At 42.2% G+C, this 144,179-nt stretch overlaps 1 protein-coding gene across 3 annotated transcripts; it reads right to left on the bottom strand.

The window, feature by feature from the left end:
• Positions 1-35,057: 35,057 nt before the first annotated feature.
• Positions 35,058-138,835, bottom strand: PRKD1 (protein kinase D1). Of its 3 annotated transcripts, none has more exons than XM_035110208.2 (19): positions 138,170-138,835; positions 86,877-87,015; positions 72,796-72,927; positions 71,658-71,818; positions 67,931-67,954; positions 65,103-65,310; positions 62,956-63,033; positions 61,252-61,444; positions 60,537-60,660; positions 58,241-58,318; positions 50,475-50,754; positions 49,746-49,798; positions 48,723-48,795; positions 46,912-47,018; positions 45,599-45,760; positions 41,820-41,918; positions 39,802-40,069; positions 38,202-38,287; positions 35,058-37,145 (listed from the first exon to the last, which is right to left on the bottom strand). In XM_035110208.2, the coding sequence occupies exons 1-19, from the start codon at positions 138,347-138,349 to the stop codon at positions 36,927-36,929; spliced, it is 2,664 nt and encodes an 887-aa protein (XP_034966099.2). In that variant the 5' UTR covers positions 138,350-138,835; the 3' UTR covers positions 35,058-36,926. The 3 variants fall into 3 exon arrangements, 2 of the variants coding, with proteins under 2 accessions (XP_034966099.2, XP_060129131.1); XR_009557396.1 differs by having other exon boundaries at positions 37,091-37,145; positions 39,960-40,069; XM_060273148.1 differs by lacking the exons at positions 86,877-87,015; positions 138,170-138,835 and having other exon boundaries at positions 71,982-72,846.
• Positions 138,836-144,179: the final 5,344 nt, after the last annotated feature.

Genomic DNA, 144,179 nt, shown 5'->3' with positions numbered 1-144,179 from the left:
ACAAACTTACAAAAAGATAATAATTCTGCAGTGTACTTGCAAGTGTCTTGCCATGGGAAGACATGTTGTGAAAAACATGCAATTTTTCAAGATCCATACATCCATTTTTTGAACCATGAAGAAGCAGATTTCTCTGGAAAATCTGATCCATTGGCCAGTCTGAATTTTCTCGCTGTGTGTCTGTTCTACAAACTATTGCACTTATTCTGCCTCTAGGAGATGAGTTGAGATGCATTGAAGATAATTTGCTCTTTTGTATCCCTAAACTTGGAAGGTATCAGGATATGCTCATGCTTTTGCATATCCAGACTTAATGTGTGAAATGGTAACACACATATCACACATGCAGATATCAGTCTGGTCCATGTACTTCATTTTAGTTCATTAAGCGCTCACATCTCATATTTTTATACTTTGCATTTGGAGGGTTGAAGACATACAGGTAAATCCTGCTTTTTCAAAACACAGAGAATTAAGAGTCTATGTTTGTGTGGTGCTATTTCCCCTAGGTCCATGGGGTCACGAAGAGTCGGACACGACTAAACGACTAAACAACAACATTTCCCCTAGGAATGCCTGTAGGCAAACCACAGCAAATTTAAAATTGCAGATTTAAGTACTTCATCAGTAGGAAGCCACTCCCCTTCACAACTACTGTATTTGCATGTTTGTAATGGATGCACAACTAGCATGATGTACAGAGTGTGACCTTTACCTCAGTCTGAAATTTTTACACGTTAAGAAGGTTCTGCCCAAGGAATGGTGTGTAACAAATTGAAAGGTTTCTAAATCTGCAGACTAGCTTCCATTTCCAGTAGAACTAATTGAAGACAAGATGGATTAATTTGAATATAGTTCAGAAACTGCAGCTAGCGCAGAATTCAAAACTAATTCAAGACAAGATTGATTGATTGATTTCTTTAAAATGAACACACCACCCAATAGGCTCAGGACAACTTCCACTTATACTTCTAGGTTATAAGAATCCAATTCGGACCAGGTCTCTCCATGGTTTTAAGTTTGGTAATAAGTTGCAATTCAGCAACTTCTCTTTCCAGTCTATTTCTGAAATTCTTTTGTAATAAGACAGCTACTTTGAGGTCTTGTATAGAATGTCCTGGGAGACATTGCACCTTATTACCAAACTTAAAACCATGGAGAGACCTGGTTTGAATAGAGACATTGGATTCTTATCTCTTTATACATGATAAAGCTATTTCTATCCATCTCACCCCTTGCTTTTCCCTGTAAGACCAATTGCAGCCGTTAACAGTCATCAACAGGTTTACCACACCTATCAGCCACTCACCCATTCCCACCACCCTTCTGGGTAATACCCCTCCCCACCCTCTCACTATATATAAGTTTCACTATAAGTTTCTGTTTCAGTATATCTGAAGAAGTGTGCATGCACACGAAAGCTCATACCAATGACATACTTAGTTGGTCTCTGAGGTGCTGCCGTAAGGAGTTTTTTAATTTTGTTTCGACTACAGCAGACCAACACGGCTACCTACCTGCAACGTGTATTCTAACCTAGTTCAGAAACTGCAGCTAGCGCAGAATTCAGAAGCCAGATTGTTGTATGGAAGTAGGTTTGATCTTATAACACCAATCCTGTCCCAACTTGTTTCTGGGCACTCAGTTCAAAGTGCTAGTTTTCACCTATAAAGCTTAGGGCTCCAATACCTTAGGGATTGCTTCTCTCCATATGAACCTACTCAGTCCCTGCATTCATCATTTGAGGCTCTTCACATGCCCCTTCCAAGGGAGGCATGGAGGGTGGCAACACTAGACCAGGCATTCTAAGGGGCGTTTCCCCAACAGTGGAATTCTCTCCCCTGGGGAGATGCATCTGGTACCATCATTATCAGCCTTTAGGAGCCAGGCAAATATGTTATTTACTCAGATATCCCACTCATATTTGGTTTTCATCTTTTAGTTGGGTGAGGTAGGATATGTCCTCTTTATGTTACTGCAGGATGAGCAGTTATTCTGGTCAATAATGAGGCTCCAATACTTTGGCCACCTCATGAGAAGAGAAGAATCCTTAGAAAAGACCTTGATGTTGGGAAAGATGGAGGGCACTAGGAGAAGGGGACGACAGAGGACAAGATGGTTGGACAGTGTTCTCGAGGCTACGAACATGAGTTTGACCAAACTGCGGGAGGCAGTGGAAGACAGGAGTGCCTGGCGTGCTATGGTCCATGGGGTCACGAAGAGTCGGACACGACTAAACGACTAAACAACAAACAACAACAATGCTTTTAATATTTTGATGTTTTTAAATTTGATACTGTATGCCTGGGATTTTAAATGTATGTCCCTTTCAAACAAACAAACAAACAAACAAAAATGTAGTAAGCACCAAATAAGTGCAATTAACCCACAACAGCTATGATATTGGTTCCTACCGATTGTGAAACTGTATATGAGGCAATGTTTGCGTATGGGCCAGAATATTATGGGAAAGGGTGAAAATGAGGTGAATATGAGAATAAACCTAGTGAAGGGGTAGATATGAGATAAGCGTAGGAGGGTTGTGAAGAGCAGCTGTGGGACTCTATAACAGGACTGGACTGGACAGGACAGGACAGGACTGGATAAAGAGGGCAGAAGATTCAGGAGAGGTAAATGACTATTCTGAATAGGAAGTGAGTTGCCATCTTGACCAACTTTTTCCATGGACAGTGGTTAGACAGAAATGCTTAAAAAACAAAAATGAAGTCAATCTCTGTTCGCTGTTTATGGAGTCACCTACAGTATCTCTAGGCAACACTTTTATATACATTATTACCATTTTGTGGAGATGTTGCTAATAATACAGCATTTAAATGCTTGATAGGTTGAGAAATGGTTAGCTTTAAGTTCAGCTTTTCTTAAATTTAACGTGGAAATTTTGAATTCCGCTTAGAGGAGGAGGCATTATAAGATATATTTCTTCATCTTCGATCTATTTTTCTACTTGTCTCACATAGCCTCCACCACATTTTCCTCAAACTCTTAAGAGATTTCTACAACCAGGAGTTTAAAGCAAGAGCATTAAGTGTATTGACTCAACCTGTCTCCCTGAATCCAGTTAGCATGCAGTGACAATATCCTAATGGCAGTTTGGAAGCCAGAACTCAGCAAGTCGCCAAGTGCTAAATGTGCCTAAAATGGAGCTCCCCTAAGTCAAAAGATAAGAGCTATTTACACCCAAGTGTGCATGTGTTCACATTTACAGTTATAGCCACATAAACACGGTAACAGATAGCCATGGGAAGACATCTGTTCTTTTTGTGGAAGGAAATTGCCACCCAAAAGAGTTAAGTTCAGAGGGAAAGGCTGGTGCAACCATTTGTCTGTTAACAACGTTAGCATAGCTGCAGTACGAAGGGCTTTTTTTCAGCTGGAACTTGCCAGAACTCAGTTCCAGCACCTCTCAGGTGGGCGCCATTGCCATTCTAAGAGCATGAGGGAGATGTTCATTGTGAGTTCCGGTACCTCTTTTTCTAGAAAAATAGCACTGGTATTACGAAAAATGCACCTTATATTAGTTGAATACATCTGTCTTCACATATGCAGTCATTTTGAACCGCAGTATGCTGTGGGTCAGGGATAGCCAATGTGGTGCCCTCCATATGTTGTTGGACCACAACTTGTATCAGCCCCAGCCAGCATAATCAACGTTGGGGATGATGGGAGTTAGAGTCCAACAACATGTGGTGAGCACTATGCTGGCTACTGTAGGAGTAAAGAATATGCAGCCATCAGGGGTGCCAACTTGAATAAAATATTGGAGGGGGCAGGTAAGCTCCACCCCGCAAAATCAATCACATGATGTGGTGTGTGCACCCTATTTGAATGGCAATGCCCAATAACCGGTGTTGGGGGGGGGGACTGAAGAGACCTTGGTCCCTAGGAGTTGGCTCCTATGGCAGCCATTTTGAACTGTAATTTTGTATTCGCCATGCTACTTGATAATTCCTGTGAGTGTTTGACTTTGTGTTGGCAACCAAGCAAGAGGAGGACTATCAGGGATAGATACAGCTCCCGAGGAATGTAGGAGAGTGGTGAGGAAGTGACGCTGTATGCAGAACAAATCAGCACTGGTACTTTAATTTCCATTAGTGAAACTGGACACACCGCTTTGTCTTTTGTTATCAGGTCTACTAGCTCTCGCAGTATTACTAACAGGACTTCAAATGAGTAGATGTATGTGGAGAAAAATCTACCGGTAACTTCCTAAATACCTACTGGGAACAAATATGTGCCTTGCAATGAGGTTAGCTTCATTTTTAAAACATTTTTTTAAATGAAAATTTTGCATCGCCATTCTTCACTGCCAGGTGAATCAGTGGTTCGTGGTGGGACTAGGCCATGTGAGGGCTCTAACCATGCCAATTGTTGTTGTTGTTGTTTAGTCCTTTAGTCGTGTCCGACTCTTCGTGACCCCATGGACCAGAGCACACCAGGCACTCCTGTCTTCAACCATGCCAATACTTTTTACATTTGTTCTAGTCCTATTGCTTTGGCCCTCCAATCCAGAAGCACGATAGGCCCTACGCATGTATGCTTACTTTATATAAGATGGCCAAAAGCAATCCTGCTTATACGGCATTAATTTTGTGTTCGCTGTGGGGCTTGTCCACACTTCCATTTGTCCTAGGCACGGGTTTGAGAGGTTTTTCGTTTGTCTTGTTGCTAAATCAATACAAACGTCAATTGGGTTTTCTGCAGATTGTCATTCCTGGAAATCACGGGACATATGAAAGAAATCATGGAGCAAACGGAAGTGTAGATGAGCCCTAAGATTCACAGGAAGGCACTATTAAATCTTCAAATCCTAATTTGAATTTTCTTTTTGTGATTCTCCTTTATCACTCAGGTGTTGGTTAGGTGTTTAAAGGGCTCTCTCTCTCTCTCTCTCTCTCTCTCTCTCTCTCTCTCTCTCTGTGTGTGTGTGTGTGTGTGTATTCTTTAAGTCTACCTCTGTTCCTTGACATCGGAAAATATGTTTCCATTAGATTTTCAAATTATGAAATAGAAACTAACATTAAATATATTTGATAAGTTTCAGACTCTAAAAGACAAAAGTGCATTCTAGCACAACCTAAAAGGTCGTCTAGGCCAGGTTCCTGATAGGCAGCAGGTCCATCTCATCAAAGATCAATCAGCCTAATGTAGGCCACACCGTATCAAAGAGCACACATCAAAAATATTTGCATGGCATCAAGTATCTTAAGAATCTGATGCAAATTATATTTAATGCTCCTAAAGCTTTGCTGGGCTGCACAGGGATTCCGCAAGCACAGTGCAAGATTTGTAAAAGAGACTAATTATTTCGTGATATATGCACGGCAATAAATTTGCCTAATGATGTTCCTGATTCAAACGAGATAATTAAAATGTGTATCTATATGACCCCCAGCTTCTGTCAGTTTCCTAGAGCTGGTAAGCTGACAGAATTCCCTGTTTGTTTAGGCACAAGGAGTTAGTGTTCCGTAACAATAAAATAAGCATTTTGAGGGAGAAGTTTGGCTTTTAAATGTGAAGAAGCTGCAATGGTGGTGCAATTACACTCAATTTCAGATAGTGCAGGGCCCTGCAGGAGTGCTGGCTGTTATTTGTGTGTGGGTTTTCTTCTCCCCCGCCCAATCCGTACAATGTGTTTTTTCCCCCTGGTGTGAAGCATAAACCCTTCTCTAGCATCATGTAAATCTAAGCTGCTTCTTTCAACACCAAGAAAATTAATTAGAAAGGAAAGGAAGCCAGCATGCTTATCGTTTGATCAGGTCGTTGACACAAGTGGTTCGCGCTTTAAAAAAAAAATGGAAAAAATGTCCAAGGCTTTTCATGTACACCTGCTCTGAAGGCCTCATCAATTTTATCTGACTGGAGGTAGTAAGTTCCTCTAAGCTTGCCCACTAAAGAGGTGTCAATTGTGATGGAGGAAGGGGGTGTGTGGAGAAAGAAATGCTGCTAGGCCTTTATCTCTATCTGGCTGTTTGTTTTTGCCCTCACGTCTGTAATGAAACAAAGAGGATTTTAATCTTGTCAAACAAAAGCCCCTTGGTACCCAGAGGGATCTCATTTACTGTGCTCCAAGTCTTCTCGGTTCAGGTTGCAACATCTTCCTCTTTCACTGATCCACTAGAATGCCTTTCTTACCTGGGGCTTAAAATTGCGAGGTGTGAAGCTCTTCTTTTGTTTTGACAGGTGCTCTTTGCTAAACATCCAGCTTGCATTGGTGGTGCTAATACACAGGGAGAGAAGGGGGGGGGAGAGAAACACAACTTTGGATATGCTAATGACCACAGTTAGCAAACCTCTGACTTTAATGAGTTTTTATTAGCTCGCTTCACTTTTAGTTCTTAGGGTAAAGTGGGGAAACAATTTGTGCTGATAGGAAGAGTGTGAAACTTGGGTTCCTTTTTAGGAGATGCATGAACATCTTTTATTTGCTACACACACACACACACACACACACACACACACACACGTACAACCAGGTTATCTTAATGGGAAATAATGGTGGTGGAGAGATTGGAGCAACTCGCAGACCTTGCATAGTACAGTTTAAAGGTAAAGGGACCCCTGACCATTAGGTCCAGTCGTGACCGACTCTGGGGTTGCGCGCTCATCTCGCGTTATTGGCCGAGGGAGCCGGCGTACAGCTTCCAGGTCATGTGGCCAGCATGACAAAGCCGCTTCTGGCAAACCAGAGCAGCACATGGAAACGCCGTTTACCTTCCCGCTGTAGCGGTTCCTATTTATCTACTTGCATTTTGATGTGCTTTCGAACTGCTAGGTTGGCAGGAGCTGGGACCTACCAACGGGAGCTCACCCCGTCACAGGGATTCGAACCGCCGACCTTCTGATCGGCAAGCCCTAGGCTCAGTGGTTTAACCACAGCGCCACCTGGGTCCCACAGCGCCACCTGGGTCCCACGTGTACAGTTTGTACAGTTTGGGAATGGCATTACTATCTGAAGGAAATCTGTGACATGTTACCACAGGCTGAATTGGCTTAGTTTATCCACGTACCAATTTATTTTTAATGGATCATTTGGTACTGGCAGCGCTCTGTAATATCAGTGGAAACAGAAATGAATAGAGCAATCTGGTGAAGGGAGGGAGGCAAGAGGACTACAGTGGCATTAGATTTCTGGCCCAGTCTGCTGCTCAATATACTGAAGCTTTTAGAGATTTAAGACATAATTTGGATTGGCATGTGGGCATAATAAACTTCTCTTTGAACCCTGCATTTTAAAACACCAATAAATCAAAAACCCAGTGAGTCAGAAATGACAAACCAGTGACTCAAGAACTCAAGAACTCCCCACACACAGAAATGAATTTATATACACTTATGTGGAAGTAAGTAACTCACACTATTTTAAGAAAGTAGAACTTGCTTCCAAGTAAACATGGCTAGCATTGGACTGCAAGTTTACCCCAGTTGTGCTTTCGGCCATCTATCGTTCATCCACTTGTACAATCCGTTACTCCCTTCATTTGGCTATATTCTTTCCACCTTATTTGCTTGGGCATCCTTTCAGCCCATCTCCTCTTAGGGATCTCTAGATATGCAAATAATAATAATAATGATAATTGTTGTTGTTGTTGTTTAGTCGTTTAGTCATGTCCGACTCTTCGTGACCCCATGGACCATAGCACGCCAGGCACTCCTGTCTTGCACTGCCTCCCGCAGTTTGGTCAAACTCATGTTCGTAGATTCGAGAACACTGTCCAACCATCTCATCCTCTGTCGTCCCCTTCTCCTAGTGCCCTCAATCTATCCCAACATCAGGGTCTTTTCCAAGGATTCTTCTCTTCTCATGAGGTGGCCAAAGTATTGGAGCCTCAGCTTCAGGATCTGTCCTTCCAGTGAGCACTCAGGGCTGATTTCCTTAAGAATGGATAGGTTTGATCTTCTTGCAGTCCATGGGACTCTCTAATTATTATTATTTATTTATATCCCGCCCATCTCGCTGGGTTTCCCCAGCCACTCTGGGCAGCTCCGGGGCTAGGAAATGTCTTTCTCTGAGAAACTGGAAACCCCCTGTTAGTCAGAGTAGACAATTCTGCACTCAATGGACACTAGAGGCAATCCTAATGCTAAAGTGGTCTTAGAAACTTTCCACATGATTATACAAAGAACTCCCTTACAATATCCTCTCTATTCTGCAACACTTACACCAATGATATTTTTAAAACTATTGTGTAATATCTCATCCACATGGAAGGGAAGGAAGTCATGCTGTTGTTTATTATTCAAATAAAAACAGAAACAATAAATGTTTGCCCTTGCAGATGCTCTATGTAGCAAATTCTGGACAAGTAAATATGATTTATTTTTTGAAAGTTGAATATGATGCAGTGCATTAAGGACTTTTTAAACAAAACTCTTATAGTGAAAAAGATGGTTATGGTCTAGTTAACCATTCATTACAATTAATGCCCAGTTTATTTATTGAATCTCTTACAAAGGGAGCTAAATGTGCTTGACTGCAACTGGAGTGTAACTAGCTTTTTAAGAAAAGGTTAAGGAAATGGGTGTGGTTAAATTGGGCACCCGGACAACCATTATGTCACAAAACTCTATCCAATTTCCCCAGGTATAAAATATAGCATGTGAAGCAAAAGTCCAGTGTTTAAAGTTTATTTTATACAGTTTATTTCATACAATAAAACAGGGTTTCACTGTTTAGGGAAGCTTTTAATGTTTAATAGATTATTGTATTTTAATATTCTGTTGGAAGCTGCCCAGAGTGGCTGGGGGAACCCAGCCAGTTGGGTGGGGTATAAATAATAAATTATTATTATAATTTGTATACCATTTGATTGTGTAAAAAAACACAGTAATAAAACAATAAAAACAGTTTAAAACAATTATTCAAAACAATCAACATAGTAAGCTGGCATCTAAAACCATGTACAGTGGTGCCTCGCTAGACGAATTTAATTCATTCCAAGGGTCTATTCTTATAACGAAAAATTCGTCTAGCGAATCCCATAGGAATGCATTGGATTTTTTTGGATTTTTTTTTTTTTGCCCATAGGAACGCATTAATTGAATTTCAATGCATTATTATGGGAAACCCCGATTCGCTAGACGATTTTTTTGTAAAATGAATTCGTCTAGCGAGGCAACCTCCGCTAGAAAAATCCTTTCTTTAAGCGAAAAATTTGTCTTACAGGGCGTTCATTAAGCGAGGCACCACTGTAGCCTTAATAGGTGACCCACTTAATGCCAGGGTTGGGGAATTCCCCCCCATCTATGGGCCACATTCCTTCATTGGCAACTTTGGGGAGGCCACATGCCAGGGATGTGCTGGGCCAGAAGCAAAAATGGACAGAGGAATGGTTGCTAATTTTACCTTGTTCAGTAGGTTGTATTCTTTCTTTTAAAAAGTGGTTTTGCAAAGAATAAACTGAGCCATGCCTATCAGCACATAGACAAAATCATCATAAATTAAAATGCCTAATCAGTAAAAGATAGCTTATAAACAAAGTAAAAAAAATTCCTTCCAGCAGCGCCTTAGAGACCAGCTAAGTTTGTCATTGGTATGAGCTTTCGTGTGCATGCACACTTCTTCAGGTACCTTGTAGTTAGACTACGGGACTCACTCCCACAGAAGGCCGTGATGCCCCCCAACTTGGAGGGCTTTAAAAGAAAATTGGACAGATTTGTGAAAAATAATGCTATCAATGGTTACTGTCCATGATAACTATGCTCTGCCTCCATAGTCAGAGGGAGCAATGTTTCTGAAGCTAGTTCTTTCTTAATCCTCTTACTAGTTATTTCCAGTTTCCCTTTACTTCCTATATCCCTGACAGAGACTGCTGGGAAGGGCCATAGCTCTATGATAGAACACCTGGTTTGCATGTAGAAAGGCCCAATACAATCCCTGGCATCTCCAGATAGGACTTGAGGAGACTCCTGAAACTCTGGAGAGCCAATGGTATGATTCGTGTGAACTGTGGCATGGCAAGAATATATCTAGAGTATTCTAGAACTTACATGAGCCAATTGAAATATCATGTCCTGTGTGAAAATGGATTTGGGCAGCCCACAGACCTTAGCCATATTGCTATTTTTAGCCGATTGCTATCTTGAGGAAAGGAAGTTTTTTTTAAGAGAGAGAATGGCAGCCAGTATTTGCACTTGGAGATGACAAGCTGATTGTTGCAAGGATCATTTGCAAGGAGATGGGGGACATGACATAGGCATATAAAGTCCTGCATTGGGCGGAGAAAGCAGTTCCTCCCCCTCTTTCATAATGCTAGAACCAGGGATCAATGAATGCTGAGAGATTCCTGACAGAGAACAGGAAGTACTTCTCCCAGCACATAGTTAAGCAATGGATTTGCTATCACAAGTCATGCTGATGGCCACCAACTCAGACAGCTTCAAAAGTGAATTAGACAAATTCATATAAGGCTGTCAATGGCTACTAGTTCTTACAGTACTGGAGGCAGAAGGTCTCTGTATTTCAGTTTCTGGTCATCTTGCGCTCATGTCCTTCTTGTGGGGTTCCCATGGGTATCTAGTTGGCCACTGTGAGGACAGACTGCTGGACTAGATAGGCCAGGGGTAGGCAACCTAAGGCCAGTGGGCCGGATGCGGCCCAATCGCCTTCTCAGTCCAGCCCACGGACGGTCCGGGAGTCAGCGTATTTTTACATGAGTAGAATGTGTCCTTTTATTTAAAATGCATCTCTGGGTTATTTGTGGGGCATAGGAATTCGTTCATATTTTTTTCCAAAACATAGTCCGGCCTACCACATGATCTGAGGGACGGCGGACTGGCCCATGGCTGAAAAAGGTTGCTGACCCCTGAGATAGGCTTTCGGCCTGATCCAGAAGGTCTCTTTTATATTTTTATTACTTCTGCTAATAATTCTATGCCTATCACTGTTCAGCGTAAAAAAAATATTTTACCATTTTTATTTGTTTAGGATACCAGAGTTACTGTAATACATCACATATTTAAAGTTGAAGACCTAGACAGTAACACAAGTGGTCCATCCCACTCACTTGTCAAGCTCTTAAGAACCCTTTACTCATCTCCCTCCTCATATGCAGTGGTCCATGTATACCCAGTAAGAGGTTTGTGAACATATGTAAACTTGGGCCTGAATATTTCAAATTACCCACAGGAGGCTGTTTCCTGAATTTGAATGTCTTGCAAACAGTTGACTGAGGCTTCTGAAAAAATCCAGTTTCTTTAGCTTTGCATCTGAATGAAAGATTCAGTTGTGTGGGTGAGTGAACAATGGAAATCAACCAGAAGTTGGTTTGTTTTTTGACTCTGTGTGTGTGCTTGAGGAAGAGGGGAAATCACCTGATTCACAAAATCACTTGATTTAATTATTTTATCTTTTAAACCTATGCAGTCTGGGCTCATGATAAGTTATCTAGTTACACTGACACATGCTAAATGCAGAAAAATTTAAAACCGGGCCAAAAAATGAAAATACCTTTCAAGTTTGGTATTGACTAGCATAAGAACATAAGAACAACCTGCTGGGTTATGACAATGGCCCATATAATTCAGCATCCTATTCTCACAGTGGCCAGCCAGATGCCTCTGGGAAGGGAAGCCTGAGTGAAACAGTTCTCCTCCCATTTGTGATTTTTGCAACTGGCATTCAGAGAAATGCTGCTTCTGGCAGTGGTGGTAGAACATAGATATCATGGCTAGTTGCCACTGATAACCTTATCGCCCATGAATTTGCCTTGTCTGTTTTTTTAAAGACACCCAAGATGTTGGCCATCACCTCTTGTGGATGCTCAAGAAGATGGTGGCAGCACAGCTTCAGGTATGCTTGAATGGAACCGGCTATCTAGACCCATTTCAGTCTAGCTTAAGGCATGGTTTTGGCACTGAAACAGCCTTGGTTGTCCTGAGTGATGACCTCTGTCCTTGACCTTTCAGCAGCTTTTGACACTATTGACCCTGGTACCCCCTTCTTGGACTGCCTAAGAGATCTTGGAGTTGGAGGCACTGCTTAGCAGTCATTCCACTTGTATTTCCAAGGTCATTTCCAGATAATAGCATTGGGTGATTTCCGCTCACTCCCCTTTGCAGAATCCCACAGGGTTCATTCTTATGACCCATGCTGTTTAATATCTTCATGAAGCTATTGGAAGCAGTCATCAGGGGAGTTGGAGCAAAGTCTCTTCAATAGGCTTATGCTCTTCAGCTCTAGCTATGTTTCATCAGTACCTCAGCACCAGAAATGGCCATGCAGGCCCTGAATCTGTGTCTGGAGGTGGAAATGGGTTAGATGTGGGCCACTAATTTGAAGCTGTATCCAAAGCAGATAGAATTGCTGTAGATGGGTCGTTCCTGGCTCAGAGAGTAGGCAGAACATCCTGTTCCTGACGGTGTTACATTTTTCTGGAAGGAGCAGTTATGTAGTTTGGGGGGGAAGGGTGCTCCCTGTCAGGCTTCCACCGGTGCTCCAGAAATGGGCACTCCTGGATAGGGATAGCATGGTTTTGGTCACCATGAGGTTAGTCTGGCAACTTCCAAGTTGTTGTTGTTGTTTAGTCGTTTAGTCGTGTCCGACTCTTCGTGACCCCATGGACCATAGCACGCCAGGCACTCCTGTCTTGCACTGCCTCCCGCAGTTTGGTCAAACTCATGTTCGTAGCTTCGAGAACGCTGTCCAACCATCTCGTCCTCTGTCGTCCCCTTCTCCTAGTGCCCTCAATCTTTCCCAACATCAGGGTCTTTTCCAAGGATTCTTCTCTTCTCATGAGGTGGCCAAAGTATTGGAGCCTCAGCTTCACGATCTGTCCTTCCAGGGAGCACTCAGGGCTGATTTCCTTAAGAATGGATAGGTTTGATCTTCTTGCAGTCCATGGGACTCTCAAGAGTCTCCTCCAGCACCATAATTCAAAAGCATCAATTCTTTGGCGATCAGCCTTCTTTATGGTCCAGCTCTCACTTCCATACATCACTACTGGGAAAACCATAGCTTTAACTATACGGACCTTTGTCGGCAAGGTGATGTCTCTGCTTTTTAAGATGCTGTCTAGGTTTGTCATTGCTTTTCTCCCAAGAAGCAGGCGTCTTTTAATTTCGTGACTGCTGTCACCATCTGCAGTGATCAAGGAGCCCAAGAAAGTAAAATCTCTCACTGCCTCCATTTCTTCCCCTTCTATTTGCCAGGAGGTGATGGGACCAGTGGCCATGATCTTGGTTTTTTTGATGTTGAGCTTCAGACCATATTTTGCGCTCTCCTCTTTCACCCTCATTAAAAGGTTCTTTAATTCCTCCTCGCTTTCTGCCATCAAGGTTGTGTCATCTGCATATCTGAGGTTGTTGATATTTCTTCCGGCAATCTTAATTCCGGCTTGGGATTCATCTAGTCCAGCCTTTCGCATGATGAATTCTGCATATAAGTTAAATAAGCAGGGAGACAATATACAACCTTGTCGTACTCCTTTCCCAATTTTGAACCAATCAGTTATTCCATATCCAGTTCTAACTGTAGCTTCTTGTCCCACATAGAGATTTCTCAGGAGACAGATGAGGTGATCAGGCACTCCCATTTCTTTAAGAACTTGCCATAGTTTGCTGTGGTCGACACAGTCAAAGGCTTTTGCATAGTCAATGAAGCAGAAGTAGACGTTTTTCTGGAACTCTCTAGCTTTCTCCATAATCCAGCGCATGTTTGCTATTTGGTCTCTGGTTCCTCTGCCCCTTCGAAATCCAGCTTGCACTTCTGGGAGTTCTCGGTCCACATACTGCCTAAGCCTGCCTTGTAGAATTTTAAGCATGACCTTGCTAGCGTGTGAAATGAGCGCAATTGTGCGGTAGTTGGAGCATTCTTTGGCACTGCCCTTCTTAGGAATTGGGATGTAGACTGATCTTCTCCAATCCTCTGGCCATTGCTGAGTTTTCCAAACTTGCTGGCATATTGGGTGTAGCACCTTAACAGCATCATCTTTTAAAATTTTAAATAGTTCAGCTGGGATATCATCACTTCCACTGGCCTTGTTATTAGCAATGCTTTCTAAGGCCCATTTGACTTCACTCTCCAAGATGTCTGGCTCAAGGTCAAGTCCAACCTCCAAGTTGGACTACTGTAATGTGTGCTCTTTCGGGGGCTGCCCTTGAAGACAGTCCAGAAATTGCAACTAGTGCAAAATACAGAGGTGACAGTGCTGAGGAGAATGGCAGGTCAATCAAATATAACTGTCATTCCAAAACAACAGCATTGGTTGCCAATTCATTTTGGGGTTTAGTTCAAGATGCTTGCACTTATGTTTAAAACCCTGAATGGCATAAACACACACACACACACACACACACACACACACACACACACACACACAGCCCACATTCTCACATACCAACTTGCCCATGCCTTAAGGTTAGGGAAAGATCCACATTGGCTCCCAGTACATTTCTGAGCACAGTTCAAAGTGTTGGTGCTGACCTTTAAAGCCCCAAATGGCGGCCTCGGTCCAGTATACCTGAAGGAGCGTCTCCACCCCCATCGTTCTGCCCGGACACTGAGGTCCAGCGCCGAGGGCCTTCTGGCGGTTCCCTCGTTGTGAGAAGCCAAGTTGCAGGGAACCAGGCAGAGGGCCTTCTCGGTGGTGGCGCCCGCCCTGTGGAACGCCCTCCCATCAGATGTCAAAGAGAAAAACAGCTACTAGATTTTTAGAAGACATCTGAAGGCAGCACTGTTTAGGAAGGCTTTTAATGTTTAATAGATTATTTTATTTCATTTTTCTGTTGTAAGCCGCCCAGAGTGGCTGGGGGAAACCCAGCCAGATGGGCAGGGTATAAATAATAAATTATTATTATTATTATTATGCTCAACTGGTAGTCTCTGTGCAGGATGATGTGTGTATTCCTGTGGGTTATGAAAGGGCCTTCTTGGTGGAGGCTCCATATCTGCTGAATGCTCTTCCCATGGAGGGCTGCCTAGAGGCATCCCTATTCTTTCAAGAAGTGGTGATGCACTTCTTCCAACAACCTTCCAGATGAAGGGGATTGCCATGGAATGAATTAATGAACTGTTCCTTTTATTATGAACTGTACTGAGATAATTGCTATTAAGTTTTAAAGGCTTTTGAGTTTTACAGCTGTGTTACACTGTTTTTTGTGTTGTATACCACCCTGTGGCTTGCTAGCAAAGGATGACGTCTGCAATTCTACATAAACAACTAATAAATAAATAACCCCACTGATAGCTTCATAGCTGTTTTTGTGAACTTGTGACCGTTGTGTGTATCCTGTTGTGTTTGTGTTCCAATTTTATAAACTGCTGTTGGGGATATGATTGAAAGGAGCTATAGAAAATGCCTATCACAAAACAAATATATAAAAAGAGAAAAATTATAAACACCTGATGTTCAAAACCTTCTGAGCTTCAGTCGGCACTTTTAGAGCCAATTCAGAGAACGGGGTGGGGGTGGGGTGGGGAGCGGAAGTCACTTGTGGAAGCTGCTTCTTTCATGGCTCCTCAAATGAAACCGAGGGCTTGCAATCCAAGGTCCTCCAGGAATATGGCTGAGGGACCACAGGAAGCAGTATTAGTACCATTCCGCCAGGATACAGGATAGATGTACACAGGTATCATGATGCGCTGCATGAAGTCCTTCCTTACATGCTAGCTTCACCAGTTTAGATATTCCACCAGTCAGCTAAGGGAGGGTGGAAAGTATCAAGATCTGACAGAGAGCAGCAGTGACAGGTATCAGAAGCCACTTGGGGAACACAGGAAGCTGCCTTAGTCTGACTCATTCCATTGGTCCATTTAGCTCAGTTTGGCCTGCACCATACCTGGCCATGCTGCAGGTAGACCCTGGCACCTTCTGCTGTGGTCCAACACTGAGCCACAACCCATCATGTCCCTGACACACACGCACAGAAATGGTACGACTCTATGTCAGCTTTGGTGTTGAGTCAATTCCTTCCCATTGGAGCCAATGGGAAGGAGGAAGAAGGAGCCGCTCCTACCTCCTACCATGTCCAAAGCAAAATGGCAGGGCGCTTGATGTGGCAGCTGCAGATCTGCCTACACAGAGAAACATGGTGAGTTTGTTTCATTGGGCTGCAATCCTACATTTACATAATTGAGAGTGAGTCCCAGTGAACCTAATAGAAATTGCATTCAAGTAGACGCAGGTGGCACTGTGGGTTAAACCACAGAGCCTAGCGCTTGCTGATCAGAAGGTTGGTGGTTCGAATCCCCACGGCGGGGTGAGGTCCCGTTGCTCGGTCCCAGCTCCTGCCAACCTAGCAGTTTGAAAGCACCTCAAAATGCAAGTAGATAAATAGGTACCACTACAAGCAGGAAGGTAAACGGCGTTTCCATGTGCTGCTCTGGTTCGCCAGAAGCAGCTTTGTCATGCTGGCCACATGACCTGGAAGCTGTATGCCGGCTCCCTCGGCCAATAACGCAAGACGAGCGCCGCAACCCCAGAGTCGGTCACAACTAGACCTAATGGTCAGGGGTCCCTTTACCTTTACCTAGACACACATTGGGTTGTGCTGTCATAGATCTTACGTGGATTGAGGTATGTGAACCCCCTGAAGTAATCTGAAGCTCACAGTCCCACTTGATAAAATGCAAGAAATATTCCTGAAGACACTTGCACTTCTGCTTTGCAGCCTGTCTTTGTAAGGTTTTGTGTTCCCTTTATCTAATGGCTTTCCAAATAACACCAAGGAGGAGGTAGGGCAACAATACAGATACATTACTTTCATGAAAGGAACTGGAACAAAGCAGATCTAAAATAGGAATCTGCAACTTATTTGACATTAAGCACTTACTGCCAGTCATTCATAGTGTGTGTGGGGGGGAGGGATTTACTTATTAATTTATTAGATATCTAGCCCATCGTTCATTGATCAGTGATCCCAGCTATGCATAATGAACATTTTGTGGATCAATACAAAGCTATTGTTGATGGTTTGTTGCATTTCCCCCTGAAATTGACCCCCTGTTGAGGGTGATCAGTTAACACGAGCAGTTTTTCAACTCAAATTGATAAATTCCAGTGTGTTTCGCATGTTGAAGTAGTCCAATGTAGCTGGATTGTGACCCAGTTCTTCCAGCTGGGTCAGTCTATTTCTGGAACTTTCCCCAAGAACCACCAAGTCATCATTTGGATTCAGGTCACATGATTCAGACAACAAGTTAAAGGCAACACAATCACTGTAAAATGTTGCATACACTGGTTTTGTTTATTTAAAGAAAATGGGTTGCATGAATTGGTCTAGAGAGAAGTGTCTAATTTCCCCTTGACATATTGATTTTTGTTTGTGTAACATTTGTTGTATCATGTTAATCACCTGCCTTTTGTTCAGTTGCTTGTGTGGCATTTCATTAAGAATACTTAGATACTGGGAAGGCTGATGACTCTCATTAGATGAGTCCTCCGCCAACAGGGGTGTTTTAGAGCCCCAATATAGCTAAATCTCATTGTCGAGAAGTCATGAGTCAGCTCCTCAAACTCAGAAGGCTTTAAAACATAAGAAGCGTGGGAACCTTTTGTATGGCTTGTTGAGGCTCTGGTACGTCTAAAGAATGCCTAGATTGCACACAAATTAGGCTCATAGTTTTAGGAGCTTCCATCACTGAACTATCTCAGTAACACTGTTCCAAGAAGCAGCACCCCCTTTGTGGGGGAAATTACTGTATCACTCCAATCCTATGGTTTGCTGAGTTTCCTGTTAATTTCTTACCCTACAATGAAATATAGATACTTAATACTCTATCAATACAATCCTGCTCCGGCCTTAAGATCTTCTGGGGAAGCCCTTCTTAGCATCCCACCTTTAAGATTTATACATTTTGTGGTAAAGTGGAAGAGGATATTCATCATAGTGGAATCTTGACTCGTAGTAGTAGTAGTAGTACCGGTAGTAGTAGCCACCAGGCCCCAGCATGGGTTACAACAATTTAATATTCAGCAATGAAAACAGTTACAACAAATTACAGTCACAGGAATAGGGTGGGTCCTCAAAACACAGGTCTCAGGCATCAAGAGGTGTGTGTTGTGGGGTTGATTTAGAATATGGCGTGGCACACCCGCCAATCCTTTAGGATTAGCTAGAGTAATACTGGCAAGCCAGTACAGTGACAGGTCAGGAGGTGAAGGTATGGGTTCTGCTGTACTGGGTGAGGCTTGGTGGATCTGGAAAGATTGGGATAGATCTGGTTGAAGCAGGTTTTACAGGAGGAGACCAGGATGGGTCAAACTTGGGTTAGGGAGAAACAATGCAAGCAGGTAGAGCCAGGGGAAAAGTACTGGGAATCACAAGACTGAGAGGAGGGTATTTGATGAGTGAGACGTGTGACAAGTACAAGATGTGAAGGATGTGCAGTCCACCACTTCCTCTATGGCGGAAAGTTTAGGGTGTTGGCAGGAAGTGACCTGTACCTGTACATGTTTATGCATGAGGTTTGCTCTGTGATTGGCTGGAAGTTACATCGTGAGTTAATGTTTACCTGTCAAAGCTGCTGCTAATAAATACAGACCCCCGAGCTCTGCCTGGGGTTGGTCCTTGTGGAACTCAGCCTTGTCTCATGTCTCGTTGTTGGATCTAACCATTACTACAGTGTGTTGAATCCAGTCTAGAGACTTCTGATCCAGTTGGCACCTCTACTAATGGAGATGGGGTCATGAAGAGTCGGGCACGACTAAACGACTAAACAACAACAACACTAATGGAAGTGGAAGGAAGACCATTGTTGCCCATTTCCCCTCCACCTGCACCCTCACAGAGCTACAGTTCTCATAGTTGCCTCTGAAGAGGAATTGATTGCTAAACCACTCTGGGAATAGTACCTCTGGGAGGAGAACAGGGGTCTCCTAACAACCCTCAGCACATTTAACACAATTCAGCTCTCATCATTCTGTAGGAGAAGTCATGACTGTTTAAAGTATTACAGTAAGTGTTTTAAATGTACAAGCGTGAATGTGCCGCAAGTGTGTTTAGTACACATGTGGTGGTAGTGGTGTGCTAGAGTCTGTGGTGAACCTTGGTGCCTCAAAATTTCAGTGGGTGATGCTAAAATCCAGCGCCCCCTCACCTCCTCACCTCTCACCTCTCATCCAGCGCCCCCTCACCTCTCACCTCCTGCGGTACCTGCTATGGTCACTCTCCCCTAGATCTGCCTTTGATAGAGTTTATCTTGAAATCTAATAATCTTATTCACTTCACAACTTTCTGGGTGTCACAGAAGGTTGACACCACTATAGGGCATAAACTGGGATTTCTTTCGACTGAAAAAAAATAAACTCCATTCAAACCTATGCAGAACTATCACTTCTTGAGTTGCATAAAGAGGACAAAGATTCATTAATGACTAGGATCTTGTGACCCTTCAGGATGTCTGGAATTCAGTTCATTTCACACATCAGTCCATATGGATTCATATATCTTTGTAAGACATTTCGACTGCCTTCATTTGGGTTTATTGCCTGGAAAGTGTTAAAAAGATTGCAAATTGAGAAACAGATAGTCAACAGATTCAGTTTCCCAATAAAGGAAGCTCTCCCCCACCCCCAGCAGCTTTTTCACTTCAAAAGTTGCTACCAAAATGAGCCAAGCTTGCTTTTACCTGCTCATACAATCAGCAAGCCATAGCTTCCACAAGAGTGCAGTCAATTTTAGTGAGACACTCATAATGGAAGGCCTGCTTGCCTGAATACTAATTGACAGGATTGGGCCCATGGTGAACACCTGGGGCTGTCAATATATTCAGATAAACAGATGGCTGTGAAGAGTTTGTTTGTGGCTCTCAAAATTATTTTGTCAATGGTGCCATCTCCTGGTAGATAATTGCTAAGAATAGCTCTCCCACAAAAAAAAATTAAAAAGAAGAAGCTTTTGCCCCTGAAACCTTGCTAGATGTTTACTCAGTTTATGCTAAAATTACAAAAAGCATTAACATGACGGGATAAAACTACTTTAATCTGGCTGGGTAGACATCCTTATTTTCTTCCACACACTTTCAAAAGGCCCTGTGTGCCTTTGGTAATTACTTAAAGATCATTCAGAAGCACAGTTCAGAAGATCTTTGGATAATTAGCTGGTTTTCAGGGAAAGTATGTCTCAGCAAATGTGCTTATATTTTATTACATTTTAACAGCTTTTAACTGAAAAAATCCATGCTTTTATATTCATAATAAATATTTTAGGTAAATTGTAGAGCAAAGGGGAAAGAGAAACAGCTTCAGAACCTATCTAGCTTTGGAGCATCGTGTGATTGACCAATTTAATAGCAATTTCTCCAATCATTATTATATCATATCTTTACTTACAGTGACTCAGATGTGATTAATTGAAACATAGTATCATATTAGAGGTTAAATTCTATAACTGTGCTAAGTTCTTCCACTCCCTTCCTCTAGTCTTTCATTCACACATGTCTGAAGGAACCCCATGTCAAGCCTAACCTTCTCTATTTCACTCCTAACCATTACAAGGTCATCACAAACACCCTCATACCAACCCAAACCAGTTATTTCAGTGCAATCGGCCTTTTAAAAGGGGCCTGAGGAAAGGCTGTGACTTGATGGACAGTTGCATGCCATAGGCACCCAAAAGATTATAAGCCGCCTGCCTAGACTTGCAGAGTTCACTTGTCCTCTTCAGAACATTCTGGAAAGCATGGCACTGAAATTCTCTTTGAGCTGAGGAAAGGCTCACTATGGCCTGCTTAAACAAATTCAGCCCGTAAGGAATCGTATTCCTCCAGTTGTAGAGCCAGGATTCATAGAAAAGGCATCTTAGCTCTTCTTTCCTAGAGTCTGTTCCCAGATGATGTTCCTCTCATTAAATTATGACCGGAGCCAAATGCAGCAGCAGTGCAGCTACAATGGTTGGTGGCTCCTCCTCTCTGGCACTCAACCTCCTCCTCCTGCCATTGCCACCAGCCCACAGCTGCTTCTCCCATCCTCCTTCTCCTATGTGGCAGGAGGAGAATGAGCTTTCAGGCACAGAAGTCACACTGTGCTCCTCTTGGCTCCACACTAGGCCTCCTCTGCCCCTGATTGTTTTTAATACTGGAGGGGTAGCCCCCCAAATATTTTAGTGGTGGGCTGAAGGGACCTCGGGCCCTTAGAGTTGGCATCTATGGTACCTAAGTTTCCAGGAACAAGGTCACCTTTTCTGCTGCTACCACAATTACAGCATCTGCTACCAGGTCAGGTAAGCAAAAGGATTGCACATGTCATCGGAAATGCAACGGCATTCGTGCATTTGGAACTGCACTCAGAAAACCTGAGGTACTTTTTTCTAATTCTGTGGGGAAACAAATCAGTTTACCAAGCCCAAGGAGAGGTTGCACAGATATTTAACACTGGTTAGTAGAAATAATTAAATTGTGGGGCCCAGAATTCTCATCAATAATGAAGGCTGTAAGCATTCCTGGTGTCAGGCACCAGGAAATGTTGTCAGTGCCCTCAGCTATCTTTGCTCTTCTTCTCCATTTCCAGTATAGTTTTGTAGATGAGGAGAGCAGAGAAAATGGCAGCTGGCACCAAACTATAACAAGCTGAGCTAGCATCCAGACAGGGTGGAGGAGTCTGGATCATAAGAACCCTGGCCTGGGGATTTCTAAACCGGAGGAGTTCAGTTCATACATCTTTCAGTTCCACAGCTTGCCAATATAATTCATAGGTAAGGTAAAGGTAAAGGGACCCCTGACCATTAGGTCCAGTAGTGACCAACTCTGGGGTTGAGGCTATTGGCCAAGGGAGCCAGCGTACAGCTTCCAGGTCATGTGGCCAGCATGACAAAGCCGCTTCTGGCGAACCAGAGCAGCGCATGGAAACACCATTTTACCTTCCTGCTTGGAGCGGTACCTATTTATCTACTTGCAGTTTGACGTGTTTTCGAACTGCTAGGTGGGCAGGAGCTGGGACCGAGCAATGGGAGCTCACCCTGTCGCAGGGATTCGAACCGCCAACCTTCTTATCAGCAAGCCCTAGGCTCTGTGGTTTAACCCACAGCGCCACCTGCGTCTCATAGGTAGATATGGGCATAATCTATAAACTGGGGAAATGAGAAACAGAGAAACCAATCTAAAGTTCAGTTTGATCCATTTCTGTATGATTTTGAACTTTTTTTTAAAAAAAAAGTGGGTGCATGAAAATTTGTATACATTTTTCTGGACTTTTCTCCTAATACAAGCAGTTCTGCAAACACTTCAATATAATGCATTTTTGTAACCTTGAACATCTTTGTGCACACGTCCTCCTAACATATTCTTTTTTGGACAACTCTTTTGGTTGGAGAACTGCCTCATTTCAGCACCCTTATTCATCTGCAAAGTGTGAATTAGGCAGGTTCACGCTACGTGAAGGGGGGGGGAACCTACCCCATTCCTAATCACAGGGATACTTTAAACCAGGCATAGGCAAACTCAGCCCTCCAGATGTTTTGAGACTACAATTCCTATCATCCCTGACCACTGGTCCTGTTAGCTAGGGATGGTGGGAGTTGTAGTCCGAAAACATCTGGAGGGTCGAGTTTGCCTATGCCTGCTTTAAACAGATTTCATCCTTCCGAGGCTACCTTCTGTTTGGTAGGAGGTTCTTTTCACTGCTGAATATAGGATCCCCCAGGAAGCAGGTTGTGTGCTGAATAAAGTTTTGGACAAAATTCTTCCCTAATTACAGTGCCACCCATGCAGACCCGGGCAGTTTTTACAGTTTGCCATGTGGACTAATGGAGAGCATTCTAGGAAAGGTATGTAGAACCCTTTCAACTCCACGAGGCCCACATTCTTTCCGAGGCCACATTCCAGCAGTGGGTGGGGCCAGAAGGAAAAATGTGAGGGGCAAAGGACAGGACTTACCCTTTTGCAGTAGGCTGCATTTCAGCCACACAAAAGTCAGAAGCTTCTATATCCACACAGAGACACATACCTCTTCATCTTCCATCCAGGCAAGAAAGACGCATCCCAGTTTTTCTAGCTAGGTAAAAGCAACATAGGAGAGTGTTGGTGTGGGTTGTGTTATGGGAGAGAAGGATGGGGCTGGGAAGAGTCCCAAAGGCTTGGGAGCACAGCTTTAGGGGCCACATTTGGCCCCTGGGCCTGAGGTTCCCCACACCACGCTAGGAACCAACACAGCGGATGCAGTGCATTCTAGACTTAGTCCCATGCAGAAGCATCTACCCCCCCCCAAAAAAAGCTCTGTGGCTGCTGCTTCTAACTCAAGAGGCTGTGATTGCCTCAAACTCCTCCAAATTAGACAATACCTAGGAATCAAGCACCTATTAATGAAAAGCCAAATGTCTATTTGTGCTTCTCTTTATGCCACAAATATGAATGCAGCATAAATAGCTATAAAGCAAAATCAGCATTTACAAGGCTTGCAAAACAAGGCTGGCAGATTACGCATTTCCATGAAGTACAGCTGAAACATGCTCTGTGGAGTCCATTTGTGCATACAGTACTGTTAAGTAGCTGTTAGCAGATTCATGTAAATATCGCAAAATGCCACAAGGGGGCAAGGTACACAAATACACCAAAGCAGAGAGAGAGAGAGAGAGAGAGAGAGAGAGAGAGAGAGAGAGAGAGAGAGAAAGAGAGAGAGAGAGAGAGAGAGACTGAGACTCTTCTGAGAACAGGTAAATTCCACACATATATGTATGAGGCAGCTTGAGTTGTCTAACAATAACTGTATTCCAAGGTCTTTTTCTTGAACAGATTCATCTTTTTAAGTTTTTGTTGACATCCATCTTTTTTGGAGAGACAATGTAAGAGTGTGCCTTTGGGGGGTAAAGTCAACCATTGGAGTATTATGTCGCCTGCTATGGTTGTAGAGACCAAACGGGAGAGACATGTATTATTGCAGGTGGGGCAGATGAAGGTGTCTGCTTGTGCTGCTGCACATGTGCTGTGGCTTTTCTTCTCTCTGTGCTCCCTCAGTGGTCATTCCTCCTCTGGTCATTGCTATGGTAAAGGTAAAGGTAAAGGATGGTTAAGTCCAGTCAAAGGCGACTATGGGGTTGCAGCACTCATCTCGCTTTCAGGCCGAGGGAGCCGGCATTTGTCTACAGACAGCTTTCTGGGTCATGTGGCCAGCATGACTAAACCGCTTCTGGCGCAACAGAACACCGTGACAGGAGCCAGAGCGCACGTAAACGCTGTTTAACTTCCCACTGCAGCGGTATCTATTTACTTGCACTGGTGTGCTTTCAAACTGCTGGGTTGGCAGAAGCTGGGACAGAGCAAAGGGAGCTCACCCCATTGTGTGGATTTGAACTGCCGACCTTCTGATCGGCAAGCCCAAGAGGCTCAGTGGTCCCTTTTCACTGCTGTGGATACATGACCTGACTGTCTGTCTCCAGGCACTTCAGTCATCTGCAAAAGATTCCCATACAGTGGGATTAATGTGTTATCCTTCATGTCATGTTTGCAGACATCTTTCTAACACAGAGTTCAGTTACTCTATGAATATCATTTGTTGAATTTATGAGTTGATATTTAAGATATTCTTTGGCTATATGGCTGCTTCTGCTATTATTGTTGCTTTCACCTACTAGCGGTATATAGAGCTACTGAGGCAAAATATTCAAACATTGTCCTTCTTTCAGCATGTAGCTCCATCACAGGCATGATTCTTCATAAAGTAGATAAATGAATTATCAGATTAATTCAGAAATTCACCATCCACCCTTTATAGGTTCTTTCCAAATGAACATCTCAGCTATCAGCATGTACAGCAGAACCAATATGTATGTGAATGTAAAGCAATCCATAGTAGGAAGGAAGGAAACAGGTGTGTCTAAAACTACAAGGCAAGAAAATATATATATATATTAAAAATCAGAATAAAATAGATGGATGGGTAGATTAAGAACATCATTGTAGGTGATGCCCAAGGGCCACGACATGCCCATCAGACTTTACTTTTCTTGCTTTGTGTGCCAGAGCAATGTGCAATATCAGATGATCTGAAAGTCCCATGACTTTCCCAGCATAATAATAATAATAATAATAATAATAATAATAATAATAATAATAATAATAATAATATATTATTTATACCCCGCCCATCTGGCCGGGTTCCCCCAGCCACTCTGGGCGGCTTCCAACAAAACACTAAAATACAGAAATCCATCAAACATTAAAAGCTTCCCTAAACAGGGCTGCCTTGAGATGCCTTCTAAAGGTCTGGTAATTGTTGTTCTCTTTGACCTCTGGTGGGAGCGCATTCCACAGGGCGGGTGCCGCTACCGAGAAGGCCCTCTGCCTGGTTCCCTGTAACTTGGCTTCTCGTAGCGAGGGAACCGCCAGAAGGCCCTCGGAGCTGGACCTCAGTGTCCGGGCAGAATGATGGGGGTGGAGACGCTCCTTCAGGTATACTGGACCGAGGCCATTTAGCCCACTATGACACATGGTAGGCTGCTGTTTGGGAAACATAGGTGCAAAGCCCCTTTGAGCATTTGGGATTAATTGTGTGGTTCTTTGGATCCAGGAATGAGGGGAAGGGAGGGAGCAGCACTGAATGATTACCGGAGCAATAAACTACAATCTTTTGAAGATGAATTTCCCCTTACAGTTAGATTTGATTGATTGATAAGTGACTGTAAAGAAGGAGGAAAAAAAATAGACTCCATTTGCATATAAAGGATAAACTCCCTAATATTCACTTTCCAAAACAATACAAGAACTGGAGCACAGTTGTCGGTCAAAATTCACAATTTCCTGAATTTTGCAATGTAGTTCTCCAGCCAGGTTGTGTGTACAAAAATGAACATTCTGTGGTAAAATGTGCATAAAAATCCATATTTTGGTGAAAGTGAATTGAATTAGTTGAAACTGCTTTGCAAAAGTATGTGTATTAGGCAAAACTGCACACACATATGAATAGTATGAAAAAATTGAAATTCTGATGAATTTTCAAGGGGAATCCCCCCCTCCCCCCAATTTCTTTTTAAACAGCAAACTGATGTGGAAATGTGGAGGCCTGGACTGCTGAAACTGACAGATTGTCTCATTTCCACCAGCACCACCGCCCCCACAGAAAGAGAGAGAGAATATTTAGTTAGTTTGCATGTATGGGCTACTTTTGTTTTCTTTTAATGGAAATATAACACCATGTTCAAATCCTTCTTCCATGTTCTGAATGCCCTTTTTCCAAGAGCAAGTTTTGTTTTTCTGCTCAAGAAACAATCACAGATTTATCGGTCAGACTTATGGATCACATTGCGCTTTCTTCGTGTGGGGAACTTTTTTCAGACTGAAGACTGTATTTCATTATGTGCTGCATGCTGGTGATGAGCTGAACCACATCTGACGCCTTTGCCTGAGGCTCTTCACCCCTGATGTAGGCCTTTGGGATTCTATTGTCAGATTGAAAAATTAGCTTTTATCAAGTCACTAGCATATCACATGTCATGTTCAGAGTACGACATAGATATATGAAGTTTGCTACTGGGGCAATGCCAAATTAGCATATAAAGCCCGTAACAATTTGGGACCAGTTTTCCTATGAGATCATCTTACCCCACATGTGCCCACGCAAGCTCTTCGATCGTCGGAACTGGTGCCACAAAATACCCATTCCAGATTTGTAAGAACTCAGTCATTTAGTCTTGCAGCACCTACACTTTGAAACTCCCTGCCTATTGAGATCAAACAGGTGCCCTCACTGCATAGCTGCCAAGTTATCCCTTTTTTACAGGGATTTTCCCTTATGCTGAATAGGCTTCCTCGCGAGAAAAGCAAAAACTTGGCAGCTATGCCTCACTGTACAGTAAGTCCACAACTTACGCAGGTGTTACAATCCCGGGATTGCACCTGAAGTGAAAATCACGTATATTCAAGACACATTGGGTGCAATGGTGGGTGGGATTTCCAAAATATTTTTTCCCCAGACGCTTGCACCCTTTCTACTCCCCTTTTAATTTCTTTTCATTGCTCACAGCATAAGGCTGATTGTGCAAAATTTAAATGCATATAAGTTGTGGGCTTTCTGTACTCTTTTCAGTGCCTGCTAAAAACATTCTTGTTTAGACAAGCCTGCCCGGATGCTTAAACAGTTGAGGTAATTTTAAACTGCTTTAGTATTTTAACCTTTGTCTATTTTAAAGTATGGTGGTGAATTTTTCTCAATTTTATTGTTTTATCCTTTTGTAAACTAAGGGTTTTCCCCCGCTATTTTTACAATCAAGTGGTGTGTAAGTTTTATGGAATAAAAAAATAATAGTGCCTTATTACTGCAGTGCCTATCATAGCTATGAGGAGGAGGAGACATGATTTTTGGTTGACTAGATAGTGTGTTTGTTCCTTTTGGGGTCCAGACTCCATTGTAATAAATGAGCAGAATTTGTACTAGTCGTAACCCACTGCCACCAGTGTGTTTTCTAACAAGTCAGAGTACATAAACCATTTCTTAATCAGCCTTGGAGGAAAACAAGAATGTTGAGAAACTTTGGGTCATAGCCAACTAGGTTGTACTCAGAGTAGTAGACCTATTGAAACTGATAGACCTATATTAGCCATGTGGGTCTCCTTTGAATAGGGCTAACACCAGATACTTCTCAAATGCTACTCAAAGGCTTTTTGTCCTGCTTGGAGAAGAAACTGCTTAGAATCCCTCAGATATTTTCCAACAAATGTACGATGACTTACTGCAAAGCAGTCCATGGATGATATTCTGTTCTGTATTTAAACTTGCATAAAATTCTGAATTCTGGAATTATGGGGCAGGTTTTCCACATGATCTCATCGGCCATTTTGTGACCCAGTTGCTGAGTGTGAAAAATATCCATCTGATGCTCTTCAAAGCTTTCCACTACGAATGTTCGGTATAATCTGCAAATTGGGGGATACCAGTGTTGCCCTTACCGCCATTGCATTTCCTAATAAAGCAATGGTCTTTATAAAATAAAGCATGCTACACATCTGGTTATCTAGAACAGGGGTCAGCAAACTTTTTCAGCAGGGGGCCAGTCCACTGTCCCTCAGACTTTGTGGGGGCCAGACTGTATTTTGGAAAAAAATATGAACGAATTCCTATGCCCCACAAATAACCCAGAGATGCATTTTAAATAAAAGGACACATTCTACTCATGTAAAAACACCAGGCAGGCCCCACAAATAACCCAAAGATGCATTTTAAATAGAATAACACATTCTACTCATGTAAAAACATGCTGATTCCCCTGACCGTCCGCGGGCCGGATTTAGAAGGCGATTGGGCCACATCCGGCCCCCGGGCCTTAGTTTGGGGACCCCTGATCTAGAAAATAGTAAGCAAACAAACAAACAAACAAACAAGCAGCATAAGGTAAATCTGCAGGTGAGGGGTCATGTTAGGCCGAGACCATCCCATTCCCTCTTCATTTTAGTAAACAAGTTGCAATGCTCTTTTTCTAGTGATTTTGGCAAGCATTCGGTTATCTTAAGAATTCATGAGAGTGTCTGCCTGATTGATTTGCAAACAGTTCTGATTTCACAGCATAAGCTTTTTTGGACAGCAGTGGGGGGAAATGCAATTTATTCTGTTGATTAATAATGACACATTCTAGTATAAAAACCAACAAATATTTGTACAAGAAGTTCTCTAATATGTTTGGCAATGCTCAGTAGCTTGAGTGAGGAGGCTTGAGGACAGGGGCGGGGGGGTGGCGGCGGCGAGAATTCACTGCTTGCACACTTGAACAAAAGCTGATTGTGATCATAGTTCAATGAGCCTCAAATAAAATGTCTGCTAAAAAAAGTGTAAAGCCATTATTCAGCTTTCTCATTTATATGTGAGAAATTATATGCTTTAAATCTATCTATTGCACTTCAGCAACTTAATTACTAGAACCCCTTAACAGTAACTGGGCTGGTAGTATTTGTAATTCTTAAGCAGTGTTTACCACATTTTGAGAAGCGTTTGGTCACATTGGAAATTATTCAAAGCCAGAGTGGATAGTTTGAGTTCAGAGGGTGTGTAAGGTTATTTATGGGTTATTTATTTTACTTTAAAGTATTTATAGCTTGCCTTTCTGCCTGACAACAGGCCTCCAAGTAATATATCACAATCCCTATGTGGGATAGGGAGAAGATAGAAATATTGAAAAAGGTCCCCAGGCCTTTGACCAGGCCTGGAAAACCTGTAGTCAACCAGATGTTGTTGAACTACAACTCTCATAATTCCTGACCATTGGTCATGTTAGCTGGGGCTGATGGGAGCTGCAGTCCAAGAACATATGAAGGGCAACAGATTCTCTATCTTCATTTTATTATTATTATTTATGAATGTATATACCAATTAAGGGCCAACATGGCTTCTAAGCAAGTTGCAAAAAAACAACCCACCCCCCAAAAAACCACACCCCAATACATAATTGAGATACATAACGTTAAAACATTAATTAAAATATTGGATAAAATAAATGATGAACAAGCACAACAATTAAAACTGTTAGAATGCCATGGTGTGTCTCCAGCAGCATAATTGGCTCCTTCATGTGCCCCAGCTGTAACAAAACATGTCTCTCAGTCTCTCTACAGCCACAGCAAGCAATGCAACCTTTCAACAGTTTGACTTCACTCCCCAAGGCACACTCCTCCATTGTCTCTCAAGACAGAAGGATGCCAACAGCAATGGCCCAGCGTTAGTTAAGGCTTTGTATGTAATTAGCTTGGTGGCTAATACCAGATCCCTCAGCACTGGCGTGATATGTGCCCAGTAAGGAACAGCACCCACCACCCAGGTTGTGGGGTTCTGCACCAGCTGCAGCCTCCAGACCAGCAGCAAGGAAAGACCCACACAGAGTGCATTACAATAGTCCAGCCACAAGGATACCAACGCATGTGATAGATTGGCCAGGTTATCCCTGTCCAGGAAACGGTGTAGTTGACACATCAGCCAAAGCTGATGATAGCTACTCTTCACCACAGAGGTCGCCTGGGCCTTCATGGACAAAGGTGGCTCCTAGAGCACCCATAAACCACCTGCCCATTCATCCAGAGGGAGTGCAACCCTGTCTGGCAAACCCCCAATTCTGAGATCTGGGAACCACTTACTGACAGTGCCTTCCTTACCGCTACTGAGGCAAAGGACAACATAGCACATACAGAAGCCAATTGGACTGGTGGTTGAATCTTACTCCAGTACTGGTGAAATGACAATGTCTCCCACTGCACTTGAGGTTAGAAGGCCAAATGACTCTCACAACTCTGGCCACTCCCCCTGCTTCAGTAGCTGCCGCCTAAGGCAGCTGCTTCACTCTGCCTAATCATAGGGCCCGCCCTGGTCTCTGTTCTCCAATGTGTGCTAACAACAGCGAGGACCAAGTAGCAACAATTTTCTATAGGATGTCCATCATCTGCTCCCAGATGTTCAGCCTTCTATCATGCTAAAACATGGTTACTCCTACAAAACATTGGGAACAGTGTAGTGAACATAGCTGCCAAGTCTCCCGTTTTTCGCAGGAAACCCTCGTATTTTGTTACCGTTTCCCGCTGTTATCCCAAATTGATTATATCCCGTAAATATCCCGTAAAGCTCCTGACGGCCATGTCCCAGCTCCCGGCTGTCTGCGCATGTCTGGACATGCATAGAAGTGACTTCTGGTGCCTCTCTGCCCATGTCTGGGCACCAGAAATCAGACGGCGCCAGCATCGGAAGTCGCTTCTACGCATGCATAGAAGCAACTTCCGGTGCCGCGCTGTGCTGATCCCAGATTTTTCAATATGGGAGTTGGAAGGTATGATAGTAAAAGCAAAGGACTTTCATGAGTCAAGCCGCCGACACATCTTACTCAATATTGTCTACAACAATGGGCTGGAGCTCTTCAGGATTTCAGACAGGGGATCCTATGGCCCTTCCTTGTGACATGAGCTTCTATGCTGCATTTCTGCAGCAATGAATTTGGCTGAAGTGAGATTGTAACATCGTTTATATCTTTGATAGTGCAATCCTGTGCATTTTGCACACTTTCTAAGAGCACGTCAACTAAGAAGCAAGTCTTGCTGGGCAGGATTCAGCTAATGAGGACTTCTGCAGGCTTCACCCCTCTCCTCCTCCTGCAGACCAAATTGACTTGGGGCATGGGGGAACCCCTGGAACAGGGTTCAGGGAGAGAATAGGGCAGATAGTTTAACCAGGCAACCAGAAATGCTTCTGCTGAATGTTGGATTCCTCCCATTGATTCCAGTGAGATTCATGTATCCGGTGAGTATAGGATTATTACAGCATCAGGGGCTTGCACACACACTCTTTCAATGCCGGCTCCATGAGGGAAATGAAAGGTCATTTTGTCGGAGCCCATGAAAAAGAAGAGCTATAGATTACAGGCAGTCAGGACGAGACAGAAGATGTGGTGCTAAACAGGGAGGGAGGGGGGGGCAACTGCCAGGAAGTAGAGCTGGAGGCAAGGTGACTGAATAGGGCAGGGAAAGCCTTGAGAATATAGGTAGACGGTGCCTGGGAAACAATCAAACAAGGAGCAAAGAGCAAGCTTAGGACATCAAACATTTGTTGGTCTTTAACCCCCTTAAAAGTTTCAGGGGAAGACTAATAGTGGGAAAAGCCAAAGCTCAGAGACAGATAATCTGCTCTGCGGGTTCAATTCATGGCATTTTCAGCTAGAGCTGGCAATATAAAATCCCATCTGATACCCTGAAGAACTCCTGCCACTTGGTGTAGACAGTGCGGAGATAGACAGACCAATGGTCTTATCCAGTTTAAGGCAGCTTCCTAAATTCTTAAAGCCAGAAGTATAGGAAGAGAATGTTTAGATTCGAACTAGACACCCAAATCTTGAGTTTCTATCTTTATTTGTAGGTTATTTGGTTTTACCTTATATACCTTGAGGCAGGGTATATAAATTCAAATATATAAAAACAAACACATTACATTTTGGCACAGCCCTTTCTTTTCTTCCTCTTCCCTCACCAGAGCTCATTCCCCTTGCACTTCCATGAGAGTAATTCAAAGCAGGCCTCAGAAATGTGATCCAGTTTGAGTTGGAAGGCAAACAACTCTTTCAAATTGCCTCCTTTGGAAAGATTATACTAATTTGCAGCCTCTTTTGTATTGGTTTTAATCTCTAGGTATAGCTCCCAACAATAAACAGGTTTTGTAAGTTTCAGAACACAATAAAAGTTAACATACTTTGCAGATTTTATGTATCCCATTCACGTCAGAGCAAATTTAACTTAATTATAATAATTGTGCAAAATTAGCCATACAAAAGCCACAGTTGTGTTGTTTCCTTGCATGAGCCTCCAATCTTGACAAGTTTTCAAAAACAAATCCCCCTGCAGACCATTATAAGGGGAAGAATGATTCAGTTGGTGTTCAGTGGTTAAAGCGTTTTTTAAATGAAAACAAATACAATAACAGTTAATGAGACAATTTGTGCTGCAGCAGAGAAAGAAGTTGGTTCTCACGTGGCTGTGTATGCTTTCTTTATCTGCCACATCATTTAGAAACTGTAAAGAATAGCCTCTTTGTTTTGAAAATATTTGCAAAGATATCATCTATGAAGCATTCACTTGACCCGACTTTGCCTAACTCCTTTGTGCGATGTAAAATCAAACTACCTTGCAGGTGCTTTGGAGATAATCACACAGAAGTCAAAGAGCAATGACTTCCAGCACTGGCTCTTCTTATAGCCTTCCCCACCTTTTTGGTCATTTTTGTGAAGCAGAACTCTTGAGTTGGAGGAATCAAATCATGGGTGTGACTGCCCAACATTGCCCAACATGGACAATTGCCAGGGTTGGTCTGCAGACAATTCATTTTGTGGAGGATATTGGGTGGCTCCTGAACAATGTGCGATAAAGCATTAAAAAAAAACCCCAACTTATTCATTTGTTTGCCATATTTACATCCTAGATTTTGCTCCAAGGAACTCAAGATGGCACACAAAGTTCTCCTCTTCTTCATACCTGTGAGGTATGTTAGGCCAAGAGGCAACAGCTGGCCCAATATCACCCCATCAGCTGAAGGGCCAAGCAAGGTTTTGAATCCAGCTCTCCCAGGTCCTAATCCAACACCCCAACACACTTTGGGATGTGTCTGCGGGGAAAAAAATCCATTATATTCCTTATCTTAGGACCTAAGCCTGAACTGAAGTTCATTGAATCATAGAATTGTAGAGGGTCATCCAGCTGCTGCCCCCATTTTTAAGGATAGCTTTGTAGGGTGGTACAAGTGGCAGCAGGGGTGAGGAACATGTAACTTTCATGAACTTCCTTCAGTTAACTTAATTTAGGATCCAGGCCTATGCATTTTAATCTATTTTTGAATGAGTCAAACAAAACAAGGTTGCTGCTTTCCACTAGGTACTCATCAATTTACATTGGCATTGTATGGAGATGGAATTCAACATCTTTCAGTCATTCCATCTGCACAAACATTGTAGCTTGCCAGATGGAATGATCCCCCATCTCCTTCCACCATGTGCCACCACGAGGTTTCTCCCAACCCCCCAGAGTCAATTTTAGGGGACATGTTGGGTGGGGGGTGCCGTAGGGACGCGGGTGGCACTGTGGGTTAAACCACAGAGCCTAGGGCTTGCCGATCAGAAGGTCAGCGGTTCGAATCCCCGTGACAGGGTGAGCTCCTGTTGCTTGGTCCCAGCTCCTGCCAACCTAGCAGTTCGAAATCACGTAAAATTGCAAGTAGGTAAATAGGTACCGCTCCAAGCGGGAAGGTAAATGGCATTTCCGTGCACTGCTCTGGTTTGCCAGAAGCGGCTTTGTCATGCTGGCCACATAATCTGGAAGCTGTATGCTGGCTCCCTGGGCCAACAACGCGAGATGAGCACCGCAACCCCAGAGTCGGTCACGACTGGACCTAATGGTCAGGGGTCCCTTTTCCCTTTACCCTTTAGGGGGGGGTAGAAGCTCCACTGTGCAAGTGGAAGTCATCGCTCGGGGTTTTCACTGACAGGGCCGGTTAGGTGACTCCTGTCTGGAAGTATCACCTATATTGACCACTGTCACAATATGCATTCATAGGCACACCATTAATTGTACACGATCCATCAAGGACTCTCTCAAAAGGCATACATATGAATGACAACATGATTGCTCCTAAAGATTACTAATGTAAAATCAATTGTTTCACTGATGTGCAAAGTACTTGAGCATTACTGGGTGACTTCATGAAAATTCAATTTTATTCCTATGTACTGTAAGGTTGCATCTTTCTTTGGTTATACCTAACACTTCTTTGTAAACATTCCATTTGTCAATGGCCATCTGCCACTGACTCTTCTTCCCTTTATATGCAGATTTTCAAACCTGAAAGCAAATTTAAAAAGTGTAGATGAATTTCTTCCCCCAAAAGTAGCTGCTAAAAATGACTGTTATTGGTCCCTGTAAGTTCACACATGAAGCTGAGATAAACCCAGGTATACAACTGAGTGTACACTCAGCTGAAGTCAATGCTGGCTCCTTGCCATGTAAGTTTGATGCAGGTATTTGCAAGCAAAAAAACCTATTGCAGTCAACACATTTTAGGTGTAAGCTTAAAACTTACCAAGTGGGAATCAACTAAGTTTTACTCAGGGTAGCCACACTGAAATCAATGGCTCTGACATAAGTCACAGTAATTAATTTCAGTCTTCCAGTAGCACCTTAGATACCAACTAAGTTTGTCAGTGTACACGAAAGCTCACACCAATGACAAACTTAGTTGGTATCTAAGGTGCTACTGGAAGGAAATTTTTTATTTTGTTTCGACTACGGCAGACCAACACGGCTACCTACCTGTAACCTTTTAGATAAGACACCTAAAACTATTGTGGGTGAAATTGCCTTAAGCATATTGGTTTGACATCCTATAACTTAATGTACTCACTTATGTTTATAGTTTTAGGTACCGCTATGCTGAGGACTCATATTTCTTTTCCATTCCTGACCACTTACCCTTATCCAGCCCCATCTCTCTGTTTTGCCAGCATTTCCTGGATATCTCATCCATCAGCAAATTAGAGACATAGGTTTTTCATCCCAACCCTGCTCCTTCCAGCACATCTAAGCCAAACATTAACTCCCTCTCTTCCAGAGCATCACATGTAATTTTGCACATCACACTCTATACTCTCGTGTCACTGACATATGGCTGGTTGTCATGCCGAGCCACTCATAACTATATCTACCCTTTTAAAACTTTTGATGCATAAGGCACACCTGTCATTTAGACTCCAGCAACTTCCCCCTTGCTAGTTTTCCATCCAATCCTTCTCCTAATCACCTGTATGTTCACAGCAACTGTGTTCATATTACCTTTCTCACCTTCCCTATTAAATCTCTGCATGGATTCTCTGGCTGCTTTTCATATTTCAGTCACCATCACTATCACCTGCTGGTGGGGTAAGGAAAGAGACAGCCCTCACCATACCTGTGCACAACATTATAGGATAAGCATGAAGTGCCAGGTAAACCCAGACCTCAATTTCTGTATGTACACTACCTTAGGATGAGAGTAGCTATGTCTTTAAATGGCTATAAATAGAGGGTGGCTATCCTCATGTTGTGACTGTGGGCCTCCCCTAAGCATCTGGTTGGAACAGAATGTTGGACTTTGGAGGCTTTTGGTCTGATCCAGCAGGTCTCCTCTTATTGTACTTTTTTTCTTCATCCCACGGAAGTTTCAGAACTATATAGTAAACATTTCAATGGATTCAACAATGGCATGTGGCGCCACAATAAAACTGCTAGCACACTTGCAGTGCGGACCACGTGTTGAGATTCCTGCATTGCCCTTTTTGGCACCTGCTTAAAACATTTTTGTTTCTGCAAGCCTACTCGGATATGTATTATAATCTCTTCTGCTTACTGTTGATTTTAATTATCTTTCGAACGATTTTAATTCTAACTGGGGTTTTTTATCCATAATGTGTTGGCTTTGGAAACCGTTTAGAGGTTTCATTACAATCATGTGTCACATAAATTTTGTGAAATAAAATAAATAAATATGCTGCTTGAGCTCCTTGGAAGAAAGGTAGAATATAAAATTAAGGAAATAAATGATAACTATTTTTGCGGAGTGAAACACCTTTACAGTCACAATAACGTAATGCTTTGAAAAGGATTAATTATTCTTATTTGACAGAACCTCAAGCTTGACAAGTCTTTGGACTGGTAAAGTAATTTAATATTTATTTATTTTTTAAAAAAGTATTTTTCAGCAGAATTTTATTCAAAACATACACAAAGGCAACATATTGTTCAGCTTCTAAATGTATATGTTACAGCAGCATGTTATAAGAACAAGCAGGGGCTGCAATTTACATTACTAAGGCATTTAGGCTTAAAGAAAGGTTGCACCATGACTGGTTGGGGGCATCCATATAAATGTCTGAAATGCTAGGGCATCTCACCTGCAAATTTACAATGCTGTGTGCTGCTTTTACATATATATATATATATTTAAAAATTGCTTCCTTGCATCAGTATCTCAATATATTGTTCCACAGCAAAAAAACAAAACAAATCAGAAACAGATATTCCCCAACCCCATCAAAAACGTTAAAAGTTGTTCACAGAACAGCAGTAGTAATCTACTCTTCAAGAGTTTGCAAACAAGTACAATACTAATTTCATGATCCACACAAAACCACAGATCCACCTGGAAATGCTTCATGGTACCCAACAAAGTTATGAGTAAGAGGAAACACTTGTCTGAGAAGGCACAGTGGAAACAGGTTTGAATGCTCCGAGTACAACAGGAATCATCCACAACAACAGGTTGAGTGTTTCTGGGAACTTTTTTGTTAATATAACACAGTTGCTTACACAAAATGGGGTGTGTGTGTGGATGCTTCTGTTGATTTGTCTTGGCAACTCCCATACATCAATGGTGGTAACAGAGTAACAGCTTTGTTCCCATCTGACAGAAAATAATGGCAGTTCTGCTAAGCAAATGTTAAACATGACCGTATGTATTTATTAGTTCCACAGTGTTTTGACAGATTACAAGGGCTGCAATCTAAAGGATGCTGACACGCTCACTGAGGGCTTTCATCTCTGCTTCCTCTGGCTCAGGGTTTTCATTGTGGTTAGCACTTGGGCTGATAAGGTGTGTTGGATACTGCAAGCCATTTTCTCCGGCATACTGTTCCCACCGTGAATCATCACTCTCATGGGTGATATAACGCTCGCCTATTTTAGATTCGAGCTCACGCAAGTCTAGCCAGGTTTGGTAATCCTGTAGGGAGAAAAACAATATGCTTAAATTAATATCTGAAAAGCAGTCTTACAGATAATACTATGGGTGCCTGTTTCCCCATAATTCTGTTAAAATTTAAAAGATGCAGCACATGTTACTTTCATAGCATCTTTTGTGAAACTGTTGGATATGAGAACACATCAACATGTCTAGGTTCACTGGAAAGTATTTTTGAAAAGCTACGTTCCAGAACCAGGCCCAGAGGTTCATGGGGTCTTTTCCTTGAAATTTTACATGTATAATTTATCGAAAGTATAATAAAAAAATTCCTTCAGTAGCACCTTAAAGACCAACTAAGTTTATATTTTGGTATGAGCTTTCGTGTGCATGCACACTTCTTCAGATACACATACTTTTATCGAAAGTATGTTCACCACACCTTTCTGCTTTCAAGACAATGAAATGACAATAAATCAATAAAGACAAAAATAACTCAACAGGGTGAAAACAAAAAGCAAGAGCAGCACCACGCAACAATTAAGAAACAGGTTAAATCATTATAATACAGGAATTTTTAAAATAACATTTGTTTGGGTGACCAGGGCGAACTTAGCCAACTGCTTCCTCCACACACTCCTTATGCGTCAAGATTAGCAGAGGAAAACTCTGATGATTGAGCATGTGGTCAACCACTGAGCTATGAACTTGGCCAGCATAAAGATGCTGTATACTAATGATAGGAAACCTGTGGTCTTCTATATATTGTTGAATTCCAACTCCCATCAGCCCCAACCAGCATAGCCAGGGATGATGGGAGTTGTAGTCAGTCAGCATTTAGAGAGCTATGGGCTCCCAATCCCTACTATATGCATTATGCCTGTGGAGGGAAAACATTTTAATGTTACAGCCTGGCTCCCAGCGCCTCACCTAGCAAAGTGGGCACACTTTCCCACAGTCTCCAGATGGGCCTGTAATATTTAGCCTCCATCGAGGTAACTGTGCTGAAGTTTTGGAGTTGCTGTGGTCAACTTTTTGTCTGTGTTTGGTATATCTTCACTACAAACAAGGTGAAAGGCATGAAATTTACAGCATTACCTGTAGCCATGGGTGGCTTAACGTCTTGTCCACACTATACCGCTTTCTCATTTTCACTTGCAGCAAATTATTTATGAGATCAATAGCTGGAGAAAAAACATAATTTCAGAAGACATCACTCTCAAATACCTCTTCAAATCTCATACGGTTCAGAGGCAGTGACAGAACTAATAAATTGCGAGACAGAACTAATAAATCTGTTTATGACAGCCATGCAGGTTGATTTAGCTTGGTTTTTTAAAAAATAAAGAAGTAAGTAACCCAAGAAAATCCTTAATAAAATTAATTTGAAAAAGGAATAAAATAAAGAAGTAAAAACAACTTTTTTCCCAAGTTACTACCTCACACAGCTATAATGTTCACAACTCCCAAACTTGCTAATCAAGCATCCACCACTGAAAATAGTAAACAGCTTTGTACCGAGTTAAAACATTAGTCAGTGTAGCCTAGCAATCATACATTTTGTTCTCCACCTTATAACGAATAATATTGCCATGCATTGGGAGAGATGAAACCGAAGATATAAAGTGAATAGATCTCCATTCCAATTTTCGAAAGGTTTCTCTCCAAGAATAATGCATTATTACTTCAAAAGCCCTAGATAACTTTGAACCTGGTTACCTGAAAGACTGTCTTATCCATTATGAACCTGTCTGTGTATTAAGATCTCTAGGAGAGGTTCTCCTTGCCAATATAATGTGACTGGCAGGGACACGGGAGAGTGCTTTTTAGTGGCTGCATTCATGCTCAGGAACTCTCTTCTCAGAGAGGCTCAGTCAAACTGCAGAGACCTTCCCTTCTGTTCTGTTCCTCTGCTGCAATATTATCTAGCTTTTAGCATACACCTGGCTGGGTTTAAATACACACACACACACACACACACACACACACACACACACACACTTTTGCAATTGTACATACTTGACCCTTACAATATTTCTCAGAGGCCCTTCTCTAAGTGCTCCATCATATATAAAGTAAGGTTGGTAAGAGACAGGGCCATTTGCGTAACTGGTCCCTGATTATGAAACAGCCTAGCGAGATCCTTTGCCTTTTCACTCAGACCTTTTAAACAATCTATGTTTAACAGTTTGGGCTTCACAGATTAATTTTTGGTTACACTTTTCTAATTTTTATGGTTTTTCTTGATTTACAATGTATTGTATTGGTGCATATTTATTTATTTATTGCTTTAAGAGCTACCCAGAGAACTCCTGTTATTGAGCATCTATATGAACACAGTAAAGAAATGAGCAAGCGAGTTTTAGAAAGTGATTTTATTGGGTGGTATTCCGTTTTAGTAATTCTCAGAATGTCTTACTCAGACCCGACCCCTTGAAGTTAATGGACATGACTCACTAAGGTTCTTTTCTTTCAACTGGTCTACCTTGAGGAGGAATTAAATGAATATTTTAATTGTATTTCTAATCATTTTTTAAATGGTGGTTAGCTGCTTTGGGCAGCTAGTGTGAAAAGATGAAATCTATATTTTCTATAAAAAATAAGTAAATCATAGAATCATAGGGTTGGAAGAGACCACAAGGGTCATCCAGTCCAACCCCCAAATATGTATGTACTAGAATTAAAAAAAATAAAATACCTTCATGTGAGATTTCCTTCCAGGGGTTCGGTGGGTACATAAAAGCAGCATTCTGGATTTGATCATGAATGTCCTCATCTTCATTGAATGGAAAGGTGCCACTAAGGCTGACATAGATAATAACCCCCACAGACCACATATCTAATGATCTATTGTACCCTTTGTTTCTCAGGACTTCAGGAGCAAGATAGGCTGGCGTACCCACAACTGAACGTCTGAATGATTTCTCTCCAATGATCCGTGCAAAACCAAAGTCGCAAAGTTTCACCTGTTTGGTATAAAGCCATTATAATAAAATTTGCATTTTATTTTTTTTATTCTGATGGTTTCAAAGAAACAATGTGCAAGTCAACACAGTGCTTGTGTTATCATTATCTATAAGTCAATTTAGCATGTGCTAAAGCTGTTTCTCCCCCACAAAACTGAGCAAGGAATGTTTCAAGCAGACAGCAGTCTTTCCAAAAGGCCTATCGTTATTATCAAGTAAAACCGTATGTAGTACAGTAATACCTCGGGTTACGAACGCGATCCATTCCGGATCGCAGTTCGTAACCCGAATAGTTCGTAAACCGAACGGGACGCGACGCGCCATTTTGCACATGCGCAAAGCGCACGCACGTGCCGCTTCTGCGCATGCACACACGGAAACACTTCCGGGGGTGCGCAGTTCGTAACCCGAACTGTTTGCAAACCAAGGTGTTCGTAACCCGAGGTATGACTGTACATAGTGCCTTGCAGTGTATTCAAAAAGGACAGAACCAGTCCCCACAGTTTGTGGATACAATAGAGAAGGGGTAAGAGAAGTGTGTTAGCAAATGTATGGGCCTCAACATTTACCTTGTAACTGCATTTAAAAAATAAAATAAAATCCAATCTCTTTCTAAGCTGCCCTGTGCTCCTTCAGTTTCAGTTTATGCTTTGGGTTCTGTGTCGCTTTGTGTAAACTGAAGCTGCGTTCTTCATTCCAAAACTAAAAGCAGCTTTTCACCACTTTGAGCCAACTGGATTACATTTACGAGCACGGGAACACCTCCCAAAATGAAGACAAATAGGTTCAGGGGCTTTTTATGGGGGCAAATGAAAGGGATTGACTTTCCTCCATAATCCATAGTAGTTTCATATTTTTGAGAGGTTTTCTCTTACTTACTTTAAACAATTAGAGGATTGAGCTTTTAACTTTAAAAAAAAAATCCCCCACTGCTGTACTTTAAGAAAAAAACAACTTTGAGCTCTTCAGTGCTCCATAGGCAATACTTTGGACAGCCTCAATACTTGCAAAGCACACGGACCAAGTGAAACTTAGAGATACAAGATATAGTGAAGTACAAAAACAGAGCGGCTTGACTAAATCAAGCCATTTCAACTATTTATCAAACTTAAAAAGAACAAAGAACAAATATTTTAGTAATAATAATGTGAGTTTGAGGGGGGAGGTAGGCTGTATTGCCTGAGTCCCTTCTAATTCCTGGTTCCAACATGGATCCAACTGCCGCAATAGCCAGACAAGTTTCTTGAAAATGGTCCCTAAGCATGGGTTGCTAAGGTAACAAAGGAAGTGGCTCTGTGCCAGACGACAATGGGTGCCCCCCTCCCTCAACTGTCTGATTATTAGAAAGAAATATCCAGAGTTGAGGGGTGTGAGCTAGAAGCTAGCAGCAGGCTGGGCAGCTGAGAGACAGAGCCATGCCTGCTTTTGGCTGGAATCCAAGACTATGGATTCCTGCTTTTGGCTGGAATCCAAGACTATGGCCATGGGAGAAGCAAGATCCTTTTGGGGTGTTAATGCTGTGAGTCTCTCCATTGCAGGCTCAGCTTGTACACATGTGTAAATAAACCATATATCCTAAAGATGCCACTGTGTCTGCTGTCCCTTATTCCAAGGGAACCAAACCCCAGGTAATCGCCTGGACCCCTGGAGTCTCTTACCACATAGAGATTGGGGTGGCATTCAACAATCATTTGGCTTTATCTAAAGGAAGTGTATGTTACCTGGACAATGTGAATTTATTTCTACTTGCCTGTGGGAAAGGATCAGCAGATGCCAGCAATACATTTTCAGGTTTGAGATCACAATGAACAATGTTTTTAAAATGAAGATGTCTCAAAGCAACCAGGATCTATAAAGAAACGAACCAGCCATGTTGTAACATAGTTTGCTCAATATTTACTTCTGTTTCAATGTTTTTCCCAGAGACGAGATGAAAAGTAGCAAGCACAAACAAGCTCAAGCACAACAGCTTAATTCATGTGATTTTATGCTCTTATTCCAAGCTGTGTAAACAAACAGGAATATAAAGCACAATTTTAAAGGCATCCTCAAGTAGCAATACTTCCTACTATTATTACAAAGCATTATTTTAGCAGCGCGTACAGCTGTGCTCTTATTAGTTAGTGATCAGCAGTTGGGGTACAGACAACTCTAGAAACTTAAAGGCTGGTACTATCTATTATAGCAGATCGAAAGCATGTCAAAGTGGAAGTAGATAAATAGGCACCGCTACAGCGGGAAGGTAAACGGCGTTTCCATGTGCTGCTCTGGTTTGCCAGAAGCGGCTTTGTCATGCTGGCCACATGACCTGGAAGCAGTATGCCGGCTCCCTCGGCCAATAATGCGAGATGAGCGCCGCAACCCCAGAGTCGGTCACAACTGCACCTAATGGTCAGGGGTCCCTTTACCTTTACCTTACTATCTATTATAATGGGAGCAAAGTTTTAATCTGGAAGATGGGGGTGGGGTGGGGGTGGAAAAACATTTGGGAGGCACTCACAACTCCCCAGAGTCATCCCGTGTTTGGGGGAGGAGAGAATGCTGTCTATAATGTAGGGCAGGCATCCCCAAACTTCGGCCCTCCAGGTGTTTTGGACTACAGTTCCCATCTTCCCTGGCCACTGGTCCTGTTAGCTAGGGATCATGGGAGTTGTAGGCCAAAACATCTGGAGGGCCGCAGTTTGGGGATGCCTGATGTAGGGTTACCAGACGTCCCCGTTTCCCGGGGACAGTCCATGGATTTGCGAATAAGCCCCCGGACAAATTCCATCCCCGGAAAGTCCCCGGATTTCATCTAATGTCCCTGGGCAATGCAGCATGGCATTCTCAGGAGCCCGGAGCAGTTGGCTCTGGCTGGCAACAGGAGCTGCTTGGAAGTCCCCATATGATGGCGGTGCAGGGGCTCCAAGATGCAGCTTCCGGGCTGCCTCCACCTTCCCTGACCCCAGCAGCTAAGCTGTGAAGGGAGGCTTCAAGCTGCCTATCAGAGCTTGTATGCAAGCAGGAGGGGACAGGGATCTCTCTTTTTTAAAAAATAAATAAATTTTTATTCGTTTTTCATAAACATAATAACATTAGTTCAAGTTTACATATAATCCAGACTATTTGACTTCCTTCCATCAAGTGGTAACTTCTGTCAATCCTAATTCGTATTTTCTATTTACATCAGATTCATAACATTGTAGAGGTTATGTTACTACCCCATATGCTCTCATACCCATGTAATTACCCTTAGCATATTCTATGAATTTACTCCATTCAGCTTGGAACTTCGCGTCATCCAAATCGCGTACTCTGTGTGTTAATTTGGCTAATTCCATAATTTGCCACTCAATAATAGATGGTATTTCATTTGTTTTCCATTTCTGGGCAATAAGAATCCTAGCCGCCACTGTGGCGTACATAAAAAACCTTAGGTCAGATTTTGGAATTTCTTTATCAACCAATCCCAACAAAAAAGCCTCTGGCTTCTTCGGGAACGTAAGTTTCAAAATTCTTTTTAGTTCATTATAAACCAAATCCCAAAATTGTTTTATCCTATCACACCCCCACCACATGTGGAAGAATTCCCCCACCGATGTTCTGCATTTCCAACACCATTTGTTTTGGTTCTTGTACATCTTGGATAATTTTGCTGGCGTTAGATACCAGCGGTATACAAGCTTCATAACATTTTCCTTTAATACAGTGCAAGCTGTAAAATTTATGTTTTGTTTCCACAATTTTGACCACATATCGGATGGGATATTGTGCCCGAAATCTCTGGCCCATTTAATCATAGAATCCTTAACAACCTCATCCATAGTGTACCAATCTAAGAGTAAATTATACATCTTAGATAACAGTTTTTGATTGTTGCCCAATAACTCAATTTGGAATCTGGATTTCTTTTCTTCAAAGCCAATTTCTTTTTTGGGGGACAGGGATCTCTCAGTTAGGTAATGGGAAGCCTCCCTTCCCAGCTGAGGGATCCCTGCCCCCTCCTGCTAGCACGCAAGTAAGAATGGGATTGGGGCTGCTCCGATGGGAAGGGAGGCATCGCGCTGCCCAAGCCTCACCGCCGACACTCTCGGCCCTCCTTCTCCACCTTCCCTGCCTGACCCACCACGCACCGCTTCCCCACCACCACCACCGAAAAACCAAAAACTCAGGGGCTTCCCAGGCTCATGGAGAAAGGAGCTAGAAGCCTCGGATGAAGGGGAAATGTGGCGGTTGAGGTCAAGGCAGCGGCCTCCCCTCTGCCACTGCCATCGCTGCATCATCAATGTCACAAACGTGTAGTATTTCTTTATTTATTTATTCAAAGTGCCCCTGGATTCATTGAAAAAAATCTGGTAACTTTACATAATATAAACTTAATTCTAAGAGGTCTTTGAATGCCACTATCTAAATCAGAACTAGGGGCTGAATGCCAGTTATATATATATATATATATATATATATATATATATATATATATATATATATATATATTATATACCAGGCATGTCCAACAAGTAGATTGTGATCTACCAGTAGAGATCACTGGACATCTGTGGTAGATCACTGGCTCCCCCCAAAGAAGCTCAACAAGTTTGACTCCCCTAAAAGAAGCTCAACACTTTTGCCCTGCACCCCTCAAAAATGGGCGTTCCTCCTTCCTAAAAAAAGCTCAACAATTTTGACCTGAATTGCCAGTTTTTAACTCTGTGAGTAGATCACAGTCTCTTGGGAGTTGGCCACCCCTGATATATACACATTACATATTGCACACCAAACCATACTAGCTTGCATATGGCTGCAAACCAGGTGGGAATATTTATGGATTAAAAAGAACAAACTGAGGCAATGTAACCATCAGTCGTATCTGCACTTATTGGGCACCCAAGTTCTGAGCACTAGCACAGCTTCTTTGAACCCATAGGAATGGTCTCCCAAATGTTTTGCTGGCTAACTTGGTTAAGGACCCCTGCCTGTGTCAGAGATGGAGAGGAGATGGGTCCATCTCTCAGGTGTGGTACTTGGAAGCCTATGCTACATGCAAGCTACATGCTACCCCAACATGCAAGAAGGATTTGGCATAGGCTTCCAAGTACCACACCTGAGAGACGCACTATAGATCATGATTTGTGGTTACCATTGTACATTAAGCTCAGACCAATACAGTCAAACATGTAACAACTAGTTTTCATCAGAGAGAAGATACAGAGAAAGGCACAGCACCCAGTCAACTTGATAAAGCCATACTAGCAATGGAAAAGGAAGTTACCCTAATTAGACTTTACCCACTCTGGACAGCTCTCACTCTTTAAACCTTCACCCACATTGTGACCTGCTATCCATTTCAAGGGTATAGAATCATAGACCTGTAGTGTTGGAAGGCATTACAAGGGTCATCTAGTCCAACCCCCTGCAATACAGGAATCTTTTGCCCAACGTGGAGCTCAAACCCACAGCCCTGAGATTAAGAGTCTCATGCTGTGCTGTCTGAGCTATGAAGTGAATATCATAGAAAAAGAAAACATCTGACACCTCTTAATGGGCTCTTACCTGCGTAATTAAAAACTTTGTGATTCGCTCTGGCAACCTCCCTTTTTCACTTGACAAGATCATCTCCAGCATGTCTCCATGGAGCTTCTCCATAACAACAAACACTCTTTCTGGTGTCTCGAACATGCATTCCAAATTTACAACCCCCAGGTGATGCAGATTCTATGATCAAAGAAAAACACTATTTGAATGAGCCCTATTTGTTTAGGTCCAATGACAAGGCTCAGGAAACATTAGGTAATGACATAGCCATTCATTTTTCAAGCCCTTTGGCACCAGCATAAAAGTATAAACAGCCAGAATTAAGCCACCAATGATTTGCTATGCAAAGTTTAACAAGACAGCCCAAATGTGCTTAGAAACTGTCAAAAATATGCATTGTCATCGATAACATTTTAAACTTCTATATGGAAATGAGACCTTGTCCAAATTGATTTCTTTCAAAGTATCAGAATGGAGCCATGTTATCCTCAGGTTACTTCCAGTACTCTGCTCTTGGATCTTAAAAGCAACCCCACACCTTGCATATCAACCTTGCATCATCAACATTCCATGCCCACCAAGTGTGCTCAGTCCTTGTTAAGTGATTTTGGGAGGTTTCTCCATTAGGTTTTTGTTTGGAGGACATCTCAACCTGCTGATATCTCCCCCTCGTGTTATATATGGATTGGCGCTCAGAGAATGAGTCCCCTATTGATATACAGTAAGTCTGCAACTTATGTGTTCCAGGTATAGAGCCTAAAGGCAAAATTGTGTATAGTCAAAATACGATGGGTTCAATGGTGGGTGAGATGCCAAAGTCATTTCCCCCAGAATCTCACCCGCTTCCCACCCACTTTTGAATCTCTTAAAAGATTTTTGCCACGTGTGTAAACCTGAATGCACACAAGTTAAATGTGCGTATGTTGTAGGCTTACAGTATATGAAGCAAAACTTTGGAATGCAGCCCAAATTCAACTCATAGCACAAGAAATTGGGCTGACAATGCTTTATTTTTGTTACCACATGTGCAGAGACAGACAACAGGATCTCATAACAGCCACTGGGTAATTGTGCTAGATTATCTCAAAAGCAAATTTATTTCTGACTATGCAGATTAGCAAACTGCTGAAATTTTTGGTGCAAAGTTTCTATATTTAATGCAGATTAGACATTATTTCAGAAAGAGACAACACTTGAAAACTTCATCTGTAGTTCCAATGCTTAATGAGGTGCATAGATTTCTACTGCCGAATCCTGTTCTCAAAGAGTTTTATTGCCCTGCTCTAAATTAAATACATACAGGATATAATTGGTAATTAAATAAAAGATACCTGTAAAATTGCAACCTCATTACGAAGTTGGCTTTCTTGCTTAGTTGGAAATCTCAGTTTGTCAATGATTTTAATTGCTACATCTCTTCCTGTTTTGCGATGTTTTCCTGTTTGATGAAAAATATGCCAATTAACATGATCAGCTCTGAGAAGCGTCACCTTTCCAGAACTCAAGTATTTTTTGTGTGTTTTATACAAAACCTAACTGTCAAGGTATCCTCTGAGACAAGAATGCTCTAAACCATTCAGACGTCTTTCTTTAATTTCATGAAATTGTTAAGACAGATTTCGAGGCAAAGATGGACCCGTATATTTCCTCTTATAGGTAAAAATCAAGGAGGCCAATTTTAGAAGGAAAAATTGTGCAAGGGGAAAGGGTGAAAAGCCCATTTTCCTTCCCCTACCCCACCCTAGTCTTTTGCATTAGTATGCACCCTCAAGCCTTGCCTTTAATAAGAAGGAATATGAAAAGCTTGTGTGACATTCACATCTAGTTTGGCCCATATATTTGGTATGTAATCCAGCACCACTAAATAAATAGGCATTATTTATAGTACAAAGCACCCTGTGTCCACAGGACTCCCATCATGTCATAGGAGGGAAAGTTCTGGAACATAGGTAAGCAAACTAAGGCCCAGGGGCCGGATCCGGCCCAATCACCTTCTAAATCCAGCCCGCATACGGTCTGGGAATCAGCGTTTTTTACAGGAGTAGAATGTGTCCTTTTATTTAAAATGCATCTCTGGGTTACTATGTGGGGCATAGGAATTCGTTCATTCCCCCCCCCAAATATAGTCCAGCCCCCCACAAGGCCTGAGGGATAGTGGACCGGCCCCCTGCTGAAAAAGTTTGCTGACCCCTGGTCTGGAAGAATACAGGACACCTTTTCCAGAAATCCATCTGTGTACATTTTTCAACTTTCAAATTCCCAAAATGAGGGGTGCTGAAAAGTTGTCACATGACTTGGGGACTCAAAATATATTCTGGTTAAATTAATATAATTTAGTTTTACATGGCAAATAATGACATAAAATATAGACTCTTTACGTTGTTGTGGAATTTCCAATAATTTTAAACTTGTCTTCTTTTTAAAAAATGTAAAACATCTGTGTGAAATTGCATAAAATCATTAAAAATGATTGTCAAGTATGGTGCATTAATATTATTTTTTATTATTTATATATTATGCATATTTTGTATTAAATTGCATGTTACAATTACATGCACACATATATAATTTACTAATGTTGTGTTGTAACTGTATTTGCTTCTTTCAAAGGTTGAGAAATTTTATCAGTGTGTTAAAAATTACTTTTCCATCAGTGCTGCTACTACTATCCTAACCAGTGGGAGTTGACCTACAATGACTTCTTAAACAAGAGAATAGGACTGGGGACGTTCACGCATATGAGCAACCTAATTGGAACTGGCAGAGACTTGTTGCCAGTTTCTCACTGAAGAAATTGGCAAAAATTAAGTTTCACCCCCTTAGATGGCATGCCCTCATGCGGTAGCCCTGTCAACAGCTGTGGCACTGCTGCTTACATAGGCAACGCATTGGCCAGCCTTCTGCAGCCCTCTTGCCACCACCTTGGTCAACCTCTTGCAAAGCTGATCTCAATTGCAATGATCTGGAAAACTTGAATGAAGTTGTAGAGTTTGTGTAGCATTTCAGACACACCTGAGTAGCCATACTAACCATGTTCCATGGGTCTTACTCCCAGGTAAGTGGGATTAGGATTGGAGCTTACTTTGTCCAATGATTTCAGACAACTTTCTCTGAGTATGACTTAGTGGGATACCAGTCTTACCTCCATAAACAATTCCAAACTGTCCTGACCCCAGCACCTCATCTGGAAAGATTTGGTATACTGTACTGATATCCTGTTAGTACAAAGATATTGCATGTTAAACACGATGAGTATGGAATAAAGTCAATTCAGAAAATGATTGGACAGAAATGCTGCTGAATTCCATTCAAAATGCAGTTTGGTGGCACAAGTCGTGTTCTGATATGGACCTAACTGGAGTCTGGCTTCATTTTGGAATTATGTGCAATGACTTGTGGTCCTTCCTGAAGTGTATAAATGGACCCTGAATGTTTCTGCAGATGCGCAGTACATTCAAAGCTACTAGGCATCAACAAAAGTGAAGCAGCTACCAAATACCCATCACAGGTTCAGTAGCATTTAAGAACTCTGCATACTTTCTTCCCCACTCTAAAGAAACTTTGGGTTTATGAGTCTGTGAGGTGGGGAGAGGCGACTCTTCTAAAGGGCGCTAAACTCCATCACATTCCAATGATGCAAAGTAGTGTAGGCCCTAGGTTATTTGGAAGGTTCCCTGAATCAACTGAATTCCAAAAAGGAAGTTGGGATTTCAACTTAAGTCCAAGTAAATGGACTTGTGTGGTTAACGTAAGAGCCCACTGGCTCAGGCCAATCTAGTTGAGCATCTTGTTGTCACAGAGGCCAACCAGAAGCCTGAAAGCAGGAGTGAAACACAACAGCACTCTCCCCACTTGTGATTGTGCAACTGGAATTCAGTGGAAAACATAATACAACCGTTTCACATGGTTCTAATCTCAGACCACTTACATTGGCATAATCTTTCTGTGGTGCTACAAAAGAGGAATATAAATTGACCCCCCAAGATTTTGGCCTTTTTTTAAAAAAAAGAAACAAAAAATCAAAGCTGCTGTAAAAATCATTTCTCCAATGGCTACTTTTTTGCCCTCTCTAAATAAAATGCCCAATTAAGACATCCTCTTAAAGTTTTCCAAACAGATCAAGCTGAGTTCTATCACATCTGTAACAAACACTGAGGAAACTTACCACATTTTCTTGGACCTGGCAATTTGACACCGAGATACTGATGGATATATTTCCTAGAAAGAAAATGTATGGAAATTACTTCTGCTGTGAATGCACAGAATGCTATGAATCCACCACTGGAGCCCTCCTCGGTGTGGTAGAGGAAAGCCCCACTGCCACCACCATGACCCTCACAGTATTATGGCAGTGGTGGGCTCAGGGATGAGGTGTGTTGGAGGAAGAAACCTCTTCTTCTAGAATGAGCCTCCCCTCCTGGATAATGATGTATGTGATATACACTTATTATTAAATTGATGCTGTTATATAGCAGAGGTGTAACATTCCCGGACCTAACCACACCATCCATTGGGAATTTTTTTTGGTTCTGAAGTAATACTGCCTGATCTGTGATTCCACAGCAATATGTCAACAGCCTTTCACAGCTCCTGCAAAGGTCTGGGGACTGAGGGGTGGGATTCACCCCTACACTGATCTTGTGAGAAATTAATATGTATAACCATCATGATATCCAGATATCAGAGTTCGTGTTAAACCTCCTTGGAAACCATATGCTGGATAATAACAGTGTAAGTGAAAGGCTGATGTCCCTAGCTGCTTACCTTAGAATAATGTATACACCAAAGTGTCCAAGTAAAATTGCACAACATAATCATACTGCCAACAAAGAGGGACTAGTCCACATGGTTTTGTCCAGTGGCTTATTTCAAAGAAGAAAATTAATTAGCTTACGGTGCAGACTTGGTCCTGAACCAGTGGGTGCCCCTTTGGAGATAACAGGCATGAGGGCATGCTGGATTGCCATCTCCCACATCCTTGCAACATCTAGGCCACAACCACTTGTGAGAACATTGTTATTAGCTGGAGGGCTTGGCAGGTTTTCTACATTTTCCCCGACGTAGTAGACTACATTTGCCGTGGTTATTTCAAAGCAATGGGGAATAGCTTCCTGTGGCATTAAATTGAAGTTTTTTGCAGGTTCCAGAGATAAAATCTCAGACAATGGAATTTCCTGCGAAAAATGATAATGGCGATTAATTTTGAAAACACTTTCTCATGAACAAAGAGTACTTCAAACATCTTCTTGATTACAGTTTCTGAGACTGCTGTTGCAAGTCTCATCGCCAGGTTTGGGGATTCATGCTTTTCTGATGGCTCCCTGGGCTGACAATTACAATAAGTTGACAGAGAGGGAGAAAGTGAAAGGAGGAAAACTGCTGCCCCCAGGGCTGCTTGACAGGGAAGGGAAGGGAAAGGTGCTTGAGGAGGTAGGGGTGGCAAGGAGGGATTTTGTGGGCGAAGAGGGCTGGTGTGGACAAAACTGCAAAATTTTCAGAACATGGTCCAAGGCAGGATTGGAATCTGATCCAAGACAGACAAGAATCTGCAGGTTTTAAAACCCCTAATTTTTGTTTTTGAGCCTCGTGTGGGTGAACTTTATCAGTATTTTTAGTTTGCAAGTAACAGCAGTGCTATCCCATCCCCACTTTCTTCCTACCACTTTCACAAACCCCAGAAATCAATGTAACTAGGTGTCAGAGGGCTTGGTGTGGCTACTCTAGAGTAACGACTCCAGCATGGTCTTTTAAGGCTTTTATTAAGTGCTGATTATTTACAGTGTTCAGAGCAATAAAAATGCATCCTTAAGGTGAGGTGTCTGAACTCCCGAATGGCGATTGGCGCGTTTTCTTCCAGCACCACAACTTTGGCAGACCCAACCTCTTCCCCCTACGTTTGCGTCGCAATTCGGGAGTTGGGGGGATTGGCCTCCCCCCCGTGCGTCCAACTTCCTGTCCCACCTGAGGCATGGGCTCCGCAACCCTGCCTGAGCCTCGGACACCACTTCCTGACTCTCCGCTGGAGGCAGAGCTCTCCTTACTCTCTCCAGCGCTTGGTGATGGGCTGGAACTTAAGATGGGAGGGACTTCCCTGTATCCCTTGTCCCTCACATCCACCCCCCTCCCAGGCTCCTCTCTCCCCCTCCCTAGTGGCTCTCTGCTTGCTGGGGACGAGTGAAATCCCAAGAAGTCAGTGGCATCCGAGCCTGTGGGTGTGAAAATTTCCCCCCAATCCTGCGATCTCTCTCCTTCCCCCTGAGAAGACGGAAATCCCAAGAAGTCAGTGGCATCAGAGCTGGTGGGAGTAAAAATGTTCTGCCAGTCCTCTCCTGCCTCTGACGTCGTCGACCTCGGTGAAACCCACACCTCTTCTTCCGTGTCCTCAAATTCCGCTTCCCATCTCCATGGGGAGCTGCTGCCTGCTATCCCTTCCTCCTGCTCCTCCCCCTCTCCCTCCCTTTCCATGTGCCAGGGCTTGGGCCTGTGGGGGAACAGGGCGTGGAACTCTTCCACTAAAAATTCCTCAGGTACTTCCGTGGCCGGTATCCACTCATTGTGGGATGGCGGAGTGTCCTCCCATGCTATCAGGTACTCCAGCCCTCTCACCCCTCTCCTTGAGTCTAAAATCTCAGTTGCCTCATTGAGCTGTCGGGCGTTTCCCGTCTCCCCCCCTCCCTCTGGAGGTTGATCGCTGTCCCTGAACCTGGTACTTTCCCTGTACGGCGACAGCAGTGATCTATGAAACACTGGGTGCACTCTCATGTCCTCCGGCAGTGCTAGCCTGAAGGCTACCGGGTTGACCTGTTGCGTGACCGTGAAGGGGCCCAGCCTCCTGGGTGCTAACTTTTTGCATCGCCCCCTGGTGGGAAGACCTTCCGAGGATAACCAAACCTTGTCCCCCACCCTGATGACCTCTCCCGGCCGCCTGTGGCGATCTGCCCCTTTCTTGTACGCTTCCTTGGCCCTCTCCAAGTGTTCTCTGAGCTGCTGGTGCACCGTCTCCAGGTCCTCTGCCCAATCCTCTGCCTGTGGGCCCTCTTCCTCCTCCTCCCCCTCCCTCTCCGGGAAAGATCTGAGGTCGCGCCCGTAGTTGGCCTTAAAGGGCGACACCCCTGTGGAGACGTGCACCGCATTGTTGTAGGCAAATTCTGCTAGTGGCAGGCGATCCACCCAGTCCGTTTGCCTCTGGCTGACGTAACATCTCAGGTACTGCTGCAGAATGGCGTTGACCCGCTCCGCCTGTCCATTGGTCTGCGGGTGCCGAGCCGTCGACAAGCTGACCTCCACCTGCAGGAGGTTCATTAGCCGTCGCCAGAACCTGGAAACAAATTGGCGGCCACGATCCGAAATAACTCTTAAAGGCAATCCATGCAGTCGGAATACGTGGTCCACAAACAGTTTGGCCGTCTCTTCTGCCGAGACCGCCCTGGCACACGGTATAAAGTGGCACATTTTGGACATGAGGTCCACCACCACCAACACTGCGGTCTTGCCCCTGGACGACGGCAGGTCTGTGATGAAGTCCATGGACACTACTTCCCACGGCCTGTGCGGTGTGGCTAATGGCTCCAGCAAACCTGCTGGTGGCGCTCTGACCACCTTTGCTCGCTGGCAGGTGTCACATCCCCTGACATAATCCCGAACATCCTCCCGCACCCCTGGCCACCAGAAGTGTCTCATGACTAGGTGAGTGGTTTTGTCCCTTCCGAAATGACCCGCCGTTGGGTTGTCGTGCATCTGCTTGAGAACCTTACCTCTCAGCTGTTTGGTTGGGAGGTACAGGGCTCCCCTGTAAAAAAGCAAACCCCTCCTTTCCTCAAAGTCTTTGGCCTGCTCCCTCCCCCCTCTCAGGTCTCTGAAGATGCGGGTGGCAAATTCATCCGCTGCCGTCAGTGCTGTGAGTTCTGCCTCGCTCACCACTGCTGCACCGCATGACCATGCAGATGGGGGGAAAACGTGCCTGGGTGCTGGTGGCAACTCCTCCTCCATGTACTCTGGCTTGCGGGAGAGGGCATCCGCCCTGACGTTCTGCTCCCCTGGGATGTAGTGGATGGAGAAGTTGAAGTTCGAGAAGAACTCTGCCCACCGTATCTGCCGCTGGTTGAGCACCCTGGCCGTTCTCCAGAACTCCAGGTTCTTGTGGTCTGTGCACACCTGGATGGGGTGCTTGGCGCCCACCAGGAAGTGTCGCCAGTGCTGGAACGCAGCGTGGATCGCGAGAAGTTCCCTATCAAACACTGTGTAGTTGCGTTCAGGCTGGGTCAGCTTCCTGGAGAAGAAGGCACAGGGTCTCCACTCTCTGTTGGCGTCCAGTTGCAACAGAATCGCTCCCACAGCTTTATCAGAAGCATCTGTCTCCAGGCGTAGGGGCGCATCCTGCACCACGTGGAACAGGTGTTGGTCTGAAGCGAATACCCTCTTGAGGCTTTCGAACGCTGCTTGTGCCTCTGGTGTCCACCTGAACTTCTGCTTGCCTCTCAGGCAGTCGGTGATGGGAGCCGTGACCCGAGAGAAGTTCTTGATGAACTTCCTGTAGAAGTTAGCGAAGCCTAGTAGGCGTTGGGCATCTTTGCGCGTCCTGGGGCTGTGCCAGTCCAGGATGGTCTGCACCTTGTCCTTGTCCATCGCCAGCCCCTTGTCTGACAGCTTGTAGCCCAGGAAGTCCACCTCCTTGGTGTGAAACTTGCACTTCTCCAGCTTCACATACAGGTGGTTGTCCTTCAGGCGCTGCAACACCTCCCTGACATCCTTCACATGCTGCACTGGGTCATTGGAATAGATAAGGATGTCATCCAGAAAGACCAAGCAGTTCTTGAAGAGGAGGGACCCCAGGACGTGGTGCATGAAGGCCTGGAAGCAGGCTGAGCCCCCTTGCAACCCGAAGGGCATCACCAGATATTCAAAAGAGCCCAGAGGCGTGAACATCGTGGTTTTCCATTCATCGCCCTCCCGGATCCTGATCAAGTTGTACGCCCCTCTTAGGTCTAGCTTGGTGAAAATCTTGCCCCTGCGTGCCGCTGTCAGAAGATCATCCACTCTGGGCATGGGGAAAGCCACTGGTTCTGTCACCGAATTCAGCCGTCTAAAATCCACCACCAGACGGCGCTGTTGCGTGTCTTTCTTGTCCACCCAGAAGACCGGGCTGCCCCCTGCTGCCTTGCTTTCTCTGATGAACCCCCGCTTGAGGTTCTTGTCGATGAAAGCGCGCAGATCCTCCAGTTCCTGGTCTGACATGGCGTACAGCTTGGCTGGGGGTATCGTTGCCCCAGGCACCAGGTTGATCTGGCAGTCAAAAGGCCTGTGTGGAGGTAGGTGGTCGGACTCCGCTTCGCTGAAGACCTCCTGCAGGTCCCAGTACGGCTTGGGTATCGCCTCACCCCCTTTGACGTGCATGGTGGCCACCGTGGCTATCGGAGGCCCCTCCCCTGGTTGGTGCTGCATGCAATGTTCCAGACAAAAGTCCGACCCAAACGTGATGCATCTCTGGTGCCAACTTATGGAGGGGTCGTGGCGCGCCAGCCAGCTCATTCCCAAAACGATGGGGGGATCTGAGATGGTCGTGACGTTGAAAGCCAGTGTCTCTGAGTGCCTTCCCACTGTCATTCTCATGGGGGGGGTTTGATGAGTGATGGCCCCTCCCAGCAACTCTCTGCCATCAATGGTGGCCACATGCAGGGGAAAATCCAGCTGCAGAAGTTGGATCTGGTGCTCTTCTGCAAAGTTTCTCGAGAAGAAGTTGGCTGAGGCACCACTGTCAATTAAGGCGAGGACTGTCAGGGGATAGCCATTTGGGAGCGTCAGCGTGACTTCTAGAACCACTCCTGCTCTGGGAGGGGTGGGCTGGCTCTGCTCCTCTCTGTGCGGGTGGGCGGGCTGGGGCTGTTCACTGCTGACTGTGCCTGGCTGCTGCCCCTTGTCTCCTGCAGCCAGGCTGTCTCGTTTCCCTGCTGTGGTGCTACGTCAGTGGGGGAAGGTACAACCGTTCCCGCCTTTCCTTGCCACTCTCTGCGATGAGGGCAGTCTCTGACGCGATGCCGGGGGGAGTTGCAGAGAAAGCAATTCCCGCCTCTTCCCTCCTTGCGTCTTGGCGCCGCCGGGGTTTGAAAAGCCCGCGCGCGCGCTCCCCCGATCTCCATCGGTTCCGGCTCTGGGTTTGGTCTGGGCGGGTCTGGGGGCGGTCCCTGGGGTGGGGTTTGGTGATGTGGTCTGTCCTGAGAGCGTGGGAACCAAGGTTTTGCTGCGCGCGTCGCTTGTTTGTCATACCATCTGGATTCCTGTCTCACCCCCACCGCTAGCGCCGCTTTGCTGAGCTGATCCATAGTCTGCGGTCTAGGACCTCTTGCCAGCTCATCCTTAACGTCTGCATGCAAACCCAGGTAGAAGGCTGATTTCACTGGCTCACTGTTCAGATCCCACCCCAGTTTGTGCACCAGCATGGTGAATTTCGCCCAGTAGTCCCTAACTGTCGATTTTCCTTGTGTTAAGTCATGAAGCTCCTGTTTAGTGGCCTCCATTTCACTGTCGCTAGCATACATTAATTTTAAAGCTTCTAGAAATAAAGTTGCGTTCTTCATGCAAGGATTTTTTTGCGCGATGAGCGGTCTTACCCATTCCTGGGCGGCCCCCGTCAAATGCTCTATGATAAAGTAGACTCTGTGCGCGTCATCTGGGAATTCTGCTGCATGCAATTCCAGCGCATAATTTATTTCTGTCTCGAATCCGAGGTACTCCCTCGGGTCTCCGCTGAACTTGGTGACTAGGCTCTGTCCCCTTCTCACTTGGACTAGCTGCGGCTGGGGCACCCCCCCACCTCTAGCGGCTTTCTCCTCTTCCAACTTTTTCTGTAGGTCCAAAACCATCACCCTTAGCTGTTTCTCAGTCTCCTCTTTTGTCCTCACCTGGTCCACCAGCTTGTTCAGCTCCTCCTGCGCCCCTCGCGCTTCCTCCTGAGCGGCATGCAATTGCTGCTGTGCGTGCGCTGTGAGGTTCTGTAGCTCCTGCTTCGCTGCTTCGGCCTCCAGCCTCCAATGCTCAGCCTCTTGAGCGCTCATCGCTGCACTCCAAAGTAGCCAAAAAAAGATTCGGGAGTTGCTGTCAGAGGGCTTGGTGTGGCTACTCTAGAGTAACGACTCCAGCATGGTCTTTTAAGGCTTTTATTAAGTGCTGATTATTTACAGTGTTCAGAGCAATAAAAATGCATCCTTAAGGTGAGGTGTCAGAACTCCCGAATGGCGATTGGCGCGTTTTCTTCCAGCACCACAACTTTGGCAGACCCAACCTCTTCCCCCTACGTTTGCGTCGCAATTCGGGAGTTGGGGGGATTGGCCTCCCCCCCGTGCGTCCAACTTCCTGTCCCACCTGAGGCATGGGCTCCGCAACCCTGCCTGAGCCTCGGACACCACTTCCTGACTCTCCGCTGGAGGCAGAGCTCTCCTTACTCTCTCCAGCGCTTGGTGATGGGCTGGAACTTAAGATGGGAGGGACTTCCCTGTATCCCTTGTCCCTCACACTAGGTATTAGAGATCCTAAGAAATTCATCTGGGTTGGGCCTGGCTATCAACTTTGGATATCACATAATGCTCGTTTAAAGAAAATGCAAGCTTTAAAATCCATTCTGGACAATAATTCCCCTCTTAAAGGCTGTAACTCCCCAACCTGCTAAGGGGAAGGGGGTGAGGACAAAAGTCCACTCTGATTGAGGACCCTTAGGAGAAGCTTAGTGGGCTGTTAGCCCCCATCCATGGTTTTCAGTCCTGTAGCCTCTCTTCTCTCTTTCTACAGCTCTTTTCACCAGCCAGGGAAATGAGCTTTAAATAAAGTGAGTGTGTGTGTGTGCATGTGATGTGCTGGTAGGATGGAAAGTGGTTGGCTGGGAGAGGTTAGTGGTTTATTTAGATCATTTCTATACAGCTCTATCTATTCACACACACACACACACACACACACACACACACACACACACACTAAGTAGTGTACAAGAAAATAAAGCAACAGGCAACTAAAATATTACAAAAATACACCGCTACATATTAAAATGTTACATAAATAGAAAACTATAATACAAACAAACTGTTATCAACATGCCTCCCCTCTCAGCCTCCTCGCTCTCCCCCAGGAGTCCACCCATCCTCCTTGGGCCCAAATAAACTCACAGCTCACCCACCAAAAATCTCACAAAGAGGAGGGCTGCTGAAAACTGCAGTCATCAATTCTGTCTCTCACTCTAGGCTTCTTTTTTATGAGCAGGCTCAAGGTGGATGCAGCTTCCTCAGGCTGCCCAGGGCTGTGTCTTATTCCGAAATCAGCTGCATTTTCCCAGGAACAGCAGGTTTGGTAAGTTTCCCAGGGGGGGGGGGGTCCCAAGGATGGAAAAAGGACACCAGCCACAGATTTTTCTCTGGTGTTTCTGTGCACACTCCTCCTCCACCACCACCAGCTGCTGGTTCATGGAGGCACTGGTGAATTTGGATTGGTTTAGGCACAAGTCAAGCTATGTATCTTTGGGAAACTGTTCAGCTGATTTCCAATTCAATCAGATGTGCATGCGTGGGTGGGTGTATGGTGCTCATCCATCTCTTTGAAATATTAAGAAACACAACATAAACTTTAATCATAGCTGCATTCTGGAATACACTATATAAAACCAGAACCCAATTTTACCTTGTAGTATTTGCTTTCAGTGTCATTTTGAAACAGTGTAATACATTTGCTGTCTAATCTCCAGTAGTGACGTTTCCTCTGTGTAGAAATAAAAACAATTTAAAATAATTTAAGAAAATCTGAAGAAACAATGAAATAAAATTAAATGAGATAATGCAACTTGAAGATTGTCAGGAATGACAAAGAGAAACCAATTCCATTTTTAATGCAGAGAAATACTCAGTTGTATTGTTTTAAACTTATCCAAAAGTAATAGGTGTTTTTAAAAACCTTCCCCCTCCCTGTTGTTCCCTGAAGACTGCATTTTCTTCTATGTAAGTTTCATCAGAGATGTATATTTGGCTTCCCCCGGAAATATCTACATACAGCGTGCCCTCACGTGAGTTTCAGAATGTTACCAGTAGCAACAGTTAGCATTCTACAGTACATTAATTGACCATATACAGACTGACTCTAACAGGTGATCGTTAAGATTACCTAGATATGTATTTACCAGGCAGTAATGGAAGTTATGCTATGTTGCAGCTGTAAAAAATGGGCAATTATGTTTCCACTAGAGTTAAAGTTTAGTTGTGGGTAAGAAAATGTAATTGGAAGCTTGTGTTTAGTTGGAAGCTGGATAATTTGTGTGACTCTCTCTCCCTCTGTGGACACTGGCATACTTACAAAGCTGACTGAGAAAAGAATAGTGAGAGCCTGCAAGCCTATTCAGTATAGGCCTTCCTTTCATTTATACCCATTCTGACAAAAAAGTGATCAACCTGTCAGGGCCGGCTCTAGGTAGAGTCCTGGTGGCGCAGGGCACTGGGCCGGCAGGCGGGGCGCTGCGCGACGAAGCCGCGTGGAAGCCGTGCTGCGCGCTGTGAGGGCGGGGGCGCCGGAGCGATCTCCGCACCTCAGCGCCAGGGCGCCCGACCTGCTCGAGACTGCCCTGCAACCTGTGCACCACAGTTAGATAGAATGATCAAGAACGGGGAAAGGACTTTGTTGGAGTCTAAATCAGGGGTCCCTGAACTAAGGCCCAATCACCTTCTAAATCCGGCCCATGGACGGTCTGGGAATCAGCATGTTTTTACATGAGTAGAATGTGTCCTTTTATCTAAAATGCATCTCTGGGTTATTTGTGGGGCATAGGAATTCATTCATATATTTTTTCAAAATATAGTCCGGCCCCCCACAAGGTCCGAGGGACAGTGGACTGGCCCCCTGCTGAAAAAGTTTGCTAACCTCTGGTCGAAATGCTCCTTCCCCCTTCATGCATAATAGCTGGCCTGCACTGTGAGAGCGCCTTAGGACTCCACCTGACTTTATTTGAGTTGTAAAGGCACCACTCTTGTCGGTGTCCCTCTCATGCAGCCCCAGGGCCTTGGAAGACATGGCCAATGTTTGCTGCCATGATGTGTCTCCTTCCTGTGCCAGCATTAACTGAGGCAATAATGTTATGGCAATGAGCCAAGGAGCATAGTCGACAGTCAGGACAATACTGAGCCAGATGGACCAATTGTGTGAATCTGTTATTATAAGGCAGTTTCCCATATAATTAGGGAATAAACCATAGTTCTGAAAAAGATGCGTTTAAGACTGTTTCCATGAGCAACGTAATCCAAGGTGTTTTAAGGTACAAAAATAGTTGCTTTGTCCAAGGTATAACACAAAACTGGACTGACCCTCCAGGTCCAAGAGATATGAAGGAAACTGGCCAATATCATTCCTCCAAAGTGTTATCTCAAAGTGCCTCATGTTACAACATTGCACCACTGCATTGCATTGTGCAGGGCTATAATTCTAAATGTGCCCTATGAAAGCTATGGATTTCCTTTTCATCTAACAACAACAACAACAAAAAGATAGTCTGATGAAAGCTGTTTTTCCACATCTTGATTTGGTTTCCTTCGAAGTGCTTCGCATTCTACAGCATGCCAGGGATAAATCTGACCCATCTGTTTGTTTTGAAGTCTAATCTAGCCCTGACAAAGGTAGCAAATCTTCCTTAAAACATGCTCCAAGCTGTTCACATTCCAAGTTTCCACTCTGCAGTCTGAAACAGCAAGCATACATGACTGACTTTCTTTCTTAAAAAGACTCTTTCGCTCTTAAATAAAGTTGCTCAGGCATACCTCTGCTCAAGATTTTGTTCTGTGGCCTTGGTCTGCCTTTGGAGGGCCCCAAGGCATTTTGTACACGTGCAGTAAGCCTTGACTGTCAAGGAGAATGAGGGAAGCACCACCAAATTCATTTAGGAGTCACAATTTATCAGTGAAGTTCAGAGATCTCTCTTGCTTAACATCTTTCTTACCAGAGTGTCTTTGCTTGTGTAGTGAACCATCCACCCCTCTTTCATCACTGTGCTGCTTCTCCTTTTTGTATGTTTAATAGATTGCACTACTCTCATTAATGGAATATTGTTGCTTGTCGAAGGGCTTAAAAGAAACCACACACCAGTCAATAGATTTTAATAAACATGCAAAACAAATCCTTCCAAAGCGAGATACGTTAATTTGTTGTTCTCTGTGGCTATGTCTCCAGCAGAACAAGAGAAACAAAGAGTAAGGCTAGTACTGAGGGCCCATAAGAAAAATTCCAAAGTCCTATCAGAGCAATACTTTTACTGGGCCAACCAAAATGACATGCAAATGAAGCATTAGGTAGCTTATCCCACACTCCATGTATGCCATTCTGAGGGGTTTTGGAGGAAGAGCAGTTAACATAAATATACTAAATAAACAATAAAAAAATTATACCCTGGTCTGGTTACAAACTGTAGCATTATTCTGGCACAACAAGGGCATCACGAAGGGGTGCAAATGTGTGGTTTGGACTTTTAGATCTGCATTTTCCCACATCTATTCCTATACACTAATATTTGCAGGAGACACTAAATTTTTAGTGCCATGTTAAGTTTCGGAAGAGGTGAAACCTATCACCTTACTCCTAGGGCGATATATTGACAGTTATAGCTAGCAGAGGTAACAGTGGAAACAAGTTCAACTATCTGCTGTGCAAAAACTCACCTGATCATCCTATTACTCTCATCCTGGTCATCCTGCATTTCTCCATTGTCATTCTGGTTCATGATTGCCATCTCAGCATCATGACCCACAGATTCCTCCATTTCATCCAAGAGTCCACTGTTTCTTTCACTGTCGTTGTCATCACTTCCCTCTTCCATGACAACATCAGACTCAGCACCCGGGCTAAGCAAATCTGGAATTATTTTGACCACGTTATTGTGAAAGCCTTAAAAACAGATCCAGTGTTAACTCTGGCATGAAACTAAGCCCGTAGATATGAATACTGCTTCTAAAAGAGCATATCCAGCAAACAAGCAAGACTTTAATTCTAAAATAGCTTTGAGAAATCTAATGAAAATAAAAATAAAAGTTTCAAGTGTATTCAGAATGGGATGGGGAAGTTTCTTTTAACCAACAGCTAAAGCTTTCGAAAAATTCCCACTAAGCAAAGCAAATAGCACAGAGAAAAATGTTAAAAATGCAAAACTGTATTAATTACCGCATGTAATACTGGAACTTCAAACACTTTCTTAAAAATACCATTTTTCTAAGCATCAAGAGTGAATCTAGAACATTGCAGCTGAGTGTGCCACTGCATTTTCTTTTATGCTTTATCCAGAAAATAACATTACACTGGTGGAATGGGGCCAGTTCTCTTGTTTCATTTCTATATGCTGATACACGTTTTGTGCGAGGAGGAAATTGTTGAGTCTTTCCCCAATGATCCTTGCTTATTTATAATTCTACCAATCTTGCTTCCCACCTATGGAATGAACTTTTAATAAACATTTGTGTAATCCTTGGATGGATGACAATCCTCAGTGACAAACACTCTTCTGTCGTTTCCTGAGAGGCACTTCCCTAAGACAAGGATTTGGCAGACATAACAACCTCCACCAAGGCAAGGAGAAATGGTTCTCTTTCTAACAGTGGCATATGAGAGCTTGCTTTCACAGAAAGGACTGCCTACACACAGAGCAAGAGTACACGATAGGTTCTGGGAAACTTCCACTGGGGATACAACACTGAAAAATGCTTTACAGAATCCAAATGTATGCAAGCAAAATGCCCATCTAGAGATGCTGGTGAAACTTGCTTATCTGAGGCTCAGATATGAGCTTTTATGGGACATGCTATACTTATCTCAAAGAAGAGGCAAGCTTTAGGATTCCTAAAGTTTTCTCTAGGTATAAAACTACATTTTCAAAGGGCCAGTGGGACCTTTTTGTCACGGTAGAATGTTACCAGACTGGAGAAGAGATGGGAGGAAGTAGGAAGAAACACACCTTCTCCCCTCTTTGTAGTTGTCCAGAACACAGTCACACATTTATATATAAGAAATATTGCATTCCTCTGCCTAGATTGTCTGACATAAGATTCAGGTATATGCCCCTCCTTCTCTGCCTTTGTAAAAGAAGCAACTGCTTACATACATAGATAAAGTAGAAAACTCACATGTTCCAAACTTAACCTGCCTTGGTTTTCCATTCTTTATAACTCAGGAAGTCTAATAAATATGCTCACTTTGTCGCATTTTAAAGCATGATATTGACAGCTCATCCTCTTTAATATTTTAGTGTACAAGTGTACCATGCAACCTATGACTTTTCTTTAAAAATAGCCCCCTCATCTACTTCTAAGTGTCTTCTCTCTGTGCAACAGGTTTTTAGAACATGCATTACTATAGCCTTCAATGCAACTTACCTCCATTAATGGCCACTTCCCCAAGGCAATTATTTGGCACTCTGGGTGCACAGCGTTTGTGACAATTGAACCTGCAATCTAATTAAAGATAAGATGCATAATTTCACCTAATGATACTGCAACATCAACAGGTGTCGAGATTTGTACATTGCAGCATATAATAAAGGATCATTGTAAGATGGTCTCTTTTGGTTCGATTGTAATGCCAAACTCTGCTTTGGTGCTAACGTAAACAAGCGTGGTGTGAACCTCAGGCTTACAAACCCTGCACTTGCAATTCCCCACTTCCCTTCCATTGTGTCCAATTCTGCAAAGTTTGGTTTGCATTTTCCCCATGAACCAGGACTGCAAAACATGATTTGATCCTAGTCTGCAGGGCAAATGGAAACCCTACTTATCCGGCTGAATGATAGTACTCATTCACACAACACCATATGTGGTTTGACATTGTACACAGCAGGCATCCCCAAACTGCGGCCCTCCAGATGTTTTGGCCTACAACTCCCATGATTCCTAGCTAACAGGACCAGAGGTTAGGGATGATGGGAATTGTAGTCAAAAACATCTGGAGGGCCGAAGTTTGGGGGTGCCTGGTATACAGAATGACATTTTTCTTCCTTTTTAAAAATAATATTATTAATAATAATAATTTGCAAGAAACAGGCTATAAGCATGACATTATTAAAACAATTGATTCCCCCCCTCCCCCAGAATGCAGCACAATTTCCCATAAATCTATATACATAGTTGGGGGGTGTCAGTCATCAGGATGTTTATTTGAATGTTTTTTTTTAAAGTGATGCCATGTTTTAGCAAAAATGCCATTTAGCCACATCTATACCAGGTCAGGCTCAGGGGTCCCTTTACCTTTATACCTCCAGAGGGGGAAAATCTGCACACAAAAATCTGAACTCTGTGATCTGCATCTTTTTATTTATTTATTTAATTAAAAGTATTTCTACATGATTTAACATTTAAATACCTCTAAGCGCTTTCCAAAAATGCAAAATAAAAACAATAAAACAGTATCATAAAAACAGAGATGCAACATAAATACCAATAAAACAGTATTACAAAAGCCATATAATAGCAGATATTATAAAAGCATCCAATCTTAGGGGGTCTAGGAAAGCCTTGGGGGGGGGGAGATGTCTTTAAAAGATGCTTTCTATTCTTCATCCGGGTTTCTCTGGCTATGGTAAGGGACAAGTAGTCACTGGATTTATTACTGAGCCTGCAGCCACCTGCCCACTACTGAGATCTCATTAGGCATTGCACATTCAGTTTCAAGCATATTTTTGCAGATATAAAGGCCAAAAAATATGGAGGGTTTGTTTACAGCTTAAAGCTGAAATTTTCAGCTGCATTCTATGCCAGATTCTACACACTGTGCTTTTGCTGCACCCCTGCAGACTCACATTACTCACAGATTATATATAAACAGAAAAAGCAGAATGTTGTGTAAATAAGGTTCCCAGGAAGAGCATCTTCTCCTTAGGGGGTTTTGGTCCAGGAAGCCTTGCATATTTCTGTATATTTTTGTCTTATCTTCATGGGTCAGTGAACCGAAGTCTTACTTTGGCAGCTGGTTTGATTGCCAAAGGTCACACCCACTAATGATGAGAGGGGTATTATCAAAGATGTGTGCAATCCACCATTCTGCATGAATGCTCAAAAACTTCATGTTTTCGTTAAAAAAAATTATTCTTGTTTTCTACCTCCTGTGGCTATAGCGAATGTCAGATGAGTCTGTGGTCAATATACGGTGAAATTTCTAAAGTCATAATTGATGCAGTAGGGTGGTCCAGAAGTTGTGGGCTAATGGTTCCATGTCCCACATAGCTCTTCCGAAGAGCACAGAAGGGAACTGGCAGAAATGGACTTTCTCATCCCTCCTTCCACCCCCAGCAGCCTCCCATCCTTGCCATAGGTCAGGGTCCTTGTTGCAGGTGATGGCTTGGCATGCGGGAAGGGGATCCCCCTAGATTAGGCAGAGGCAACTTCAGCCTGCAGTTATCTGTGGATCCAACCCCATAGTTAGCAGCAGCAAAACAAAAAACAAGAACACCGATGAACTTTTAAAAATATATAACTGAAATTCTTGGAAGCATATGATGGAGCTCCTTTGAATTCTTAAATACACTTACCTTTGCATTGTAAGCCCTGTCTAAAAAGTCCCTTGAGTAGCTTCTTACAATACTGACAGACCGTTGGCCGTGTATATGAATGGATCACAAACGTATGAGGCACTTTAACCTTGGAAAGCAAAATCTTGTCAAGTTGAATAGGTCGCCCAATGTATGACTGTGAATTGGATCTCTTCTCTCTCCCAAACGACTCCGGAGGTGATTTTTGCTAGAATGTGCATATATGGCGGCAAGATATTTAAAAAGTCATTTTAGCAGACGCTGTTTTTAACAAACATAAACCTTGTACATTCAAATTTGGCTCTCTCTCTGTGTGTGTGTGCGCGTGCGTGCGCACGTATGTGCGCATGTGTGTTTTATCTTTATCTATCTATCTATTACATGGGCTTGTCACTGCCCTCTCCACTCCCACGCCTTCCATGGCAGCTTTTGTTGTGAAAATCAAACTTTAGGGAAGTGTGGTACCAAGAAACGTCAGGGCATGGGAAAGTCTTGGGCATTGTTGAAGGACTAGGTACACAGTTGCTATCTTTGCATTGCGTCCCCCCCCCCCCCCCGGAACAGATTGACTCAGTATACTTTAAAATGAGATATGCTTTTTCCTCTTCAGAACTTTATGCATTAATTGAGTGAGTAATAAATCAATTAGAAACACTATTAACTAAAAAAAATTTTTTAGTTGGGTGACAGCTACAAAATACCACCTTTGTCATTGGATGGAGTTTGGTGGATTCTCTTTCCTTGGAGGTTTTTAAGCAGAGGTTGGATGGCCATCTGTCATGGACGCTTTAGTTGACATTCTTGCTTTGCAAGAGGTTGGACTAGATGACGCTTGGGGTTCCTCCCAACTCTACAGTTCTATGATTTTATCAACATAGGGCAAGAGCTAAGGCTTTGATCAGAAAATACAAATTTATTGTAAAAATGCCTGCTAATAGTAAGATCTACTGCTCTGGACTCAGACTTTTTTATCCAATGTGTTGGTGGTTAGTTAAAGAGAGATGTGAATAAAAAAAAATTTCCGAGTAGCCAGCCAGATTCCTGACTCAGGAAGCCTGGACATTTACCAGGAAACAATTGCTTAACTAGATTACATTATGGAAACTACAGAAGCCAGCAACCCCTCCAGGCACTAAGCAAATCAGTGCAGTTATTTCTCAACAAGTATATTGCTTTTAGACTGGACAACACTGCATTTCAAGCACCTTCTGCAAATCCTAAGAAGGTTTCACATGTGCAGATATTTAATTGGACAGCTGCCCAGCTGTTTCAGTAAAACTGATTCAATCCAAGCAATAAAAATATTATTAGGCAGGCCGTATTGTACTTACGTGATTAAAAGTAAGCAAGGTACGTTGCCTTCGGTACAATTTAGGAGAAAGTCAAATTTCAAAAGAGGTTTTAGTTTTGTGTCCTTTTTAACAGCAAATTTAAAAAGGTAGCAAAAGAGATCTGGGTAGGCTATCAGACGCTACAATGCATCTAAAGCAATGGCATCTGTTTCTACATGACAACGGCAAGGTCTTGAACTGAAATAATGATTGAAATAAGAGAGTGACAGCTGCTAAATAGCAACAACAATGGCTTGCCTGTTCTCTCTTTTACTTGGTTCATTTAGGACTTACAAGCCTGGAATATGCCTGGAGAGACAATTTTATGATGTCTATTAAAATATTAATATTTTTAAAAATATTACCTTTAAAAACTTGGGTCAGAGTTGTTTGAAGGACTGCCTGTAAGATCAAGACGGAGCCACTTGTCTACTACTAAGATCAGTGAAATTGGTAGGCACAAGAGGGAGTTTATCTGTGGTGGCCCCACATCATAGGAATTCACTGCCACCTGACCTCTGTGAAGCTACCACCTATTTATTTTTGCTGGCTTATTTGGGAGTGATGTTCTGTGCTGCTCTTGGTTGAAAATGCTGTTTTTGTTTTTGGTTATTTATTATCAGTGGTTTTATTGAAGTTGTGACCTTTGCTGGAGCCTGTAATTGTATACTAATTTATTAGTATTGGAAATTGTTTATTTATTTTATTATTTATCCAGTGGGTTTTACTTATAAAAAGACAGCCAACACACACACACACACACACAATCATACAAACATATAGCAGGAACGCTCCAATGTTGCCATAGACTCCAATGTTGCCATAGACTGAAGTCCATATGACTTATACAGGCAAAGGAGGTAATTCACTTGCCCCTGCCCCAGCTTCGCATAGGGTTTGGCAAATGGTTCAGAGCCGCTGTTTGTAAAAGAGCACCAACCACATGTGCATATCTATGTAGCTTGAGGGTTTTCATGGACCCAGGCAGCTGAGCAGTGGTAACTTCAAGCCCTTTTGTGAACAGTTAAACTCCTGAGAGATAGCTGATCTCTGCCGAAAGCGGGTATTGAAGTGACTTCGAAACCCATGGAGTTCTTTTACTGGTGTGGTTTGAATTCGAGATGTGCCTGCAAAGGAATATTTTATCCTTTACAGCCAAGCTTGAGCCATTGCCAGTCAGTGTGGATGCTAATGAGCTAGAATAGCCCAATGGTCAGACTTTCTGTGTTCCTATGATTTCAGTGAGTTAACTCTGAGAACGAGTTAGTTGGGGATCACCCAAGACTGAACTACAAAAGAGTGTCTGAACTTCTAATTTTGGGGTTGAAAATACATTTTAAGATCAAAATACCTATATGAAAATTTTTACCACATTTCCAAATGAAAGAAGTGTGGCACAGCACTACTTTCATTTGGAAATTAATTCACTGCAAAATTTGAATTGCTGAGCATCTACCATTTAGCCATATTAGAGAGGAGTATAAAATAAGTACATACCTCAAAGCTAGGGCTTGTAGGAATCTAGATAAGGAAGACCACAGTCAAAACAAACAAGAGAAAAACAAAACATAAAGCCATGTTATTTGGGAAGCAACTATAAAGTTCAATTGTTCAAATAATAACAAAAAAGTTTAACCAGCCTGCATTTATCTACCAACACCATTATTTGTTCAAACTTCAATTATATTTGTTTGCTTATTTTAAATATTTCTATGCTGCCTTTGGGGCTTCAAATAGGATTCAGAGTGTTAGACTTCTTACTAATGAAAACAACTTTTAAAAAGTGTCAAAAACAAAATGTATAGGATCTTTGGATTACAAAAAAAGATGATTAATCCTGCTGTTATTTAATGTTGAAATGTGGAATGCGCTTATTCCAACTAGGGAGCTATAGTCTCTCTCCCCCCCCCCCCAAATGATTTGTATACTTCTGCTAACCTGCTAATACTTCCCTTCTTGTGTTTGGATGGTGGCATATCTAGGAGATATAGATCAAAAGCTACAAATCTGTACAAAATTACATGGAAATAAGTCCCATTGAACTCAACAGAAATTACTTCTGAGCAGACATGCATAGGATTGCACATTTATTTAACTGTCAGTAAATAATATCTAGTTTTATTGTTTTTGTCTAGATGAAGTTTGCCTCTAAACTTATCTTAGAACACTGAGCTTGTCCTAAAATGAAATCTGTCCTGAAGCTTTAAAACATATTTGGAAATGGACTTGTCATATATTATCCCAGAGTCACTCCTGTCTTTGCTATCAGGTGATACCGTGATACACTGATAAAGGCATGTTACCATTCTTGTGGAATCAATTGAAAATTTCCAAATAATAGAACTTCAATTAATAATACTGGACTGGCATTCACAGATAAAATGTTTTGAATATACATTTAAATGCACAATTTTAAAGCAAGAATCATTTCCCCCCATTGTATTATTGCCATGTATCACACGATAAAGATGTGAGAAAGTAATGTCTCACCCACACTTAAGATTTCCTGCATCAGAAAAAAAGCACTTTTTATGAAGTGCCCCAAGAGCTATGCTGGCACAATCTCGCAAAATATGTCTTACAACGGGACTTTCTGAACTCTTCAAAGGTGCCAATGCAAATGTTTACACATTCTTATTTAGGTTATGGCCTTACTACCACTTGAATTGCCAGTAAATCTGTTATAAGTCCTGTAGTGAAAGACAGCAATTTGTGTTGTGTAAATGTGTCAGCCCCTTTGACCAAGCCAAAGAGCTTGAGATTGCCTAGTGAAATTTCTTCTTCTTCAAACACTACATCCCAGTGAATTCCAACTATTGTTGGAAATGTCCAAGGAACATTGCAGGTACTTCCATGTGTTGAGGACAGTGAGCTTCTGATTTGTCACAGTAGTAAGTCATTTTGGACATGGAGGAAATCTTTAAAGGCAGATTGTGACCCTGCTGCTTAAGACGACGACAAAATCCTAGTAAGCATCCTTAAGCCCCTGGGCTTGCCCCACAACTCTTTAGTTCTCTGTGTCTTAATTATTATAATTGTTCTTTATTATACGGCCTTGGTCCTGTATACCTGAAGGAGCGTCTCCACCCCCACCGTTCAGCCCGGACACTGAGATCCAGCGCCGAGGGCCTTCTGGCGGTTCCCTCGCTACGAGAAGCCAAGTTACAGGGGACCCGGCAGAGGGCCTTCTCGGTAGTGGCACCCACCCTGTGGAATGCCCTCCCACCAGAGGTCAAAGAGAACAACAATTACCAGACCTTTAGAAGGCATCTCAAGGCAGCCCTGTTTAGGGAAGCTTTTAATGGATTTCTGTATTTTAGTATTTTGTTGGAAGCTGCCCAGAGTGGCTGGGGGAACCCGGCCAGATGGGCGGGGTATAAATAATTTTTTATTATTATTAACATCTCACTTTTGAAGTGCAGTGTGATTTATATGATTTTATCTTTATCTCCATACGGAGATAAAACAAGTGCACTAGTTTTCTCATCTACCCTAGTAGCCTATAGCCTACTTTTGATTACCAATGCCTCTCCAAGGCACCAGAGAAAAGGGGGTATTTTACAATCCTGCTATCCAGAGTTTCCAGGGAATGAACCTAGAGCCTTCATGGTGTGACCAGATGCAAAGGGTGAACAGAGCCCTACAGCTTTAATAGTTGTGTAGAAGAGGGGGGGGGAATTGTCGTGCAACTATTAAACCTTAGGAAAGCCTGTTATCTTTTGTATCTGGTCATCTGATGCCTTCTGCAGGCAAAGCCTTTGCTCTACTGAGCTGTAGCGCTCTCCTTTCCACAGCAGTTCCTGTCAGCAAGCTCCTCTCACAGGTCCTGCTGTTAACTGACTGGGAAGAGTCAATAGTATAGCAAGGCCAAGCCAATGAATGTGTGTACCTGAATGGGGATTTGAACCCTGGTACAGCTCCAGTGCTAAGACCATTGAACCTCCATCGCTAAGACCACTGAAATTCACTGAAAATTATTATGCACCCCCAAAAGGTATGAAAAGAATGCTGACAACACTTATTTATTGGACTGGGCACTGTGTATCCAGGGGCCATGTTGCTACATTACTTAATCATGCACGCAACTAAGTAGCAACATATCACATTAAGAGAACAGGAATTACACTAGAGGATTTTTTTAAAATAAAAAAACCCCTTATTATTCTTCAGACTTTGCTAACACAGTGGGTGCTCATAATTCTTATTGGAGCTTTTTAGTGTTGGCATATTATAAACAGACTCTGTTCTAATGGATATTACAGCTCAAATATGGAATGTGACTCCACAAGAAAAAGAAAGCTCAAACAGTTTCAGTTGGTAAAATAAGTATGGGGGGCGGCGGAATGCACTGAGAAAAATATGCATGGGAAAGATGCACATGTAAGAAAACATGTGGAATGTATAAGTAATTACTTTTTAAACTCCATGAGAGTTTATTTAGAGCAGGCATGTCAAACCTGCGGCCCTCCAGATGTTTTGGCCTACAACTCCCATGATCCCTAGCTAGCAGGACCAGTGGTTGGGGAAGATGGGAATTGTAGTCCAAAACATCTGGAGGGCCGCAGGCTTGACATGCCTGATTTAGAGCAATGTTTGTATTTTGGATATAGGGGAGGGGAAATCTCTTGTTATTTTTATTAATGTAATAGTTCAAACTATAATCTATATAGGTCTAGCATGAGATGTGCAAGTAATAGATGCTTTTAAAGCTGATTAAGAGTGAATCTAGCTTTCGTTTTCTGTGGCAGGCTAGCTGATTGTGGCATGCAATATTTTGCACATTAACATTTATACTAAAATTTTACCAGGTGTGGGTGTCTGTCAGGCCGACATGTATGGTGCCATTCTATAAATCAGTGAATATGGAAGCATATGCATGCATAAGAGCTTCATATACACACTGAAACTTCCTTATGCACAAGGAATGTTTGATAAGGGCATCTATCAGTGTGAAATTCAATATCTGTCCAATCAGCTTCTATATGTGAGAAGAGGAGGAACCTCCATCTTGCCCTTCATATCATCAAGACAAAGTCTTGAACCAGCCCTGTTGCAGTAGCTTAGCACATAAAAACTGGTGTGTGTTTTTCACAGCATATTACAGTGTGCAGCTTTCTGGAAATACATATGCATGTTTACTGTGGGAAAGTAATGATCAAGTGTTCAAAAGTCATTCATTTATTATTATAGAACCTGCTATGTTTAATATTTATACATTTTGTACCAGGAGAGTTTCATCTGGAGTAGTAGGTGAAAGTTCTGCAGACACTGTCCTGATAGTACTAAGTCCTGTCAAGGAAACATTTGAAAGCCGTCTCTTCCGGACACAACTGCAGTTGTTAGGGATCTTAAATGCACATCTCTTGTGATAGTTTAGGCCACATCCTGAAAATTAAAAATAATAATAATGCTGATTTCAGATTATTTCAATCTAAAACAACAGATGAAAACTAGTAATTTGTAAAGGATTTCTTAAATGCCTGTTTTTGAATAAGCAAGTTTATTCAACAGTGTGTTTAGGTGGTATCTCAGTAAGTTGGGCACTAACCCTTGATTTCCTGAGCCAGCTCAGAGTGCTTCCTTAGGACGGCTCTGGCTTGCATTTGGATCAGGGATAAAAGGAGGTGTCATTGTGAACTCTTTTGATGGCAACCAGCAGACCGTTTTCTTGCATTTCCCTACATTTCAGTAGGTCTACTGAAAGCATGGTTTAGTTGGAGATGACCTGGTTATGGTACATGAAAGAGGAAAAGAACAATTGTGTCTATCGAATCATGCAGCATGTATAGGGATAGGCCAGGCATAGGCAAACTCTGGCCCTCCCAATGTTTGGGACTACAACTCCCATCACCCCTAGCTAACAGGACCAGTGGTCAGGGATGATGGGAATTGTAGTCCAAAACATCTGGAGGGCCAGAGTTAGGCAATAGATAGGTTTAGGTGGGCACATGTAGCATGCCTAAGTCAAGCTTAATGATTTTCCTGCCACCTCAACAACACCCCCTGTTGTAGCCTCTTTATCCCATAAAAGCAAACGTCTCCAATAGAAGTGAATGAGATTGTAAATCTAAGCATGAACCTCAGTAGTAATCAGTACTATTTATTTATTTATTTATTTAGTTAGTTAGTTATTTACACAAGATTTATATACCAGTTGATTGTATTAAAACCTCAAAGTGGTTTATTACTGAATTAATTGTCATAAAATAAGAGAATGTTCCAAGAAGGGGGGGGGTTAGGATTGTATGGTCTAAACGTGATTGATTTCTTTGCCGCTGCCCAGACCTTTTGAGCATTTACATCACTTGCAACGTATTTGGATACTTCTTTTGCAAATGCACAGAGGCCAATCTTTAACTCACCCTCGCATTTGAGTCCCTGCCGTACAAGACCCCACAGCATTTCTCCGCAGTGATCACAAAAGGCTGGTGCTCTGTACGAATGAACAAACAGAGCATGGGGTCGAATCTGAAAGTCTTCAAATGTTGCAGAAGCTGGTGAAAGAAAAGATTTCCCAAAGGTTTAAGATGAAATGTGATGATGACGACGACGATGATTATGGAGGCCTAACTGTGCCTAATATTGCTACGTTAAAAAGCTACTTTTTTCAGCAAGTGGTTTAGCTCAGATAAACTGATAATAGCAGGGAGTAAAAAACATATTGGGAAAAGATTTCAGGATTTTCTTTGGTTTCAATCATGAGTTCTTCTATATAAAACCAAACTATTGTTACCAATGGAAGCCCCAGTTACAGCCTAGATTGAACTTCATCCATTTCTAATCCCAACCCTACGACATTACTAAAAGCCTTATCCAACCACTAGGAGAAATCCTACTTTGGCACAAATGATCTATTGATACTTCATGCTCAATCACTGAAGGCTATATCATTCATAGGAAGAATCCATATTCAGTGAAAGATACTGACCAGCAATCTTTCTGTGCTTTAAAGTTCATCATGTACTGTGTTGCTCATGCAAATTGGATGTCACTTTGTATTTTTTTAATCCATTATTGCAGGGTTTGCCAACCTTTTTGGGTCCATTATCAAATTATATCATTGAGTAAGAGCCATGGGCACTACCTGTTCTGGTTACTTATCTCCCCAAATTAGACCCCCCACTCTCAAAAGGCAGAAAGAGAGAAACCGCACACACAGAGACAATTCATTTTTCTAAGAGATTTGGGTCAAAGTCATATGCAACATCCTCCATCAGTTCCACATACTTGACAGAAGAGAAAATGTCACCTTATGGCTAAGAGGACAGTGGGGGGACGAGGACTCAAGAGGTTTTGTTGGTACTTGGGAAAGACTTGAAGGAGATCATTGCACCCACAAGCATGATGCTGTTGATCCTTTATTTACTGTCTGCAAAAACTTTCTGAGTTTGCGTGTGTGTGTGTAAATGTATAAATTGTATAAATGTATAACTGTATAAATGTGAAAAGTTATTCATCAGGAAATACTGTCATATAGTCATAAGTGCTACACTTACAACTTACTTTATCACTGCGTCTTACTTGTCAAACAATAGAATGCCTGAGGCATTTTGGCACAAGAGCTTTAAGTTCTAAGACCTTTGTTTGACTTAAGTATAAAACAAAGGTTTGCTATTTCAAGAGGACAGTAAAAGTGAAATTCTGCAGCATATGTGGAACGTAAACTGTATCATTCCAGCTAAAGTTACATTTCCAAAAGTATGCAGTGCTATAAAGTACAGAAAACCACTGTGTTGCAGGGTTAAAAGTGCAGTTGGTTTTTTAAAAAAAATCAGTCTGGCAATAAGAAACTGCTATTCCACCGTCTCCAACACAATTTTCACTGCAAACAAATAGATATATAAATGGAGAAAGAAGAATGTTGTTGGATCTTCTGAACTAGCAAAATGGGGCGGGGCGGGCAGCGGAGATGGCGCCCCCACCGCCCCTATCTTCCTACGCCCCTGGCTGATAGATTAACAATGGTGCCCTCCAAAGGATTTGGACTACAGACTACACCTCCCATAAGACTCAGCAAGTTTGGCTGTGGGCTGGGTCTGATAGTAAGTGGACATCAGGTTGGTGAAGGCTGGGCTGAGCACAAGTCGTGAGGTTGGTATATATGTAATAGTGCCTGGTCTCTAATGTTAAGGAACACTCTGCAGGCTAGCACACCACCAGCACTCTGGCACATGTGCACTTCCTTCCTCTCCTCCCTTACATGAACTTCTCCCCCTCCCCAAATTTAAATAGTTAACATCATGATCATCAGACTTTTCTGACAACAGCAAATTGATTTTCTTTAATCACTTATGTACTGGTTTATTTCTGCACTTTCCTAAATGCTGGTTGTAATAACAGCTTAAGAGAAATTAAAATATAACTACAAACAGAAAACTTAAGTCAAATATATGTTATTTCCTACTTGCTCATAATTAACAACACTTCCAAAAGATTATTCAGATTCTGGCAATGTACCCCAGAGGAAGTGATTTTCAAAACTGCACCACAGTCTCCTAGAATGCTTTTCGCTTTAGCTATTACCAGTTTAAAATGGAGCAAGGTCATCTCCCCCCCCCCCCCGGCTGCACTTCAAATTTCATTTGCACATTGCTGTACACATCAGTTAGATTTGATGTGTTTCTAAGTCAGCCAGTTTGTCCACACCAGCATGAGGGAAGGGTTTGGGATGCAAGTACCCTCTTAACTATTTGTGAAATTGTCATCTGTGCATGCACAGTCGTTCGCATGCACACCGCAGCTGTCTCAAGTGTACACACCCCTGTTTAACTACAAAGTGAATATACCCTAAGTTTTCAAATCAGATGAAACAGAGGAAAAGATGCAATTAAATCTTTCTCACGAAACTACAGAATAGATACGGATTGTGGCTAATGTCATGTGCATATTGCTTCAAAAACCAGTGGTGGGAGCTTAGTGGATATAGAGTAAATAGTAATGTGTACAAAGCCTTCTTCTTTTGTGTTCGGACAGTGAATACACCATTCTGTTTTGAGGATTAGGTCACGATGGAACAAAGGAGAAAATGCTCTCTCTGTGCCACACAGGTGCTACACTACTGAGGGCTTGGTGGGTCAAAATCAGCATCTTGAATCATGTTCCGAAGTCAGAAGGAAGCAATGCATTGTGTTGTATTTTACAAGAATAAATTATATTAACATTTTGTGGTGCTCTTTTCTCTCTGTGATACACAGCTCCCATTTGTTTTGATAGACAGGGTCACTTTCAGAGCAGCTTGTGTTCAGATTCTTACGCAAACTAAACAAAAAGAATGCTTTAGTGTAACTCTTTCAAGCTACTCAAGCAACCATGCTTCTTTTTTCTTTTATACTAGGTCATATCAAATAATGTTGCTCTGCTGAGTGAAGGCTATCTGATCCAGTGGAGGCTTCCGTTAGTCATAAGGAGGGTGCAAAGCTGACCCTTACATATCCCTCCCCCTTTTCCTGAAGTCTGCTGTGCTACCTACGATGCTGTTTCAGTGAGTTCCTCAAGCCACTGGCACAGATTAAGGAGATGGTCGATGCAGCTGCAAAGGAAAGGGGATTCAGCAAAAAGTACCACCATTATTTCTGCTAATGGAAGTCCTGATGGATCGAGCAGCCTTTCATCAGCAAAGAACACCACTGGATAAAATGCTTGGAATTCACGGAAACTGCTCTTATTTAAGATTCAACTACCTTAATGATCTAATGACTGAGTCGTCTTAAACCCTTTCCATTTGGAACTTATGGATTCTTGAATCTGTTTTTTTCAGTACTGACTTCAACAACAATCACTTCCTAGTCTGCAGCCTTCTGCTACAAGTCAGCTAGCAATGAAGTAATTGGCACCTCTCCTATGAAAACTGTAAACTTATCCAGCTAGTTTCTCTGCAGATTAATTATGAGGTCAGCACAGCTCACACCCCTTGACATAAAAACAACGCTTATGAACATTTATGGAATACATGAAAACACAGCATACACACAGAAACTAAACGCAAAACATTAAAAAAATCAAATAGACTTGATGTGAGAAGATTAAAGCTTTTACAAATCTCCTGTTCCATAATTTAACTCACTGACCAGGGGTTATTATGAGCCAGGGTTCAAGAAGGCTTCAACACAGAACATATTTTGAGCCCCGAACCATATAAAAAAACAATATGAGTGCCTTTTAGGTCATACAAACACTTCTCCCAAAGCAAACAACAGCCAAAGCCAGTGCAAAAGTAGGATGGAGGCAGGAAGAGGCTTCCTGTCCATAAATTGTATTTGTTAGGAAGGTTAGATCTCCAATAGCTTTCCTTCTAGAAATTCAGCACCACTGATGTTCATAAGCCTAAGTTTGTGGAGTTTTTCTTCAAGGACATAAATAATACCAACACAGTCTCTCTGAAGAGTACAGGAAACTATACTCTGCAAATACACTTACACTGTGATTTCCATCCTCACAATGGCTTCAAAAGGAGAGGTGGCAATGAGAGAAACTGCAGTGGAAATTTATCAGTCAAGTATTAGTTCACATAATGCTTGCCACCACCTGACCTCTGCACCAAAGGATAGCCCAGAGGAATCACACGCAAGTCATTTACATAAAGGGGGACCGGCATATTGTTCTTTGATAATTTAAGATGAACTTTTAAAATAGAAATATAACAAGCTATGGGTTAAAGGCATCTGTAGAAGATTTTGAATTAGAGGAATAGTCCAGTCTGAATATTCAGTGAGAATTCTCAGTACATTTGAAGACATACAGTGGGGCTTCCTGGTTCCGGCGGTAAGAAATGGCTGATTCTCACGCGATCGGAGCTCAGCCGTGCCAGTAATTCAGGGTTGATATGGGGGTAATTAGCCCTGGCAGACTCCCCAGGGTGGGGGAGGACTGTCTCGTAGACCCGCAGACCATCCGAGATTGTCAGCTTGCATCAAGGTGCAAGCGGCAGGACGCTGGGTTCCAGAGCACGACATGGCTGGAACTCCCTGAAGTCACTCCCATAGCCGGAAATATCTGTTTGATAAAATAATTAGATTTGGACAATAAACAGACATAGTCTGTACTGAAGAAGACTGAGAAAAAAATCTACAGAATGGCACAGTCCCTGGTGTTTAAGCTTGGACTTCAAAGAGATTCTCATCATGATGTTTGGATTACAAGGATTGGAATGTTCTTTTTTTCCTTCTCAATACCTACAATTGTTTTTCTATGCCAAGCCTCATTAAGAAACCTAACATTTTTTTGAAAAGTACAGATGGACTTCTATTTATAATTAAGTATTCAATTGCACAGCTTTACTTAGACTTGAAAGACTTGATAAAGATAAAAGAAGAAACAAGAAGAAACAAGATGGCGCTTGTTAATATGATGCAACACGGAAAAATGAGGATTCCTCCCTTTTTCAAGGGAAGTGGGAAATACTTGCTAGCTGACTTTATGACTTGAGACAACAATTTGGGATAACATACAGTGCATGCGTTTGCAGAATTTATTCATTGTGAGTGAGAGAGAAGGCTAAATGGATGTCTATCAGCCCCCTTCTAGAGCCCAGAAAGGGGGGATTGTATGGTCTCCGGAAAAGCTGATTGATCCTCAAATGACATATCTGTGGAATACAGTTCATTTACATTGCAATATTGCAAACAGTATGCTCAAACGACAGGCTTGGACAACAGCCCGGATTGGAAGATTGGAATGAAGTCAGGGAAAGCTGCACTGGCAAATAGACAGTTGAAAAAATATATATACAGACAGTGGTACCTCGGTTTACAAACACAATTGGTTCCGGAAGTCTGTACTTAACCTCAAGCGAACTTTCCCATTGAAAGTAGTGGAAACTGGATTAATCCGTTCCAGACGGGTCCGCGGAGTACTTAAACTGAAAATACTCAAATCGAGGCGTACTTAAACCGAGGTATGACTGTATACACAAATAAAGCTGTACTCGATGGATGAAAGGATATATGATTTCTGACATGATTGAGAATCGGATAGCCAGGGACGGAGGACTTTAAAGCGTTAAGATCAGAATGTGGAAAATATGAGAACAACAACAAGAAGGCAGGAATGAAGATATTGGAGATATACTTCAGAGGTCCAGACTATGGGAAGCCCGGAAAATTAATAATTAGTTGTAATTTGATTGTTTTTTATTTTAGTTTATTGTTTTTAATTGGATTGTGATTATGATTTGATGGATATGTTAATTGGTTGTTTTGATTGGAAAATCAATAAACATGATTTAAATAATAATAATAATAATGAAGCCATACTGTATTTTCCTGTCATTAGAATCCAGCCTATGGCTGCAGTCCTATAGTGTACCTACATACTTGGAAGTAAACCTCATTGAATGCAATGGGAATACCTTCTGAGTAGGCATTGTAGAATTGCATTGTAAATAAAGCACATTCATTCCCCATTCATAATAATAGCAGAAATATGTTTCATTGACACTAGTTGAACTTAAAACTGATTGCCTATGACTAAATCCTTCACTCTGTTTTACTAGGTGCCCCACTATGTCCTTACATTCAAGTTACCTTAATTTATCCCAGTACTAGTTTCACAAAGTGACTGCAAAACATTAAATATATTATCCCTTCTTCCTATATATCTAGCCCCTCGGTCTTGGAATAAAATATTTTCAAATGCAAACTTGCCAAATAAAATACACCCACCATGTTTATTCTTGTTTCTCTGTGGTTTGGTCAATTCCATAGCTGCCAAGTTTTCCCTTTTCTCGCGAGGAAGCCTATTCAGCATAAGGGAAAATCCCTTTAAAAAAGGGATAACTTGGCAGCTATGCAATTCCTAGTCCATTGTTCTGTTTCAAAAGGCATGAAAAAGGCAAACAGCAAGACATACTGAGTCATATGTTCCTGGGCTATACAATGATGTCATGAATTGCCAACATGCTGCCCACCATCCCCAGATGTTGACCAACAGCTCCTATCACCCCTAGCTATTGGCCTTGCTGATTGGGGATGATGGGAAATGGAGCCCAACAACATCAGAAGGGCATCACGTGAATTCAAGTACTCTAGCAGCTCTTAGAATACCCTTTAATAAGTTTTAATAAGATTGTGAAGTGAAAGCTGACGGGAGCTGGGGTGAAGCTGAAACAAAATTTTGAAAAAAAAATCAATTGGGGGGGAGTAGAGTTGGGGTTGTGAGTGCAGCACAGGACAGCAATTCAGAGACGCCAAAACAAAGTCTAAAAAGCAAATGTCGTGAAGAGAGACACTGTATATTAGTGTTTATACACTAATGATGGTGTGTGGAACCTTTGGCCCTCCAGATGTTGCTGAACTACAACTCCCAGCAGCCCCAATAAGTCTGGTTAACAGCTGTTAATGTGGTGGGTGAAAGGTTCCCCGATCTATGCTAATTCTAGAAGCCTCTGTGCCAAGCTGGGCAGACTGAAGTGCTTTAGTCTTAAATGACACACCATTGCTATAATGGGCATAAAGTGAAACAGAACTATCACCCCCCTAGTCAAAACACTCAGGGATATCTTGGGATGAAGAGTGAAATCAAGGAAGCATCATAAAGAGGAAATGTTGTAATAATACGGGGTGGCACAGATTGGCTACAAAAAGGGAAAATTTCTAGATACTCTGAATGGTTGTGCCCTAGAAAAATTGGTCACAAAACCAACCAGTGGGACAGCAATTCTGGACTTAAATAATGGATGGCGTGTGAGATGAACCAATTGGGAACAGTGACCATAGTGCTATTAAATTAAATATACATGGAAACAGCTAATTGCTCAGAAAGTCCAAGTACAATCACATTTACTTCAAAAGAGAAGACTTTCCAAAAATCTGGGGGTTGGTAAAAAGGAAGTTGGCAGGCAATGTCAACAGGATCACCTCTCTCCAAAAAGCTTGGGAGTTGTTAGAACTCAACAGATATATGTTAAGAAGTTTCAGTTGAATGAAACTTAAAGATGAAGACAAAAGTTACTCTCCTAAATTTATATGTGTGTGCACACACAAAACTTTATTTTAGTAAAACTTCTGGTTAACAAGAAAAAAATCAACTCATGATACTCCAAAAAGACACAATAATGATGCAAATTTTATATTTTTCCATAAAACAATCTCTTTTCAAATCATTTTTAACCAGAAAAAATGGCATCATACAATTATCTACCAGTCTGACTTTACACTGATTCATAGAAGCTTGACACAAATATGACTCACAGAACTATATGTATGGAATTATTTTCATTCAAAATGGCTGGTTTTTGTTCTCTTTAAAAAAATTTTTTTAACATGCATCTTGCAAAGAAAGGCAAAATATTTTCCCTTTTGAGTCAGAATGTGAATTTTATGCTTAATTTCACAATTTCTCCATCAACTGTAGTAATTACTGCTACATTCCTAGGAATGTACAGAAACATTTTTCTTTTAAAATAATATTTTTACTTTAGATACCATGAAACAGCATAAGCGAGCCCCACATTGCAAACAGAGCTGTTGGAATGGGAGAGGGGTCTTCAAATATGAAACTACAAATATATCTACTACCCACTACAGAAGCAGTGGATAAGGAAATTTCTTGCTAACTCCAAAAGGCCGCCGAATATTATTTTTCACTTCATGTTCTCATATCATAAATCAACTTTGCTCATTAGATGAAAACACCTTGAACAATTCAGTATTTCTATCTGCCATCAAGGCATGTATTAGGACAGTGTTCTTTCATATGATCCAATGTGGCATTCAGATATAGAAAAGAACTTAAATAAAACTCAATTACATTTGCCATCAATGGGTGAAAAAACCTCTTGAAATTCTGTGTGAAAGCTCAATAACATCTGACTAGCTTCCCTTCCAAAGGGGAAAAAACTGTATTAAAAATCCCATTTTCTCTCTGATTATACTAAAGCAATATGCAATGATTTCCATGTGCCTTCAAGGAAAAAATTTGGACAATCTTATTGTTGTATCAGTCCTAGTATGAAATTTAATATTTTAGGTAAAAATCATACTATAATAGTTTTCATTTCTTTTGATGAAATTATCCTATGAATTTGCACAGTGTCAACCTGGTTTTTTAATGTAAGTTTTAATCTATTAGTGTTTCACATAAGAAACTTGTGAAAACTCTTCCAAGCATATTACTTTTTCATTACATAAGAACCCAGTAATTTTACATGCCAGAGAAGACAGATCACCTCAGAATGAATGCCTATTCAAATCTATAGAACATTATTTTAGATGCACTGTTCTTTTTCTGTGCTAGTAAATTTTCTGAACAAAAAAGATCTGAAATGTGTGAGGAAACAGATGACTTCCAATCCAGCTTCAGTAAAATGTATTTATTGTGCTTTTTGTTTCCTTCTAAAAAAATGACTGTGTAACCTGACAAATTTAAGATGTACAACTTATACATAATAGATATTTGGAAGCAAATGCAAAAGGTAAAAATCTTTACATTAAGAAAGTGAACATTTAAAAGAAAAACAACTTTTCTTTCTCATTTTGATTATTCTGATTTTCTCTCTCTGCTGCATCATAAAATATTTGAGATTCGTTTATTTATGTACTGTTATCATCACATATGGCATGTTTTGGAGTTAGCAAAAGAAAAAGGGCTGATCCCTGCCCCAAGGAACTTACCATTTACCGTAAATTTCAGCAGAGGGAAAAACAGAGAGAGAAGGGAAAGAGAGAGAAGGGAAGCTAGACTAACACCATTAACTAAACAGGTAGCCCAGGACTCTCAGAACTCTAATTGTAAGTGATTCCACCTGTAGTATTTGGTAAATTTACAATGATCCATCTCCGTCATTTGAGGCTGACTGACTGTATGTTACCTGGCCCAATTGGGGTTGTTCCTAAGATATAAAGCCTTGAAAAACATGATACCTAGGTATCTATTGGAATGTTTCTATGCTCATGAGCAAGCCCAGACCTTGACGTCAGCTAGCAGGGCCCTTCTCACTGTGCTATTACAACGAGTTTGAGTTATGTAGGGGATAAGGAGGATGGCCTTCTTGGCATTTCACTAAGTTCCCTACACAACTCACAACCATTGTGGTAAGACAACAGTAAGTAACATGTGAGATCACTTGAACTCCCTGGTATGTTCTTTTGATGTGTGAAGAGATAGTGCCAGCTAGTCACACTTCCCACCCCTTGAAAAGGCTATACACGAGAAAGTTGAAAAGGGCTTTTCCATGTGAGGTAAAACCCCTGTTGTCCCAGGATTCCTCTCCCATCATGAAGGAGCCCTAAACATGCACATACATAGGGCCACTTCACATGGCTGCCAAATTTACAGGCAGCATACACATCCGTAGGCCTGGAGGGGTGCCAGCAGTGTATGGGGGGGGGGGTCTGAACATCCGTCTCTAGTGGGAGGTTAAGGCCAACATTTGCTGACATTGCTGTCCAAGTAATACTTCATGATAGCTGTGACAGAGAGGGGAAATTTGTTCTGGACTGCAGAAGAACTAGGGAAGGAGTATGAGTGATTAAAGAAGACGCTTTGTTGCATTTGTGCTAGTAAATTATTTTGCATAGCCAAATACGCAACACTAAGTCAGCGTTTCTCAACCGCTGTTCCGCGGCACACTAGTGCGCCGCGAGACGCTGGATGGTGTGCCATGACATGCGGTGACGAGAAGGGCGATTTGCATTGTCACGTGCCTGGCGGCCGCCAATAAGCAGCACTGACAGTGATTTTTATTGGCGGCCGCCAGGCACGTGACAATGCAAACCGCCCTTCTCGTCGCTGCACGTCGCGGCGAAATTTAGACAAACTAAACTAAAATTTAGACAAACTTAAAGAAGCTGGCTGGATGAGCTCAACCTGAAACTTGCTGAGCAAAGGATTGTGCTGGCAGAGAAATCAGCGGCTTGTGAAGCCTTATTACAGGAGATTGCGACCAACACAGCAATTGGCAAGTGTTTCTTACAGTCATAATTATATAGTCAATATAGGGCGGCACAGAGTTATTTTTTTTAACTTTTTAAATGGTGGTATGCCTCGTGATTTTTTTCATGGAACAAGTGTGCCTTGGCCCAAAAAAGGTTGAGAAACACTGCACTAAGTCATACATAACACTAAGTCACGGTTGGTTGAAGCTATAGTTTGTTGAACACACTATGAACTATCCCACAGACAAACAAACCATGTTTTGTTTCTCCAGAATTTAGCGTTGTCTCTCTCTCCCCACAATTGCTCTTGCTTCACACCTTCATAGTTTGGTGAAAGTCATATCTAAAACCAAACAAGGTTTATAAGTCAACAACAAACATTGGTTTTAGCTTGTAGTTTGTTGGCAGTAACAAGCCATAGTTAAGCCAATATGTAATGTATAACCAACCATGCTGTAGTGTTATGTGTGAACCAGGTCAGTAAAAACCCTCCTATTACATCAGGATCCATTAATAATTAGAATACACAAAAGTCAAGAATTTTTGTCATTCTGACAAAATTTGGCATTCCTAAAGAATGATGAACATAAAATCTAGTTTGCTGTATAACAAACATATAATAAAGTCCTTATACTTCCTTCTGCTGTAGGTAAGCAGTCCGCCTTTACCGTTTTACAGGACTGTGCAGGCACATAACAACAACAACAACAACAACAACAACAACAACAACAACAACAACAACAACAAAGCTGCTTTTTTGTATTTCAGTAGAATGAAAAAAATGTTGTCTGCATTTCAAAGGAGAAATAACCTTGTGCCAAATAGAAATCTTTATGTATTGTGGCAATATGTTAAAATAAACAGGACAGGCATCATATTGCCAAAGGAACAAGCCATTTCCTGGAATGAAAAGCATAAATTTGCTATAACTGAACAAAAGGAAAGTTTGGATTTGATGTTTCCAAGCCATGTGCTTAAAGTTTGTGATCCTTTAGCAAATGCCTGGCAGTTGGCTTTCTTGTAACTCTAAGAGAATGCTATCTTATATATTGCAACTTGGTTTGGAAGATTAACAAGTATGATTTCATTTCTGCAGGTCAACTCAATGGAATTTCCTATTTCAATAAAGTTTAGATTCAATAAGATTTAGAGAACTTACAAATGCTAACATCTGAAATCTCTCTTTATTTTCTTTCTTTATATTCAACTCTTTACCTAAAAAGGAGGGGAAATCCCCATTTGCACTATACATCTAGAGCAGTATCATACCACTTTAAACAGCGAAGGCTTTCCCCAAATAATCCTATAAACTGTAGCTTGTTAATAGTGCTGAGAGTTGTTACGAGATCCCTATTCCGTTCACAGAGCCACAATTCCTGGAGTGGTTTAGCCATCAATCCCTCTTCTCAGGAATTGTGTCAGGAGTATGGGCAGGAGTCAGGCTCTGGGGCCTGTAGTGCTCTGCAGGACTGGGGCCTGCCTCAGCTTGTGCTGGAGAAGCTAGGAGTAGCCACTCAGGTGAGGCCACTTGATAACTCACTGCACCTGGTGGCAAGAGCTGGGAGGGATAAAAGCTCAGCATTTTCCTTCAACTCTGCCTTGTTGCATCTGGCCTCCTGTTCCTCGATCCTTCGCCTTGCTCCTTGACCCTTGGACCTTCGCCTTGCCGCCTTGCTCCTTGACCCCCAGACCTTCGCCTCTGCCTTGCTCCTTGACCCTGCGACTGCCTGCTGCTGGACCCTCAGCCCTGAACCTGTTCCTGCTTCTACACCACCATCTTGCCTCTGGTCCTGACGTCCTCAGCCAGGGCTTCAACCGCCCGCCGACCAGACCGTGACAAATTGTAGCTCTGAGGGGGAAATGTGTTTCCTAACAAATCTCAGTACACTTAACAAACTACAGTTCTGAGGAGGATCTGGGGGAAGCCAAGTCTGTTTAAAGTGATATAATACCACCTCAGAGGTGGATTGAGGGGCACGGAACCTTGGGAGTGCAACAAGGGATGCTGCAACTATGATTTAGAATGGAGTGTTGAGAGGCAGGGGGCGCCAAATCTTGCTGTCACACAGTGCCACTCAAATTTGAGATCTGAGGGTCCGCCACGGACTGTTTTAAATTTATAGCGTGGATGGGCCCTAAATATATACTGTATTTTTCACTCCATAAGACACACTTTTTTCTTCCTAAAAAGTAAGGGGGAATGTCTGTGCATCTTATGGAGTGAATGTGTGGTCGATCACTGGCTCCCTTTCTGGCCACGCCCCCTTGCCCAGGCTGCCATTGTTGAATGTTCTGCAGACAGAGGCTGTTTGTTTCCCCAGCGACATGTGACTGGCTGATTAGATTATCTGTCTGGAAACTGTAGGAACAGCTCCCTTTCCTTTCCTAAAGAAGCTGCAGAACTGTGAGTTGAACCCCATAAAAACAGGATTTTTTTCCTTTGCAAAGTAAGCTCAACAACTTTGAGCTGATCCCCCCTAAAAAACAAGGCTTTTCCCCTTTGCAAAAGAAGCTGCACAACTGTGAGCTGACCCTCAAAAACAGGGCTTTTCCCCTTTGCAAAAGAAGCTGCACAACTTTGAGCTGATCCTCAAAGAAACGGGCCTTTTCCCCTTTGCAAAAGAAGCTGCACAACTGTGAGCTGATCCCCCCAAAAACGGGTCTTTCCCCCTTTCCTCCTCTAAAAACTAGGTGCGTCTTATGGTCAGGTGCCTTTCATGGAGTGAAAAATACAGCACTTGATTTTACATGCTTATGGTGCGTACAAATCAATGATACATTGTAAAGGTAATTCACAGGATAAATAAAGAAACATATCTCCATAACCTTATTATAATGATTAATAATATTTATCAATTGCTTTACTAATTAAAAATAACTCCAAGTGACTTACAATCACAATAGAGATACTAAAACCAATTACAATAAACACAATCAATAAAAACATTAACACCACATATCTGTACAAATAAAGACAGGTCCTGCCAAAAAAAAAGCTGTGAATACTGTACTTAAAAACCCTTCAAACTAAGGGCCAAAAGCCCAGGTAAAAAGGAAGGTTTTTGCCTGCAGTCTAAAATAAGGTAACCTCCTTGTTGGGTTCCTAGAAGTTGGAAACAGGATACTGGACTGGCTTGATCCAAAGTTATTCTTTGTTCTTAGGATCTAAACCAGGGCTCAGCAACCTTTTTCATCCATGGACTGGTCCACTGTCCCTCAGACCCTGTAGTGGGCTGGACTATATTTTGAAGGAAAAAAATGAACGTATTCCTATGCCCTACAAATAACCCAGAGATGCATTTTAAATAAAAGCACACATTCTACTCATGTAAAAACATGGTGATTCCCGGAGCATCCATGGGCTGGATTGAGAAGGCAATTGAGCCGCATCCAGCCCACGGGCCTTAGGTTGCCTACCCCTGATCGAAACAGATCTGACAAACTGCTGGTGGAGTCAGGAGGCATGCTTGGTGGCCAGAACTATTCCCAAATTAAGAGGGACTGTTACCGATTCCCACACTGAAGCAATTATAAAATACATAAAGTATAAAGCATAAAAATATTATTTTTACCCGATAAGACAACTTCAACAAGGTCACCTTCTTGGATATCAGTAGCTGACTTCACCAGCTGGAGAATATTTTCAGTCGTAGTGTCATGGCGAAAAAGCAGAATTTTATCATACATTCCATAGAAGCCACATTCAGGAAACTGAAAATGAATAATATTGAGAATTTGTTTCAGTTACAAGTAGTATGCAAACATTCTTTGGTTAGTTTGAATCAGAACAATAAGGGGGAAACAATGCTGGCTGAGGTGCTAACTGAAATTCCTGAAAAAGAAACCACAAATCATAATACCAGCAGCCCTTTTCTGCAAGAGTAGAGATGATTTTGCTTATACATTCAATTTTAGACTTGGAAAGTACAATTCTTATATGGTGATTCTGAAAACACAGTCTTTTCAAAATTAGCATTTAGCTTTATATAGAAATACAAGAATGCATATTGGTTTATTTTTATTTATTAATTATAGGCTGTATCCAATTTACTCATTTCATCAGTGAATGCTTGTGCAACATAACTTTCCCCACTCTTCTCCCTAAATCTGTTTTGGGGGTTACCCCAACCTCTGGAGCAGTTTGGGGGTGGCCATGGGATACACGCAAGGAGAGGAGAAAGGAGAATTTTTCATTGCACAAACGGAAATCCTTGTGTTTATTGGATATCACCCTATAGATACATATAAGGCCTGTAAGGGGAAGGCTTATAACCAGCTTAACTGCGTTGGGTACTAGGTTGCTTTAGTTTAAACCCTAAGTAGCACGTTGCTTTAGTTCACTTATCAAAGGCTTGCATAAGTTCCCTCAATGAGTGGAATAGGGAAATGAACGAACGTTTGCATTTTTTTGCAGAATTGGATGAAATTTGCAGGCATAAAAATACCCTTTGAAGCCCAAAATTTCAGACAGAAGGGCATTTGCCTCAACCCCTCCCTTGGGGACAAAACAAATTTTGCCCCATTCCTGCTCTAACCCTAATGTGGATGATACTTTACTGAATATGTTGAAGTGTACCCCAACATAGTGTTTTGTGCACTGTTATGTGGTATGTATGTGATATTGTTTCACAACACAAGAAAGTACAACACAAGCAGACAAGAGGCTTTAGTCATGTACAAGCATCTATGAAAAAGAGAGGGAGGTAACTTGCTATTTTCCATTCCCCCTACATCCGCACCCTACCCTGCATCCTCCCTCACTGCTGTGAATACCCAAACCTCTGGAACGGGGGGGGGGGGAGGCGGAGGCAATGGGCTCATCATCCCTCCCTCTTCTGTACAAGAGAGTGAAGGGCATCCTGCTCCATAAATGGAATTCCGCTCACAGCTTTCAAGCTCTTGGTGTTTGCTGTAGCAGACTAACAACTGCTCTTCCTCTTGATGTTTGTAAAGCAAAGGCATTCAAAATACATATAACTTGCAATTTCTTGCATTATGATATGAAGTTCAGTAATATACAGTGGTACCTCGGCTCCCGAACGCCTTGGGAGTCGAACGTTCTGGTTCCCAAACAATCAAAAACCAGGAGTGAGTGTTCCAGTTTTTGAACGTTCTTTTGGAAGCCAAATGTCCAGCAGGGCTTCCACGGCTTCGGATTGGCTGTAGGAAGCTCCTGCAGCCAATCGGAAGCCGCGCCTTAGAAGTCGAACATTTTGGAGGTTGAACAGATTCTGGAACGGATTCCGTTCGGCTTCCAAGGTACGACTATAATGAAATTGTTCACATATAAACCAAAGACTTCAAATTGATACTTGCAATTTTGAACATGAACCCAGAATTGTGATTTAGACACACATGCATGCAAAGAACAGATATATAAATAAAATTCAATAGCTACATTTGTAGTTCATTCACACCGCAAAAAAGGTACAGGGTAGTCAATCTCTTGCAGACAGGGGAAAAAAATAGCCTAAAAGTTTTAAAATAAGAGCCAGAAGAACTTTTATGTCCCTTGTAAGATCTTGTTTCAAAATAACAACAAAAAGCTAGCAAGTCTGCCCAGCGCCAGTTTGCTTCTCAGTCTTTCTCACCATAATACCTGCCAAGATTGTAAATTGCTCCAACAAGCACTTAGGAAAAGCCGTTTCCCTAAAATAAACATTGCTGCTAATATAACGTCAGCTTTTCCAAACACTTCAGGTAAACAAGTTTACTCACTATTTGGAAAATACCCAAACAAAACACTGAGCAATCTAGCCACCAACAAGCTTTTCTTACCCCCCAAAAGGGGGGGGTGTCTATGCTGAAGGAGAAACAGAGGTGCACTATGATTCTCAGGTGTCCTTGCTCTTCAAAACTATAACTGGGAACTGAAAACCGCTCTTAGATTTTGCTACTTTCCTATCTATTACTTCAGCTAACCAGTGATGTTGCTCTCAGTACTTCTGCACTTCTTTTTTGTTATCTTACTTAAGTTTATGTTCCTTTTTAAACAAGATTTGTCATCTCTCTTTTATCTCAGAATTCTGCTATTGTTTTCTCACAGGAACCTGCTTCATAATTCACTTCATTCCTTAAGATGTTGTAGTGCTGAGTGGTTGCTTTTTTTAAATAAAAAAAAAAGAAATAATGTTTCTGTTTTCCTTGCTTTCTCCTTCTTTTGCAGCCTTTCGGGCAGGGTGTGTATGTCAATTCTTTAGCCACTTCCTTTCACACACTTTAAATTCCTCCACTGGAAGTCTGATATCTTCTTTCGACTTGCAGTATTATTGTTAAGCTGATGGTGTTCCAGCTCTATCTTTCTATGCTCCCTTCCCTCCCTCTAGTGTCATTCCATCCCACGATGATTGCCATGATATATTCTACTTAGCAATTTTCCTGTTTTTCAGTTAAAGGATACAATCCTGTACACACTTAACTGGAAGTAAGCTGCTTCTGAACTTTATGAGACTAAAGTAGTACTCCCAACCATACCTACTCATAAGTCCCATTAAATTCAATACAGCTTACTCTCAGATTACTCACAAATCTTAACAAACTACAGTGCCCATAATCCTCTAAGGGAAAGAATGTGTCTTAAAGTATAGTGTGTACACAACCTCAGCTTTCCCTGGCTTCTTCCATTATCATTATCAATATTAAGATTAAACTACACATTTTAAGTTCCTTCTTGTTCCTGTCCCTTATCTATTTTTATTTCTTCCTCTTGCTATTTGTCAAATGCTAGTCGTCTTACCAAACCTCTGCTACCTTCTGCTATTTCTCATCCTCATACTTTCACTCCCCTGTTGGCATTTAGAAGGGCTTCTCTTTGACCTCCTTTACAAAATGATTAAGGACTCCTCTCTTTTCTCTTGCTGCTGCTGATCTATTTTGATTCTCTTGTTTGGGGCTTTTTTGCTACTCATTTCATTTGTAATTAGTTCCTCCCTCCCTCTCTCCAAATTCTCATGTTTTTTAATATCCATTGCGTGACAGGGGGAAGGGGCCTCTGCATATATATATTTAATCATTTTTATTAGCTTTCCAATCCAGACAAATTAAAGACAATATTAGAAATGTATTGAATATTATAGAATACCTGGAAGTGAGAAATGAGAAAAAAGCAGCATTGATGTTTATAGATGCAGAAAAAGCATTTGATAATGTTTCTTGGAGCTTCGTGAAGAAAGTGATGGAGGAAATGGGATTTGATCCAAATTTTAATAGGCGGATACAAGCTGTTTACTCAGAACAGAATGCAAAAATAATTGTAAATTGGGTGATAATGGATAAATGTAATATTCAAAAAGGAAAAAGACAAGGATGTCCATTGTCACCACTGTTGTTCATTCTGGTACTGGAAGTTTTGACAAGAAGGGTAAGAGAAGATAGAGAAGTGTCAGGAATAAAAGTAAAGAAAAATGAGCATAAGCTGAAAGCATTTGCAGATGATTTGGTAATAACTGTAGAAGACCCCAAAAACTATCTCCCAAAAGTAATGAATATAATAAAATAGTTTGGTCAAGTGGCAGGATTAAAATAAAAGTAAAACCAAATTGTTATTAAAATATTAAAGAATCTGAAAGCAAAACAAACAAACAGAAATGACAGGGATAGAAGTACATAAAAAAGTAAAGTATCTAGGTGTATGGATAACAGCAAAAAACAAATATTTTAAACAGCAAAAAACAAATATTTTTAAAGATAATTATGAAAAAACTTAGCATGAAATCAAAAGAAATTTGGAAATATGGAATAGGATGAATCTTCCTTTATTGGGAAGAACTGCAACTATAAAAATGAATGTACCTACAAGGATGTTATTTCTCTTCCAAACCATCCCAGTAATAACAGGGAATGCATGCTTCAAAGAATGGCAAAGAGAGATCTCAAGATTTGTCTGGAATGGGAAAAAGGCAAGGATAAAAAATAAGATACTAACAGATGTGAAAGAAAGAGGCGAATTCTCACTTCCAGACTTAAAACTGTATTACAAAGCTGCATCCCTAATATGGATCTGTGACTGGACCAAGCTAGATAGGGAGGAAGTAACAGAACTGGAAGGACAAGACAATAGGTTTGGATGGGATGCTTATCTATGGTATGGAAAGGCGAAAATACATAAAGGGTTTCACAATCATAAAATAAGGAGATCATTGTTTAAAGTGTGGGAAAAATATAAAGACCTATTAGAACCTAAGACACCTTGGTGGTTATCACCTATTGAGGCATTGTCACTTAAAACATTGGGGGAAAGGGGAGAATGGCCAACATATAGAGATTTATTGGTAGAACAAGAAGGAAAATTAAAACTTTAAGAACATGAAGAAATAAAGGAGTTGGTTGCATCATAGACAACTAAAGAATATTTTCAAAGAGGATAATAAGAAAGGTTTCTCATACTCGGTTTCCAAATTCCAAAAGGAAGTGATAGAAGAAAACTCAAAATTATTTTTTTTAAAAAGGCATATAATAATATCCTTTTGGAGTGGGAAACTAAAAATGAAGAAGTAAAATCGGTAATGATTAAATGGGCACAAGATATAGGCCACAAAATACAATTAGAAGATTGGATAAAATTGTGGAATGTAAATTTGAAATTTACAGATTGTATATTGTTGAGAGAGAACTATATGAAGATGATGTACAGATGGTACATATCACCAGTCGAATTGGCAAAAATGTACAAAAACAAAAAGAAAGTGTGTTGGAGGTGTGAGGCTGAAGGTACTTTCTATCACATGTGGTGGGATTGTAAAAACGTAAAATTGTATTGGGAAATGATATATAATAAATTGAAGAAAATGTTGAAAATAACATTTGTTAAACAAGCAGAAGCCTTCCTGTTAGGTATTTTAGGCCAAGATCTGCCGAAAGAGAAGAGGACACTATTTATGTATGCTACTACGGCAGCGAGAATTCTGATAGCACAAAAGTGGAAGACAGGAGAAATTCCAATTAAAGAACAATGGCAAGAGAAATTGATGAACTATGCGGAACTGGCAAAATTGACGGACAGACTTCGAGAAAAATACAACAGTGACTTTGAAAAAGAGTGGGAACCATTTATAACATACTTGTAGAAACAAAGGAAGACTATTGACTTGATGGCAGGATTTAAATAAACACTTACACCTTTATTAACAAAGAACATTTGAAACGATAAAAGAAATGATATAGTGGACTCTTAAGAAACAGCAGTATGTAACAAGAGGGAAACAAACCAGAAGTGGAAGCCTAGGAGGGGAGGGAAGAAGTGATGTAATATAAACAGAAAAAGAAAAGTGAATAAAAATTTAATTGAAAAAAAGAAAATAAATGAGGACATCTATTTTTGCCACTGTAGTCTGAAGGTGCAAGGCAAGGACGTGTTTTTATTCTCAGACTGTTTCTGTGCATTCTTTTCCACACAAAGGTCTTCTCTTCTCATTCATGAAGATTCTTACAGCATTCCGTAGGCCTCGTTTCTATAAAAGCTTCAGAGCAGTAAAATGCAAGCCAAACAAGTCACTGTGACAGCTGAGTTTCAATCATTGTTTGGTTGCCATGGCAGCCCAACCAGGCTTTTTAGCAGATTAAACACTTTATTTATTGGACAGAACAAACAAATGCATATTGGCTTAAAACTTACAAGATACACAAACACCCACACCCACACACCCCGGTGTGGCAAGAATATCAAGATTTAAGACCTCAAGGTTTTGTTGAGTTTTTCCATTAAAAAAACTCCAGTAAGGGAAGGACAGGGAAATAAAACCAAGGTATCACAGTGTGCATTAAACATGTTCAAAGTCTATAGAAAGCTGACTGTTTTAGAAGATATCTCTACAGGAAAGAGGTAAGGCTAAAAAGATGGGCTAGAGGTACAATGAGGGGGGCAGAAGGGAGAGGGAGAGAGGAGACTTTAAAAAAGTTCCCATTGACATCCTACTTTCACTTGGGAGTCGGAGTTTATCCTGATCAGGTAAGCAGGAGGGACTCGGAAATGATTCACACAACCAACTTTTTACAATGTGTGGAGTAAACAGGACTGACACCCACCCACCCCCATTTTGGCTTCTTTTACTAATCTTGGGAATGCACCAACGTGGATGAGCTTCTCTTCTGAAATGCATCCTTCAACTAGAGAAAACTTTATTTCTTGCCTAATGAAATTTTGTATTTACTTCAGTTCTGCAAAAACCTTCAGACTATATTCCAAAGCCCTTCAGACAGCAGCCCTGTGGTAAATGTTTGGAATGATTACAAGCCTACACATTTGCATTCAGTTGTAACAATTATTCCCAGTTAAAGATCTAAAAGAATAGTACAGTGTCAGTATAAGGCACTTTTCTTCAGTTCAATATTGCCTTTAGAAAGGCTCATTCATGCCACATTCTTGCATGCCCTCCAATAATTCCTTGGCACTTTCAAATGCTTACATCTCTTCCTCATTTCCTACAAGGAACTACTGGAATAAAATTGTTGACATATTACATTCAGCTCCATGGTGGGCGAGAAAATAGCCGCCCCCAGTCAGTCAGTCATCACTGACAAAGGTTTTTTGACAGTCAAATTCCAATTAGTCCTTTGTGACCAAAACTGCTTTGAACATTTTGAAATAATCAGTATTAAAGTTTCCTTGAACTGAACTGACTTTATACCATCCCAGAGCCTCACTTCACCCTCACATTCACAGAGATCTGCTTTTAAAGTCTTTTACAATACCATCCTATGCTTGTTTTACTCAGAGGTAAATTCTACCATGGTCAGTCATGTTCAATCTCCTGTAAATGTCTCTAAGATTGCAAATGAAGAGTAAGAATTCTTCACTGATAGTGAAGTGGCCACCCTCTGGGTTCCTCCATGACTCACAGATCTGGAGGCACCTTTTCGTTGGATGGAGGCAAGTCCAGCTAGCGACTCACACAGAGATAGAACCGGGAACCTCTTCTGAGAGCAAGATACTTCTGTTCAACCTCTGGAATTTGGTGTTCTGGAGTAATCCATTCACACGCAAATCAGAGCATACAAGAACCATTCATCTCTATAGAGTTTGATTGGAAGGAGATATGGCTGGATGGCCCGATAATCATGCAGAGATGCAGCAGACAGCCTCTGTGCAAGTGGGTGCTTTGGGCTCATGCAAGCCTTTAATTAACTCGTCTTACAGTGTGCTACATGGTGTAGCCTTGGTAGTAGCTCTTGATGGCATTCCTTTTGCCTGTGCATGCATCCCTATTTTTGTCCACGAAATGTTGGAAGTCTGCTGCTCCCACAGGGCAAAGCCACTGCACTAGCATCTAGGAAGGAGCAAGCAACTATATGCTAACAGAGGAAGTGTGGAAGTGCTTTAGCTGTGTCAGACACCATAGCAGGAGAGGAGAGTTGCTAGATTCCATCTACACCTCTCTTGCCTCTCTCTCTCTCTCTCTCTCTCTCTCCCCACGGAGATAGCATGGCTGCAGCTTTAAGTATTTGCACAAAAGAGATTAATAATTACTTCTTAACATATTAACATATTAACATATTAACATAACCTATTGTATTACAACTAGTTACTCACCTGGGATAAAAACTAATTTCTTTTCTTGTGTGTAGCTAGTGTGGCTAGCAAGGTCTTTTAGAACAGAAATACCATTGTATAGCCCTAGTACATCATCATAATAGATGCCTTTCTTAACCTCAAGAACAAAGAAATATGTTAATAATATTCTGAAGAAGTGTGCATGCACACAAAAGCTCATCCCAAAATAAAAACTTAGTTGGTCTTTAAGGTGCTACTGAAGGAATTTTTTTATTTTGTTTCGACTCAGACCAACACGGCTACCTACCTGTAACTAAAGAAATATGTAACCTTCTTATGTTACCTTGAATTCTTTTTTAAACCAATGTACTTTCAGAAGCATGTGTTGTTTGTTAATGATTATGCCTGTTCAGTGAACTCCACAAACACTTCAATGCTTTGTCTAGGGTTAATTTATTCACAATCCATATCAACATTCCACAGTGACCGATGGCATTCTCACTACAAACACACCGGTAGAATATTTTGAAATGAATGTATCAGGTAATTCAGATAATCTCTTTAAAGAATTTTTGACTGCTACAAAAACTATGGAAACTGAATTGGTTAGATAGAAGTAACAGAAACTGGGTCCACAACTAAAATTAACCTCCTACCTTTTCTCTTTATTAAAATGCCTCATTAAACAAGGCAGTCATTAAACATGACCCATAAATTGTTAACAATTTAATATGGGTGGACAAGAAAGCCAAGAGTGGGTTTTTGCTTCTGAAGAGGCAAAGGGGGAATATGAGACAAAGTTGTTTTGCCTATCATATTTAAATCTCTCTTTAAGTTATGAAGCTGTACAACTTCTTTAGCACATGAAATGGTTCTATCTAAATAATGTTTATGTTAACTATCTTACACTTTTATGTTGGAACAGAAACATGTCCTAACATTAAACCCTTGTCTGCAATCTGCTTTGTGATTCATTCATTCATTCATTCATCACACAGTGTATAGAGCTATACACAGAACTTCATCCCACAGGAGGCAGTGAGGGCCACCAACCTAGAGGGATTTAAAAGAAGATTAGACAAATTCATGTAAGAGAACGCTATCAATGGCTACTAGTCATAATGGCTATGCTCTGCCTCTACAGTTGGAGGAAGCAGTGCTTCTGAATCAGAGTTGCTGGAAACCACAGGAGAGAAAGGTGCTCCTGAATCCTGCAGGCAGATTTCCCATAGGCATCTGGCCAGCCACTGTGAGAACAGAATGCTGGACCAAATGGGCCATGGGCCTGATCCTGCAGGCTCTTATGTTCTTAAAAAAAGAAAGACTGAATTTATTATTTTACTTTGGATGTAGATAAAGAAACAAATGCTACAGAATGGCCTCAATGAATAAATTTTCTCCACAGGAACAAAATAAATGATCCCAGAAGTTCACTGAGAATTTCTGATACCCAGCAATTCACAAATGTTAAAATCAAGGCCAGCGTCCAAAGAACTGCAATGGGCTATTTATTATCCAGTTTAAATAATTCTATGCATTTTAGGTTTACTCAAAAAGTGATTGAAGTTTTTTCCTTTTTTTAACAGCAACCCCAGCACACTGCATGGGACATCATTTATTAAACCAGATCGCAATATGGGGTGAAAATCTGCTGTCCAAAGGAGGAAAGAGTCAACAATCCCATTGGACATGCTAAATCCTTGGATGCCCCTAACTGATAAACAGATTCCACCCTATGAACAAGTATAACAAGATATCGCTGGAAGGAAATTAAAAATATTCAGTATTTACAAATTAGACACTTTGGCATGGATCCTAACCTTTTGCTCCATAATCTAAAGGAGCTTCTGCTCACAGCGAGTTGTATTAGTGAAAGTAGAGTGAGTTCAACTCCACTTCTGTGAACAGAGGAAAAAGTTAGGATCCAAGCTTTTATGAACACTTTAGAACAAGCCTCTGCAAACTGAATGACTTCAGGGAGATCTATGTACTATATACACACAACTATATACTGTATTTTTCCATGTATAAGATGGCGCCTATTTTGGGGGACTCTAAATTAAGAAAACACCCCTCAGCACTACCCGTGTATAAGACGAGCCCCAATTTTAACCCCCCCCCTTTTTGTAAAGAAAAACACCTAGTCTTATACACGGAAAAATACAGTACTTTAAGTTTTAAAAAATTATTTACACTTTCATAACACAGAGCAAAGCAAACTAACTTCTTCCCAATTGTGACAGGAGTGGAGTATTATAAGGACATTTTGAAAAGTATGTTACATTTATTTTGACAATTTACATGCTGTTTAATTACTATTGTTTATAAGCAGTGTGCGAGCAACTCAATGCAATAAAGATAAAAATCTGTAAAAATTGGTATCCATGACTGGATATGAAATGATATACAGTAGTGGTGTTGTTTTCAAGACTTGAGGGTCAGCTGATTTCAAATGAATACAGTGATGCCTGCCCAAACCTATAAATGTTTATTAAGTATGAAAGATAGAATTTGATGTAGTGCTAAGTGGGAACAAAAGTCTGCATGCACAATGAGACGTCCCAGCCTCCTCCCCCGGCGCTCCCCTAAACCTGTTCTGGAGTTTTCTCCAGCCCTGCAGATCAGATTTTAGTAGACTTGTTAGTTGAACCCCACCCTGAATAAATATTAATAGAAAGCACTGTGAAGATGACAACTCATATGGTACCCAAACCCCTCCCATTTTTCTATGGTATTATATCAGGGTTCCACAAGCAGAGCTAAACATTCAGTAAGATGAAAAGTGTCGATTTGTCTTAACTTTGACAGTATGTTGCCATGACTGTTCTGCTATGGCAGCACATATAGCAACATTTTATTTTGTAATGTGGCCTATCATATAGCAGTGAGTTCAGGGTTCGTAAAATTATCTACGGGACTTGAAATTTATAGGGTTTTCTAACTATTGATAAAACCTGTGTAACTACACTTTTAAAGAGTTTAATTATTTAGATATCCTTCAAAAAGGCAATAAATTTTCACTCTTAGAGTGCTAAAAATAAAATGTTCTGCCAAGAATTAGAAAAGTTCCTTCTGAATAATATCAAACATGCAGAAATATGTAAACCTAACAAAAGAGGGGGGAGTCCCATTGTGAGAGCACTATAATTTTAGCCAACCAGTAGGTGTTACTTTTGAACAGAATAGCAGTTGATAAACTCGTGCAATTTCATACTATAAATATAACAGCTTTAAAAAGTTGCCTTTAAGGAATATCGAACTGTCTTTAAAGTCTCCCCATCAAACATAATGCACATGAATACATGCAAGGAAGAGAAAGAAGAATCACATATAAAAAGCCACTGAATTTCCAAAGTCAGGGCTCCCACAATAGGTCAATGTCCAAATTTCTTTCCTTTGTGTTTTTATGCCTAAAAGTTCTAAGAAAATAGTTAAAATCTTTGTTTCAAAATGCCTCTTGCCTTGCATTCATATATGCACACGAACATACTGCAATCATTCTATAGGAAGTGTCTTCTTTGTTGAAAGCATGGTGCCAAATCATTGTTTATCAAATGGTGCAGGAACTTAGAAAATAAGAGGCTTGAACTAGCAATTTCAGAAGCAAGACTAAAATATCTTGCTTTATTTAGAGTGTCCCATGCCACTTATTACACTTGGCAAGGCAAATGCCCTCTTTTCACTCTATCCCCAGCTTTTCGCAGAAAACTGAACTCCAAGAATGCCACAAAGAACTGGGATGAAGTGGTCCTCTTACAGCCTCTCCATAGCTCAGATATGAACTACTCAGGCAAAGAAGGATGATAGAATAAGACTTTTACTATTGGGGCAGAAATTGCATTCAGACTCAGTGCAGGGAAATGAAAACAGGAAGAGCCACTGGAGAGAAGGAGAGATGGTGTCAGGAATCCTGTATGGAATTAAGACCAGTTCCAACTACAGAAGAGGAAATGGACCCAACATTACACAGCTGTCAGTCGAAACGTAATTGTGGTTCAGTGAATAAATAGTACTTTACAAATAAGTATAATCACATTAATCACCCAGGTTATTCCATATACTCTTTGTTGGAAACTGGAAGTTTGTAGGCTTCAGATTTCAACAAGACGAAAAGATTCTGATGAATCTGCAATCCCACTATCATGATCTCAACCCTGAGCAGCAGCCAGGGTTAGAGAATTGAGTAGGAAGCAGACAGATCAATATAACAATGGTGCAACTTATGGCAATGCTGATCTCAGCCCTAGCCCCAGAACTAAGAATGAACAGGAATTAAGCATGGAGTCCTTGAGGCAGGAATTCCAGAAACTGAGCCAATTTATTTTGAAGAATCAGCCCACTGGGAGCCTCATGCTCCCTACTGCCTGCTTGCCTGCATTAGGAGCTGACATAGGCAATGGAGTGCTAGACTTTAGGCCAGAAGACTATCCTTTTAAGGCTACATTCTTGAAGAAAACAACAGAGCTTGGAAGGGAGAGTCTGGTGCAAAGGGAATGAAAGACCTCAGCTGAGCTTGAGCTTTTTCCCTTTCCTGTTTGGAGCTATCCAAGGTCCTGCAACTTTATGCCAACCCTACCTTTCTCCCTAGCCCACTTGTCTCACATACACTGCACCCTATATGGGTTCCTAATTAAAATCTGAACAGCACAATATAAAACTGTAGAGGGGGAAAATAGGCGATAATCGCTAGTCTATACAAAAGTAGAATAAGCAGGCTTCTGTAGCACTGGAAAGTTTTCTCAACCAGGTCAATATCAATGATGCTGCAATCTTTTAAAGTTTATTTCCATTACATTCTCTCATGGTTGAAGACAGCAAAGTCATAATTTAATCATTTGACAATCTCATAACTGTAAGCATTCCATTTGATTGACTACCTTGTTCACCCTGGGTTTTGTAAATGCTTTAACTTTAGTATGGGACAACCATCAAGCTCTCTTTTAACAATGGTGATAGATGGGTATAAATCATTTTGATGTGGGTCTGCCAAATTTATCTCCCTCTCTTGGCATGGGGGCTGGATGTCAACCATGAAAGGGATTTCAACACCACTAGCAATCGCCTCATTCCTTGAGGTTAACATTGGGGGATTTTCAGGTTGGAGTCTGGCGGATGAACTTTTGACTCCAAGGCTGGGGTGAGTTCTAGAAATTGGCCTAATTCCTGTATTATAGACATTTATTTATTGGAGGAGCCTTGCTCAAAGATCAAGTCCTGGTGTTCTATGTTGATTATGGCATTGGGCTCCTCTCAGCCATGATCGGCCAGCAAAATTCCTGGAAGGATCTTAGCAAACCATTTCCTAGTCATATCCGAGGATACCCTTCCTGAATCTGAAAATGATTTTCGACCTTCTAGGGGGACAGTGGATTTGATTTTCACTGCTCAACAGCTTCAAGAAAAATGCAGGGATCAAAATCTTTAAAAATATAGTATAAGCACTGATAACTGAGAAACACTGGCCTGTGAGCGCTCCAGTTGGAGAACAGCCTTTACCAAAGGTGTCATGGACTTTGAAAAAGCACAAAGTCAGGGCAAAAAAGAGGAATGAGCTAAGAGGAAGGCACATTGGACAAACCTTCACCATTATCAACCATCACCCGGAAACCTATGTCCCCACTGTGGAAGGATGTGTGGATCCAGAATTGGCCTCCATAGTCACTTACGGATTCACTGTTAAGAACATGTTCATGGAAGACAATCTTACTCGGCTACGAACGATTGCCAAAGAAGTAGATTGCTATGACAATACTCATCAAAGACAAAACAAAGTCATTGTAATAGGAAACTAACATTTCAGGATTAGTGCTTTGATATTAAAATGCTATTAGATTTGTTTTATATATCTGAGCCCAAAGGTACTTTAAATAACATAAGACACAAATGCAAATAGATCAATAACTTGAATCCAAGGGAATACAGAGTCTGTAATGCACACCTACCAGTACCACCAGAGTGGCTGGGGAAACCCAGCCAGATGGGCGGGGTATAAATAATAAATTATATTATTATTATTATTATATTATTATTAGAATGTTTGTACAGTAATATGCAAAGACCCGTTTCACTTATCACAGAAAAGCAGACTTGTGTTTTCTACAAAGCATACATCCAACTGATAACTGCAGTCTAGCTTGGCTCCTTGACAAACATACCTTAGATTTGTCAACAACACGTATTGTTTTATGTGTTTAGACATATGTGTAAAATTATAGCTGTGCACCTAAAATGTAATATGTGAGGTGGCCTCATGTACAGGTAGTCCCGCATTTTGTTTGTGTGATTTTTGTTTCTTGATTGTTTCTGAAAGCCGTGTTTTCTTAACACTCACAGTAAACTGAACAATTCAGTATAACAGATAAATAAAACAATTCATAGTAAGTTGAGTAATTTAATGTAACAGTTGAAGGTCTAATTGGCAAAGTATCCACTGATCTTAGTGCTAATAGGCATTGCACAGCTCTGAATAAAAGTTCTGGGTAAAGCAAAAGTTTCACATCAACAGTCATCAACACTGGTTAGCCACTTGCTGCATTTCCCGCTTATTTGAACAATTTTCAGTGTACTACAATACAGTCAAGACACACATGGAAAAACTGGCTACTACTGCTTTTGCATGTGCAAGGTGAAAAAGAGTTGTGTCGTGCCCAAATGCTAAAGCGATGCAATAGCATTCTGTAAATACAAAATATATAATTATTTCTATTCTGAACTTAATCTCTTTTTAGGGGGTAAAGGGGATTCTGGCTGTAAAATGTAATAAACTACACAGTCAGTTTCTATATATAAAACTAAGTTCAGCTTACAATTTTGTAAATTTCTATGATAAATTTAGAATGGTAGACAGTAAATGGAGTCAACTGGGAGCCATTTTCTTTATGGAAATAAATAACAAGGGTGACTGAAAATATCGGATGTCCGTACTGAAACTTTAAAGTTGTTGGGAGCTCAAAGCCTTCATAGTTATGCTGCAAGAATTTTTACTAATTGTGTCAAACCTACAAGGCTATATTATGAAGGAACTGGGACCTATTTGAAATTACATGGTCTCTAAAACATTTTACAGATATGTACATGCAAAGCAGCATGAATGTAATGTAGTGTATAGACTTAGATAGTGTAAAACTATCTAAATGGTATAGTTTATACATTGAAGAAAGCAGAAAAAGTGTAAACTATTTCCACCCCTGAAACTGATTCACATTCTTGACACAGGCGAGAGAACCTGTGAACTTCAGCCTTAGGACTCAATACTCACCTGTAATCTAAAAGTTCATTTCTCATTATTCTCATACTTTGAACATTTATTCACATGCAAAATATCACAATGAGGAACAAAGAATACCAAATCTTGCCAAAATTTAGCTGTGCTTTTTTCTTTCTTTTGAAATTACTTCTCAAAAGGTAACATTTTTACTCTGATACATTTAAACAACCCTAAATTCTAACTTTAGAACTTGGAGAGAGGAGGTAGCTCAATTTTGGGGAAGAAAATCTAGTTTAGTTTAAAATTCTCATGCAAATAATAAAAATAATTGAGAACACAGTAGACTTTAACTTTAACTAGCAATTATGTTAATAACAATTTGAAAAAGAATCACATTGATGGTGCTGTCACACTTCTAAAATAGCTAATTCTTTATACATAAAAAGACCCAGGAAATAAGCCAATAAGCAGATTTTAAACTTTAAAAAGATGACAACTCAATAAGCCAAGAATTTCATTTTATATTTGCATAATATTAAGTTAAAACTATAGTTGTAAGGATTTTGAATTAAGAAAGTTAGACTCTTTTACATATGCATGCACACACGAATTAGAGAAAGAATAACTCTGGATGCAAATGCAAATCCTAAGAATAGATTCAACAAAAGTTTGGGCGACATCCAACTATGTCATTCTCAGAGTAGATCCACTGAAATCAATGGACCAAAATCAGACAAGGAATACATTTTATCTTGGGAATGTTGACCTTACAAGCTGCGCACATGGGCCCCAAGACTGACCTTTTATCTGTGCACATTAAAAAAATTCTAATCTGTTTCCACTCTTTGCTTCAATCTATAATTTGGGTTCTGAGCTGCTCTGTATAAAAACAATCCCTCTGTTCCTCATTGAGAATCTAAAAGGGGCTATAAATTTTCCCCTTTGGACCATGGATTAAAATTCAGGTACAAATTTACAAGAGGCCCTGCAGGATGAAGAATGCCAAATTGCAGACAAATATATCCAGGGACTTTCTGTGAGGCAAATTAGAGGGATTCACTTTCCTCCAAAATCTCATATGTGAAAGGAGGAGAAGGGTTTTGTTCTTTCTAACCTTAAACTAATTAGGAGGCGGCCAAACAGTGTGCATTCTTCCTTTTAATTTTTTTAAACCATGCAGTTTCACACCAAAGTATTTAGGTAGCAATATTTCATATCCTCAAGTATCTTTCTTAAACAAGTGGGGTATCTGTTCCTCCCCCCATTTTTTGGAATAGCAAACGCCAACATTTTGTAAGGCGTTTCTAGAACAATAACTGTTAATATATGTTAAATAAAATAAAACAAATTTAAGGTAAGCTATCAGTATTGAATATGCATCCATCTTTCTTGAGGGACAATGGAAGACTGCCTCATCCGGGGGGAAATAAAGCTGTTGGAGACTTACAGCAACATTAATATATGATGATTCATTGTTACAATTTATTCACAGTGTTCCTTTCTCAGTGGGTTCTCCATGGGTTCAAGAAAGAGGAACACTGGAACCAGTACATTTCATTTCCTGTTGAAATCCAAGCTTATTGGTTTCAAGGCTACACTTGCTGGCTTCTGCCTAGCATATTTCTACAACATAATCCTTCCAAGTAAATGTCATTCTTATAAAAAGCAAGGTCTATGTCACCTTTAATTTCAACTATCAGGAAGACAGCCATAAAAATGCCTCAGGTCAGGTTTAAACTGTTTACTGTATCTGTCAAAACCATTCCTTGGTTTCATATTAAAGGATCTGTGTAACCAAGTGTTCTGGCTGCAGGCAAATGTGGGTTTTTTTGTAAGTGGACAAAGCATTTAAGATACGAAAATTGTTTCTGTATATGGAAGCAGCCTTGGGTGGAAGAGTTACAGATGAAGAATTAAGAACTGACTATGACTACTGTAGCCTACATACTAGTTTCTTTTAAGGACTGGACAACTGCTAAATCAAAATAAGGTATGTCTAGAAAGAAAATAATACTCTTCATTAAAAAAGGAATTAATATTTATGTTTGGTTAGTCTACTTCTGTAAAACTTTACTTCCACTTTCTGATTTGCTAGGAGAAATACCAAGCCCATATAAACCTGATGTGTGATTAGATATAGAATGCACCAACAAATTAAAAATGAACAAATCACTGTTTCCAGATGGTAGCCATACAATAGTTCATAAAGAATTCAAATGCCAAACTGCCGATCTTCTAAGAAAAATTTGTAACTGATCTCTGCATATAAGGGTTGGCAAATGGTCAATGAAACACCATGTTAGTTTGTTTTTTTAAGAAAAGAAAAAGAAATCTGGGGGCTGCAGGAAATTACAGGCCATATACCTGGAACATCTGTTCCAAATTACCTGGAACATCTGTTTCAGGTAAACTGGAAGAATTAGTGAATAAAAATGCCAAGCATATAGAGAAGAGGGTTTGAGGCCTGTGGGTGCATTTGGAATTTTGAAAAAGTGTCATGGCTGCTACTGCACATGTCAGACCCTCCAAGTGTCCCTATTGTCCAGGAACATCCCTGATTTAGAGAAGCTGTCCAGCTTTCTGATTTGATCCCGGAATGTCCCACTTTTCCTTTGGGTGTCCCTATTTTCATTGGAGAAATGTTGGAGGATATGGAGTTATCCGACCCCTGAGCCATCTGAAGGCAATCCTGTATAGGAAAAGGTTTTTTATGTTTAATGTTTTATTATGTTTTTATATATTTTGGAAGCTGTGTGGGGTATAAATAGTAAAAGTATCATTATGGAATGGGATGTCCCTATTTTCATCCGAGCAATGTTGGAGTAGGTCCCACTGAACTTAACGGACTTACTTCTGAATAGTCCTCCATAAGATTGATCTTTCTGTCCAATTCACACTTCTCTCTCTGTCTCTCTGCATTCAGATGTGGGGGTTTATTGCCTACGTTTTACTGATGACAATTGCTGGCCTTTCTGTTACAATTTCTAAAGTTCATTTCACACTGCAGGACCTTGCTGCATTGTGGAACCATGGCTTTTTGATCAATATACTGCCATGCCATACTAAATTTTAAATGATGGGAAAGAACTGTAGGCCAGTATATAAGCCCAAATTTCATCAGTGTGAACTTCCACAATTATCCAAGTTAATGAAGTTGCAAATTGATGTTTTCTGGAAACAATTATGACAGAAAAGAGTGCTAAACTACATTCCACTAGTTTTCCAGAAGTGGATTTTAAGCCATGTGGAGGATCAAGATAAATTGTAAAAAATGAACAAGGGAACACCTTAAAGATAAAATAAAGTGGCATCTGATTACAGCCGTTCTTCAGCAAGTGATACACATTGGGACACACATATTTGCAGGATCTGAAATGACGATGACTGACCAGGAAATAGATCGTGGTAGATAGCTTGATGGAAATGTCAACCCTGTGTGCATCAGCTGTGAAAAAGTTGAATTCCACATTAGGAATCATGAGAAAATGGTTTGAATATAAATCTGCAAATATCATAATGCCATTATGCAAATCTATGGTTTGACCACATTTAGAATACTGGGACGCGGGTGGCGCTGTGGTCTAAACCACTGAGCTTCTTGGGCTTGCCGATCGGAAGGTCGGCAGTTCAAATCCCCACAACAGGGTGAGCTCCCATTGCTCGGTCCCAGCTCCTGCCCACCTAGCAGTTCGAAAGCACGTCAAGTGCTTTCCGGTGGGAAGGTAAACAGCGTTTCCGTGCGATGCTCTGGTTTAGCCAGAAGCGGCTTAGTCATGCTGTCCACATGACCCAGAAAAACTGTCTGCGGACAAACGCCAGCTCCCTCGGCCAGTAAAGCGAGATAACCGCTGCAACCTCAGAGTCATTCGCAACTGGACTCAACTGTCAGGGGTCCTTTACCTTTTACCTTTAGAATACTGGGGCTGCAACTGAAGGGCAGGTAATTAACAAACAAACAAATAGCGTTCTAGTTGTTGCACCACAAAGAGGTTATTGTAGCAATGGAAAGTGTTCAGAAAAGGATAGCCAAAATCAGGCATCCCCAAACTACGGCCCTACAGATGTTTTGGTCTACAACTCCCATGATCCCTAGCTAACAGGACCAGTGGTCGGGGAAGATGGGAATTGTAGTCCAAAACATCTGGAGGGCCGAAGTTTGGGGATGCCTGGCCAAAATGATAATGGATCTGGAACAATTCCCCTATGAAGAAAGATCACAACAACATTTGAGGCTTTCAGTTTAGAAAAATGGCCCGTAAGCGGGGACATTGCAGAGGTGTATAAAGTTATACATGGTGTGGGGAAAGTGGCTAAAGAATAGTTTTCCTGCATCTCTCATAATACTAGAAGCCAGGGTCATGCAATGAAGCTGAATGTTGGAAGATTCAGGGCGGACAAATAGAAGTAGTTGTTCAAACTGTGCAAACTAAGGAATTTGCTCCCATAAGAGGTACTGATGGCCACCAACTTGGAGGGATTTAAAAAGAGGATTGGACAAATTCATGGAAGATAAGGCTATCCGTGGCTTCTAGCCATGATGCCAATGTTCTGCTTCTGAATATCAGTTCCTGGGAATCTGAGAGGGGTGGCGCAGTTATGCTCAGCTTCTGCTTACAAGATAGCAAAAAAGACAATCACGGGAATATAATGAGCACAGAACGAATCTAAACCGTGAAAGATCCCTGAAATGAGATGTATAGAATTAAAGTGAAGAATATAAATTATAGTGAAGCTAGACTAATTGATGTATAAATACTCAAAAAACATAAATTACTCAAAGAAACCTTAACGAGTTGCCAGCTAAAAGTCTCATTTCACTGTAAATGATCTATCAGTTTCCTCAGAAGGAAAAAGGAACTTATAACATTCGTAAAGACTCAAGGCCACTTATCAACTATTCAAGATAAGGGGAGGATTTATGAACTTTAAGAAGAAGTCCTTGCAATGGCTTTGTAACAATGAGACTATGGGAGCTTATATAGCTGTTTGCTGAATCTTTTCCACAAGCTATGATATCTTGGCTTTGAATTTTCTTATAGGTTCTTTAACCTTTTGGTTTAAGCAAAATTAGACTTTCTGTTCTGGGTAATTTACCCCGACTGCCTGGGAGTTTTTAGTTCTTCTTAAAGTTCATAAATCCTCCCCTTATCTTGAATAATTGATAAGTGACTTTAATTCTATACATCTCGTTTCAGGGATCTTTCACGGTTTTTTTTTTAAATAATTTTTATTGGTTTTTATACAAAGAAGACAAACATAACATACAATGTAAACTCTGTCCCTTCAATTTCCCTCCACCCACAAGACCACTTCTGCCACCAGTAGTACCCGTGAGCATTGGGAACCAAAGGGGTCCATTTTTGGCTGGGTTTGACCTCCCCCCTCCTTCCTCCCCCCTCATCCCCTCCCTGCCACTGAGAGGACAGGGATGGAGGTTCTCTGAGGCTTGGTTTTCCCCCAGCTGATTCTTCAGCATAACAATCCAATTTAACAAAAAAAACAACAAAAAGACAATAAAAAAGAAAAAGAAGAGAAGAAAAAAGAAAAAGAGAAAAAGAGCTATAAATTCCCAAATCTTAATTTCTTAACATTGTAGTTGTGACTTCCTCAAATCTCTTCCTCCTGGTTTTCCTAACTTCTCTAATTAATTATGGCGAATTTTCTACTCTAATTCAAAATCTTATTCTTACACTATTAACTTAATCCTCCTCCTTCTTCGTGCCGGCCTCCCACGAGCCCTCTTCTGCCACAAGAGGGGCTCGCGGGGCCCAGCACTTCAAAGGTTCCATTTTTTGTGTCTGGGTTTCCCTCTACCCCCTCCCCTCCCCCCAGGGCACCCCCTGCCACTGGGTGCCACCGAGTAAAGAGAGAGAGACAGGCAGCTCTCTACTCCAACACCTATCTAAACACAAACTTATTCATATTAATCCAAAAATTCTTTCCTCAGCCCTTCTTCTAACTCCCTCCAGAAAGGTCAATTTTTACAACACTCTCCTTCCCCCCTCCCGATATCTTTTCCCCCAATTGGATCAGCATTCCTTAAACAAGCCAAGATGTCAGAAACCGTCATTCAAAAACCAAAAAGCCTTTAAACTAAAATTCTCACCCCACACCAGTTCTTTCCCCCATGCAACTCCAGACCCCTATTCCCCCCTCCCCCTGCCTTTCCTCTCCCTCAGTGACATAACTCCCCATTTCGGTCCCTCCAGGTTCCTTCTTTCCATTAATCTTCATTTCAATTTGCTTCTCCTTGTCACTCTGTTCTTCTTTTTCGAATCCTTGTTTTGCCTCATCCACAAAATATTTTTTATGGTCCAGATCACCTTCTTCTTTGTCATCAAATTGTTGCTCCTCATAGTCTCAGAGTCAAGATTATCAGAGTCAAAATTGTCCAAATCCTGATCTTGAACCTCGTTTTCCAATAATGATCCATTAGGATGTTGTCGTTCCTTGTAAATGTCCTCCCATATTTGTAGATAATTCAGCACAGCCACCTGGAAGGCTTGAGAATACTTTGTTTTCATAGTTCTCCTAACCGCAGACAGGCAGAAGATAGAGGGCAAAGGGTGCTGGAAAATTCCTTGTTTTTACACGGTCGGCTCCATCTTGGCTGATCTTCTCTTTTGTCTTTAACTCCATCAAAAATCCAGTCCCAATTCCAAATTTTTACTTCCACAGCAACGCAATAAATTTCCTTAGTCTTTTAGCAACTTGGCAGCTTTTGACAGCTGTCAAAATCCTTTCCCCTTATTGATGCTAAACCTCAAGGGGTGCCGGACTCGGGAGCTGAGAAGGGTTAAAGAAGTCTTTCTTTCTCTCGGGTTCACCATCCAAAAACTTTTTTCCTTTTTCAGCTTGAGGATATTTAATGCGCCTCCCAATTAGCCAATAGGAAGAGATCAACTTCCGTTTTTTTTAAAAAAAACTCTCCTATTTTCGAGATTTTTTTTTTGAAAGTCCAAATGTAGATTTCACTTACTTTATGTAAATCTCTTATTTTTTTTGGAAGAATCCGCCGCTTGCCGGGTGAAGACTCGGAGCTTCGCCTCTCGGAGGTAAAATGGATCCCAAAATGGCTCCCGCGACTCCACTCCGCTGGCTCTCGATCGCTCTACTGAGCTCTCGGGCAGCGGAGGATTCGCGGAACGGAGCAGCTGCTGGGTCGTGAGTCACCGGGACGCTCTTCCTGGTGCTTTTGTGGGGAGTCCGCTCGCTCTGCGGACTTCCCCCCCCCTCCGAGAGGCCAGGGACTTCGGAGCGCGAATTCCCTGCGTCCTCCTTCCTCGGCGCGACGGACCGGAAGCCGGATCTTTCACGGTTTAGATTCGTTCTGTGCTCAGCTTCTGCTTACAGGCTTCCGATAGGCAACTCAGTGGCCACTGCGAGGACAGGATGCAGAACTAGATGGGTCTTTGATCTGATCCAGGAGGGCTCTTCTTTTGTTCTTTTATGGTCACGTTTTTCCCACAGTCATTGTCAACACTAACGTGAGTTACAAATGTCAATAAGAAGTAGAAGGAATTCAGCCATCTGGGTTGATCCTCCTGTAAAGCTGCCCAGGTACCACACCTTGAATTCAACCACAGTGGTGGTGCCATGAGTTGCACCTTCATCAGTTCTCGACAACCTCAGCTGCCTACACTACAGACTAGTAAAGACAAACTCAAGATTCTTCACCCCATCTCCAGTGAGGCCAGTTGGGTGGGATGAAAGGGCAGGAGGGCCATTCGGCCCAGCCTCAGGCTCAAAGGTGGCCTCCAATTTAGACACTTGCTGCTGGGGGGGGGGTGCTTTATAGGTTTTACAACATGTCTTTATGCATAATGGAGCAAAACATGACACACACACTCAGCTTAAGAGCTGCAAATAGAAAAAAAATGAGAAATGTGATTTGATAAGACTTTTTCTGTTAACCAATACTGATTTTGTCATATTAAAGAGTTTTAAAAGATTAATAAATATTAATTTTAAAAACGCATCAGTACCCATGGCACAAGATCAGATCATGTTGGCTACATGGCCCCAGATAAATTGATTATATACAATATAAAGAAACTACTCGTTTTTGATGCCTTTTTTGTCTTTGTTTGTTGTCCTTTTCTAATTTTTATAATGGCTAGGGGCCTCAAAAAGCTGGAAGCAGCACCTTATTTTAATTCAATTCTCATCTGTCCCTTGGGACAGTCCCTAGACTACACCGCTTACCAGTCCTGCCACATTCTTTGTGAACACTTTTGCCTGGTTGGAGCTGTGATAGATGGAACATGGAAAGAGAGCAAGTACGTCTGGCACCATCCACTACCAGCATGCAGCCCCTTAAATGCTGCTGAGGATGGAGTGTGCTCCTTGAGCTGAAGTTCTCTAAAGCAGGCATGGGGAACCTGACACTTATTGATTCAAGGAACTCCTATGGTCATTATCTTCAGATGCAAAAGAAACAAGAAAATTCAGGACATTTCCACCTTATCCCACTGCTGTTTTCAGTAAGTCACAGATCATTGTGTTGGTTTATGGAACTCTTCCCACAAAATAATAACCATGCTGTTGTTTCCCCGAATAAAAAAGGGTGAATCAACAGCCTTGCTCCTACGAAGAGCTGTTGACTCTTCCACATTCATTCCACATTCTGACTCACCACTTCAATGTGCAAATAAAACAGGCTGAATGCAACTTATACAATACACAGAAGAAATCAAAATGCAGTTTTTTTGTATTTGGCTAACTTGAAAATCCACACAAACCAAGAGGGTTGTTAGAAATGAGCAATTCTGTTTTCTTGAACTGTTTTAGATTTTCTGTCACCACTTGCATAAACTACTTCTGTTTGCATTATAGTAAAAACCAAATAGCAACCACAAATTGATTGATCATGGGCCTTTTTGTTAAAAGAATATTAATGAAATAATATTTCAAACAGACAAGTTGCTCCTCTGCTTATATAATTTTGAAATACATTTTAAAGCTACAATCCTGTACATATGTATGAAGTCCCAGTTTTCAATAGGGCTTATATATATGCAGAGAGGACAGGATTGTGGCCTTAATTAGCTAATTCAAGCTATCCAGAATTGCAAGTGCTAGTGGGTTTCTCATCCTGCACACATCATTCACTATACAAATCTTAAAATAGCAATTCTTCTGTGTTATGGGGCTGGCCGATGAATGCAGTAGTTAAAGCACATTGTCTGAGCATCTGGAAGACTAAAAATCTCCAAGACCTCATCCTTCCAAACATATCATTAGACAATAAGGGTAATCTTAAATTTGTTTAAAGTCATAGTAGTGAGCTGCATATAATCAGTCTGGGATACTTGCTTGTGTTAGCTAGCAAAACTTTTCAAGCTGTAAAATGTGAATTGCCATTGCTTTAAATCCAAATGCTTTTCTCTTTATTTAAAAATAAATGTTAGCTGTTATCAGTAATATGTTAACATGTATTAAGTTATGATCTGCTGTTTTAAGTTCACTGGCTATTCTGATCAAGAAGCCACAATGCCTATCAGTTGCCTTATCACCATCATTATTGTGAAAAGTTCCCTCCACTGCTTATTGTGAGGGAGTTAGCCCCACCCCCAGGCAGAGGGCCTTCTCGGTGGTGACGCCCGCCCTGTGGAATGCCCTCCCATCAGATGTCAAGGAAATAAACAACTGTATCTGACTTTTAGAAGACATCTGAAGGCAACCCTGTTTGGGGAAGTTTTTAATGTTTGGCGTTTTATATTGTTTTTAAAATTCTGTTGGGAGGCGCCCAGTTGGATGGGCGAGATATAAATAAATTTATTAATTATTACTACTACTACTAGGTAAAGGTAAAGGGGCCCCTGACCATCAGGTCCAGTCGTGTCCGACTCTGGGGTTGCGGCGCTCATCTCGCTCTATAGGCCGAGGGAGCCGGCGTTTGTCCGCAGACAGCTTCTGGGTCATGTGGCCAGCATGACAAAGCTGCTTCTGGCGAACCAGAGCAGCACACGGAAACACCGTTTACCTTCCCGCCAGAGTGGTCTCTATTTATCTACTTGCACTTTGATGTGCTTTCGAACTGCTAGGTGGGCAGGAGCTGGGACCGAGCAACGGGAGCTCACCCCGTCGCAGGGATTCGAACCGCCGACCTTCTGATCAGCAAGCCCTAGACTCTGTGGTTTAACCCACAGCGCCACCTGGGTCCCTACTACTACTACTACTACTACTACTACTACTACTACTATTAATAAAAAGATTCATGGGATTTCACCTGGATGCTCCTTGGGATGCTACTTTTTTTGCTTGTTCTGTACTGTTCTGGTCTGGATTTTGTGGTTACTTTTGTGACAACTTTACATTTGGGGAGGACTGAGAAGGAATTTGACTTTAATGTCAGCACCCTGGTGCACCTTTAGAGAAGGCTGCCTGACTAACTACCTCACATTGCTGGTTGGCTTGAGGGGCTTGCTTGGTCTGATGATCTTGGGATGCGGGAACCCACCCTACTGCCAACTCAGCTAGCAAAGATGAAGTAAAGGACTGTTCTGCCAGTACATCATTATAATGGGGCTTAAGTGATTTACAATGTAAACTGAATGAAAAGAACGACATATGTCTCTCAGGAAAACATTTAAACAATTGCTTGATATTTTCAAGCAAGATGTACAGACACCAATTTCCCATAAAAGAGTCTAAATAATCTAGCACTTTTGGGTTTCTTTCTTGCATGAATATGTTTTGTTAATTTGCCCATAGATACTATGCCCATAATTGTTTATACTATTATTCCATTGTGGGGAAAATCTCCACTCTTCTCCCTACAACCCTTGCCAACTTTGTAGCACAGTTACTTCTCCCAAATCTGCTTCATACCACTTCTTAGCTCTTCTAAATTGCCACTGAAATAATGTTACAGATGTCATAGATCACCCTTTTAGTTGCATGAGAGCTCTGAAATACTACTTTCTCGACTCCAGTTAAGGAGATGGGAATGTGGCCTGTTACTGTTTTCTTAAGAAGAGAAATGCTACACAAAGAAAATCTGAAAATATTTGGGCCTGGTTTTCCTAACTTTTGTAAGAAGCACTTCAAAAGAGAGGGGAATGGATCCATTTACCAGATTGTGTATTCTGCATATCCCATAACTTCCAAAACAGCATAGCCTACAGTATAAAACAGGGATTAGAGACAACCAGAATGGTGACTGTTGACTTGCACAATTTTCCCCCAGACTAATAATACAGTTTTGGGGAAATGGATTAACAATCTCATGAAGTTTTTGCAAACTTGCAAGAATAATAGGCACTGATTTCTATGAATAACATTTATGTGGACTGATCTCCAAAAGGCAACCATTATGAGCCATAAATTTTGAGAGGTAAAGAGTTGCATTAGCTGAAATGTTCTGTAATAATTTCTTCAGTTAGATGCATCTAATCCCCTGTAATGCTTCTATATAGAATTGCCTGAGAAAATCACAGGTTTACATCCATTGTGATAAAAGAATTCAAAATGATCTGATATTTCTTCAGCATCTGAGGTATAGATATAAAAAGGGTTAGAAAAAATAAAACAAAGACTGGATGATGTCTTCATTTTTACGGCTGCAAACCTTCCTGAGAGCAAAGTTTAATTTATGTCAGGATTTTATATCCTTACCTAGCAGTTTAGTAAAATCTCTAAAATTATTGACTTGTAACAGAATAATTATTTATTTACACTGAGGGAACAACACCCTTAAGACAATATTTCCTGATATAAAGGGGCATACAATCACAAACAAGGATACCCTATAATTTTAACTTTCATCCAGTTTCAAATGGAAGGAATGGTCAAAAGAGGGGGAAAACAGAGTTCTGTTTCTGCTTTGTTTGTTTTTAAAGAAGACAAAATCTGTGGAAATTAGGATAGCAACACTTAGCAATATGTACAGGAAAACCTGTTGCCTTTGCAAGAAATCCTTAAATACTGGATTGATGTACAGTACATGAACTGGCAAAGGATACTACAGTTGCTGGTATTAGAACAAATGCTGTAAAGTGTTGGCATGACAAGGGTAGGAGACTTCTGAAAAGTCAGCTGATTTACTGTTTTAATGTTGTTACCCTTGTTTTGCCATTGCAACAGAGCATCAGCAAAGACCATTCTGTTTGTTGAGAGGGGGGGTTAATGACATCAGGTGTAGGGTGAGTAAATGCAGAACTTGAAGAAACAATTCAGAGCTAGGCTCCCGATTGCTCTTTTGCACTAGAACAAGGCATGCTCCCAACCACCACTAGCTGAGTGTGCTTTGCTCAAGGAGGCAGAAATGGTTTGTCGAACCACTTTTCTATCCCAGCAGTGGTGGTGGTGGTGCAGGTGGGCGGGTGGGCGGGTGTGTAGGGAAGAAACTTTATTCTGTTCCTTATGCCAGCAGCAGCAGGGCAGGAGAGGAATGGGTGGTTCGTATCTCTCCCCCAACCCCCTGCTAGTCCTCCAGAGTAAGCAGTAACAGAATAAACCTGCATTTTAAAATGTGGGCTGTCACTTAGCCCACTGGCAAGGTGGTGGTGGTGGTGGGGAGAAAGATTCTTTCTCCCCTTTGCCCCACCTCCACCCTGCTGCTGCTCCTGAGGAAAGCAAGAGAATAATATCAGCATTTTTCAAGTGAAGGCTTGCTTATACCAGCAGCAGGGAGAGAAGAGGGATCGGGAGGAGCTGAGAAGCCCCTCCCACCTGTGTGATTTGGCCTACGAGGCCAATTTTGATAAAGAGCTGGGCTGCAAAGCCTAAAACAGGGGTCAGCAAACTTTTTCAGCAGGCGGCCGGTCCGCTGTCCCTCAGACCTTGTAGGGGGCCGGACTAAATGGGGGGCAGGGAATGAATGAATTCCCATGCGCCACAAATAACCCAGAGATGCATTTTAAATAAAAGCACACATTCTACTCATGTAAAAACACACTGATTCCTGGACCTTCCGCGGGCCGGACTTAGAAGGCGATTGGGCTAGATCTGGCCCCCGGGCCTTAGTTTGCCGACCCATGGCAAAAAAAGGTCCCCACATCAGGGTTATGTCCTGATTTAAAATTCCCGATACTCGTTATTGTGAGTCCAAAGTAAATTTACATGCATTTACATGACTGAACAAATCAGAAATATTTCTTTTTACACATATCTCTGGTAACCCATGTTTACAAGTACTTCCCATGTGACATTGGACACGCCTGCAAAGGGGGAATTTTTTTACATGGGTCAACTGTGCCCTGCAGGGAGGATGGGAAGCACTGTAAGGGGAATAGGTGGGTTCAGTGAGGTTTAAGAATAGTGGAGTTGGCAAAGGGTTGGGGGAGTAGTTGGGGTTGATGAGTGAATCAAGCAGGGGCACAGCCCCTAGTAATCAGGGTGGATTTGATTTAAATCAAACTGATTTAAATCATGATTTAAATCACGATTTAAATCACTAGTCAGTAAGGCTTGATTTAAATCATAGTCGATTTAAATTACATGAAAAACTTAAATACTGTCCACTCCAAACAATCAGAAAAATATTGTTTCTATTCTATTCACTGAACTTCTTGAAACTTAGCACTGAAGGGGTTGTTTCTGTATTCATAGGTTTGTAGAACAATAGGATTAAGGTCTTTTTCTCAACTCTGTTCATGTTATAACATTTTTGCTGTGAAGAAGAGGCATGTGATCTCTGTTGAGTCAAATTCAGTTTTGAGAACTGCAAAAGTAAACCAAGCACCTGTGATAATATCTTGTAGGCAGAGAATCTGCCCAATAATCTTACAAAAACCTCTGGAAGAGCATGACATTGTGAATGGATTAATGGCATTTATTTACCCCCAAAAATAAACATATACAACCTTATTCTACATAATTAAAAAACTAATCTTTATTTCATGATGGAATGACCTTTGGATGGTAATATATTTTCCTCAAAAAGCATTTTATTTTAAAAAATCCGATTTAAATCAAAAAAATCGATTTAAATCAAAAAAATCCGATTTAAATCAAAAAAATCCGATTTTTTTGATTTTTTTAAAAAAATCATTGATTTTTATCCACCCTGCTAGTAATACACATAATTGCAATAGCTAATCTTCCAAATGCCAAATCAGGCCTGAAAATTCCATAGCCTAGTAGTATGTCTATGCACATACATAAACATGGCAAAAACCAAGGCGACAACAGAAACTCCAAGAACACAATCTAATTGCCTGACTGTGAGAACTGGTAACAATATTCCTCAGAATCCATGATTGTATCAGCAAGCTCCAAAATTTGTAAACTGGAACCTGGCCCAACAGGCACTTTGAAGTATTGCACAAAAATACAAACACCACACCAGCTGCATAGCGCAAATCTATCAAATAATCCTCTATGGTAAAAAGCCTTTGTCACGGGGGGGGCGGGGTGGGGGGGAGGATCAATAGGTGAAAAACAAATGAAGAACAAACAGTAGATCAAGGGACTGATTAAACTGAAATAATATGCAGCAAGAATACTCGGGAATGGAGTAATGTGATATTACTACTCCTTTGTGCCAACTGGTCTGCTTTCGTCATACACACAATACATAAAATCTTTTTACTAGTCCTGTAGACAAACAATGATTCAAATTTCAAAGGTCACTTTAAAATATTAAAGAGCAAATCGCTTTCAACAGTGACAAATGTGTAAGATACAAAATAAAAGGCTGATTCACCCTTCAGTGTCCAAACCCAAATCATAGAATCACAGAATTGTAGAGTCGGAAGGAACCACAAGGGTCGAAGTAAACTCATTCATTTTCTGAAACTTCATCAACTCCACACAAAAAAAAAACCTTTGCAATGCTCCTTATGAAGTTCCCCACCAGCTCTTTCCTCTCCTTACATCAACTTCAGGGGCATAAGGATGTGAATGAAAAGCACCTGTTGTTGTTTAGTCGTTTAGTTGTGTCCGACTCTTTGTGACCCCATGGACCAGAGCACGCCAGGCACTCCTGTCTTCCACTGCTTCCTGCAGTTTGGTCAGACTCATGTTCGTAGCTTCGAGAACACTGTCCAACCATCTCGTCCTCTGTCATCCCCTTCTCCTAGTGCCCTCAATCTTTCCCAGCATCAGGGTCTTTTCCAGGGAGTCTTCTCTTCTCATGAGGTGGCCAAAGTATTGGAGCCTCAGCTTCAGGATCTGTCCTTCCAGTGAGCACTCAGGGCTGATTTCCTTCAGAATGGATAGGTTTGATCTTCTTGCAGTCCATGGGACTCTCAAGAGTCTCCTCCAGCACCACAATTCAAAAGCATCAATCCTTTGGTGATCAGCCTTCTTTATGGTCCAGCTCTCACTTCCATACATCACTACTGGGAAGACCATAGCTTTAACTATACGGACCTTTGTCGGCAAGGTGATGTCTCTGCTTTTTAAGATGCTGTTTAGGTTTGTCATTTCTTTTCTCCCAAGAAGCAGGCGTCTTTTAATTTCTTGACTGCTGTCACCATCTGCAGTGATCATGGAACCCAAGAAAGTAAAATCTCTCACTGCCTCCATTTCTTCCCCGAAAAGCATGTAAAAGCCCACAAACCAGAGACACATTTGGGAAAGTGATTATCAGTTCTGCCACAATGGTTTTGGGGACAAAACAGGCCAAGTAGGTACAGCCTACCCTCTGGGTCTAGAAGCCAACAGCTGCACACATGCATTTAACTCAGACCACAATGATATTTTCTTTTCTTTTCATTTTTTTGCGAGGGAGTGTCTAGTGCCAATTTTACCATCCAAAACACAGTATTTTCAAAAAAGACAATTTCCTGCCATGCTGGACTTGCCATCATTTTTCTCATTTTCTATCGGCACTCAAACTGCCCGACCAACTGCAGGAATACAAAATAACCACTATAAAGTACCGTATATTCCGGCGTATAAGGCGACTGGGCGTATAAGATGACTCCCAACTTTTCCAGTTAAAATATAGAGTTTGGGATATACTCGCCGTATAAGAAATACGACCCGGCGTATATGACGACCCCCGACTTTTGAGAAGATTTTCCTGGGTTAAAAAGTAGTCTTATACGCAGGAATATACAGTACCTCCATTCAGTTCTGCAGTTGTATGGCAACAGTATGTACATATTAAGAATAATCCAACTACTAGCAGTTGACCTTCTTGATTTTTCCACCCAGTTCTTAATTGTAAATATCCATCTAATTGCAATGTATCCTAGCTAGATCACACGTGTTCCTCTACCCACTGAAATATTTCCTTTTCCAGTTTAATGACAGTATTTCTTGCAGCACCACTCATTAATTATGATACGGACATATTGTTGAACCAGCCTCCTCCCCACTGCCTTCCTATTACTCCTCAAAATACATGGTTGATGTTTTTTTAACAGAAGCAGAACAAAAAATGGGTGCAATCAAAACTGATAATAGCCCTAGTTCAAATTCCCTCCACATTTTCATTCAATCCATGAAACAAATAAAAACCAAGATTAGGTTGCAGAGTATGATGAGCAACAGCACACCCCTTCAGCTGCAGTTCTTTTTCACACACATCCATGCATACTAATATCTTCAAATGTGATGCTGGGAGTTGGAGGCAATTACTGCTGCGAGGCATTTGTAAGATGTCAGTCATATCAGAGCAAACACCATGACAGTCAAATCCAAAATGTACATTTCAGCAAATCAAATATTTAGTCACATGAACTGCAGATGTCAAAAAAGAAAAAGAAGTAGGGGGGGAAGGGGCGGGGAGATGCACAGCAAGCCTCAATGTGGACTGTTTTCTGAACACTTTTAAAGGACAAGCTAATCAGGTCAGCTTGAAATAAACACAGAATAATGCTACTGGCATCACAAAATAAGTTCTCCTGTTAGTGAAACATGACAATTAGAAAATTATGTATAAGTAGCTATAGGTTTAACCCAAATCATCTCCACCTGACAAAGCACCTATTAGCCTTATTATATCTGTGATATACTGCGGATGCTATAGTTCAATGTGGTCTGTACATTATTCAATTTATCTGCTACATTGAGAGAAAGATGTTAAGCCCATCTGTTTTACTCACTTGGAGGAGCTCTGTTTTGTTTGGATCAGCTTCAGTGTTCTCTGTCACCGAGGAAAGAGGTGGTTGACGCCATACTCTAATTCCCTAGATAACGTCCCTTATCTAAGGGATCACCCCACTTCTGCTTGCCCTGTGCCTAGGAAGCACAGGTCCAAGCAGTTTTCTGGAACTTCTACTTAGGAGCACCTCTGTACTAGGAACGACCCAAAATGCACCTACTGCCTCTACACCAGGCACCCCCAAACTGCAGCCCTCCAGATGTTTTGGCCTACAACTCCCATGATCCCTAGCTAACAGGACCAGTGGACAGGGATGATGGCAACTGTAGTCCAAAACATCTGGAGGGCCGAAGTTTGGGGATGCCTGCTCTACACCAACTATAGCACCTAGATTGCAATGGATGAGATTTTTTCTTCTTCTACCAAGTGTCTTGTAAACTGTTCACCTACTGGTCCTCCTAACCACCTTGTAGAGCAAGACACAACAGCATTCTGACCACTCAGAACAACTCCACAGGATGATTCTACTGCAGTCTACACAGATGCAGAAGGTGGAGAGAAGTAATGCTTCATTGCCACTATCACTGCCATGTATACAGTAGGCCCTAACTCAGTACTCTAGGCCATGCTCAGTTAGACTCTTCTGTCAACAGCACTGTAGTCACCCCACTGTGATGTGATTGTGATTGCCTGCATATCCTCAGAAAACGAGGCAACCACTTTGGCTCTGTGACAGAAGACACCTGGGGTGATCATGTCAACTGCTCTAAATATGTGGAGACTAGTTGTGGTGTTTCACTCTGTTCATGCTCACATACCCATCTTTCTTCTCTACCACTTAAGCATTCCAAGACTGAACATTGATCCCAATAGCAGGAATCGAGGCTCAGCCATAGCCAGATGCTCATGTAACATGGGTGAGTGAAGCATCAGAAATAAAGTCCTTGGAAAGGAAGTTTGATAAATGTTTCTTTTCGTCCAAGATTCAGGTAGGTAGCCATGTTAGTCTGACGCAGTAGAAATATAGAAAAATAAATAATTTATCCAGTAGCACTTTAGAGACCAACTAAGTTTGTCATTGGTATGAGCTTTCATGTGCATGTGTGCATGCACACAAAAGCTCATATCAAGAACAAACTTACTTGGTCTCTAAGGTGCTACTGGACGACCTTTTCATCCAGACAAGCCAGGACCTGGGCTTTGTGGAAGATGAATTCCCCTACCCTCCCAAGTTCTGGTTTCAGTAAGGAGATAAAAGAAGGTAATGCAGTTGACTTGTTATTTCCCATGCCACACAATTGTAATGCCAGTTCTTGTCTTGGTGGGATGGGGGGGAGTGTGGGCATGTAAAAAATAAGCCAAAATTAAAGCAGACAAGTGCTGGCGCTTGATGTCAGAAGTATTTGGTCTCTGCTAGTTCTCATATACAATATGACACCTGACATAGTAATAGTAATAATAATAATAATAATAATAATAATAATAATAATAATAATAATAATTTTATTATTTATGCCCTGCCCATCTGGCTGGGTTTCCCCAGACACTCTGGGTGGCTTACAGCAAATATAAAAACATAGTAAAACAACAAACATTAATTGCATCTGATTGCATCAAACACACACAGCTTAAGCCAGGCATCCCCAAACTGCGGCCCTCCAGATGTTTTGGCCTACAACTCCCATGATCCCTAGCTAACAGGACCAGTGGTAGGGGAAGATGGGAATTGTAGTCCAAAACATCTGGAGGGCTGAAGTTTGGGGATGCCTGGTCAAAATACTCTCTTGGCCATGGTTCTGTGTTCCTACTCGCTGCAAGTGTTCCACTGCTGTCTAGAAAGTGTGATGAACCCCAACCTTCTTCCTAAACTTGTGAGCTGCAGAATGATGATGCAACATCCCCCAGTTGTTCAATGAAACATGCTTCCATCCCCAGCTCCACAGGTGGGAAGAGAGTATCGCAGGGCTGCATAGCCAAACAGACACGCCTGCTGCTGCCATTCCCTGAACCCACCCTCAAGTTTGGAACTAGAGAAGAGCAGGGTTTTTCTCCAATCTTGCACAGAAGCACACAGCCAGGGATGGACAGGATCCCTATAATTTTTGGCTTGGCTACCAAGGCCAGTCAAGTCTTGAGGATCTTTGACAATGATCTACAGTGGGCATGGGAAACCTGTGCCCCTGCATAGGCTGTTGGGCTACAACTCCTATCATCCCTGAGCACTGACTATGCTGATGGAAATTAGAGTCCAACAACATCTGGAGTGATACAGGTTTCCCATGGTTGGCCTACAGGCTTAAGAGTTGACTAGTTTTGAAGTCTCTGGAATAGACAAGACAAATAAATGACACTTTATTTTATTCAAATATCAAAAAGGGTTTTTATCCAAACTCAAGAGAAAGTAGTTTGCCAAGTTTACACCGCCTTCATGGGCCACTTAGCTTACAAAAAAAAAACAAGAAAGGGATGCAAAGGTATCATTTGGTCTAAATTTAAACTTTCACAGGCTCTACGGCTGTTTCAACAACACTTTAAAAAAGTAATTTTCAAGGAGAACTGTATGGGATCAGCCCACAAAACTTGCAAACCAGTGGCAAGCTGTATCCTTGAACTAATGCAACCCTCCTTGATCTTTTCAAAGTCAGCTGTAATTATAATCTAATATAATGAATCCTATTCACAGACCACAGCAGGTAACAGAAGGGCTTTGGCACTGCCATGTTAATTGCAATTGTTAATGATTAAAAGTTAATAGGTACAAAGGCAAAAACACAGAAGTTTCATTTCTAGAATACCTGCCACAGTGGTGTGTAATATGTACCCACAGTGCCATTTTTCCAACCACACACAATTTTACTGGCAAGCTGCCACTGTTTCAGCTCCTCACACCTATTTCCCCTGCAGCCAACACACAGAGAGAGTTTTCTGGACGGTGGTTGAGGACGCAGCATGGGTCTCTTCTGCTCTGAAAGGGAAGGGCTGTAGCTCAGTAGTAGAGCATCTGCAGAAGTTAAGTCCCTGGCATCTCCAGGCAGAGATGTGAGAGAATCCTGGAGAGTCACTGCCTGTTAGTGTAGACAACATTGAGCTAAATGGATCAATGGTCTACCTCTGTGTAAGGCAGCTTCCTATGTTTCTATGAAGTCCCGGGACAGTTAGACTGGTTGTTAGAGCAGAGTGCTCTGGGAGGGATGGAGGAAGTAAACCTCAGGCTGGTTTTCCCTTTGCCATGATAATCTTTCTGAGAGGCAGCAGGAGCAGCCTTCCATTGACCTACGCTTCCCTGACCAATGACAGAGAACAGAGTGTGCTTTCCATAAAGTCAAAATGAACATACTAAATCAGAATCCACTCAATTTATGGCATCGGCACATTTTTCCAGTTCCAAATTTTCTGGAAGACCCACATTAATAACCTTAATACTAGTCAGTTTTTAATCATTCTCCACTACAAGAAATGAGAACAGCACAGTCCTAACCAGGTCTATACAGAAATAGGTTCTATTGAATCCAGTGGGTTTTACTCCCAGGTAAGTGGCTAAAGGATTGCAGCCTAAATCATCAGGAAAATCAACGATACCTTCATAGGGAAGGATAATCTCCAGGGCAGTCCATCTAAGGATAATTGCACACATGCAATAAGAAGGCACTCCCGTCGTGAAATTATGAAACAAGTCTTCTCCCAGTAACCAAGAGGCATTTCACATCTATGTCCAACATGCTCCCCCCTGGGATTCCAACCCAGATCAACCCCTCCAATGGTAGATGCACTGACAAATGGGAAATTAAAAATAGTATTCACAACATGTGATTCTAATCATACAATAACTTCTAGAGATTTGGGGGGGGGGTTGCAGTGATTTTGGCATAATTTTCCTTCCAGCCACTGCATACTTTATGTCATCCTCTTTATTGCTGAAGCAATTATGCTTCAACTGCTGCTGTTACATTTGGATGAGGTTTGACAGATGAAATGCTGTTAAAATTAGAGATTCCTCATGCTCCCTTCATAACAATGCACTGAAGAATCTGTTAGCTAAAACTCTGGTGCCTGCCTGCCCACCCACCCCCCTCGCTCTCTCCCTCCCTCCCTCTCTCTCTCTCTCTCTCACACACACACACAGAGTGAATACTAACTTTAGTGGGCGAGGAAACTGCTTAAAAACCAAACATATTGAATCCTGTAGAAACTAAAGACTAACTGGAGAGTTGCCCCACCAACCTGTCAAAGTTGACCTGCAGGGTGGAAATGAGTAGTTTCTCCCCCAAGTGAGTGTGGCTACATAAACACAAAATATCACTCAGGGCTGGCTCTTCGTAGCCCCCCGGTGGCGCAGTGCACCACAGCGTGGGGCTGGTAAGCTGGGCGCCGGCCTGGCAAGGAGGGCGCCACGCGGAAACCAATTGCGCCCTGCGAGGGTGGGGCGGGCGACGGAGCGATCTCCGCCCCTCAGCACCAGGGCGCGCGATCTGCTCAAGACGGCCCTGATATCACTCATTCCATGTGGACATAATTGTCTGCCTAGCCCTCCAAAATAACAGCAGCTTCATGCATGCATTTTTATCATGCAGCATTGGTTGCAAAAAGGGGGAGGAGGCTGTTTTCTATAGACATCCTTATGTGGACCTTCTGCATCTCTGACGGACCAGGGAGGGAGAGAGAATGAACTCGATACGAAGGGGTACAAATACTTAGCTTTCCAAATGCCCTAGATTGAATCCTGGCTACTTCTAGCTAAAAAGATCAAAGTGCAAGGCTGGGAAAATCTAAAAAGTTGAGGAACAGCACTGCACTAGATAGTGCTTGTGGGTGCCATACCACCTGTGAAGGCCTCCAGTGTCACCCCCAGAATGAGACTCTGGAAGTTAAGCTCTAGCCTGCCTAGAATCAGTATTAGAAACAGATATGAAATCTAGGAGCTAAATGGCACCTTAAACCTAGGTTATGTGTGCAACAACAGAATGTCTAGGCGTGCTTTTTTATAAGAATACAAAGCTGAAAACGAACTGCAGCTAAAATATTACGTTCATTTTTCACATGGTCTAGTCCTTCCCCTACTCACTCCCTAATATTCTTAAGAGGGTCTCTTCTCCAGTCTTCAGAGAGTAGCTGGAAGTGGGGAGGCGGGAAAAGGTCATTCTTTCCTTCCACTCTACAGTTTGAATCTGAAATCTTAGGCACAGTAATGCACCCAGAGCTCAGAAACTGCTCGCGCTAATGAAATTCCCTGTCACCTAGAACAATGGGAGCTTTGAACACTGCCTAGAACATGGGTAGGCAACCTAAGGCCCGTGGGCCGGAGGCGGCCCAATCACCTTCTCAATCTGGCCTACGGACGGTCCGGGAATCAGCGTGTTTTTACATGAGTAGAATGTGTCCTTTTATTTAACATGCATCTCTGGGTTATTTGTGGGGCCTGCCTGGTGTTTTTACATGAGTAGAATGTGTGCTTTTATTTAAAATGCATCTCTGGGTTATTTGTAGGGCATGGTCTGAAGGACGGTGGACCGGCCCACGGCTGAAAAAGGTTGCTAACCCCTGGCCTAGGATAAAGGTTTTGAAACAAACTGTGCTGGTACCCTTCTAAGCAATTTCTGAAAAATAAGCCAGCCTGACTGCTCCTTTCTGTCAGTGTTTTAGCCAATGAGTGAATTCAAACCATGATTGATAAGTGAGTTGTTTGGACACCAGGCAATATGCATCCCTGAGTTCCTACAGAGATGTGTGTTTTCTCCATAGTTTGCCCTTTTTCCCTAACACCCAGGGTGCATCTTTTCTGTGGTGGGTCATCTGAGATCAGCTACTCCCTAGATCAGTGCTTCTAAACTGGACTGCATGCCCCCCAAGGGGGGCATATGCAGATGAAGAAAAAGAAGAAGAGTTTGGATTTGATATCCCACTTTATCACTACCCGAAAGAGTCTCAAAGTGGCTAACATTCTCCTTTCCCTTCCTCCCCCACAACAAACACTCTGTGAGGTGAGTGGGGCTGAGACACTTCAAAGAAATGTGACTAGCCCAAGGTCACCCAGAAGCTGCATGTTATGGAGCGGAGACCTGTCATCCCAATTTACCACTCTTAACCACTACACCAGTGATGGCGAACCTATGACACGCGTGTCAGACGTGACACGCAGAGCCCTCACTACTGACACGTGCCCCATCGGCCCATTCGCACTGTTGTTGGTTTTTCCCCATTTGTTCTCCCGCTCCTCCTACAGCTTGTCTCCGCTACAGCTTGTTTCCGCTGTTAAAACCCAGATCCTTTGTTGTTGTTGTTGCTGCTGGTAACCAGATTGTTTTTTAACCCTTTCTGTGCTGTTTTTTCTGGCGCTTTGGAAGACTATGATTGGGTGTAACAACATTCGTTTTTTAACCCGTTCTGTGCTGGGGGGGTTTGGCGCTTTGTCAGACTATGTTGGTGCTGCGTGTTAGTTCCAGCGAATGTATTATTCGTCATTTATTTCTGTTCTCTTCCCCCCCCCCCAAAAAAAGTGCAGCACCTTTGGGGCATTCCCCCAAAAAGCAAAGCAACTTTTGCACCCTGCCCCCCAAAAAAACCTCCAAAACTTTGGTCAGCAGCTCCCTCAAAAAAGCTCAACAGCTCTGGGCACTTTGTGATAAATAAGGGTTTTTTGGTTTGGTTTGGTTAAATAATTAGTTTTTGGTTTATTAAATACAGTTATATATTACAATTATAAATTTTTGTTATTTAAACTATAAATATCGCGAAATTATGGGGTTTTTTTCTCAAGTGACACACCACCCGAGTTATGCTCGGTTTTTTGGCGAATTTTAACACACCAAGCTCAAAAGGTTGCCCATCACTGCACTACACCACACTTGGGACAAGGGGCATGTTTCCAAAAATATGCACAATATAAGTTAAAAATTAAACATGATATTTCAAGCTATTTGAATATTTTTAAAAAAATGATTATGGAAGCCAGGATTTAAGTGCATGTGGGATTTTTTTACATTAGCTGAAAGGTGGCATTGGTTTAAAAAGGCAGAGGAACACTGCCCTAGACCAGTGGTTCCCAACAGGTGGTCCGCGGACCCCCAGGGGTCCGCGAGCTATGCCAGAGGGGTCCGCAAGATGCTATTAGAATAAAAAATATATTAAATATATTTCGTATGATAACAGATTTTTTGTTTTGGCCGCTTCCTGCATGAGCAGAGTCTAGCGCAAAACTAGAATTAGATAGAGGTAGTAGTTCTGCTGTATGCCGTTAGGTGGCGCTTTACAAACACTACTGTTGTGCAAAGAGGCAGTGCGCGCATTCTACTAACGCTCACCTCCCCAAGATGCTTTGCGCGCGTTGGCTTCATTTGTGCGCTACTGCGCAGGTACCCTGTCTTCTCCATTTCCCCTCCCTCCTCCCTGGCGCGCGCTGCCTCTTTGCAAAACAGTAGTGTTTGTAAACAAAGCGTTGTTTTTCGCGGAAGCTACAGTTCACGTAGTTAAAAATGGACCGTTGGTTAAAAAGTGGTTCGTTAAAACGACAAAGGCCTACAGATGAAGAGGAAGATAATGCATTTGATGTTCAAGCAAGTAAGTCAGTGACTCTAGACATTATTTTTTGCAAATACTACTACACAATAAGTGTGGGTGGATGTTAAAGAATCCCCTTCCCAAATGGCAATTGCAAAATGTGAAACTTTTGCAAAGCAGCTTAGCCACTTGCTGTGTAAACCCTGTAGCCAGCCGCCCATTAAAATTGTAATGTATGGTTAACTTACAGTGCAATGGCACACATGTCTACTCAGATGCCAGCCTCTCTGTGTTTAATGGGGCTTGCTACAGTACAGCAGCCTATGCTTCAGTTTAGGGTTGGCATGGGGAAAACAGGGTTCCTGTGCTTTTAACAGCTGTTATCTCCACTATCAGAAAAAAAGCAGAACACAGCTAACTTCCCATGGAAAGCATGATCTTGGGGGTGGCGAGAAGAGCAGCAATGACTATGCTCTCTAACCCCCACTCAGCCATGAAGTTCACTGGGTGACCTTGGGCCAGTCAACATCTCTTAGCTTAACCTACCTCACAGGGTTGTTGGGAAGATGAAATGGAGGACCATGTATACCACCTTAGGATCCTTGGAAGATAAAGGTGGTATAAGGTAAAGGTAAAGGGACCCCTGACCATTAGGTCCAGTCGTGACCGACTCTGGGGTTGCGGTGCTCATCTCGCATTATTGGCCGAGGGAGCCGGCCTATAGCTTCCAGGTCATGTGGCCAGCATGACAAAGCCGCTTCTGGTGAACCAGAGCAGCACACGGAAACGCCATTTACCTTCCCACTGTAGCGGTACCTATTTATCTACTTGCACTTTGACGTGCTTTCGAACTGCTAGGTTGGCAAGAAAAGGTGGTATATAAATGCAATAAATATAATGAAGTAAACTAGTTAATTACCTGCATTGTGACCGGAACTAGTTTTTCCCAGTAAATTGCCAATGTAAGGGTAGCAGATGGAGCTCACACTTAAGCTTGCCTGAAAACAAATATTTTTTCTCTCTCATTGTATTATGACAATGCAATTAAAAGAGGCAGGAAAATGATTGTCCAAAACCATGATTGAAAAAATGTGAAAATCTATTTTCCCTAATTTGGCTAACAAGCATAGTCTTGCTGCATGCAATGTTTCTCATTAATCTTTTAACCTGAAGAAGTGGTTTTGTTATTTACACTGGGAGACTAAAATGCAACATTTCAAACAATTGTCTGCTAAGTGTAACATTTGTATCCTGCTGTATAAATCTCTCTCTTTCTGGAAGAGATATTTTCCAAGTGCTGATAAAGTCACTGGATGACTTTTTAATCCTTTTCGACTACAAGGCCACTTGGATGATTTGCTACACTTGAGGTGATGAATGAGCAGAACCATATGAAGCTACTCAAAGGCTTTTAAAAACTTCTTTCAGAGAATCCTCTAAAAAAAAAAACCAACAGAAGAATCAGTCTTAATCATTTCTATAGCATTTTTAAGCATATGAAGCACTTTCCGATTCTTACTCAGAGTCCTGTAGGCCGATTTAACTTTAGAAACTTGCCCAAGCCTACCCACAACCTCACTTGGTTATCGGTTTACAACAAATCATGCACCTGTTGTTCTTTCAATGTATAATCTGCATACCACTCTGAAAGAAAAACACAACTTTAGGAAAATCACATTTTCCAAATATTTCCAGTTGTTGAAAATGAAAATGCTTTGTTCCAGATCTGAGGATGGTGACATGCCTGGAGTTGGGCAAGTACCACTGGGGACTTACACTACTCATAACAAAGGGGTCCTAGTCTGATGCAGTTTTACACATCCCAGTTCAAACTGAATGCAGTCCTTTATGTAGCAATGAAAGCAGCAGAAATGAAGGTCATGTGTTACTCTAGTTTGCTCAGATCTGTCATCCCTGCGGCGGGGACTGCCTTAAATCAAGCAGTTTGAACAAGGGATTTTGAAAGGTGGGTGGGACAACCTGTGTGACATCACAATCATGTGATGCCATAGTGACATCATGTGACTGACAGGATGATAGTTGTAGCATAAAATTTCTCTAACATCCTGAGTTTCAGAATAGAGCCTATACAGTAATCATATAATACCATATAAAGTGAGACATGATTGCATAAATACAATGCATAACAAATGTATCGTTATGGGTTAGTGGGGGAACAGGGACCCCCCAGATCCCTGGGTGCCATCTTTCCCCCTCTAGATTCTTGGGTACTGGGGTTTAATCAAAGCTGGTATGCTGAACTGGTTTTTCTGCCAGACAGAGGTGCAGAGAAAGAGATGATAGTTCTGCCATTAAGCCATCCACAAGACCAAAAAGAACCTACAAGTAACAGAGGGAAAGGTTGACAGGGCAATGTGGGTATGGTGTCACAGAGGAAAATTGTCACAGAAGGTGGGAATTGCTTGGCAAGGGGTTTTCTGGGAAGGAGGTGCCAGAACTCCAGGCACAGGTCATGTGGGGCAGAACCATTTTGGCAGGCTGGGACAGAGCCACAGGAATGGTGGGCCTTGCACTCCAACGCTGTGCTGCTGCGGGGAGCAAGACCCTCCTGAGATATAATGCTGTGAACTCACTTCTTCCACATAGACCCAGGTGTATATAGGTGTAAAATAAACCATATATCTTAAAACACTACAGTCTCTGATGTGCCCGAATTCCCAATGGAAACATGACCCTGAGTAAGTGCCTGGAACCACCTGGAATCTTGCTACCTACCTCCTGGCAGAGATTGTGGGGTTGCGCACAACCTCTGTAACAATATATTTTCATGATAAACAACTCAAAGAATATGTATTAGTAATTATCCTTGACCAAAGTCTTTACAAACATATCCAGATGTGTAAAAAGCATTTCGTACTGTGAAAGGTTTTTTTTAAAAAAAAATCAAACAGAAGTTCTTGTTTACTTTAGCATATCAGGTCAATGCACACTGTACTACAATTCTAACTCATCAAAGTTTGTGGTTCTCATCCACACATGTCCTCGTGTTGCATGCTTCTTCAGTTGCAAACATTAACTGTGGATGCTCGAGCAGAGTCTCAGAAAACTTGCATTCCACTCTTTGTCATTCCACACACATGTAACAGACAGCAGTAACATACCAAAAACTTTAGATAAACCTCATCCAAAAAAATATATTCAAAACCAAGTCAATTTTATGCTAACTATTGTATCATTCTAAAGCTTCAATCAATTCTCAAGTCACAAGGATACATTCAAAATAGAAAGGAGGCCTTGGGGTTAAGACTTTTGCCTTAAACTCTTCTCTCTTACACACACACAAACACACAAACAAACAAACAAAACCAAGGCATTTATGCCACAAGCAAAAAGCATGGGCAACACAATCAGGGTACACAGAGCAAATTGTTCCATATGGCTCAAACAAGTGTGCCAAATGTACCCCTGCTGTCAGCATTTGAATCCCCAAGTGCCAGGAGACCAAAATAGAAGCAGCAGTCTGTCCACCAACACTTGAACACTGGGCACACACGCCAGAAACATCCCAGGCCAGCAATGGTTTGTCCATGTGAATAACCAAAAGGTAGATATCTAATCATGAACTCATAGGTCTCCTGTAGCTTTCCAAAGTCACTTTTTAACATCAAAGTAGGGCTTTATGGTACACAAACATCCTTAGTGTTATTTTTTCATATTTGTAGTTGCTCTTCAGTGGCATCTCTAGCATTATGGGCTGAAGGTTGGAGGCCCCCTGATCAAAGGTTGAATAAAGAGGGAGGCATACAAATAAAGACAATTGCATCATGTTTGTTTGTTTTGGTACTTCAGACTCAGGAAGCAGGAGGGAACCATGCAGAACAAGTCAGGTAATGACTCCAGCTGGGATGCAGCCAGATAAGTCTCTCCTTCCCCCAACATATGTCAGATATAATGGGCTGCTGGTCTCTCAGCCCAAACTTAGCAGCTGTGTCTTTCTGCAAAGGTGCAACTGTTGTTTTTGGAGCTCAGACAAACTGCTCAAGAAGCTGCACAGTCAGAAGGTTGGAATCCATCTGGTTGGAATCCATCTGTCTCAGGAGACAAAATGGAAGAGTTCATCTTCGGGGGTCAAGTCAAATTGTTGAGTTACAGAGCCTGCTGTGGCTGTAAAGACCAATATCGCTGCTTTTCCACACACATGCAAAATCAGGCTCAAAGTGGCTTACAACAAAGGAACAGGGGCACATTTCAAAGAAACACTACAAAAATTTCACAACAACATAGCAAAACAATAACATTGCAACAATTCTATAACATAGCAAAACAATAACAAAATCATAGCATAGGATAGCAATAGGATTGTATGCTATCCTTTTCAAAAACTTATGGGTTCAAGAACTTATGCTAATATGTCTTAATTTTCAAATGAGACATGCTGAGGCTTACTTAGTCTGAAGCCCATATTTCTTTCATATGGAAGTTATTGTTCCATCATTGCATACAGTGAGATAGTAGCTGCTTTTCATTGGTAGGAATTCTGTACATGGTTAAAAGCACTTATTCCTGAACAAGTCAGGGGGAAAGATGCAAGCTTAAACACTAAAACCCAACCAACTTCAACACACTCCAACAAACTCCAACATACTCAGAGCAGTTTACATGGGGGTATATTTTATCCTCAGCATAACCATGTTAGGTACCGCTGAAACTTGCACAAAGTTACCCAGTGAGCTTCAGAATACAGTAGGATATAAAGCTGGATTTCTTACATCCAAAGCCACTGAAATCAGTGGAACTTACTTATAAGTAACTGATATTGTAATTAAGATGTAAAACCATACTCTGGGATTAATCATGATACACTGAAAATAGGTGGGAAATTTAGCATAACTAATTGAAGTTTAGCCATTCCTTCCTAGATGCTTTCATCTTCTGTTCAGATATTTTTAAATAACAATTGTCAGAAGATCCTTTTAGTGCAAATCTAATCAGATTAGCTTCATAATGACTTGTAGTGCAGATTTGAAATATATGTGTGAGCAAGTATGACACTTCCCTGTGGAAACAGCAACAACCATGTTTTATTCACAAACTGTGTACATATTTACTACCCATACAAGTTTATGTGACATCATTTTTCAGAATACAGAATCCCTGTAATCACATTGTATCAACTATGCAGAATATGCACTGGCTTCCTATAACATACCAAAATACAATTCCAATTACAAAGTGCATGGGATTGCATCCTATTACTACTACTACTACACAGGATTGTATCCTTAGATTTAACTCAACATAAAATTCTCTTCATTTTTATTTTTTAAAATATACTTAAATATCCAAGGACAAAAGCAAACACATTTCCTTCCTATGCAAAACTTTGAATTGAGCAATTTAGAGTGGGAAAGCAGGGGGTGGGTGGGATGATTAACCCATTTCCAACTCACGACATGGTTTTAAAATTATGAATAAACTACTGTAACAATACACAATGCACAAATTAATCTGTCAACATTTGGGGGACTAGAAAATAGAAACCATATGCAAACCAGAAGCTTCTGTTAAAATGCAACCGAGTATTTTCATTTAATGAAGAAAACAGAGAATGCATCACCTTGTCCAGATGGAAAAGGGAGACAGAGATGGATGTCACCCACATAATGACAAAAACCCACACCAAACCTCAAAATGACCTCATTCACTGGTTTCATCTAGATATTAAGCAACATGGTACAGATCAAGGGCTCTAAGAGGAGGAGGAACAAGATTAGATTAACCTTCTGGAAACTCTTGGCAAAGTTGGTACTGAATTTCAAAGTACAGTACCCCTACCCTATTCCAAAAGGACACCATAGTTTAAGAATCAAAACCATGAAAGATTCAGGGAAATCAACAGGATTACATCAGCCCAGAGTCCCTGTGCTCAGCAGCACTCAGAGACACCATACTATTAAATTCTAAATGTATACCTTTTGCACAAAGCTCCATTTTATTAATCTCATGGTTCTAGCAAAACACAAAGCAGATCCCACAAGCCTTAAGCATGCCCTCCTCTGCTTTGTAGATCCAGTCAGTCACAAGTATTTTTTCCAAAATCACAAATTAAATACAAAATATAGTGGCTGCATGACAAGATTTGTGACTTTGGTTCCAAAGTAGGTAACGATTTCTATCCAGTGTTACAGCATCTTTGTCTTCAGCGGTTCTATAACTAGATAGTTCAGGCTGCTGACTAAGTGCTATTCAATTACCCTCATTATGCACAAAGGTCACCTGCCAATTCCCCAGGCTGAAATTCAGCACCAGCCCTCTTGAAAGACTCCTGCCTACCTTCACATCCCTTTTGTCCAGGGCAGCCTGGGACCTGACACACTTATCATCACAGCCATTTGCACCAAGCTCAATTTGTCCCCCAAGAGCAAGCTTTTCATAAGCACCAAAAAGCATGCTAAGCACACCGCAGGTGTCAGAACAAGAGAATGTGCTGTTTACCTTGCCTTCTCACAACTCCTATCACTTTACCACCTAGAAGGTGAAAACTTAGCCCATTCTTTTCATAATGCCAGTAACTCTGCATTCCAGAGATGAGGACCAAAGAGGGGAGCAGGACCTAGAGAAGCAGACTGAACACTGAAAACCAGAGTAGGACCAACTAGGGGAGAGTCATAGCTAAGTGGTACAGCATCTGCTTTGCATGCAGGTTCAATCCCCAGCATCTCCAGATAGGACAGGGAGTGACTCCCTGTTCGGATATCCTGGAGAATTAATGCCAGTCAGTTTGGCTGAGCTAGGTGGACAGCACAAGGCAGCTTCCTATGTTGCTCTGTGGTTGAGGGATGGTGCAAGTGCTCTTTCTCCAGTAGTTTGTGCTCTGCAGCCTCCCCAGGTGCTCACATGTTCTGAAAACTTCATAACAGCCTTGGCTGGGCTTTTCTGTAAGAGCAGGAAGCCATGGAGGCCATCTACCATGCTTCTGACTGTCATTTCATTGTTATTTTTTAAAGTGAACTTTTAAATAAATTAGTGAGTACCGGGGGGCAGGGGGAGGGATTGTCAAAGTAAAAGTAAAGACGTCTCTTAACTATGAAATCAGAGAGTGCACCAATCCCAAAAGAACGGTATTAAGCCTCTCTAGCTTCCTGGTCTTCAATTAAAGGGAAGGCAACATGAGACAACTCTTCCCCTTTTTTAGATCAGCAGCAAGGAAAGTTGAAGAGCTTGGGAGAAATGTTTCATGGGAAGGAGCACACACAAACCACTTTGGCTACCTCACCATAGTAAGGTGAGCTGAACCCTATACAAATAATAATAATAATAATAATAATAATAATAATAATAATAATAATCTAAAACACCTTGTGGATATGGCAGGAGAACAGAAACCTCTTTCATGGAGGAAGCTTTCCATAAATTGGGATGACAGGTTTTGGCACAGTGATACCAAAAGTCCTGCACCTTATATCCTGGATCCTGCTTGAGCCTTTTCAGGCAAAATCTTTCCAGTGGGAAAGAAAATGGGCAGCAAGTACACATAAGTTCCATATTTGTGCTCCTGCCATTTTCCCCTCCACAATCTAAAAAGTTTCAGTCTCCACCCTTTGGTTAACATGTGGCTAGGAGGTGTCCCCTCCCAGCAAAACGTTAAAATCAAAACTCCAGAAAGCATGTGAAACTTGCATGACTGCTCCTTGAAACTGTGATTGCCTGGAACAAGAATATCCTGTTTTCATCATACATCTATCTAACCAAACAGGATATTATGTTTTTAGGGCATCGTAATGATTTCCAATAGCTATTCCACAACTTTCCATGACTAGAAGTGCTCTGGCACCTTAGAGATTTTCAGGCTGTCATTCCCCCCCTCCCCCACATAATAGATATGCAGTCGGCACTGATTTGTTATGCAGGATTGGCATATCTTTCCTTGCAGTAGTGTTTCTGTTGCTCGATTCCACATTTTCCCACAGCTTGCTGCTAGAAAAACGCAATTTAAACAGAAGGTCAAAAAACAACAGTACACAGACATCTCTTTCCTCACCCCACCATCCTGCAATTTCACACCAACCGTTTACTCGATTTTCTTTCCCCCTTTCCTCATTGCAGAGTATTCTGAAACACTAACTCAGCTCTGCTTCAAAAGTTGCAAACTATGTATAGCTACCCACACAGACACCCCATCTACTTACAGGCAGTGTAGAATATTGGACAGAGTGTTGGGCTTTGATGTGGGAAGTCCCTGTTCAAACACTCACTCAGCCATGAAGGTCACTTGATGGCCTTGAGCAAATCACCACCGCTCAGCTTTACCGAATTGCTACAAAGGGGCTGTACTCTTTTTATCCTGCTCTGACTCTTAATAATAAAAACAAATAAATCCATGAAACAGGAACAGAGTGTGGCAATTTAGGTCATGACTAACATAGGTAAGAGTAAAATAAGGTGGGACATTGTCTGAGCATTGTATCTGACTGGCAGATCCCCCCCCCACACACACACACACAGAGTGAGCTATACGAAATTGTACAATGCACTGGTCAAATCAGAGTATATAAGAACCTACTGTCCATTGCATATCCAACTTTCTGGTTTATTCAAGAAATATTAAAAAGGTGCACGTCATAGACATAAGAATTTACTAAACTTGGCAGTTTCTTTTGTCTATAGACCAGATTTTCTTGTTCCTTTTGACATCATGACACACTATCATTATAGGGATATTAAAAAGAACAGCTGCACACACGAGAAATTAGAAATCCAGAACTTTTATTATTATTTGGCAGCATGATTATCTCCCTCCCCCCACCCCCCCAAAAAGACGGTACAAAGACAGACGTTTAGCAGGAAGGAAGCTGAACTACATAGGAAACAAATGATGGTTAACACCAAGATGGCAAAAACTCAACAAACGGTGACACGTGTGTATCCACTGGACTCCCTGATTTCTAGTGAGCCAAACTTTCATAGCCAACTGCCTCCATCAGTTGCTGCCTTCTTGGTCCCTTTCACACACCTGAAGATATGGTGTTGAAATTGGCTCATGCCGTAAGACTGTCTCTGGAGGTTTCTTGTGTGACCGCATGTCCTGAAGCAAATGCCATCATTTTCAAAGTGGAAGAGTCAAGCCTGCCAATAAAATGGCCTGGTGGCAGAACCATTCTGTTTTGCAATTTACAGTAAGGGAGGGTTGGCCCTAGATGAGAGATCACCTGGAAACCACATGAAAGGCACACACAGGTCTACTTGGTGGAAATGGTATAAATAATAATGATAATGATAATTTATTATTTATACCCCGCCCATCTGGCTGGGTTTCCCCAGCCACTCCCCAGCCAACAAAATATTAAAATACAATGGCCTGTTAAACATTAAAAGCTTCCCTAAATAGGGCTACCTTCAGATGTCTTCTAAAAGTCTGGTAGATGTTTTTTCTCTTTGACATCTGGTGGGAGGGCGTTCCACAGGGCGGGTGCCACTACCGAGAAGGCCCTCTTCTGGTTTCCTGTAACTTGGGTTTTTGCAGCGAAGGAACCACCAGAAGGCCCTTGGCACTGGACCTCAGTGTCCGGGCAGAACAATGGGGATGGAGATGCTCCTTCAGGTATACTGGACCGAGGCCATTTAGGGCTTTAAAGGTCAGCACCAACACTTTGAATTGTGCTCAGAAACGTACTGGGAGCCAATGTAGATCTTTCAAGACAAGTGTTATGTGGTCTCGGCGGCTGCTCTCAGTCACCAGTCTAGCTGCTGCATTCTGGATTAGTTGTAGTTGTAGTTACCTTCAAAGGTAACCCCACGTAGAGTGCATTGCAGTAGTCCAAGCAGGAGATAACTAGAGCATGCACCACTCTGGCGAGGCAGTCTGCAGGCAGGTAGGGTCTCAGCCTGCGTACCAGATGGAGCTGATAGACAGCTGCCCTGGACACAAAACTGACCTGTGCCTCCATGGACAGCTGTGAGTCCAAAATGACTCCCAGGCTGCGCACCTGGTCCTTCAGGAGCAAAGTTACCCCATTCAGGACCAGGGAGTCCTCCACACCTGCCCGCCTCCTGTCTCCCAAAAACAGTACTTCTGTCTTGTCGGGATTCAGCCTCAATCTGTTAGCCGCCATCCATCCTCCAACCGCCTCTAGACACTCACACAGGACCTTCCCCGCTTTCACTGGTTCTGATTTGAAAGAGAGGTAGAGCACACACTCCACATGTGTGCTGGTTGTGAGCTCTGACTAGTCTTTTCCTCAGTCAAGTGTATGTCTCACACATCATCTACAGATACACATCTTCCATTCAAGCTTTGCAGCAGGCCTGGGGAACCTGTGGCCCTCCAGATATTTGCTGCACTACAACTCCCATCATCACTTACCATTGGCCATGCTTGCTGGGGCTGATGGTAGTTGGAGTTCAGCAGCCATGGAAGGACTGCAAGTTCCCTGCCCTGCGTTACAGTATTCACTAGAAGACAGCAAAGTGACTCATGCATAGGGAGGGGATATCAAAGTTTTGACACTGGAGGGGATGGGGTTAAAACAGGGCAGAGCACAATTAAGAAGTGTGCGAGGTGGTAATAAGAAAAGGACATTGAAAGTGTATGACAGCACATTAAGGTCTGCAGTTCACTTGAGGACTGAGCAAGACTGCTGAAAAGAGTGTGAAGTATAAAAATTCCACAGCACCCATATAGTCTATTTGCCTATAGAGAAGGAAAGCCCATGTGAGTTCAAGGGGACTTTCGCCTAGGTAAGCTGTAAGCAGGGTTGCAACTTAAGGCTGAACTGAACAGTGCTTACTTCTGAGCAGGCGGGAATAAAATTGAGCTATAAGGCTGCAATTCTATGTAGATTTATTCTTTGGGGGGGGGATGGATGGGGCTTGCTACGAGTGCCTAGCACCGTTCCTTGCGACCATCCTACCCTCCTCACCTTGCAGCCTGGGGCTATTCCTTGCAGCCTGCCTCTCCCCATAACCAAGAGGCCGGGTAAGCTCCCGTTCGCAAGGTCAGAGCTGGCATCCCACGTGCCCCAGCGCCGGCTTGCGGGCGTCGAATTGCTGGCCTGAGCTCAGCCTACCAAGCGTGCCGACTTTGTTTTGTTTTCTGGCTTGCAAAGTGGAAACTTTCCTTCCCCAGCGGGTCCTGCGGGGCCGGGCTGTTATTATTTAGACAGCTGCTGGGGAGCCCCTGTCTCAAAACGGCCCCTCCCCGTCCTCTTTCCAAACTCCCCCTTTTTCAAAACCCCGGGGAGGAGATCGAGTGGGGAGCAGTACCTCTGTTAAAAGAAACCGGCCGCCGCGTGCAGCAATCGCAACCTTGCAGAGACGCAAAGAGCACAAGTTGCAACGAAAAGTATAAAGAGAGGGGGGGGGGTGAGTAGAGGGATGAGTTGCAATGCAGTAACCCGCCCTGGGACCTTAGGGTCAAATAATAGCAGACAAAGCGGTCGGACGATAGACACACGTGCATTTGAGACCACCATCGCCTTTCCAAAATAAATGCTAGGTTCCCAGGGTGTAGCCTTCTCTGAAACGAACGCTTTCTCGTCGCTTTACTCCGCCTCCCCATAAAACCAAAACCCGTGTGGACAGCTGCCGGGGTAAGATCAGCAGGCATTCTGCACACGCTCAGAAACACTCGATCCCAACAATCCAAAGGCTTGGGGGAAAGGCGAGGGACGGAGGGAGAAATGAAAGAAGCACGCCCACCCAACAGCAGGCGCCTCACCTTTTGGTCGACGATGGAGCAAGCCATTTCCCGGACATGGGCCAGACTGAACTCCCCCGAGGAGTCTTGCAGCAAGAGCACCGGCTCCCGGCTGAGGCCGATCTGGAGGTGGAAGGAGATGCCGCCGCCGCTGCCCGGCTGCGAGGGGCTGGGCGGCCGGATGACCGGCGGGGCGCTCATCGACAACTTCCCGCAGCACGGAGGGAGGAAGAGGCGGGGGGGGGGCGGGAGGGAGAGAAAGAAAGAAAAAGTCAGGCGGAGTTGGCAAGAGCAGGCCGGCAAAAGTTGGTTTCTGCAAAGTCCTCTCCGCTACCCGGCTGAAAATGGCGGGGGTGGGGAGGGGTGGCGGCGTGAGGCGAAGGAAAGATGCCGAGGAGGAGGAGAAGAAGAAGAAGAGCGGCCAGGCGTGGTGGGGATGGCGGCGCCTCAGCTGCAGCAGCAGCAGCTTCTCCCCCACCCTCCGACTCCCAAGCGCGGAGTCCCGGAGGCGGCAGCGGCCACTGGGCGGTCAAGCGCGCTCTGAGGGGGAGAAGAGGAAGGGCGGGAAAACAGGCGCCAGAACCGCCGCCGCCGCCGCCACCCGGCGGCTTCAGGAGCAGCAGCAGCTCCGGCGGCGCCCGGGTGGCGGGGCAGGAGACGGGGCAGCGGCCCAGCTCCAGGGGGGCAGCCCGGCCTGCCAGGTAGCTCGAGGCTTAGTCGGCCCGCCGTTCCTCTCTCTCTCTCTCTCTCTCTCTCTCTCTCTCTCTCTCTCTTCCAAGCAAACGGGCGCAGGCAAGGGCGCGTAACTTTAAGGGTCGCCCTTGCCTAGGCAGGCATCCAGCCCTGGTAGCAGCCTTGCCCGTGGCCTAGCCGGATGTCACGGCCGGTTGCCTACTTCTGAGTTTTTTTTGGGGGGGGGGTGTTTTGCGGCTTTTAAGGGCTCTGTGGAAAGTCAAACTGAGCAGATGAAGTTGATCCTGGTAGTAGGAAGGAGAAAACTTCACCTGTGTGCTTTGGTCTCTCTGGGTATCTGGTTGCTGTTAGAAGTTCAAGAGCCCTAGTGTCGAAGAAGTTGACCACCCTATTTTCTTCCCTTTACTCTTCACCCAACTTCCCATAGAGCTTTCGCATTCCATTTAATAATTAAAAAATAAATAAAGTTTCTCCCTAACACCCGAGCCTTCTTCTGCTTCCTCCATACCCTTGAGATTCCACTTGAACAATCCCATGCAATAGTTCCTAGAAAACATTTGGAGATAGCAATTCGATTCTGGGTGTTTTTCCTCAGAGTTCAGTGGGACATGTTTTCATGCAGCAGGACTGCTACTGTGTCTACAGTTACGCTCCCGTCCTTTGCATGTTGGTCGGAACTTGCTTCCACTTAATAGCACTGGCCCTCAATCCATTCAATATTTATTCAGATGCAAGTCCCAATGGGGCTTAATCCAGAGAAAGTGTATTTAATGTTGCAAGCTTAGTCATCCCGCTGACCTGGGTGAACTCATTTCTTTACTACCTCTCTCTCACACACCTGGACTCAGTTCCTTATAGCTTTCTCCCTGTGACCCTTCATGACCCTCAGAGTGTGCCATCCCAAAGTCTAAAACCCTTATTCAGCACCCCTGTGCCTTTCATTCCCAAGGCACTCGGGTCCAATGTTTATATACTTCTGCCTCAACTCCTTTCCACCACCCAGCCATAAATATTTTCATTTCATTTTTTTTAAAAAAAAAAAACAACAACAACCCTCAGCTTTGCCTTCCTTCCACAATTCTTTGGACCCCTCTCAAGATTGAAGACTTTGCAGCCAGGCTCCCCCTGTCCCTTTAAATCAGCACTCTGTACCTTCAAAGCTGCCTTCATCCCAGCTGTAGCTGGTCCTTCCACCGCTGCTACTGCTGCTGTTCCTGTTGTATTAGTGAGAGATAACAGCAAGGCTAGCTGGGAGAGCCTGAAGAAACTCTGTGAATCCCTCCTGCTTTTGTGACTGCTTCTGGGCTGGGTTATGATTTGCATGTAAGGAGCTTAAACCTGTCAGCCAACTCTTCCTAGCTGTCTTCATCCAGCAGAGCAGCAATGAGTGGTGCCATCCCCCTTCTCCAAGAGCCAGTCACATGCTGATAAGAGAGGGAGGAAGCTGTCACCACACAGAGCTATGGATCTATTTAGCTGACTGCTGTTTCTCTCATTTGAACTGCTGCTGCTGCTCCTCCTCAGTGATTTATTTGTGAGTGAAGAATAATCGGGGGGGGGGGGAATCCCACCCACCACCTGTCATTTTTCTATTTACCAAACATGAAAAAACATCCTATCTAGTGAATGTTGTTTACTAAGCAGAAGCTCTTTTACATCTCTTGGAGGAAAGAAGAGTTTGGCTTCCCATTATTAGAGAAAATGCAAAACACATCTCTGTACTCCCATCTTCAAAGAATAAGACTTGAAGGAGTATGGAAACCTTCCGATTCATTACCCCAAAGTAAAGCACTGCCACTTTAACAGTCATTGCCTCCAGGGAAAAAAATCCTGGGAACTGTAGTTTGTTAAAGCTGCTGGAAGTTGTTAGGCAGGCATCCCCAAACTGCGGCCCTCCAGATGTTTTGGCCTACAACTCCCATGATCCCTAGCTAACAGGACCAGTGGTCAGGGAAGATGGGAATTGTAGTCCAAAACATCTGGAGGGACGAAGTTTGGGGATGCCTGTTGTTAGGCGATCCCTCCCAGTTCCCTTAAGAAACTATAGTTCCCATGATTCTTTGTGGGAAGCCATGACAGTTAAAGTTATATACAAGTGCTTTAAATGTATGGTGCAGATCCCTCCATGGTCTTGTAGCACTTTAGAAACAAAACAAAAAAATTACAGCATAAGCTTTGGTGGGCTAAAGTCCACTTCCATTAGACGTGTTACGTGTCACCTATGAGCACCCTGTATATCTGCCAACAAGAATTAGATTGCCGGAAGAAATATCAACAACCTCAGATATGCAGATGACACAACCTTGATGGCAGAAAGCGAGGAGGAATTAAAGAACCTTTTAATGAGGGTGAAAGAGGAGAGCGCAAAATATGGTCTGAAGCTCAACATCAAAAAAACCAAGATCATGGCCACTGGTCCCATCACCTCCTGGCAAATAGAAGGGGAAGAAATGGAGGCAGTGAGAGATTTTACTTTCTTGGGTTCCATGATCACTGCAGATGGTGACAGCAGTCACAAAATTAAAAGACGCCTGCTTCTTGGGAGAAAAGCAATGACAAACCTAGACAGCATCTTAAAAAGCAGAGACATCACCTTGCCGACAAAGGTCCGTATAGTTAAAGCTATGGTTTTCCCAGTAGTGATGTATGGAAGTGAGAGCTGGACCATAAAGAAGGCTGATCGCCGAAGAATTGATGCTTTTGAATTATGGTGCTGGAGGAGACTCTTGAGAGTCCCATGGACTGCTAGAAGATCAAACCTATCCATTCTTAAGGAAATCAGCCCTGAGTGCTCCCTGGAAGGACAGATCGTGAAGCTGAGGCTCCAATACTTTGGCCACCTCATGAGAAGAGAAGAATCCTTGGAAAAGACCCTGATGTTGGGAAAGATTGAGGGCACTAGGAGAAGGGGACGACAGAGGACAAGATGGTTGGACAGTGTTCTCGAAGCTACGAACATGAGTTTGACCAAACTACGGGAGGCAGTGCAAGACAGGAGTGCCTGGCGTGCTATGGTCCATGGGGTCACGAAGAGTCGGACACGACTAAACGACTAAACAACAACAACAACAACATATATCTGCCAACAAGAATTCATACATCAGATGAAGTGATCTCTAGTCTATGAAAACATAGCAGGATACATTTGTTGGTCTTTAAGATGCCCACAAGATTCTAAGCACAAAAAGGTCTTAGAATGATGCTGTATCTCATGTTCCGGTCCAGTGCTACATTGTACAAGCCAAAGCACAGCAATTGTTTTGAGAAATGGGTCACAATGAATCTATTTCCTCCAAGAATGCCTGCAGCTGATCCACCGCTAACCTCTCAAGTATGTACCTTACCTTAAAAAGTGGGTATTTGTGACCAGCCGGTAGTAGTCAAATACCTCTGGGGCCAGGGGGACGTCTTCAGGAGTGGTTGCACTACTGCCTCCTTCAAGTCACCAGGCACCATCATGTCATGGAAAGATGGACTAACCACTCCTTCAACCCACCTGGCCAGCCACCCTCAGGTAGCTTGAATTAACCATGATGGGCAGGGGACAAGAGAGCATATGGTGGGCTGAACCAATTCAAGAACCTTGTCCATATCCTCAGAGTTCAATTGAAACTGATCCATACCTGCCAAGTCTCCCGCTGAAAAATGCGGGATGAGCAGCGGCGCTGCACCGGAAGTTGCGTAGAAGCAACTTCTGGGACCGCTCTGACCATGTGTGGGCACCGGAAATAGGGCAGAGCGGCACCGGAAGTCGCTTCTAGGCATGCCTGGCAACCATCTTGGTGGTGGCTGCATGGAGGCGGCCGTCACCAAGATGGCCGCTGGGCATGCCTAGAAGCGACTTCCGGTGTCGCTCTGCCCTATTTCCAGTGTCCACACATGGTCAGAGCAGCACCCAAAATGGAGGCTCCGTGGCAGGTAGGAAATCTGGGGGATTTCTGGGATTTTTCTCCATTCGGGAGAACAGTGGGAAACGGATTAAAATCCGGGGGTTTCCCCATGAAAAACGGGGTACTTGGCAGCTAATAACTGATCCCACAAGATCAAGCAAGATGTTGTGTTGGACACCTCACCAGGCTCTGTAATAATTCTGCCCAATATGCACATTTTTGCAAAATAATTTCCCCCAAATGATCATTTTCAAAAATATATGCAGTTTATGCACACTTCACCCCAATATATGCATTTTTTTTTTTATTTGGCTGTACAACTGCATTGCAAAATCTGATTACTGAGAATTTTCAAAGGATGGTTGGATTTCAGTTTGTTAAAACAAAGCAACTGTGATCTTCTTGGGAGGCAGCAAATTCATTCTAAACTATGTACAAGAAAATACTGCTTGCCTGTGGTCATACACATACACACGTTAAAATGAGTTTCCTGTACAAACCCCATGGAAATAAACAAGAACTGGGAATGTCCTGTTCATTGAAGTATTCCTTATGCAGGAAAACTTCATGGTGAACTGATTTGTTGGCTTCTGACATTAATGGTACCAAATGGCAATGGCTGCCTCTGGAACATAGCACTCCAGAGCTTGCTCGAGCGAGCTGGTTATAAAGTTAATTGATGATGAGGCAGTGATTAATTTGTGCCTGTGTTTTGATTCCATCATCTTTGTTTGGCAGCTGTTAATTAGACCATATATTGGACCATCTACTCTGAGAAAGAGCCAACGAGCTTTTGAGATTCACAGGTTTTTGTTCATTTGGGAAATAAGGTTTTTTAATTGAATTTTTTGACAATAAATAAAATATAAATAGTAGCTTTCAATATACTTCTCGGTTATATGCAGATAGGTATGAAGACAAATTAATTCAACAGAGAACCCCAAGCATCTGGGTCTAACATGTTGTTCTCTTGATTCTTAGGCTACAAAATTGTACGAGTGTAAAAATGCCACAATAAATTGTTTATTAAATGTTGCCATAATAGGCCAGTAACCTAGTGAACTGTGTTAATTTGTCCACCTTTAGTCCCCACCTGTGGCTCCTAGAAGCTATATCAGCATGCAACAGAGGCCACACCCAGGAAATGGCTTCGACTGGCTAGCTAAACCAGGTGAGGGTTGCCAATGGGTCTCAAATCCTCTGTGAGTTAGGGACTTCCCTTGCATGTGAAGCGGAGAAGATCAACGGTGAGTCCAACAGTCAAGAAGGCAGTTTCTGCACATGCTGTTGTTGTTGTTTAGTCGTTTAGTCATGTCTGACTCTTCGTGACCCCATGGACCACAGCACGCCAGGCACTCCTGTCTTCCACTGCCTCCCACAGTTTGGTCAAACTCATGTTCGTAGCTTCGAGAACACTGTCCAACCATCTTGTCCTCTGACGTCCCCTT

This window comes from Zootoca vivipara, chromosome 1, assembly GCF_963506605.1.
Source record: "Zootoca vivipara chromosome 1, rZooViv1.1, whole genome shotgun sequence".
Taxonomy (NCBI): Eukaryota; Metazoa; Chordata; class Lepidosauria; order Squamata; family Lacertidae; genus Zootoca; species Zootoca vivipara.
The sequence above is the reverse complement of the archived record's forward strand: the minus strand, read 5'-3'. Positions and strand labels throughout refer to the sequence as shown.

Excerpts from the sequence above, each read along its gene's own strand:
- PRKD1 (XM_035110208.2), bottom strand. The coding sequence starts at position 138,349 with ATGAGCGCCCCGCCGGTCATCCGGCCGCCCAGCCCCTCGCAGCCGGGC. Across the intron at positions 67,955-71,657 it reads CTCCAGATGAAACTCTCCTG|ATTCCTACAAGCCCTAGCTT; the intron begins GTACAAAATGTA and ends TTCCTTATCTAG. Across the intron at positions 58,319-60,536 it reads ACACAAGCAAAGACACTCTG|AGGAAACGTCACTACTGGAG; the intron begins GTAAGAAAGATG and ends ATTTCTACACAG.